This window comes from Nycticebus coucang, chromosome 7 (genome assembly GCF_027406575.1).
Source record: "Nycticebus coucang isolate mNycCou1 chromosome 7, mNycCou1.pri, whole genome shotgun sequence".
NCBI lineage: Eukaryota > Metazoa > Chordata > Mammalia > Primates > Lorisidae > Nycticebus > Nycticebus coucang.
The window spans coordinates 136633302-136774766 of NC_069786.1; the positions used below are offsets into that span (position 1 = coordinate 136633302).

At 53.5% G+C, this 141465-nt stretch overlaps 2 protein-coding genes, 1 long non-coding RNA gene and 1 other non-coding gene across 27 annotated transcripts in view; 3 read left to right on the top strand and 1 right to left on the bottom strand.

Moving 5' to 3' along the window:
• Nucleotides 1-743, top strand: part of LOC128590755 (E3 ubiquitin-protein ligase ARIH2-like) — a 5371-nt gene extending 4628 nt beyond the window's left edge. Inside the window, exon 5 of the transcript XR_008381332.1 lies at nt 265-743. The gene's annotated coding sequence lies outside the window, so the exon portion shown is untranslated. The remainder of the gene's footprint in view (nt 1-264) is intronic.
• A 23530-nt stretch (nt 744-24273) lies between these two features.
• On the bottom strand, nt 24274-115507 carry KIF1A (kinesin family member 1A). Of its 24 annotated transcripts, XM_053597056.1 has the most exons (49): nt 114220-115370; nt 92855-93007; nt 88286-88362; nt 87169-87348; nt 86489-86554; nt 85877-86055; nt 84675-84786; nt 83093-83170; nt 82332-82397; nt 81647-81664; nt 75490-75565; nt 73989-74067; nt 72980-73122; nt 72466-72492; nt 70861-71072; nt 69441-69520; nt 68979-69054; nt 67668-67747; nt 67404-67510; nt 66245-66328; nt 64147-64327; nt 64000-64072; nt 63755-63848; nt 62415-62563; nt 61906-62084; nt 60472-60609; nt 59533-59790; nt 53222-53340; nt 51458-51543; nt 50466-50604; nt 50212-50383; nt 49939-50029; nt 49309-49427; nt 48419-48474; nt 46520-46628; nt 45511-45577; nt 45338-45422; nt 42753-42858; nt 32811-32925; nt 31662-31795; nt 30717-30778; nt 30213-30358; nt 29065-29265; nt 28520-28597; nt 27658-27782; nt 26892-27044; nt 26131-26323; nt 25313-25431; nt 24274-24955 (listed from the first exon to the last, which is right to left on the bottom strand). In XM_053597056.1, the coding sequence occupies exons 2-49, from the start codon at nt 92958-92960 to the stop codon at nt 24913-24915; spliced, it is 5436 nt and encodes a 1811-aa protein (XP_053453031.1). In that variant the 5' UTR covers nt 92961-93007; nt 114220-115370; the 3' UTR covers nt 24274-24912. The 24 variants fall into 24 exon arrangements, 1 of the variants encoding a protein (XP_053453031.1); XR_008381176.1 differs by lacking the exons at nt 24274-24955; nt 25313-25431; nt 26131-26323; nt 26892-27044; nt 114220-115370 and adding exons at nt 34118-34141; nt 40541-40567; nt 115408-115507 and having other exon boundaries at nt 27733-27782; nt 29052-29265; XR_008381174.1 differs by lacking the exons at nt 24274-24955; nt 25313-25431; nt 26131-26323; nt 26892-27044 and adding exons at nt 34118-34141; nt 40541-40567 and having other exon boundaries at nt 27733-27782; nt 29052-29265; nt 114220-115375.
• On the top strand, nt 99375-99502 carry LOC128591053 (small nucleolar RNA SNORA25). Its single transcript, XR_008381491.1, has one exon. It is a non-coding gene; the product is annotated as a small nucleolar RNA SNORA25 (small nucleolar RNA).
• Nucleotides 115508-115518: 11 nt separating the features above from the next.
• Nucleotides 115519-120383, top strand: LOC128590013 (uncharacterized). The gene is made up of 6 exons (XR_008381197.1): nt 115519-115648; nt 116043-116099; nt 116187-116223; nt 116439-116581; nt 117334-117490; nt 120132-120383. It is a non-coding gene; the product is annotated as an uncharacterized LOC128590013 (long non-coding RNA).
• The last annotated feature ends 21082 nt before the right edge of the window (nt 120384-141465 follow it).

Genomic DNA, 141465 nt, shown 5'->3' on the forward strand with positions numbered 1-141465 from the left:
AAGAAACCACAACAGCAGGGTCTTGCGGGCAGGGACTTCCCAACCAGGAGCATGCGTGGAAACCAGGCACTCCTGAGCCAGTTACCTTTCCCTGCTTGATGCACAGGAGACCAGTGTGTTTCAACATGTTTTATCTCACGGTACACTTGAACCTACAGTTAAACTTCTGCAGCACACCTAAATTATGTTGATCAAAAAAAGAAGAAAAATACAAATGTACTTACTGTGCTTTGAACTTTTTTTTTTTTTTTTTTTTTTTTGCAGTTTTTGGCCAGGGCCAGGTTTGAACCCTCCACCTCCGATATATGGGGCCGGCGCCCTACTCCTTTGAGCCACAGGTGCCTCCCTGTGCTTTGAACTTCTTTTCAAAATAATTTAATTGGCCGAGTGCGATGGCTCACAGCTATAATCCCAGCATTGTGGGAGGCCTAAGCGGGTGGATTGCCTGAGCTCATGAAGTCGAGACCAGCCTGAGCAAGAGCAAGACCATAGTCTCTACTAAAATAAACAAATAAATAAATAATAGAAAAACTGAGGCAAGAGGATCACTTGAGCCCAAGAGTTTGAGGCTGTGAGCTATGATGACACCATGGCACTCTACCCAGGGCAATAGCTTGAGACTGTCTCAAAAATAATAATAATAATAATAATAATAATGTAATTGATGATCTTTAAAAATTTTCAAAGTACACCTAAGATCCTCTGATTTACACAGGTTGAAAATCACTGCATTAGAGTGATAAAAACCACACCCTGGCACCACCCTGACAGCCAGGAACAGCCGTAGGTGGGTCCATTCTAAGAATTCTCCACCCCTTTCTGAGGAGAACTATGAATATTCCCCCCACTTAACATAAAATTAAGGGACTAACAAAAAGGAGCAGACTCGGGTGTCCCCCCAATAAGCACTGTGTGTGCGGATTGCCCATGGACGTCTATTTGAGCCATTCTTTATCTCTTGGAATTAAGGGTCAGGGAGCACAAACCTGAACCTGACAATGAACCCAGGGTCTCCCTCCCTTCCAGGGCCTCCTACCTAGGACAGACCTGGGCTTGGAAAAATATAAACAAAACTCAGTCTCAGGGAGAGGGGACCAGTGACCAGGGGTTGAAAGGCCCCTCTGGGCATGTGGTTAAAGCCCTGAGGGGGAGTGAAAGGCCAGCGCCAGTGTGGACCCTGCTGTTAAATGTGCTGCCATGGGCTTGGCGGAGGCTGGGATCTGGCTGGGTGTGGACCCCCACAGGAAGGGCACAGGCTGCAGGGTGACAGGCCACCTGCTTGGTGAGTGGCCAGGGCCAGCATCGTGTCTCCTCATGAGGCAGAAGCTGGCTAGGGTCCCTGCCCTGCTTATAGCCTACTGTAAGCATCTGGACTCAGTGCCTTCTCCCTGGGCTGTGGTCAGCTGAGCTCCTGTGCATGAAATGCAGACTGATGGGGACACATTTTGTTGTCGTCTATGAGGAGAGCATGGGGGGGGGCAGGAGAGAGGGAATGTGGCAGGCCCAGGGGCCTCTGCAGGCAAGGAGCAGAGGCAGCACCTGTACACTGCCAGCATGGTTCCCAGGATAGGACCTTGGCCCTCAGAGGATTGGTTCCTCTGCTCCTGCCCACCACCTGCTGGCAGGTGGGCTGGGCCAGGTGGGTGCCCTGTCCCTCTGGCCCTCTGCCTTGCTGGGCCTGGGACAGTGTAGGGCGGGCACTGTCTGAGAGACCTCACCCTGGACCCTTGGCCACAGCCAAGACCCCCATGCTGGGCCAGAGGGTTCCCTCCTAGAGAAGTTCAGGGTAGCCCCAACTGCTCTGGACCTGGGTTCCTCTCCCTTCCAGGATGGGTGGGAGGGAGGAGACTCTAGTCACAGGGCTCCCTCCCTCAGCAGCCTCCTCCCCTAGTGGCCTCTGCACTCACTCAGCCTGTTCCCTCTGCTGAGAAGGACCCTAGTCTAATTGGCTATGAACTCCAGCTGGCCCTCAGGGCTCAGTGCAGTCCTCAAGGGACTCCAGAGCATCGAAGCCTCCTCTGTTACCTCATGGGTAACACCCATACCTCCACCAGCCCTGGAGCCCTGGCCGATGTCCAGCACTGAGTCCCCACAGTGTCCCCACCTCTACCCACCCATGCAGGCTGGAGAGCCTTGCCCAGCAGGGCCCGGTCCAGCCTAGGCATGGGGCCTGGGGCAGAAAGGGCTTCTTAGGGTCCCCTCTCGGCCTGGTGGGAGCAGGGCTCTCCTCCAGGCCTCTCATAGTCTGGAGTCTCCAGGAATCAAGTGGCCAGCCATGAGCTCAGCACTGACCACTGTCTGTCTCAGAAATGTGCTTCATGGGCCAAAGCTGCCAGCCAGGGTAGTGGAAGCCAGTGGGTGGCCCTTTGCTGGGACTGAGCTTCCCAAGGGCCCAGGGCTCCTGCCAGAGCATTCATGGTGTCTCCTCAGGAGACTCAGGTGCAGATAGCTGGTGTCAGGAGAGCAGCTGGCTTCTGGGGGGGGAGGGGGGAGGGGTGCCTAGGGGCAGGTGACCCAGAGGGCAGGAGGAGCCCTGGCCCTCACCCAGGCAGAAACACAACCCAACTGCAGGGAGCTGGGGGCACTCACTTAGGTAGGGACCCTGGCCCAGGGAGTCCACAGCCCAGATATGGGAGCGGGTAAGTGGTTCTGGGTCCAGAAGCCCAGGTGTGAGTCATGGAGCTCAGTGGAAGGCTTTGAAGGGCTGGGATGGTCTCCAGGACCCAGGGCTGGCCAAGTGGGCCAGGGGCATCTCAGACCCCGGGAAGACGCCAGGCCCTGGGCAGTCCATGTGGGCACTGCTGACTCTGCTCCTGGCCCTGCAGCAGGGAAGGCTGAAGGTAAGGGGCACAGGTGTACAGTTCCCAGAGGCTCAGGTGGATTCTCCCCTCCACCACCAGCCAAGAGGTCAGCCAGCCAGTGCCAAGGCCCCGCAGGTGCCCAAGTCAGGTGGCTCCTGCAAGGGGCTGGGCACATGGCTGATCTGAACGTGTCCCTCTCCTTCTTCTTTGCCACCGTTGCCCTCTGCGAAGTGGCCAGGAGGGTGTCCAAGGCCCTACTCTCCACAAACGCCTATGAGAACTTCGCCCGGGAGGCAGTAGGCGCGGCCCAGCTCGGGGCCTGTTGCCTGGAGATGAGGGTGCTGGCAGAGCTTGGGCCCTGGGCTGGGGGTTTCGGGCCCGACCTGCTGATGACACTGCTCTTCCTGCTCTTCCTGGTGCACGGAGCCACGCTGGACGGGGCCTCAGCCAACCCTGCCGTGTCCCTGCAGGAGTTCCTAATGGCCGAGGCGTCCCTGCCCAGCACACTGCTGAAGCTGGTGGCCCAGGGGCTGGGTATGCAGGTTGCCTGTGCCCTGACGCGGGTCTGCTGGGCCTGCGAGCTGAGCGACCTACACCTGCTGCAGAACCTCATGGCCCAGCACTGCAGCTCTGCCCTGCACACGTCCGTGACCCATGGGGCACTCGTGGAAGGAGCCTGTGCCTTCTGCTTCCATTTGACCCTCCACCGCCTGCAGCACAGCCTTCCTATCTTCAGGGTGTCAGCCCTAGCCCTGCTAGTCACCGTCACAGCCTATACAGGTGAGCCTTGCTTCCCTCTGCCCTGGGTGCCCCTCTGGACTGCTGCACCATGTGGCTGCCATGCACACCGCACCTATAGTTACCAAGATGGTGCTCTGGCCAGAGGAGCCCACGAGCCCACAGAGACAACGGCCACCTCCCAGGAAGCTGGCCAGTGGATGAGGACCAGCCAGCTGGACCTGGGGCCATGGGAAGGGGCCTGGTCCTTATGAGGGTCACCCTCCAGGCTGTGCTCCTATCTCGTGCCAGCTGATACTCTTCATCCCAGAGATCTGCACCGGGGCAGGGGGCGTCTAATTCTGATCTGAGAACCCCAGTGTCACCATCACCCCTCCTAAGAGCATCAAGTCCTGTGGACTCTTCCTCTCTCTTGCCCCTGAGCTGCCCACCTGTCTCCCAGGAGCAGGCTGACCTATGACCAGGCTCTCAGGTGTCCATCAGCCCCAGCCTCCTCTGTTCTTCACCCCCTGCTCTGCTCCATCTGCAGACTGTGTCACTGGCCCTAACCCCCTCCCAGAAGGGCAGCCTGTGACTGGCAAGTTTCTGGGGACAGGTGTCTTATAGGGCCACAGGGGCCTCCAAGGAGCAGCTCCTTTGTGTTCCCAGCACCAGGGATACCAGGGCAGGGGTAAGGCTGGGTGTTTTCAGGGCTCCATTCCTTGGGCTGAGGGCCCAATAAGGACAGAAACACATTCCTTGACACTGACCTTGATCTGGCAGAGGCCAGACAGCACATAATATGGACTACACAGGCCACAGGAAGGTGCTGCAGAGCATATACAGATGGGGAAACAAAGGCAGGGTGAACAGGGGCTCCCAGTGACAAGGACTGACGACCAGACTACTGGACTCCTGGCCCAGGGGACACCCAGAGATTGCCTGCCAAGTTGCCTCCCTGGGGGCCGGGGTGCCCGGCATGATTGACCAGAGATGCCTGGGCCTTGGTCTGCCCTGGCTGGCTCCGGGCTCTATGTCCAAAAGGCTGCCTGCCCTAGCCTAGGCCAGACCCTGATCTTGCCCTGCCTACCACCCGCCCATTATTGGTGGAGGTATCCTGGCCCTGGGCCTCTCTCTTTCCCTCTTTCTGTGTGTCTGTCCACCCCTCTCTTCCCAACTTAGACCACCTCCCATACAGCAGGATTGCTAGAGGCCAGATGTGGTGAGCTGTGGGGAGGGCTACTCCCTGACTCTGCAACCCTGGCATTGGCTGAACTGGCCTTGGTGCCCATCGGTGTAGCAGGAGCTCAGGGGCTACAACCCCAGCCCTAGCGCTGAGAGTCTGCGCAGGCCTGTGCAGCGGAGAGGTGGCCACTGGCAGGGCAGGGACGAAAGCTGTGTGTGCTCTGCCCACAGCTGGTCCCTTCACATCTGCCTTCTTCAACCCCTCCCTGGCTGCCGCTGTCACCTTCCACTGCTCAGGGCACACTGCACTGGAGTACGTTCAGGTGTACTGGCTGGGCCCTTTAGCAGGTAAGCGCAGGTGGGGTCCCTCAGCTGCTGGGGCCCCAGCGCTCCCTAGGGAGGGGGCTTTGGTGGGGAGGGGATGGGGGAAAGGTCAGACCTCTTGGGCCAGCTCCTCCCCCAGGTGGGCAGTGGAGGGTGACGGCGACTGCCCCATCTTGGTCACAGGAGTTACCAGAGGCAGAAGTCAGGTATGGAGGGACAAGTAGAGGAAGCCTTCCCTGTGAGGGGTGCCAGGTGGGGTTGGCACCTGCAGGGGGAGTTCCCTTGTCCTCCCAGGTACCAGTCCCGGTGGCTATGGAGCCTCAGAGCTGCACTTAGATGACACAGGACCATTCTGCCCTCACAGGGCTGGAGACATGGGGGTTGCTGGGCCTGGAGGGGGTCCCGGTGGGGCTGCCCTGTGACTTACCCTCCTGAGCCTGCCCCTCCTGCCCTACACCATGGAGCTGCACAGAAGACCCATAGGGAAGGCCCTGGGCCTGGCTGACTGCAGGGGAGATCACGGAGCCATCGTTGATCCACAGAATTGAGGCCCTGTGAAGCACAGGCCCTTCCCACACCTGGTCTCAGGCCCCTGGTCCTTCTTCAATCTCCATGCCTCACCAGCTGGGTGCTCAGGGCCCAGTGGGAGTCTGAAAGCTTCCTGTCCTTTCTGTTGGGTCTACACTGGGGCAGGTCTCAGGGGAGAATGCAGCCTGCCCTGGGAGGAGAGACCTGGCCCTGGATGGTGGCCGGGATGTCATCCTCAGGGTGCACATTGAGAAAACGGGTGTCCCCCTTCTGTGCCCAAAGCCCTCCCAGAGGCAGCCCTGCATGTGGGCAGCTGACTGTTTCCCTGGGACGTCCCATCTCCACTCTGGGGCCTGCGGGGCTGCTCTGTGACACTTCAGCCAGGCGTTCACCCTGGCCGATTCCTCAGGGAAGGAGGGAGCTGACACCCTGGGCACAGTGCAGCTGCCACCCCTGGAGGGTTGTCCTGTCCTGCACAACCTCTGCCATCCCCACGGGTGACGGTGGGCTTGGTTTCTCTCTTTCTCTCAGTGACCCAACACTAAGGTCTTCCATCGCCTCCCGAGGCGTCTGTCTTTCACCCTGGGGTGATCCTTCACCTCTGTCCTGGTAGTGCTTCTGTCTCTGTTCTCCATGTCTTCTGCCGTCTGGCTTTATTCCTTTATTCCTTCTTTCTGGTGCAGAATGCCTGACAACAGCTCATGAGGAAGGGTGCCTGGCACTCAAAGTTCAGACCTCCTATGTCTGAAATCAAATGTCTTGATTCTGACCTTGGCTGTAGCTTTAAAATTGAACTCTGGGTTGGAGTCAGTTTCCTACTGCATTTTGAAGGCCCTTCTCCATGACTGCTGGAGTAGTTTTCAGGGCTACCACGGCAAAGTACCACAAAACAAGAGGCTCCGGGGAGGCCCCTTCCTGCCTCAGCCCGGCCTCTGTGGCCCCTGGAAATCCTTGGCTTCCGCTCGGTATGGACACTTCACTGCAACCCCTGCCTCATCGTCCCAGGGCACCTCTGTGTGTGCCTGTCTCTTCTCCTCTTCTTCTGGGGACACTAGACATGGGATTCAGGGTCCTCTCGGCACCTGCATGACCTCCTGTTAATTTAACTGATGACATCTACAGAGACTCTATTCCTGTAAGGTCACATCTGAGGTTCTGGGAAGAATGTGATTTTCAGAGACACCCAGGGACCTGTGGTGCGGAGGCTTCTGAGAGCCGACTGGGAAGAGGCCAGGTGCTCAGCAGCCTCTGTGCACGCGCCCATCCACCTCTGCTTTAGTACCAGCCCCTGCCCTCGGGGCACTCCTCCTGCCCTGAGTTCAGAAGCCCTCCTAGGGAACAGCCTCATCTCCCGCCAGGGCAGGGTGGGGAAGTCACCATGTTCTCCTGCAGGTGGGCCTTGGGGACTCTGAGTGTATCTCACACAGACCTGCAGTGTGTACTCCTAGGGTACCCGCCCCCAGAGGGACCCGGGCTGCTGACTGCTGACCCTTTAGGTCATGGAAGACGCAGGCTGGTATCTAGCCCTCACCATTGCTGAGAGAGGAGCGGGCTCCCGGGAGGCCTGCATGGTGTTGCGTACCCACCTGCTTGTCAGCTTCCTAAGTTCTGTCATGTGTCTGCCTCGCCCGTTTATCTGCGTGGCTGACATCTCCACAGAACTCTTTCCCTATCATTCTGGTCAGTTTCAGGAAACACCATATTTATCCACAAATTCAAATCCAGCCTCTGGCCTTGAGGGAAAGGGAGACTAGAGGCAAGTAAGCAAGGGGGGCTGGCTTCTAGGTGTGAACACCCAGCTGCCAACTGGCTGGGTGCTCTGAACAGGTCTTGTCACCTCTCTGGGCCTTCCCTATTCAGAAAGTTCAATAGGGGGCAGTGGCAGCTGTCACCTGGGGGCCGTGGTCAGGAGTTCAGGCTGCTGCATGTTGTAACATGACAGGTCCCCTCTAGAACATTGGGGCCAACATGGCACAGGTAGAATCCTCACACTCTGGGGAAGCGCCTATGGCTCAAAGGGGTAGGGCACCAGCCCCATATGCTGGAGGTGGCAGGTTCAAACCCAGCCCCCGGCCGAAAATTGCAAAAAAAAATCCTCACATTCTTGATTTCTCCTCTTGCCTCTGCAATCTGATCTTGCCAGTGACCTGGAAGTTCAGGTGGGAATTTAGGATTCCTAACTCTTGTGTCTTGGGTAGAGGCAGAAAGTAGAGTCACCCAGGCCAGGTCAGGACCCAGGGCCACCCACAGCCTCTCTTCCCTCCTCTGTGCCACCCCACCCCAACCCCCACCCGCAGACAGCCACCCTGGGATGGGACACCCCTTCGGGAGGCAGTCCTGGGAAGAAAGGGGCCACACAGGCTCTGGAGATGACTCAGGACCCTCGGACCTACAGCATGGTCTAGAAGCACCCAGGCACCCACAGGCGAGTCCACATCTCTAGGAGGAGGACACACTGGGGGGATACAACTGTCCAGGAAGGCCCAGGACAGGCCCAGCCAGGAGCCATGTGTTGGGAGGGCCGGGTGTGGCACCTCCTCCTGTCTAAGTACAGAGCATCTGACCTGCCGTCTCCTGCAGGGATGGTCCTGGCCGTGCTGTTGTACCAAGGCCATCTGCCTCGCCTTTTCCAGAGGAACTTGCTTTACACTCAGAAGAACAAGTACCGAACCCCCAGAGAGAAGCCGACCCCAGGCTCTGGAGAACCCCAGGAGCCCGCAAAGGGCTGCAGTGGCCGGGAGCGTGGGCACAGAAGGGTGGGACAGCCTCGGAGCTCCCGCTGGGAGCTCACTTCTGGCTGCTCCCTGGAACCTCCCGGAGCCAAGCCGGAGCCCCAGCCTCCCTCCCCAGAAACCAATTGTCAATAAATGGTTCCTTAACCTGCTGTTCCTGGCCTGACAGAGGCTTCTGGAAGGGCCGGCAGGGGTGAGGGGAAACACCTCTGTCTCAAACAGGCTGTTTTCTGCCTCTTATTTACAGAATTGGAGTAAAAAGTACGATCTGAAATGGCAGACAAAAAGCCCAGAGTGAGGGGTCGTGGTCCCGAGATGTTGGCACTGGTGGCCCTATGTGACCCCTGCGTGCCCACAATACAAGGAAGTCTGAGTGGCTGGGGCAGTGAGACCTGCTGGGGACACTGTAGGTGGCAGCAGAGCCTGAGGCCGCAGGCGCATAATCTGGGCACAGGGCACCCAACTCTAACACCTACCAGAACCCTGACCCTTGGTTCAGTGACCCGCTGGTCGGCATTGAGGGAAACCCTGGTCAAAGGTACAGACAGCAGCTTATCAGGAACCTTCCTCCCCAAGAAGACAGAGGCCCCTCAGCTGCAGTTTCCTGGGCCCAGCCAGAGACGGTGAGGGTGATGGGGCTCCTGCCCGTGGCCACCCTGTCCTCAGTGGGCAGAATCTCAGGCACAGCTGCTCTGCCATTTGAGGGGGGTACAGACCAGAGGAGGAAGCAAGCCAAGGTCCTGGCCAGGCTTTTCCTGGAGATGGGAGTGAGGTCATGTCTTCCCTCACCAGCTTCTGATAAAAGGAGAGAAAGAAGGATCCACCCTGTCCTGCTGGGGCAGCCCCTCCCCTCAGCCCCTCCAACACCAGCCAGCCTCCTCGCACAGTGGGGAGCAGAGACAAGGGGCCCAGGTCCCTAAAGGACCCTGGGAATAAGAGTTGACAGCTGCTGCTGTGGCTTATAGGCCAGGGGCTGTGCGGGGGCAGGGCCAGGGCACGGGGTTCCTGGTGGAGCAGCAGCAAGGGGGACAGAGGATGTGGCCACAGGAAGAAGAGGAACTCCCCAGGGAGGGGAAACCCAGCAACTCTGTCCCTGCAGCCATCCTTCCAGTGCCTGCACAGATATTTCCAGGGCAGGAAACTCTGGCTCTCAGGCCATAGGTTTTATCAGCACATTAGTGCAAGAACAGTGTACGCTTGGTCATGGCAATCACGTTCGCCAGGAAGATGTTAGAATTACTCAAATTTAAAATCAGTTTTTGAAAACTTCACCACTGCAAAGCAAAATACACAAGCTTTGCAACACTAATTAAATTTAAAGATCACCCTATGTGATGGTGTGAAATTTTGGAAGAACTAAGTATAGATGTGCAAGACAATTTCAGAATGAGTTTTTCCTTACCACTGATGATACAGGGACAAGATTCACAAGGATGTTTTAAGTTTTAAGCAAGTCATGAATTTACTTCTGGCTTCTCATATACTGTCCGCCCATGTTGCAGGAAATGTCAGGAGAAATGTTAAAATCTCCATGTGGATATTTGCATTTAAAATATGGACAAACCAACACAAAATTTATTGAAGTGAAGAGTGAAATGACTTTAGGAAAATGGTTTCCAAGAATTATGAGTTCTAGATGTGCTAAAATTCGTTTTCCAGTGATTCATCAGAAACATCTCCCGTGTTCTCACGGCCTAGAAAGTGCTCTCAGCAGCCCTAGTAATGCACGGTCCAGGAACAGGAAGATCTTTCTCAAACTGAAAAATTATCCAGAACGATGCATGATCTTGCATTTGCCAAGACTGACCCATGTTTCTTCCAATTAGATTGAGGGAAAAGGAAGTTGCTAAAATTATAAATTTCCCCAATGTAATTACTGCCTTTGCAGAAAAGGCTTCAAGGATAATCATCCGAGGCCCAAAGATCTCTCCTTTTTAAAGAGTTCTCTGTTGTTCATGTGATAATCACACCCAGCTCTCATTATGCTGCTCATTATGCTACTGTGTCTGGTCGACAAGGACTTCTGTGGGAGGACTCCCCTCGTTTCTGCCATTGTCCTCTGTTCCAGCACATAGAATGCCATGATAGCACTTTGGTTAAGCTGTCCCAGCTGTTACCACTAAAGGAAAACTATCAGATTGCTGAATTTGTCAGTAACTTTCCAGATCCACTCATGATAAATATGTTCCATCAGTAATAGCTGTCACTAACTTCTCAGATGTCCCTAATTTCACCACTTATCTAGACTGACCTCTTTTCTTACTGGCTTTCTGGGTCTAATTGCTTCATTATTACCACCCTTGTTTTAATGTGCACTGTGTTGTGAATGCAGGAAACTCTTTCTATACCGTAGGACCTCCTTGATCTATGAACTGCTGGCTAGACAAATAATTTAAATCAGATGAAGTTAAAAATACGTCCCTACTATGTCAACAATATTTATATCCAAAGTATCGTGTAAATGGATTCTAAAAAGCTTGCAAAGGAAATGACATATGATTCAATTTGTATCGTCAGCACTTCCCAAGAACAAATCTATTCATAACACACCCATAGGAGTAGCACTCCTGTTCTCCCCTACCCGGCCTCCTTGGATATGTGTTTGTATGTGGCACAGGACCTGATCCACCTGCACAGGGATGGGCACACCGTAGCCTTGGCAGCTTACACAAGAAGGCTCATGTTTGCCGTGACATTCTGTGACACCCTTATCCTTACACAAGCATGCTAAAGGACTCCCTTTCCCTCTTCATTATAAAACTAAAAGGTCTATACTATCAGGATATAAAGATATTATAGGTCGGGGCAGCGCCTGTGGCTCAGTGAGTAGGGCGCCAGCCCCATATGCCAAGGGTGGCGGGTTCAAACCCAGTCCCGGCCAAACTGCAACCAAAAAATAGCCGGGCGTTGTGGCGGGCGCCTGTAGTCCCAGCTGCTCGGGAGGCTGAGGCAAGAGAATCACGTAAGCCCAAGAGTTAGAGGTTGCTGTGAGCTGTGTGACGCCACGGCACTCTACCCGAGGGCGGTACAGTGAGACTCTGTTTCTACAAAAAAAAAAAAAAGATATTATAGGTCAAGGCATCCTAGGCATATTATCTCCAAGTGCTGAGTTTTATATCAATAGTCTATGATTCAAAACCCATCCACCACTGTTATATAACTGAAAACACTACAAAAAGACTTTCAGCCCAACAAAAGTATCTAAACTCCCTTGCTGAGTAGTACCAAGTGATAGGATTGCTCTAGCTTTCCTCCTAGCCACACAAGGAGGTTCTTTGCGATTGTGAATGATGCTGCAATAAACATTCAAGTGCAGTGTCTTTCTTACAAAATGACTTTTTTTCCTTAGAGTAAATACACAGTTGTGGGATTGCTGATCAAACGGTGGGCCTACTCTTAGTTCTTTGAGGGATCTCCATCCAACTTTCCACAGAGGCTGTACTAGTTTGCCGTCCCACCAACAGCACATGAGTGTTCCTTTCTCTCCACATCCATCTGTTTTCTTGGGATTTTTTTTAATAAAAGCCACTCTCACTGGAGTTAGGTGATACCTCATTGTGGTTTTGATTTGCATTTCCCTGAGGACTAGAGACACTGAGCATTTTTTCATATGTTTTTTGGCCATTAATCTATCGTCTTTTATTTTCTCCTAATTTTTTTATTAAATCATAACTGTGTAGATTAATGCATTTATGGGGTAGAATGTGCTGATTTTATATACAGTTTGGAATGCTTACATTAAACTGGTTAACATAGCCTTCACCTCACTTACTTAATTATTGTGTTAAGGCATTTATACTCTATTCTTAATAGATTTGACATGTACCCTTGCAATATGCACCATAGTGGAGGTCCCAACAATTACCCTCCCTCCATCCAACTTCTCCCATCCCCTCCCCCTCCACTTCCCCCCTTCATCCTGAGCTATAGTTGTGTTTTATCTTTCATGTAAAAGTGTGGGTGATTATATATTGGTTTCACAATAGTATTGAGTACATTGGATACTTTTTCTTCTATTCCTGAGATACTTTACTAAGAAGAATATGTTCCAGCTCCATCCATGTAAACATGAAAGAGGTAAAGTCTCCATCTTTTTTTAAAAATTTTTTTAAGTCTCCATCCTTTGTAAGGCTGCATAATATTCCATGGTATGCATATACCACAATTTGTTAATCCATTCATGGGTCAATGGGCACTTGGGCTTCTTCCATGACTTGGCAATTATGAATTAGGCTGCAATAAACATTCTGGTACAAATTTCTTTGTTGTAAAGTGATTTTTAGTCATCTGGGTATATACCTAGTAGAGGAATTGAAGGATTGAATGGGAGGTCTACTTTTAGTTCCCTAAGTTTTCTTCAAATTTCTTTCCAAAAGGAATGTATTAGCTTGCATTCCCACCAGCAGTGCATAAGTGTTCCCTTTTCTCCACATCCATGCCAACATTTGTAGTTTTGAGATTTTGTTATGTGGGCTAATCTTACTGGAGTTAGATGATATCTCACAGTGGTTTTGATTTGCATTTCTCTGATGATTAAGGATGATGAACATTTTTCATGTGTCTGTAGGCCGTGCACCTGTCTTCTTCAGAGAAGCTTCTGTTCCAGTCTCTTACCCACAATGAAATGGGATCACTTGTTCTTGTTCTTTTCTTTTCTTTCTTTCTTTTTTTTTTTTTTTGAGACAGGGCCTCAAGCTGTCACCCTGGGTAGAGTGCCATGGCATCACAGCTCACAGCAACCTTCAACTCCTGGGCTCAAGCGATTCTCTTGCCTCCACCTCCCAAGTAGCTGGGACTACTGGCGCCCACCCACAATACCCAGCTATTTTTTGGTTGCAGCCATCATTGTTGTTTGCCAGGCCCGGGCTGGATTCGAACCCACCAGTTCAAGTGTATGTGGCTGGTGCCTTAGCCTCTTGAGCCACAGGTGCCGAGCCCACTTGTTCTTTTCTTATTAATAAGTTTGAGTTCTCTGTGGATTCTAGTTATCAAACCTTTGTCAAAAACATAACCTGCAAATATCTTCTCCCATTCTGTAGGATGTCAGCTTGCTTTACTTACTGTGTTCTTGGCTGTGCAGAAGCTTTTTAGTTTGATCAGATCCCAGTAATATATTTTTGGTGTTGCTTCAATTGCCCAGGGGGTCCTCCTAATAAAGTATTCTCCTAGGCCAATTTCTTCAAGTGTTTCTCTTGCACTTTCTCTAAGTATCTTTATAGTTTCATGTCTCAAGTTTAAATCTTTTAGCCAGTGAGAATCGATTTTTGTTAATGGTGAAAGGTGTGGGTCCAGTTCAGTCTTCTACAAGTCGCCATCCAGTTCACCACCACCATTTGTTAAATAGGGAATCTTTCCCCCAATTTATATTTTTGATAGGGTTATCAAAGATCAAATGATGATAACTGTCTGGGTCCTCTCTTGGTTCTCTATTCTGTTCCATACATCTACCTCTCTGTTTTTGTGCCAGTAGCATGCTGTTTTGATCACTATTGATTTATCGTATAATCTGCAGTCTGGTAGCATGATTCCTCCTGATTTGTTTTTATTTCTGAGTAATGTCTTGGCTATTCAAGGTTTTTTATGATTTCATATAAAACGAAGTATTATTTTTTCAAGATCTTTAAAGTATGACAGTGGTGCTTTAATAGGGATTGCATTAAAATTGTATATTGCTTTGGATAGTATGGACATCTTAACAATGTTGTTCTTCCCAGCCATGAGCATGGTATGTCTTTCTATTTGTTAACATCTTCAGCTATTTCTTTTCTCAGAGTTTCATAGTTCTCTTTATAGAGAACTTTCACGTTCCTTTTTAGGTAAATTCCCAATATTGCATCTTCTTTGGCACTACTGTAAAAGGAATAGAGTCCTTGACTATTTTTTCAGCTTGACTATTGTTGGTATATATAAAAGCTACTGATTTGTGAGTATCGATTTTGTGTCCTGAGACGCTGCTGTATTCCTTGATCACTTCTTTTGAAAAGCTTCTGTTCATGTTTCTTGCAGCTTTGCTTGAGTTCTTTGTAGATTCTGGTTATTAGTCCTTTGCTGGATTTATAGCATGAAAATATCTTCTCCCACTCTGTAGGTTGTCTGTCCTCTCTATTGATTGTTTCCTTGGCTGTGCAGAAGCTTTTTAATTTAAGCAGGTCCCATTTGTTAATTTTTATTGTTGCTACAATTGCCTTTGGGGTCTTCTTCATAAATTCTTTGCCTAGGCCAATGTCTGTAAGAGTTTTTCTAACATTCTCTCCTAGAATTCTTATACGTTCATGCCTTAGGTTCCAGTCTGTTATCCACTGTAAATTAATTTTTGTGAGTGGTGGGAGGTGCGGATCTTATTTCAGTCTTCTCCTGTGGCTATCCAGTTTCCCCAATACCACGTCTTGAGTAGCTCTGAGATTCTTTCTTCTACCTGATCTTGCCTATTCTTAAGGCTTTCCACTGTGTTTGTATTTCCTTGACGAACATTTTTTAAATTTCCAATAGCTCAGCCTAATTTTTCTAATAATCTGATCTCTCTAGTAAACTTTTCTTTCATTTCCTGCATTGTTTTGTGTTGGGTTTCTATTTTTTCTTGTTTTTTTTTTTTTTTTTTTGAGCCATAGCTCACAGCAACCTTAGACTCTTGGGCTTAAGCCATCCGCTTGCCTCAGCCCCAAGTACCTGGGACTACAGGCACCTGCCACAACGCTCGGGGTCTCGCTCTAGCTTGGAGCTGGTCTTGAGCTCGTGAGCTCAGGCGATCCGCCCTCCTCAGACTCCCAGGGATTACAGGCGTGGGCCATCGCACCTGGCCTATTTTCTTTTGTATTTTGTCATGCTTCCTTTCCATCGTTAGTCAAAATTCTTTCATTTATTTATTTATTTTCAGATAGAGTCTTACCGTGTTGCCCAGCTAGAGTGGCCTTGCCTCAGGCTACCTCACAGCAGCCTCAAACTCCTTGCGCTCAGGTGATCCTCTGTCCTCAGCATCCAAATAGCTGAGACTACTGGCACCTGCCACAACGCTGGGCTGATTTTTCTATTTTTAGTAGAGACGTGGTCTCACTGTTGCTCAAGCTGGTCTCCGACTCCTGAGCTCAAGTATCCTCCTGCCTCACTCAGAGTGCTGGGATTGCAGGCGTAAGTCACCGCGCTCCACAGGAATTTGAAATTTGCGGTCATTTCGATATTGTTTTGGTTCGTTTCCATTGGTAAGGAGTTACTGTTTTCTTTTGGGAGTGTCCTTTCACTCTGACTTTTCGCGTATTCGGAGATCTTTTGTTGATTCCTTCTCATCCTGAGCAGCTTTTGCTTGTTATTTTTGGATTTTCTTTTGTTTAGAAAACAGCACCCCAGTTTAACCTCAGTGATGCTTGTGAGCCAAGGTGTGCTCGGCCACAGCCTGCAGGAGTGGAGGATGCTAATGGACGACCAAAATTGGCCTCCCTGTCAGGAGGTGGCGCTCGCCGGAAGGAACGCGCTAGCATTGCTTTGGGTCCCGCGACCGCTCTAGCCCGTCGGGAGAAGCCGGCGACGCAGCGGGTGGGTGGCGGGTGCGGCAGGCGGCTCCTCACGGCCGCGGGGGCCGGCGGGGAGCTGTGCTGGCTGTACCGAGGTGGACCCGCGTCTGTCTCAGCAGGGGTCACAGGCCTGCCCCCAGCTGGCAGCACAGTAGCCAACCCTCTAATCACAAATCCCCCCACCCCCCTGGCCTCCCAGCAATGCAGCTGAGACGGGGGTCCGAGATCTGGAGTGTGGGTGCGTCCCCAGATCCCCAAACATCAGTCCCCGACCAGGCCCGTGCCGCAGCGCGATGGTCCGAGTCGCTGTCCCTCGGCTCAGGCTTGTCCGGCCCTCACGGGACCACTGGGCAAGCGGCCCTCCGGGCAGCGGGGCAGGCCCCGGGGGAGCAGGAGCCCGCGATGGGGACGCCCCGGGGGAGCGGCTCACCGGGCTCAGCAGCGCGGCCCAGGGGAAGGGCCGGCCAGGTCTGGGTGGTCGCCTCTGTCCGCTCTCCCGGAGCAGCCCATCCGGAATGTACAGCTGTGGAGTCACGCGGGTGCCCCAGGATCCACCAGCTCCCGGCTCCGTGTGACCCCAGGGCCGGCCGCCGTGTCCTCTGGAGGCTCGGGTCGCTGGGCGGCAGCGTTGGGGCCTGCGGAGCGCCCGGCCCTCCCCAGGGACTCCAGGCCTCAGGTGGCTCCTGCCGACATCTGCTTCTTCGCGTCTCGGCAGCTGCTCCCTGTCCGAGCTCGGGGACCCGTTGCAGCCCGGCCAGGGGTCCGAGTCCAGCCGTCGCGCCCGAGGGCCCCGGCCAGAGCCGCTCCGCGCCTTGGCTGCGAGGACGGCGGGCGGCCAGGGCTAGAGACTGGTTTGTAGCTGGTTCCAGACAGTTCTGTTCTTTATCTTGCCTTGTCGGGTGGAGACCCCCAGTCCGACGCTGAATGTGATGACAGGACTTCCTGTCTTGTCTCCATGTTCAGGGTTAAGCATTTTTTCTCCTGCCATTAGGTATGTCAAGCTTCCTTCCAGCCACCCTTATCCGGTTAAGGAATTTATCTTTATTCCAAGAGTTGATTAGCAATGAATGGTAGGGTTTTTTAATTATTTTTTATTTTTTGCAGTTTTTTGGCTGGGGCTGGATTTGAACCCACCACCTCTGGCACATGGGGCCGGCGCCCTACTCCGTGAGCCACAGGCACCACCTGAATGTTGGGTTTTATCAAATACTTTTTCTGCATCTACAGAGATGATAATACAGCTTTTATTAGTTTGTCAATGTGGTGGATTACATTTGTTTTGGAACCGTGACATTCCCAGGATAAGCTCAGCTTGGTCGTGGTGAATCTTTTTTCATATTATTAGATAAATGTGGTAAAATGTTACTGAGGGTATTTGTCTCTATGCCGGTGTAAGACACTGGTCTGTAGTTTCATTTTTCTGTAATGTCTTGTCTGGTTTTGGTATCAGGGTAATGCTTACCTCCAAAAATGAGTTGAGTTTATACACCTTCTTTATTTTCTGGAAGAGTTTGTGTAGAATTAACATTATTTCTTCCTCGAGTGCTTGGTAGAACTGACTACTGCAGCCATATGTGCTTGGAGGGTTATTATATTATTATTGAAGTCTTTAAACTACAAAGTCATTTTCTTTAATAGACATAAAACAATTCAGTTTATCTCTTCTTGAATGAGCTTTTATACTTTGCATCTTCTAAGGAATTTGTTCATTTTACTTAAAGTGTCAAGTTTATGGATATAATTTTTTGGTATTATTCCCTTATTATTCTTTTATTATCTGTGGAATCTGTAATTGTTTTGTTCCCTCTTTTATTCTCACATTGCTAATTTATATGATTTTTTTCTCGATTATTTCAGTTGAGGGGTTATCAATTTATTAGTCATTTCAAAGAATAAGAAAAATCATTAATTTTTCTCTTTTGTTTTATCCTGTTTTTAATTTTATTAACTTCTGCTCTTGTTTAATTTCTTTTGCTTGCTTGAGGTCAAATTTTTCTCTTTTTTTACTTTTGTAAGGCAGATGATTGCCTCACTAACTTGATACTTTTTTTCTTTTCTAATATAAGCACTTGGTGCACTAAAGTCCCTTTAAGCATTGATGTAGCTGCTTCCCACAAATATTAGTATTTATGTTTTCATTTTCATTCAAGATATCTTCTGATTTCTCTTGTGGTTTTTTTTCTTTAACTCATTGGTTATTTAAGAGTTTGTTGTTTAATTCACAAAATACTTATAACATTTTTAGTGTAAATTGCTGATACTCTGAAAGCATGTATGTAAAGTTCATTTGGAAAATGTCAGTGAGCAAAATTAGCCAATATGACTTTGGAGAAGGAGAAGGCAGGAGATACCAATGACAGGTCAGCACACCCTGTAGTTTGTAGGGACTGAAAAAGTGGCCCAGACAGGTGGAAGGAGAGAGGTAAGTGAAGCTGAGAAGAGAGTTTAGAAATAGATCCACTACATGTAGCTTATTTTGTGTGCAATAAAAGTGACACCTCCACTCATGGGAAAGGATGGCTTTTTCAATAAATGTTGCTGACAGCATTTGAAAGAAAGTAAAATATATAGGCCAGTCACACTGCTTTGCTTTGCCCTGTGTGTACCAAAACATATGCCAGATAAATTAATAATTTAAATCTATAAATGAAATTATTGTTATAAATAAACAAATGGACGGAGTAATGGAAAAGGAATTTCTAAGGATGTCCCGGTGTCATAGGTCCTCATGCCGACCTCCAGCTGCAGAGCAGAAGAACACACAGGCCCCAGCACGAGCTGTGCTCATGGCTGAGATCTGCTGTAGTGGAAGGACATAACACAAAATCTACTCTCGGAAAAGGTGGGACAGGTACATGTGTGGGGTCTGAAAGGAAACCAGCCACAGGCTTTCAAGTCTTCTCTCCCTGCAGTCACAAAGGAAGTGCTTCATTTTGAGCAACCATGTGTGAGAACCTGTGTGAAGAGCTGTCTCCCAGGAAATCTTACTAGACAGTGCCCGAGGGTTTGTGTGGAGGCCAGTCTCGGGGCGTGCCCTACCCGGACTCTCAGGAGAGCTCGATATGAACTCCATTATTTGCAGGGTCTGGGTACAGTGAGCCCTCATCATGCTTTAGGGGCAGGTCAGTACCAAGTTCCCAGGTGCCATCTGAGGACCAGCCTTGCCTCGGACCTTTTGAGACGAGCACTCACCATCTGCTGTGCCAGCTCTTTTCTTCACTCTGCTCAAGGTTTGAAATCCTGAAAAAAGACTGGCATCCTCGACTGTTAAAACACATTAAGGCCAAATAAAAGTAACCAAAACTGAAAGATAAATTTTAAAATTAAAGAAATTAAAAAATACAACAAAGGAATGAGATCGTTAGTACACATGGAAATGACTTTGAGAAGAAAACACAACAAGAGGCAACTCACAAAAGAAATAAAAATATTCAGACATGAAAAAAATTCAGAAACACTAATAAATGAAAATAGAAATATAAATATATTACCCGTCAACTAGAGAAGGCTAGAAACTCTGCTGCAGATGTCTGGGTACAGGCTGGCACTGGGTCTCAGAAGCCATGTGGTGGACACATGTATTGCTGTGTGTACAGACAGAAACTTCTACACAGCAATTCCAGCTAGGAATAAAGGCACAGTTCTGTGTGTAAGGGTGTGTGGCACTATTGGGTACTGCACTGAAAAGTTGAAAATTAACGTTATGATATGTTCATGTGATATATTACAAAGGCTTTAAAGTGCTTTATATTCATATTGGTTGACAAAATGCATTATTTATTTTTGAGGAAAAAGTAAAGGTTATATATACATAAGCTGCTTTTATTGAAAATGTATGCTTATTTATAAGAAAAGCAAAATAAAGAGTAAAACCCCACTTTTATTCACTGAATTTTCTAATTTCCCTATGATGAATTCATATTACTTATAATTCTTTTTAAAATAAAGAGTGAGAAATAAATCAAGCCAGAGGTCAGTGACCAGGAAGAAGGCTACTAACTTCCTCAGGGGTTGTGAGCAGGAATAAATGAGTTAGCATTTTCAAAAAGCTTAAGTGCAGTATAAGGGTTTTTTTGTTTTTTTTTTTAGCATAATACATGAAAATGATAAAATGTAAAAGTGAGCTTACATTCCAGTTTTAAGGAGAAAACTGTCACCTGTGTGCTCCACCTGGCTTTTGGGTCCCTGCAGAAGACAAGGCTCTTTCCTTCCAGAAGGCACTGGGGACCAGGGAGCAGAACCAGGAGTGTGAGCTAAGGTGTGGTATGTGGTGCTGGGCTCCAGTGGTCAGACCCCAGAGCCTGGGACCACTTCTGTCCCCTGGGCAGGGCCTGGCCCCTCCCTGGCTGCAGCCCCCTGGCTGGTCTGGTCTTCCCATCGAAGTGGGTGCCTCCTTGAAGCATCTGGCCAGTGGTTGTCGGGCTGGGATCCATCAGCCCCTTCTGCTGTGTGGGGTCTCTGCTCCCAGCCAACAGGGGCTGGCTGTATAGCTAACTCAGGGACAGACTCACTTAGCTGGTGGCCACTGCTACCCCTGCATTAGAGGGGATCCTTTTGTGGCTGTTGGAGTCTACTCCAAAGCTTTCACGGTCCCTAGGACACACAGAAGGCAAAAGATCCTGGGGATCCCCAGCCTTGGGGACAGAGTCCATCCCTGTCCAGGCAGGTCCTGAGGAAGCAGCCAGGGACATCCCCAACCCCGCCCTTAGGGAGAGGTAGCCTGGGATGCACCTGGCTTCTTTCTGTCCCCAGCTTCCTGCCCCTCTTGACGCCCTCATGCAGCTGACCTAGGGCAGGCCACTGGGTGTTAGCTGTGAGCAGGAGTCTGGACCTGTGGCCGGTGACTGGGGCAGCTCCCTGAGCAGTAGGTGCTGGAACTGAGACCCTGACCCTGAGGTGGTTCCAGAGCCCTCTCTCTGGCCCTGGTCCATCCCACCCAACCTGTCCTTGATCTTCAAGTGGGCTTCCCAGCCTGGGTCTGGCGCAAGCCACAGTGTGGCTGTCCTGAGGCACCACATGTCTGCTGAACCCTGGCCATGGGAGCACCTGGACAGCATCCAGCTAGACTCATCCCTCTGGGTGACCCCACTGGCTGGCTAAACCCAAGTAAATCCAGGCCAGAAGACCCCCAGGCAGTAGTGCCCACAGCTCGGGATGCAGAGGCAGATCAGCCCTGCTGCCTTCCCTCTTCCTTTTACACACTACCTGGACCTGGCAGGTGTGCGTCCCGGGACCCCCACCTAGGCCTGCGCTCTGGTCTGAGGAACCCACCCCACCCCCACAGCAGGTGCAGGGGCTGCTGCAGCTCCACCTGTAGCCAGAGGGTGGCACCACATGTGGCCCTGAAGCCATGTCCTAGCTAGCAGGGTCTACCTTGCAGGCCCTCCGAGGGCCTTTGCCACCAGAGCAGGTCACACCCTGTTCCTGGATGTCCTAGAGGTGGCCTGGGGGCTCCTGAGGACTAGAGGCCCTGCCTAGAGCTCCCCAAGTGTATGGGCTATCAACCTATTTTTCCATCAGCTGTCAGTGGCCTGCTACAGTGGCCCCCAAACTCCCATCACGGCCTTGGGCAAGGCCGGGGCCCCCAAGCAATGGCCTGTTATTCGGGGCCAGGTACAGTCCCCATAGGCTGGGGCTCTGCAGGGAACAGTCCCTTCAAGAGCAGAGGGGTGCTCCAGGGCCAGCACCCTGCACCACTCATCCCCAGGGCACTCCAGCCACCTCCCACTCCGAGAGCCGCCCTCGGCACTGGGGAGCAGAGCACTGTCCCTCCATGTGCCAAGTGATGCACGTGTGGCCACACCTCAGTCCCACCCATCAGACCAGAGGCACAAATGAAGCCACCACTGAGCCCGCAGGCATGAACTGCGTAAGAGCACGTTTATTTCTTAATTGGACAGAGCTGTAAATGCACACAAACACACAGGCACCTATAGCTAACACTCCGGTGTGAGACATCAGGGGCTGGGTCGCCATGTGGGGATGGTGGTCACAACACAGGGTCTGGGGTTGCCACAGCAGTCACATATGTACAAGCCACGGATGCCGCCTCCAAGCCACAGGGGGACCCGGGGGACAGGCTAGCTACAGGGACACAGGTCCTGGAAGAAACTCAGGCTGGCCACAGCTGCTATCCTTTGGGGGACAGTGCAGTCCCAGGGGTAAGGGAGCATGCCTTCTGGGGTCTCCCCACCAGCTGAAGCTGGCAAGGGACCAGCGCTGCAACACGGCACATACCTGAAACATTAGCTGCTTCCAGAGACTCTGAGGTCCCTGAAAACCAGGGCCAGGACTCATGGGGAAGGCCATGTCACTGCAGCCGTCCTGGAGGGTGCACTTGCGCGAGCGCCTGCACGGTGTAAGCCCAACTCGGGCATCTCCTGAGCGACTATTCTGAGTGGGGGCCTGCAACTGACCACCCCCAAGCACCCACTGGGTCTCACCAGAGCTGGAGAATGGGCCTGCCTGGAGCCACCATCCCCTTCTTGGGGGCCACAGTGGAAGCAGCTCGTCCTCTGCAGGACGACCACCGCCTGGGCAGCATCAAGCATTAAAACAAAACTGTTGGAGAGAGATGGCTTTCCAAATGTTCTTCCCTTCTGCACTTAGTGGGAATGGCAGCCACAGCTGGGCATGACACTGCTGCCTGCACCCCAGGAGTGAGCAGCCTCCAGACCAGCCCTCAGCATCGCAGATCTGACACCGTGTCCCAGTGAGTTCGATGAATTATCCTCAGTTAATATGATACGCAGGGGGCATTTAAAGAATGATAATTTGGAGCAGGGGGCATTTAAAGAAACCAGGTCTCCTGACTCACTGACAGGTTTCTGTCACTACCAACTTTGGATTCTGGACACTGACTTGGGACCTCCCTGCAAGAGCAGGCCCATGGGGAGAGGGGATTGTGGTCACCCACCCTGGCACCAGAAGCCTCCATGGCAGTGGAGGCTTCTGAATTTAGAGTGACTCCTAGGCCCCTTCCCTCAGCCCCCCACAAGCCACAGGTGCCCTGCAGGCTGGCTGGCCTCAGACTCCTATGGCTTGGTAGGAGGCCTCAGACCCTTCTAAGGCCACAGCTCAGGCTGGCTGACCTGATGGGCTGTGGCTGGGCCTGCACCTACTCTGCCTCCTCTCAGGTCCCACACATCTTAGAACGACTCCATCCCACCTGTCTTCCCTGCCCAGAGGCAGTCTTGACCACCACAGCAGGTGCTTGTCCAAGACACTGCTGTGTCACTGAAACTCTGTGTCTCAGCCACACCCCAAGGTCATCTGTTGGGGAAGCAGGCCCCCTGGTTATGGGCAAGATTTAATTTCCATTTAAGGTGTGAATCCCTACCTGGGAAACCTACACAGAAAGCTGTGCATCCTGCACTTCACAGGTGTGGTTTCCCAGAACTGCCTCTCACCTACTGGTCCTCCACGAGGACCATCCTTCCAACTCCAAGGGACAAGGGCGGCCATGGGCAAAGGTGGCCTCTGACACACCACACCTGAGCCCAGGTATAAAATGGCAAGCTCAGCCTCAACTTCCAGCCAGGCTTATCCTGGCCGGCAGGTAAGACACTGAGGCCAGCAGGGGCTCCAGCCTGCTTGTCCTTCATGCCACTGTCTGAGGTGAAAGTAAAGGGCCTGAGCAACTTTCACAAAGAAAGCCCCCTTACATTGGAACCTTCCCACTTGGCGTGAACTGAGGACACTCACCCCAGCTCCTGGAGCCCAGCTGTCACATCAGTGCTACACAGGTCTTCCCAGCACAGGTGGGGGTCTCAGAACCAGACCCAGAACATCACCTGCTCTTCTGGGCTATGGTGGGAGATGGTTTTGTTACTTGGTTACTGTTTTTCTTTGAGCTACAGAGACCAAATGGGGCTCCAGACCAGACCTACGACCAGATTCTCAGCTTGATGCCACCTCCCCCAGCAGTCATGGAGGTCTGCGGAGGGGACACAACTGAACAGGAGAGGAGATGCCTCCAGATGTGGAAGGAAAGAGCTTCTTGAGGAAAATCACCCACTCACTGGCTGCCCTAACTTGCCTGACCAGGACACACCCCCACTCACCCAGAATTTTCTCACTGGGACTCACAGAAACTCTGTCCCCTTGGAACCAAGAGAAGAGTGTCTTTGTGAGAAACATATTAGCCACAGGATTTCTCCCAGGAGCTACCCTGAGCTTACTCCATTTCTCACCAAAGCTGAGAGGTCATACCCTGACCCCCTCAGCACCCAGTCTGTCACCCTGAATTCCGACCATCCCTGCCATCCCTGTTCCTAAACAGAGTCATCTGCCCTGATAGTATATGAGCCTGCACTGTCCAGGTGGGGTCCTGACCCTTCTCCCTCCAGTCCCTGCCCAGGACAGGCCTCAGAGTGCAGGGAGAAGCTGTGGGAATTGCTCTGAGAGCCACATCTCAGGTGGCTTCCCTGGAGAGACCTAGATTCCACCTCCTCCCAGACATAACTCACACCATCTCCCATCTGCTCGGACCCCCATGCCCCAGGACCAGGGCCTTACCCTGCAACTGGGGAGGCCGAGGGCCTGGGCAGGTGTACCCTGTGTGCCAGCCAGTCACTCACTCCCTCACCATGGTCTTCAAAGGCAGCTGCTCTGCTCTGTCTATGCCAACAGGCTTGGGGGACGTATAAGGGTATAAACGGGGCAGGGAGAGGGTTCCCTCCAAATCTTACAAGTCTATGTGGAGCCATTAGAAATAAATACTTATAAATAGAACATGGTCTTACAGTTAATTTCTTAGTGGACCGTTTCAATGTCACTAACTAATGTATATTAATTAATTAATTATATTCTGTCTATGCTTAAAAAAATATTAGAACGGCAGCGATAACCCCCATGACCTGTGCCCTCTGGCCTTCCCAGCGTTTCTCAGCTCTCCCCACCCAGCGTACATCTTGAAAGAAATGACGCCTCACACAGCCTCTGTGAGGAATACAACTGATCATGTGGTGCAGGTCCCTGGGCCCAGCACAGATGTCCCCGGTGGGGAGACGTGGCCGTGAGCTGTCTGGTGGGGAAGGGCTGAGAGGCAGATGACAGGACGAGGAGGGGACGAGGGAGGGGGCTGGGCTTGCTGGCTGTCCAGGGGACAGAGGATCCAGCTCAGACCCTCATCTGGGCAGACCTCCTTCGGGACAGCTTAGACCTGTGGAGAATCAGGAAAAAAGGCATGCTCAGGGCCGAAGCCCCCACCCTACCCCCCACGGACAATCAGCCATGAGAGGGGCCCACCACAGATGGCCTGTGTCCCCTCTGGTCCCCTCACCACCTAGAGGGAGGTAATTAATCTCTGTTTCTTATCCCAGGACTAGGACTGGGGCCCCCCAAGCCTGCCTGTGCAGAGTCTCCCTGTGTCAAGGCCCCCCCAGGTCGAATACAAACTTGGAATGTCCATTTGAGATTTATCACTTCATGAGCAGCTATAACACAGGACCAAGCATTAACACCCGGGAGGACGTCAGGACTCTGCCAGCACAGCGGCCCTGCAGCCAAGGCCACGTACCGTATGGTCCCAGCCAGGAGGGGGTTGAAGGCATACAGCCAGTCATGCATGTCCTTGTCACTGTTGGCCTGTAGCAGGATGCCACGGTGCTCCGTGCACACTGCGAATGTGTTGGGTGTCTACAAAGGAGGCTGCAGGTGAGACGGCGCGAGGCCACCAGGACAGCAGCACAGGCCCCTGCCCACTGCACTGGGCCTGAGCAGGCAGGGAAGGCCACCACCAGGAAAGCCTCCGAGATGAGAAAGAAGACCCAACACCAGACGTGGAGTGGGAAAGGCTTCTCAGCCGGCCCTACCCCCCTAGGGCTGTGACTCCCTTTCTGGAAGCCTCTGCAGCTGGAACCCCTCCCCTGGGACCCTGGCTGAGTTGCTAGCCTCAGGGTCCTGGCTTCTCCTCTCAGGCCCCTGCCCCAGGTGTGGTGGATGTGGGTGGTACCGTGCCTCTCCCCACCAGAGGAAATCAAAATCTTCTAGTGGGCACTATGGCTGCCTCCAGACTGCAAGAACCTTCTCCCCTCAGCCGGCTGGAGGGAGTCTGGGCTCCAGTCCAGGGCCACAGCCAGCCTCAAGAGGAGCCAGGCAAAGAGGCAGGAGGGCTCCTTGCAGCTCCCTCCACCCACCTTGGGGAGCCAGGGAGGAGGCGACTATGCCATTGGCCATGGCACAGAAGAACAGTCTGCGGACACTAGTGTCCCTAGGATGGTGGGGGCTTAGGGGGAGGGCAGGCCAGAGAGGCCCTGGAGCAAAGGCAGGAGATCTGTGAGGCTCTGAGTCCCCCAGGCCCGCCTCCCGGGACAGAGGAGGCAGAGCTTGCCGCACCTTGAGCATGGCCTGCTGGTCCTCGCTGTACTCCACCTGTGCGGTGGCCAGGTTGAGCACAAAGCGCTCCACGGCGTCCTTGTCGCTATTGTACATGTAGGCGTAGGGGCGCCGCACCACCACAAAGCGCCTGGCCCAGCCTGCCGTGTGAGGCTCCAGGAAGTGCAGGTACCCCTTCTTAGAGACAATGGGGCTGGGGGCAGACACCGCACAGTCAGCAGGCAGCCAACAGGGGTGTCACTGTCCACCACCCTGGACAGCCCACAGCACTCGCCGCCTTGTGGCCAGAAAGGGCAGCTGGCAAAGCCCCAACCTGGGAGACCTGAGACCAGTGCCACCAACCCCACAGACCATCTCTGGGCCTCAGTTTCCCCAGCAGTAACATATGGAAACCTAAGAAAAGCTGACGTTGCCCTAGAGCTGTCACACCAAGCCCCATGACCACTAGGTCCCTGCCTGGACCTGTTCTGGACCTGGCCCTGACCCACTGAACTGCCCTTTCCTTGTGTTCATTCTCAGCCCTGGCACAGGGGTCTGCCATAGGGCCTGCCTGACCCCAGTATATGGCTGTCCCCTGAAGGTGAGTCGTGGGAGTTGCCTGACCCCAGCACAGAGCCACCTCCTGTACACAAGTCAGGGGCAGCGTGCCAGTCCTCTCTCATACTGGGGAGGTCAGAGAGGGCCTGCCTGTCCCTCGCTGGCACAGAGCTGGCCCGGTGGTGCTTTAGCAGTGCTCCTGTTCAGGGCAGGGCCCGACACACCTAACCCGGATCTCCTGGATGTCGGGGACCAGCAGGCGCTGTGGCTCCTTGTCAGCCTCCATCAACCGGACCGGGGAGGGAGTCTTCTTGGAGTCGGCCTCCGGCAGTGGCTCAGGCTCCGGGCTGGCTGGTCGGGAGCAGGGCTGGGGGTTCCTGGGAAGCAGTGAGAAGCTGCTGCATCTTTCCAGGAGGCCCCGGCTGGGCTTCATGCCTCACAGCCACTCTGTGGGGCAGCCTTTTGGAGTCCGCCCGCCTGTTTCCATAGCTGCAGGTCTAGTGTCTACCCACCAGGACAGCCAAGCGTCTGCCCTATTCTAAGACGTGTTGGGCACAGCAGGGAGGGCTCCCCAGCAACCTGGGGCCGATGGGAGGGGTGTGTCCAGCTGTGCAGGGTCCACATGCTCCTCCCAGGGGCTCTTCTGCCTCCCCCACTCCCCCTCGAAGCGGATGCAGCACTGTCTCCACAATTAAACTGAAGAACACAGTGTCTACAGGCGCTGTTGGAGTACAGGGAGACGCGGGCCTGTGGGCACCCACCAGGCACCTGTGACTTGTGGGCCAGAGGGTAGGAGGCCTTCTTCCTCCTGAGGGTGGGGCCCGGAGAGGGCCGGGGACAGGTGTGCTCTGGAGAGGGACACCAGACCCACCTCTGAAGGCTCTTCCCTACATGTGTTGTCACCTGCTTTCTCCACTCTGTGCCCTAAGTCACAGCCACTGTCATAGCCAGTTTGTGCCGGAACCTTCTCCAGGAGCCCAGCATACTCACCTCAGGTCAACAGCACCGTACCGCCCTTCGACCAGAGAGGGGCAGGTGGAGGAGGGGGTGAGCGTGGCTGCCCCTAGAGGGGACATAGACGGGTCCCGCAGCAGGGTGACAGACATCTCAGAGAGCTGTGGAGGAGAGAAGGCCTTTTGCAGGGGACACAGGGAAGGAGAATATTCTCCTTTCCCTGGTGGGGCCCCCTTGCAATGGCTGGGTCCTGGACCCCTACTTACACTCTGCCTTCTGTTTGGGGCACCCTTACCCCCCAGCCCCACAGCCACAACTAAGAGGCTGCCTTAAGACCTCCTGCCCACTGCAGCCCCACACTTCCCTAGCCAGCCTCTCTCAGGACTTCAGGATCTGCCCTGGCCAGGAAGGTGGGCCTGCTGTCTCATCAGGGGCTGGGCTGGAGCTCTGAGCTGCCCAGAACTGCTCCACCTGTCACCAATGCCCTGTGAGGCCAGTACTAGGGGTGTCCATGGGGACTGGCATGGAAGGCCATGGCTAGAGTGGGACCTCTGGGCCCAAATGCGACGCAGAGGCAGCTTCTGGGGGCTAAAGGATGAGGATCAACTTCCAGGGCTGAGAGCAGCCAGAGGAGGCCACGACCAGTCTTAGACAGAGGCAGCTGGTGGAAGGCCGGCCAGACTAGGTAAGGCAGGAATAGAGTGGGAGCCCATGAGGGCCTGGGCAGACCTCCCACCCATGCCCCTACCTACCACAGCCCCAGAGAAGCCCATCACTAGCTGTGTGGTCTCCTCTGGACAGAGAGATGTGTCCCTAGTGAAATTGCCTTTCCCTCTGGGAGTAACTCCCCATGGGGGCTGAGCCCCACAGGGCGGTCTGGACAGTGCCTCCCACCCACCTTGCTCTCGCTGGCACTGACGCAGACGTGACTGTGGGTGTACTCTCTGTTGAACGTGTGTGTGAGGAGGCGCAGGCACTGTAGATAAATGTGGGGGTCAGGAGCCAGGCTTCTGGGACATCTCCCTGTCCTAGCACAGCGAGGCTCCTCTGCCCACCCCTCTCCCAGGCATGCTAGGTCGAGGCCAAGCCCACTGGTCAGGGAGGCAGCACCCAAACCCACCCAGATAACGTGCTGGGGAGCCCTCTGGGCAGTGCTGCCCACAGCTGTGCAGCCAAGAAACCACCTCCGGGCAGATGTAGTGAGTGCCCTAGGGGGCAGGTGTGTGAGAGGGGACAGGAAGGTGCTTGGAGGAAGCCTAGAAAAGGCACCAAACTCCCAGTGTGGGTGAAGTGGGAGGAGGAGTGGGACCCTCCTGCTCCCAGTTCTTGGCAGCTCTGACAGGAGCTACCTCAGGCAATGCTGGGTCACTGGCACTGCCCAGAAATGATGCAGGCCCTTTGGGGGGTCAGGGGCAAGCTGGGCTGCCCACCAGCTCAACCTGCCTTGACGGCCAGCTCCCGCTGCCTCTCGTTGGGTATCTCCAGGGGTGATGGCCGGCCCTCAGCTGAGAGTGGGGAGGAGGCGCTGGATGAGCCATGGGACTCAGAGTCCTCACTAGAGGCCGGGGACAGGGCTTCAGGTACCGGCCGTTGGGTGGTCTCCAGTTTCTCCCGCAGGAGTAGGTAGTGCCTGGTCTTCTCCACCTTCAGAGGAGCACAAAGTTCCATCTGCTGCACCCTGAGAGGGCTGGGCCAGCCCCATGGAGCAGCAGGACCCTATGGGCAGACGCAGGAGAGCCGACGCCTCCCCTGGGCTGGGGCTGATGGTCTCAGTATATGTAACAAGAGAACAGACCCCAAGGCCATGGGGCTAACAGCACTCAGAGCCTCTACCCAAGTCCTGCAGCCTTTGCAGATAGAAAACAAGCTACCTCCCTCCGTCCACAGCCTCGTGGCTGTAGCCTGCAGGCCCCAGGGTGAGCAGATGGACATGAACATTCGGGGCATGCTCTGCAGCGCTGGTGGCTTTAGCAAAGGCCAAAGGGTCAGCACAGTCTCCGCCTTCCCACTTCCCATACACAAACCCTGCTCAACAGTCAGCAGCAGCTGTCGAGCATTGGCCTGCCCTAATCAGAGCAAATTACTTCCCAGGGGCCCCTCCTCATCTGCAGGCCTGATACTATTCTAGTGAAGCCCAGAACACACCTTCTGTTCTATGAGGGCTTTTTTTTTTTTTTGAGACAGCGTCTCAATATATTGCCCTCGGTAGAGAGTCGTGGTGTCACAAGTCACACCAACCTCAAACTCTTGGGCTTAAGAGCATCTCTTGCCTCAGCCTCCCAAGTAGCTGGGACTATAGGTACCCACCACGACACCCAGCTATATTTTTGTTACAGTGGTTGTTGTTTAGCAGGCCTGGGCCAGGTTCGAACCCGCCTGTCTGGGTATGCGTGGCTGGCGCTCTAACCACTGAGCTACAGGAGCCGAGCCAGGGGCTTTGTTTTTGTTATGTGCGTGAAGCCCTGTTGTGGGCAGTGTGAGTGTCACATGCTCTGTCCTGCAGGTGGCCTGTGACTCCCTGACTGTGGCCCCTCAGCGGCTTTCATTCTGTGGTGGCTGTGGCCATGTGGGCCTTGCCTGGGCCCCCTCACCTCTTGCAGCAGGCTCAGCTTCTCCAGTTCCCACTGGTGGTCCAGGATGAGGCTGTCGCTCCGGGGCCTCCAGCCTGCCAGGTTCTCCTCACCCCGGACGTAGGCCACAGATGTGTCCAGCACCCGCCGGCGCCGACGCTGCATCCCTGGACAGGTGATAGGCACTCCATCCCCATCCAACCCTGATTGCTGTGATGCCACCCACAAAGAGGCCCAGTTGCTCCCTCTCCTCCAGGGCAAAGGCCAGCTTCCCCGTCTTCGGGGCCCACAGAGCCACACCTAGGCCAGGGAAAGTTGGTGACCTGGGTGGCCAAGTGATCTGGCAGGCCTGATTCTCTCCCAGAATGCCCCAGCCTGGACACACACTCTCACCTTCCATCCTCCATTTGAGGGCTACTTGAGAAACCCCAAACACTCACTTGGTTTGGCAGATGAGGCAGCCCCAAATGCAGCTTGGATGATGTGACTCTGCCCCCGCCCCACCAAAGGGCAGGTGCCACCTACCTGGGCTGCCTGCGTCAGCCACGTGGCACAAGCTGAGCTCGTACACGCCTGTCACACGGTTGCTGTGGGGAGCAGAGGGAGGACACGTCAGCACCAGGCACCACAACAGGGACACATGAGCACCCTGGGTGCTGCCTCAAGCCACCATCAAATCTGCACAAGCGGGCAGTGCGTATGGCTCAAAGGACTAGGGCACTGGCCCCATATGCTGGAGGTGGTGGGTTCAAACCCAGCCCCGGTCAAAAACTGAAAATCTGCACAAGGCACATGTCCCACCCCATGCCGATCTAGGCAGCAACCTAGGGTGTGGGGCATTAGCCCCTCTTCAGAGAGTCCCATCCAGACGCTCTGCAGCCTCCAAGCAGAGGGAGGTTGGGCAGCCTCACTCAGGTGCCCAGGGGACTGCGGCCTGAGCCCAGGACCCCATGGGGCCCAGCTGAGTCCCGGCCTGGGGGTGGTACAGGCAGCATGAGCACATGTGTCTCTAAAACCCAGCATCTGGCACCTCCAGCCCCTCCAGGCACCAAAAGCCTCACAGAGAAGCCCTCCTGTTCCCAGCGTACTGATGGCACCAAGGGCCCCTCAGCAACTCTCTTACGGTGACAGGGCCTGCCACCCAGCAGTGTCGCACAATCACTAAAGCCTCTGAATGATGTGATGGGCCCTCTGGGATGCTGAGTCCTCACCTCAAGCACCTTCCTCCTCCCAGTCACAGACCATCTTGTGCACGGTCTGAGGGATGGCCCCCAGACCATCCACAAGAGGCCCTTGCTCCGCCTGCCCACCCCCCCACCCCCCGCTGCAGGCTGGCCCAGGCTTCCTCCGGCCCCCAGTATGGTGTTGATGTCTTCAGCAGGTGCTCACAGCCTCTGCTGCCCCCAAGGCAACTTTTCCGTCATTACTACTCCCAGCAAGACCAGGCAGCCCCAGCCAAGATGGGCTCACCTCTCCGAGGCCCGCAGGCTCCCACTGCCAAACAGGTTGCGGATGGAACGTGAGGCCGGCAGCTTGGCATCCCGGGAATAGAAGACCATGCAGAAGTCCTTAGTGATGACGGCTGGCTGGGTGCAGTTCTCCATCTATGATGGGCAGGCCAGGGGCTTAGCATAAGGACACCCTGTAATACCCTGGGCCCCTCCTAACATTCTCCTGGGGGCACCAGGCCCAGCACTGACCAGAAGCCACAGCCTCCCCAGGGCCCTAGGTCGGGCCCCAGGCTCTGACAGGAGAGCATCTGCTCATGCCTTGAGCCACACTCTGCTGGAGACAGAGAGCTGAAGCTCTGCCTTCCCTGGGCCACCAAAGGGACAGATCCCCAACATGGGCTTCACCTGCTCAGGCCTTGGCAGCCTCACCTGGGGGCGATATCTTCCCCCACCTAATACCTGTGAAGTTTGAGCCAGGCCTTGTCCATGCACACACATTTTAACTCTAATATGCCACAGAGAGTTCATGGTGGACAACATGCCAACTGTTGAACAGCTCACTCCTCTGCCTTCCTGCAGCTTAGTGGTCACTCTGCCCTGCATGGCTGGTGTGTCTCAGGCATGTGTTGGGCAGAGTCTGGCTGGTAGCATCCCCTCAGCCCAACCTCACCACCACCCCATTAGATGGTCACAGCATCCCCATGTCACAGCCAGGATGATTAGGCTCTAAGGAGCGGCGATGTGCCTGGCAGTAATCCTACCCCACACCCCCCAAACCACCTTTTCCATCACTACCATGCCCAGCAAGAAGCACCCATGCTCCCAGCCGCCTCCTACACATCTTCCATGACCTGCAGACTCTGGGAACAAGGGAGTGTGGTGGGACACCACCACTTTTGTTCTGAACATTGATACATGGTAGTGCTACAGCCATCTTTTAATCCCCAGGATAAAATCTACAACTGAGTATAGCCAAATGGGTTGACTGTGAGCATAGCCACTAAAACCAATGGATTTAACTGAAGGACTAGAGAGATCCTTGGGAGAAGAACCTGGGGTTGTCTGGGGCTGTCCAGGACTCACAAGCACCCTCACTGCCCTTCACAAGGACCCCAAGCTTTGGAGGAAGGCTGGTGTGGGTGGGGTGCCCTAGGCATAGGTATCTTGCCTCAATATAAGCAGAGAGGGTCATGTAGATTTTCTCTCGATAAGGGGTGACCCGGTTCAGCAGGAGAGAGTTGTGCATGGAGCTGTCCCACGCAGCCTCGAACTGGTAAAAGGTCCTGAAAGGAAGCAGAGCCAAGGTAGAAGAAAATGGCAAAGAGGCTCTCTTAGTGGAGACAGGGACATGCAGACAGACAGACAGACGTGGACAGCCCGCAGGGAGAGCCACTGGAGCCACAGGCCAGAACCCTGGGCGGTGGCACCAGGAAGGACAGGCTCCTCCTTACTCGGGACCACATTGAGCAGGGGCCACCAGGATGCTGCCACCAGGCTGAGCTCCAGGGCAGACAGAGCCCCACTGAAGCTGAGAGGAAAGGGGAGCAGAGGGCAGGAAGGGAGAGGGTACAGGAAGGGAGGAGAGGGTGGGACAGAATGGGGAAGAGGAGGGGGGAGCCATGGCAGGGAGCCCCAGCTCTGTCTGAGTAAGGAGGCACCTGTCTCTCCTCAGACCTGAAGGGGCCTCGCCTGGGTTTGTGAAGCCCTCACAGCCCAAGGCCTCCATCAGCGGACTCGCCCTCTGCCAGGGGAAGGCCCATTGGGGAGGATGCTTGGAGTGGAAACAGGGCTGCCGCAAGGTCCCCTTCAGGCGCACAGGAGATAGGCTGCCTTCTTTGGCCCAACCTCTAGCCCAGCAGTGAACAGGGTGTGAGCCAGAGGCCCACAAGCTCCTCCCCAGGGGCCAGATTCTGAGGTCCCACTGCCCTCCACAGACACCCCTGGGGTCAGAACAGGGTCCTGTTAGGTGATGGCTCTTGCTTCCAGCCTTCCGAACAGCAGATTGCTCAACATTCCCCTCAAGCTCATTTTGAGTATTAGTCACATTTGACATGGAGAATTTGCCTCAATCCACGATGTGGGGCCCTCACCCCCCTGCCCGGTTCCCATCCAAGCATCCTAACAAAGACACACCTCGGAGACACAGAACAGCTGGATGGCAGCACCAGCTCCAACATGGCCAGGCCCAGTGAGGTGCCACAGCCCTGTGGGGGCCTGCACTGCCCTGTCTACTGCACGGCGCAGTCTGGGGGTGCAGGGCACAGGTCTCAGGAGTCAGGGCCATGGAATGAAGCAGGGGGACAGGACGGGGCCACTGTCAGATATGTCCCCAAGGAGAGACCCGGAGGAGGGTAGGAACAGAGGGCTGTCAGAGAATGGGGCAGAGAGCAGGCAGACGTCAAGGAAGAAGAAACTCGATCAAGAAAGCAGAAGAGGACAGACCAAGCGGGTGCGGGGGCGAAAGGGGAGCTGTACCTAGTGTCACTTCCGAATGAAATGCTAAAGGCAAGGCAGCCGGGACACACACGTACACACACAGAAGAGATGGAGACATCAGAACAAGCACGCCACCAGGCCCAGGGCCAGCTGACTGGGCAGCAGGCAGGGCTCAGGGCCCCCAGGTGTGCTGCCCTCAAGGCCGGAATACAGGCCTACTTGGAGCCCCCAGTCCTGGCCCAGCAGTCCCCCATCCCCCCAAGTCTGCAGTGAGAGCCTTGGGTCTGTCCCCAGGGGGACCTTGCAGGTGCCGATGGAGCCACAGTAAAGGCCTGGAGGGATGACCTCCTCCCTGGAGCATCTCAGGGGCCCTGTGGGGCCCAGACCTGCAGGTCAGAGCTGGAGCCTGCTGCAGCCTGGCCCAGAACAAGTTCTCCAGACCGCCTGTGATACCACCACAAAGCCGCTTCACAGAGACACGGCCCCAGATGTCACCAACATCTCTCTGTTTCCTCGTGGGTGTGATGGGACGTTAATTGTCCCTACCTCCAGATGTCTCATGGATTGAATGAACTAACGTGGGCACAATGAGGGCAGGGCCTGGTGCTGATACAGTCAACGTCACTGTCCTTATGCAGCACATGTCAGTGTCACCATCACACACCGAGTAAGACCAGCCCAGTGCTGAACCCTCTGTTCACCTTTTTGAAAGTCCCCAAAGTACCCTGGCCAGCTTCCCTTCCTTCTGTGTGTGTAGATGCCCTGCCTGCACCTGGCCCTGCCCCCAGATAGGGACCAGCATGGCTTCCAGCATTAGCACCAACTCCCTCCTGTGCCCTTCTGCACCCTCCAGGCCCCAGTGTCTCTGCAGGCATCAGGAGCCATGTGCCTACCCCATCTTAGGGCCCATCGCCCTGGGTGGGACACAAGAAAGGAGTGAGCCCAGGGAGGCCAGCATGACCAGCAGGCTCAGAATGGACTCTGCCCTGCCCAGGATGGTGTTGTACCCAGGCCTGGGCCTGTGAGCAGAGAACAAGCCCACTTCCACCACAGGCCTACAGTGGCCCCCAAGAATGTGGCTTTACCCTGCTCAGGCCCCAGAGAACTAGAATCTCTCCAAGAGCTTGACTGGGCCCATGTCCATAGCTGGGATTGGGCCTTCCCAGACCACTTCCTGCCCCAGGTACCAGGACGGACAACAGAACAAGAGCACAGTCCTGACCTACAGGTCATTTCTAAACCACTGGTCCATCCCTGGCCCAGAGGCTACCCCCTATACCCAGAGGCACTGAATCTACACCTCCTGACCAGCCCCTTCCCACAGCCTGCCTGGCCCTGTGTGGTCACAGACAGCAGGCCCTGAAGCCCTGGGCAGGGAACTTCCTCACCCTGAGACCCCATGTCCTTTAAGCCTACGCAGAAAGGTTTTACTCAGATCCTGAGCGAAATAGGAGGGGACAATGGTCTCTGTGCTCAGGTGGGATGGGATGGCAGAGTGGCAGCCCACCCACGGGGGACTGAGGTGGTCATGCAAGACCCCCTGAGCATGAGGACTGCCAATCAGTGCCCCTCGATCACACAGTAGGAAACTCAAACCTAGAGAGGCTGAGAAGTGGCCGGAGTCACCCCGCCATTGAAAACTCCAGCACAGGAGCTGAGAGGGCCTTGGAGAACACACCAGGCCCCTACTTTAGGAGAGGGTACAGGACCAACTCAGGTCCCCAAGAAGGGAGCCTGGTGCCCTGTCCCCTGAAGTCCTCCTCACTCTACCCCATGTGACATGTGACCGACCCTCAGATACAAAGAGGAGGAGGACAGCCCAGATGTGAGGCTCCAGGCCTACAGCATCATCACCACTAGGGAACTTCTTTGAAATGCATATTCTTGGGCCGCACCACAGGCCCACTGAAGCAGAAGTGCTGGGACAGGCGACCACATGAGTAGACTATTGAGTGGGCCTGTGGGAAGCTTCACCATCAGCTCAGCCCCCTGTCACCTGCAGACCCTGCACCCCTAGCCCACTCTTGCCTGCAGAGGCAGGATCTTGAGTCCCTGCTGCTGGCCTGGTGCCTCGGCTCCTCCTGCTCCCTGCTGTGCTCTTGGAGGGGGTCACAGGCAGGGCTAGGCTGTACCACGGCAGAGAGCCTGGGGCAGGCCATGGGTGGGGGTCCAGGCAGCTCCTCCTGCAGTGGAGGGAGGGCCCAGTTGACACCCTGGCTCCTGCTGGGGCCTGGAGACAGGGCTACCACTTGTCTAGTCTGAGGGAAGGGCTCAATGCTTCGCAAGTGGGGACACGGGAAGCTCCTAAGAAAAGTTTTGTTGATAAAGACAATGGCAGACGCTATGAAAAAATGTTCCCATCTCAATTCTTGCTCAGAAGGACAGGACACTGGCTCTGCTACAGATAGGCTACAGGGACCTGAGCATATGCTGCCCACTCTCAGCAGAGGTTCAGGCAGGGCTGGTCCCCATCTCTGCTTGGCCCCTACAGTGGGAAGTATCTAGTCTCTAGGAGTTCAACACAGAGCACCTGGTTGTACCATATGGGACTATGAAACACGCCTTCTGCTGACAGCCAGCCTAGTGCACTCACATAGCCACTGTGTGGTCGTGACGCCTGGCATGCTCTTCTTACAAACGTCACAGCCACCGTGGGCAAACTGGCAAAGGCACCTGATGCAAACAGGTTTGTTGAGAACCTGAAAGTTACACCCCATGCTCAAAGCTTCAACCAGAAACTCACGGTGCTCTGGGAAGCACACTTCTAGAATACGTGATCATCTGAGAGTGGCTCAGGCTCCCTGGAAAGTGACCTAAGGGGCTAACTTCTAGGACTGAGTTCCCAGGTCCCAGCCAGGGTCCCTCCTCGCCTGTGGGGACACGATCCAGCAGGAGACACGATCAGAGCGCAACCATACAGCTAAGAGCAGGGGTACAAGCTTGAACCCAAATGAGGGGATTCTGCTTACAGGGCCCCAATGCAAGACAACAGTACACAGCCACACGTTACCCCCCACCATGCAGCCCAAGAGCCCTCAGACCAGAATGGACCAGAGAGCACACAGCCAGCACTGCCCCCTGGGACCACAGCCAGACGCCAGCATTTGCACAGGGCTGGGCTAAGTCGCATTAGATAACAAACACCCCCGGGGAGATGGGGCCAAGCACCCCAAAGGCTGACCCTTCTTAAGCTCTAAGTCTGGGTTAGCCCTGGCCTCACCTCCCCAGCTAAAAGATGACCATGGGCTCCCTCCTGGCCTGACTGAGCCCGGCACCTGGGCTCCATCTGTGGGGAAATATAAAGCTGGAAGCCCGAGCTGGGAATAAACACTCAATAGATCAATGAAGAGAAGGGAGAAATCTTAGAGCTGGGCAGGTGAGGAGGAGGTAGGCGGAGTCAGGAAGCTGCCTGGAGGAGGCGGCCTTATTGCTGGGTCTTGAAGCCCACCGAGGACTTGGGCATAGGAGCAGGGATGACAGGCATGCCAGATGGAAGGTATAGGCTCAACAGAGGCAGGAAGCTAGTGGGGGAGTGTGGCTGGAGAGAGCTATCTCCTGTCCCCACCAGGCCTGTGGAAACACACAGGCACGGAGCAAATGGGGCATGGCACAGCCCAACCTCCACCTGGCAGGCACTGGGCTGGGCCAGCAGAAATCCCAGAGCTGGCCAGACAGGCCGCCAGCTCAAGGGGGCACATGTACCCTCAGTGCTTTTTACCCTGGAGCTGTGCCAGCTACTCCCCACCACCATCACCTGATGGCACAGCCCTAGGGACACTGTCCTTGGAGAAGGGCACCCTGCACCCGATGTAGCCTCAGAGGAAATTCCAGGGCAGGCCCTTGGTCTGGCCCAGGGAGCGGAGTCCCTGCTCCCCGCAACCTCTGCCAGGGAGCTCCTTTCACACTCTCAGCTTAGGCAAGCCAGAAACTGCCTGGTGCTGTCTCCCCACCAGCTCTGCCCCCACACCCCCTCACCGTGCATTCTGGGGAAAAGCAGCCTGTCCCCACCACAACCAGGGACCAGGATCAGGACCAGCCTGCTCAGTCAACATCTGCCGTGGAGGTGAGGGGGTGGGGAGGGGTGGGGAAGTGAAGGGAGAGATGGGGTGTTGAGCAGGTAAGGGATTGACAGGAGGGATTAGGGGATGAGAAAAGGGGTGAGGGAAGGGGATGAGGGGAAGGTATGAGGCAGTGGAGGGTGAGGAGAGGGGTGTAGGATGGGGGATAGTGCACACAGTGCGGTATAGGGAGGGATGAGGGGAGGGCATGAAGCAAGGGGTGGTAAGAAAAGGGGTGTAGGGTGGGAAAGGGGTACACAGGGGAGGAGTCAGGCATGAGGGAAGAGGGGAGGGGTGGAGGGAGGGTGAAGGGCAAATGAAGAGGTGTGGGGAGGGGAAGGGGGTGGGAAGGGGAACATTGTTACAACCACTACTGACCAGGCAGTACAGAGAATAACAGTAGGGCTGGACACACACGTGGCACCTGTGCTAACAGCTTTCTACTATCATTTCACTCAATCTCCTAACAACCCAACAACCCAGCTCTTAGAGGGGAAGGAAAACAAGGTTCCAGGATGTTCCCTCTCTAGTCCACATTCACATAATCACGAGTGACCCCTCCATGCTGCCCGAGCTCAGCTGTGCAGCCCAGGGTCACTGCCCACTGCAGACATCTGGGCCGAGGGTCCCTCCACACGGTGCCACCTGCCATGGTGGCTCCCACCCCGGGCTCTCTTCCCCTCTCAAGGCTCTGAGTTCAAGATTTCCCTTTGTGGGCAAACCTTGGGCCTGCCGCTCACTCTGAATAGGGTCCCTGCTCAGGTACAGGGGAAGTCGGGGCTCACAAAAGGGGCAAGGTCAGCCCCTCTCCTCCCAGGTGCCGTTGCATGCTTTAGCCAGAACCTTCCTGGAGCCGCCGTATGTTTGTACCTGGGGAGGCCTGAAACCACACCAACACCCCTCAAACATACAGAGGTTGTGGAACTCAAACATCAGACAGACTCAAACTTAAACAAAAGGTGGACATGCCCCAGCATGAGATCATACTGATGGGCTGAGAAGCATCCATGTACTCAGGAAACAGCCCCCAGGGGAGGGCTCTGAGAAGATGGCGCCCCAAGTCCAGATCTCTCTGAGCCAGGCTGGTCACCTCCAGGACCAGCCAGCACAATGCCTCCTCCAGCAAGCCCACCCTGACTGACAGCAGGGAGAGGGAGGTCCTACTCAGGCCCTTTAGGCCTGTGCCTCTCCTCAGGTGCAGCCACCACCACAGGTGTCCCCTGACAGGCCTCTGCCACCCCCAACTCTGTGCCCCAGGGAGGGAGGCTGCTGCATCAGCCATTGGAAAAGAAGCCTGCGTGTGTGCCCGAGGGAACACTGTCTTTGGGGGGGTCTCCTCAGGCCACAGTGGCCCCTGGTTGCCAGGCCATCGTCACAGCAACCATCTGCCCTGACCTGATGATAGAGACCTGACAAGGACACAGCCTCAGCCAGTCCTGGCCAAGGCCTTCATCTGGGCTGCATCGGCAGGGCTGCAGCCATACTTTCCAGTGAGGCAGCCGTGAGGCTCCAATGCTAGTGCTGACAGCCCTCTGCTGACTCGCAAGATGACCACCACAAAGCTCTGGCCACAATCCTATAGGGACCAGGGGATGATGGCCTTGGCCTTCCATTCGGAACTGACGAGTTCTCACCAAAGCCTGGACTAGGAACCCAGAGGACTTCATGCCCGGGGTTTTGCTGACCCCTGTCCCAGGCCAGCATGGGCAGGGGCCCACTCCAGCCAGGGCAGAAGGGGCCTCCTACTGGGTTGGAACTTAGAAAACCTGAATCCAGGTCCTCTGTCTCATCATGAGTTTACCATCTGCCACTTCCAAAAAAGATGTGCAGTGGCCATGGCCAGGAGCATGGCTGGAGCCGCTGTCCCTCCTCCTGGCCTGGCCAGGAGAGGGGCTGCCACGCAGCTGTGGAATGTGCTAGAGCATAAGTGTCCTGGCTCCTGTCTGCCCTGCCTGTCTCTTGTGCTCACAGGTCTGCCCACTACAGCCCCTCGCAGGGAGCAGAGCTGGCCCTTGCATGATGGGACAGCCAAAGCCAGCCTGGCCGGCGGCCTGCATGCAGGGGACGCCCGTGCACTCGGCAGGGCAGGCAAGGCTGGGAATGAGCAGGGGCCAGCCAGTATCTACAGGAGGTCAGGAAACTACAGAGCAGCCAAAATCAAGAGTTGGGGCGGAAGGGACTCAGCCAAGTGGACAGAATGGGGGAAGCAACAAAGGCATCAAAACAATATTCCAAGGAAGTAAAAACAAAGAGAGAGATGGGAGAAACAGGAGGGAATGGTAAGCAAGTTCAGGAGGTATACAAAAAGCTGAAAATTAAATTTTCAGGGTTGTGAGGGGCAATCAGGCAAAGAAGAGGGAAGGAGAGAAGAGGCTGAAATAAAACCAAGGGACACGAATGATACCTAGGTATGTCCGAATCAAGAAACTGCCTGCAAAACACAAACAATCACACGGTTAGTGAGGGCCGCAGGGCTAGGCAGCAGGGAGCAGGGGCAGCGCAGAGGGAAGCCACCGGCAGCTGACAGGTGGCTCAGAGCCGGGCAGATGGTAAAGCACGGGGCCCTGGAGCAGAGGGGGGTAGGGCGCCAAGCGCAGGAGCCTGAGGCCCCTCTGCTGGAGCCAGACCAGCGTCTCCTGAGCCTCAGCACTGTCCCATCAGCCTTGATCCAGGAAGAGGAAGACTGTGGTGATAGACGCTGGCCCGGTCAGCTAAGCCACAGGAAGGTGCTTGCCTGGGGCTGCCAGCAGGGAGGGTCCTCACGACTTCTGGGGAAGGGCAGGGGCTACCAGCAGGGCCAGGAGCCAAGCAAGGGCCAGAGCAATGGTGGGCAGGGTCTGCAGGCCACCTGTGGACAGGCCTTCCTCTGTCCCCAGGCCCAGGGCCTTGACCCCAGGCACAAAGCTGCCCCAGGACTGTGGAACGTGCTAGTGGGCTCATGTCTCACAGTGCCCCAGGGTGCAGGACTGCAGCCCCTTCAGCACTGGGTTCTTGAGCCCCAAGGAGCAGGTGAACCTTCCTGAGGTCTAGCCATGAGCTGCTGTCTCCCAGGTCACCTTTGGCCTGAGTCCCACAGCAGCCAGACTGGCTGGTGTGGGCAGGAAGCCACTAGAACACCAGTCTCAATGCAGGGAGGCAGCAGATGTGGGGAGAACTGGTCACCCACCCTATTTCTTCCCTCTCTATTCCTTTTCTGGGGCTAACTGGGCAAAGGAGGGGTCAGAAGTCAAGGGCAAAAGGTCATCTCCCAGGCTCTGAAACATGGTTCATAGGGTGGACCAGCTGGCCTGGCCCCCACCCACCCCTCAGAGTCTGAGTCCCCACTGCCAAGGCCCAGCAGCCCAACCCCTATGGGCAGCAGCTGCAAGGAGGCACCAGGCCTTCTCTGCCCAATGGAGAGTGTGCCCATGGGGACTGGGGAGCAGGGCCAGATGCAGCCTGTGAGCCCCAGCCCACCTCACCTTCCCTTCTCCCAGAGGCGACCCTTAGCTGCTTTCCACAGCACCACCTCCCAGGGCAAAGAAGGGACCAGAGCCACATCCACCCCATGCAGGCCTCTGTCCTCACCCTCACCGCTTACCGCAGAGCTCACCACACCTGCTGCCCCATGCCACTCTGCCCCTGCCCCAGCTGCCCCCAGAAGTGCCCACATTACTGTAGTGCTGGAGGGCAACCCCACAGCCCACACTCACACTGCCCACAAAGAAACTGAGCTCTGTCCAGTCCCGAGAGTTGGAAGAATAGAGATGACTCCCCCCGGGACCCTCCCTCCCTATGGACCCCGACCCTCCCTGCCCTCTCCAAGCACACCCAGCCCTCAAAGACAAACAGCCACCAGTGAGCCGGGGCCACACCTACAGCTAAGCCCCAAGGGTCAGTTCTTGGCTCATATGTAATGGACTGGGTCAAGTTCTCAGGGCTGGGCCTAGAGCACCTGCCTTGTCACCCCAAATCCCTGGAAAGCAGCGTCTCAGAGGCAGTCAAGAACACAGACAACCCACCCAGCAGGGTGCCCTCAGCAGCCCTGAGTTACTTGCCCAACCATCCTCAGGGGCCATCGCTCTCTCACATCCTATCCACCCCAGCAGACCCGAGCAGGGCTGTCAAGGACGTCCCCAGGTTATAGAACACCACTGCCCAGGCCAAGAGGATTTGACAGCCACCACAGAGCTTGGAAAGCAGCAGCCCAGCAATAAGGGCCACGTGCCTCCAGGCTGCTGGACTGCTACCCCAGGACCCCACGGGGGCCCCAGACTTGCCCATAGCAGCCTGGTCCTTGAAAGTACAGGCCTGCTCATCTACCCACCACCTGCTCACGGAACTCCCGAGGATAGGACCCAGCCTATCCTCCAGCTGCCCTGCTGGACCCTCTGCTGGGACAGGGACACGCGGGCAGGTTGATGCCTGACCAGCAAAGGAGAAGCACAGAAAAGTGAGCCAAGGGGATGTGGAGCCCACCAGACCCCCTTGCTGGACCAGTTTCGTCAAGTGTCAGAGAGGAGAGTCAAGAGAGCTTTGGGGCTGGACCCCATGCAGCTGCAGCAGCTGAGGGCCTGGCAGGCTTGGAACAGCCCAGAGTGCTATCCCGTTCCCCACCACCTCCCCCAGGGACTCACCGGTCATCCTGAGCTGGGTGGATGTATCCAGAAGAGAGGATGTTGAGAGACAAGATGTTAGGGTCGATCAGGGACTCATCTGTCTCTGGAGTGTTTCGGATGCGACCTGTAGGAGAGGCAATGAGTAGGCTGCGTGTCACTTCCCAGGAGGGCGAGTAGGAAACCAGTCCCACTGGCAGCCTCAGCCTGGGTGGGAGTCACATCAGCAAACCTGCTCCTCATGAAGCAGGAGAGTGGTAGAAAGTGGTGCCAGGGTGCACAGGGAGGCCCCTGCAGGTGTGCAGCCCCAGCTCTGCCCTTGCTGCAGTCTAAGTCTGCCTCTGGGCCACAGTTATGATCCCACACTACCCGCAACAGCCAAGTTCAATTGCAGCTGAGAGAGAACTGGTCTTCCTAACTGCTGGAAAAGGAAGTGTGAGATAGAAAGAGAAAATATTCCAACTTCTTTTTATAATAATGATAATAATAGAGAGAAAGAAGGAAAGAAAGAAACAAAATAAGGAAGGGAGGGGAGGGAGGGATAAGCCATAAAATCTCTCCTTGCAAAGGGCATTTCCAGCACATCCCTCTAAGATGCAGGGTTTGGGGATGGTGACCTGTCAGTCTGCAAAAGAGGCAAGAATCGCTATGAGGCAGGAATCTTGGCATGGTAGTGCCATTCTGGTCATTCAAAGGAGTCAACAAACATGCGTACATTTTCTTTTTTAAGCCAGGAAGGAATGACCAGGCCTTTGCTCGCCACCACACTGAGACAAAACCAAATTCAGGACACGAGGGCTTTGTAGGGGCAAGTGCATGATGGGCCCACTCATCTCTGGAAAACTGACATGTGAGCTTGTTGCTTTGTAGTGTTTAAGCTTGGGAGGAAACAGGTGGGGTCCCAGCAAAGCACCCTTTCTCCACCCAGGGTTCTCCAGGTCCTCACAGGAGGTGGTGCCCACATGGGCCAGTGCCTCACAGAGCTATCTGCCTGACCAGAGCCTGACCAGGCACCCAGCCTACAGAACCTCACCCATGAGCCCCCAGTCCTGCCCTTCTGTCACCCATGGCTCCATTCTCTCCCGGCCTTGGAGCCCACCCACCCACCACTCATGGGTGGCTGGGTCTCTTCTTGACTTTCACACCTTTGGCTGATACCCTCCCCACAGCACCATCCACCTCACAGGGCCTGAAAGCCCCCACGGCCCTCCAGGGAGGAGCACTGGGTACAGCCCTCCAGGGAGGAGCACAGGGTTCTAGCGGGAGCAGAAGAGAGGCCCACTGCTCCCCAAAAAGTGATGAGGTTGCTCCCCAAACTGAGTCCAAGCACAGGTCTGCTTGGCTACAAGCCCAGAGAGGTGGAACTCAAGCCTCTCAACCCACTGAGGGGCCTGGGTGTGTTCACCCCAATATCACCCCTAATTCATTTAAGTAGCCCACCTTGCCCCTGACATAAACAGACACTCTTGTCAGCATTTCCAGACAGTCAGGCAGGGTTAAAAGAAGGTGGGATCATGGGAACAGGTACAGGTCAGAACGGATGAGCTGAACAAGGGTGGATGGAGCCTGGCCAGTGAGCAGGTGGCCTCTGCCGTGCAGAGCCCCTTCTGTCCCACATGCGGCACTGCCTGCAAGCATCCTTGGCCCCATGGCATGGCCAGGTCCATAGCCAGCTGTGCACCTTTGCCCTTAAACTGATGCACTGTTTTCAACCTTGCCCTAAATGACATCCGAAGATGGGTTTGTGTGCTTAATCTGCAACTTTTCTGACTAGCGTTAAATTAGACATAGAACTTGTAAAATAGTAACATTTGTCCTCATGTGCCCAGAATCTCCCTGCCTCCTGTCCTGCACTGCGGGGTGCAGGGTGATGGGCCAGGGAAGCCGCCCTGCTGCAGCAGCGCCAGGGCCAGCTGGCACTTTTAGAGCAATACCACCTGCTCCAGGGCGGGGTCAAGGCTCTCATGCCCATTGCACTCACAAATGGACAGTTACCTGGGTCCTGGATGAACCTAGGAAGACAAATTCTTTGCAACTCAGCAGAGCAACATCTAGTAGACCAAGGAGCTCCCCATATGAAGTCACAGGAGGAAGGCCTGAGGTCCTTGCTCATGGCTGTGGGCTGACCTGTTCTCCCCACAGGATCTGGTGAGGCCCTAACCCCAGTGTCTCAGCATGTGCGTCTCATGACGCCATACTGGAGTAGGGTGGGCCCTGACCCAATATGCCTGATGTCCTGGCAGCCACATGACAGCGGAGCGAAGTGTCCACAAGCCAGGAACACCAGCGACACCACCCCAATCCAGAAGAGGCAAAGAAGTGCTCCCCACAGGTCTGGGAGAGCAGAGCGCCCCTCAGTTCAGACCTCTGGCCTCCTCTGATGTTTCAAGCTACTAGATTATATTTTGCTATGGCAGACCTAGAACTCCTGTGCAGGGTTTAAATAGGAATTTGTGAGTCATCACCAGGGCCCAAGCTGCTCCTTTTGGGTGAGGGACTGAAGCGCACAGAGAAGTTTCCTGACTTTAGCCAGGGCCACGCAGGAACCTGACTCCTGGCCCTGAGTCCCTGCTCTCCCAGCAGCCCAGCCACCCTGCCTCGCTCACCCACGACCAGTTCGCGCACTTCCTTCCAGCGGATATGGCTGCCAGTCTCGTGCAGCAGCGTCACGGTTATCCGTCTCTGGATACCCTGTAGGCACCAGGAAAGGGAGTATGATCAGATGGCTCAGGGCCACACACAGGGGAGGGGAGCACGGGGGGTGGGGGAGGGTTCACACCTGGTGGAGGAGGAAGGTCCCCATGCATGGCATGCCCCCACGGTGGTCCACCACGGCAGGAATGTAACTGGAAGAGAGACCCATGTGAAGTGTGAGGTGCTGGCCACCCCTCCCACCTGCACACAGGTCCTGGGTAGGAGAGGACAGGAGCAAAACAGGAACAAAACCAGCCACTCCCTCTGGTGAAGATCAAGTGGCTCAGTCCTTGGACTGGGGTCAGTGGGCACAGAAGCCCACCACAGGCCACTTCGTTATCTCCCTCCAGCCCCATCCACCATACTGGGAAGTGTCCAATGGGGACACTCACTCCAGGCTGGATCATTGTAACTAACCCCAAGGGCGTCCCTGCTTTCCTCATCCCTACAGATCCACAGCCACAGCCAGGCACCTGGGTGCAGCTGGCACAGGACCCTCTGCTCTAGCCGGGGCCAGAAGCAAAGTCTATTCAGGCCCCACCCCTGGCCCTCGGCCAGCTACTTCTGGCCTGTGCTAGCTCCACCCCAGCCACAGGCCAGCTCCCACCTGCTCCCGAGGACACCAGGCAAGCCACATCCCCCCCATCTTTGCTAAAATGTCCTTTGATCTCTGTCTAACGGTCACATTGCCAACTCCAGCCTTGACCACTAAACCACACTCAGCACCCTCAGGGGTCACCAGTCCATGTGCCTGTCTGTCTAGGGCCCTGTGTCAGCTCCTTCAGAACAGAGGCTTTGCAATTTCATTCCCCAGCAGCCAGATGAGGCCTGTCCAGGGGGTGTTCAATGAACACCTGCTGAGAGGATGACTCCACAGGGCAGGTCAGCACCTTGCCCACCCCCACTCCCCTGGGGACCCCAGCCCAGCCCCATGGACCTCCCACCCCCAGGAACCCTGGCCCAGCTCCAGAGCCTCCCCAGGAACTCTGGTCCAGCTCCAGAGCCCTTCTCCCATGAAGGATCCTGGCCTAGCCCCAGGGTACCTCTCCTCCCTGCCCCACCTCTGGGGACCCCAGCTGGGCACCAGCACTTACTCGCCATTGGCCTCCAGCTCACAGATTTCGAAGTAGACTAGGAGGTCGTACTTGCAGTGGCAGGGTCCTGGGGAGGGCCGTGTCAGTGTGCTCAGCTTGGTGGCAGGCACTGTGGGGACAGAAGGAGGGCATGCAGTGACACCAGGCCCATCGTGTGCTGAGGATACGCTCAGGAAGGAGGCCATGGGGAACAGGGGCTCAAGGCAGTCAGGCCACCTCCCCCTCCCCACAAGAAACAACCTCACACCTCACCCCTGCCCAGGATGTGACCAGTCCTGGCACTGTCAGGTCTCAGCACTTTCCCCAGGTGGGAGGAGCACATGGCCACACACTCCTGGGAACAGCCTCAGAAAAGAGCCATGGCTGAGACCCAGAGGAGCAGCAGGGCAGCAGACACCCTTGCTCAAAAGCCCCATGACTGCAGAGGGCCCCTCCACCATGCTGCAGGCCTGTCACCAGCACCACTTTCACCACAGCACACTTCACCAGGCCAAGCACATCACAGCAGCAGCCATACCCCACCCGACAGGCTCTGCATCTCAGCTCCCAGCAGCCCTCTACTGTGGCAGCTCCAAACAGTCTCTGTCCCCCAGTGTACCCCTCACCCACCTCTGTCCACTGCCCCCATGACCTCTGTGACAGAGGCCTCTCCTCTATGAGTGCCTCCATGGCTGCTCTATACCTGTAGGCTGTGGGGAGACTGAATAACACAGGACACACACACGGCAAACCAGGACGCCTACACAGGCTCAAGGGACTTGGTCAGCAGGAGCTGGGGTATCTACACCCTACCTCCAGTGTCCTCAGCCTGCAAAACTTCACTATAAGGGGGTTCTGAGTACAGAATCCAATTCATGGCTCAGTGTCCATAGAATGCAGGGCAGGTGCCAGAGGCCTGCCCCAGACGGCCACCAGGTCACACGTGCAGACCCAGCACCCATCCTCTCCCTGCCAGCTGTAGACACAGCTCCTCACACAGGCTCCTGCCCCCTGGGGCACCAGGGCCTTCACTTCTAGGTGGCTTCCCAGGCTGTGGAGGGCTTCAGCCACACTGCCTGGCCTCCACCATGGCTCTCTGACCTTTCCCTGACCATGTCCCTGGGCTTTGGCTATTGTCTTATGGAGAATAAATTCTATGACTTCTCTTAACTAAAATCCAATTCATGGCTCAGTGCCCATAGCACAGTGGTTACAGCACCAGTCACATACACCAAGGCTGGCAGGTTCGAACCCATCCCGGGCCAGCTAAACAATAATGATAACTGCAACAAAAAATAGCCAGGCGTTGTGGCGGGCGCCTGTAGTCCTAGCTACCTGGGAGGCTGAGGCAAGAGAAACACTTAAGCCCAAGAGTTTGAGGTTGCTGTGAGCTGTGATGCCACGGCACTCTACCAAAGGCAACATAGTGAGACTCTGTATCAAAACAATAAAAAATAAAATAAAGTAAAATAAAATAAAATAAAATAAAATTCATCAGAGAGCGAGTCCACTGCCCGCCTGTTCACAGGGGCAGGGCCTCCGTGTTCCAGGTAAGGGCTCACCTGCCAATTCCCTCCTCCCGTAGACCCATACACTCACTCCCACCGACCCATACACTCACTCCCACCTCTACCCTTGACCCCCCCATAGGAGATTCCTGGATTGCTTTTTGTCCCCAATTCTTTCAACATTCAGCTCAAATGGCCATAGCCCCCTAGAAGCCCACAGCTCCCTCATAGCCTGCCTTCCTTGGCTCCAACACTTCTATTGCTGGCCCCAGGTAGCTTCACGTGGGCTTGGGGCAGGCCCTTGCCCCAAAAGGAACCCACAGACCCAGCAGGAGTTCCTGAAGAGCATGGGGTGCAGCACCCACAGCATGGCCACCTCACCACCCAGGGGACTCCCGAGAGCCCTGCCTACCTGGCTTGGACAGCGGCATGACCCGGGGGAAGTGGCGGCGTGAGGGCCTCAGGGGGCTGTGGAGAAAGTACCAACGTGAGGTACCCCGAGAACAGTGCCTGCCAGGCCCGGGCTAGAGTGGTGGGCCTGGGCTGGGGCCAGCAGACAAAGACCCCCTCCTGCCCTCTTTCCCACCAGGTCCTCACCAGCCTGGATGGGAGGGGAGAGATCCCAAGACCCCGGACCCCAGCCCAAGAGAACCAAGCAGTCAGGGCATGGGATGTGCCCCCCAAACAAAGCCCCTCACTGTCGACACCTGGGAGGCCCCCAGCACTGGGTTCTGCTCCACAGCTGAGGGGAGGTGAGGATGAAAGGAGAAGGGCCCACAGAGGCCTGTCCACAATTCTCCCTATACTCCAGAAGGTGGCTGGGGGTCAGCTTAGCCCAGAGTGGACACCCCTTCATCCCACACTCAAGGGTCCAGGGTCCAATGCCCTTGTGTCACAGCCCCTTGAGGCCCTCGGACCCCCCCCTTTCTCTGGGCCTCAGGAGCCAAGTGGAATGAGGCAGCTGGGCAGATGTTTCCCAGGACTGTAGCCCCTTCCTCAGAGTCCTCAGTGGGCAGCAGAAGCTGTCCTGAGGCCACTTGGCCACCCTGCAGCCAGCAACCCCTGGACACTGACCATGTCCAGCTAGAGTTTCAGGTTCCCACAGCAATGCTCCTTGAAGACCCCCCTCAGGTCTGAGGGTGGAGCTGGGTACAACCCTGGGTCTGAATCTCTCTCAGTCCTTCTGACCCCAGGCCAACAGGGGAGGGAGGTGTGGGGAGGCACCTGGGCCTGCAGCCTCCGGACTGTGGGAGGAGCAGATCTGCACAGAGGCTTTGGGGACCATAGCCCTGGGGCGCTGACCTGAGCACATCCTTGCAGAGGGGCGGGAACGGGTGCTGCTGGTAGTGGCCAAAGACCTCAAACACAATTGGCTGGCTCCTGATGTACTCGATGAAGGACTTGGTCACCTCCACCGCGATCTGTGGTGGGCAGGCAGGTGGGCGGACCAGAGGGCACAGCCATGCCACGATCAAGGGAAGGAGAGCCATACCAGTGAGTGAGCCGTGCTCCAGGCAGACCTGGGCCCCCAACCGGGCCCACCCTCTGCCCACAGCAGGGACAACGACCTTGTCTACAGCACCCCTGGCCCAACCCCTCCTCCCATCACGCAGCCCCGGACAGCCCAGTGGACGCAGGTGTAATTTGGCCTCTCTCTCCAGTATGGGTAGGGCCGCAGGGCCCAACTATACTTCCAGAACAGAGCTCGTGAGGAGGTGACAAAAGGGAGGGGTGGCCTCCGCAGGACAAGCCTGCTTGGGCTCCTGCCCTCTCACCAACAGTCATGGGTTAAATTGGGCACACCCCTCCCAAATTCACAAGTGGAAGTCCTGACCCGAGGGCCTCGGAATATCCCTGTGCCTGGGCAGCACTGCCCCTGGCTGGTATTCACAGGGGCCCCAGGAGGGCTGGGGGACATGCCCAGGGACGTACATTCTGGACATGGTAGAAGCCCAGTGGGGGTCCCCTGCCTGTGTTCTTCAGGGGCTCCGTGGAGAAGGCCTCGTCATGGCGGTGGATAAAACTGCAAAGCAGCAAGAGACAACATGGCTGGCCATGGAACCCACCTGGCGTTGGCACTAGTGTGCAGGGCCCACAGGTTGGGCTGATATGGCCTCCACATGGTCTGCGCCTGCTGGATGCCCGGGCAGAGAGCCCCACCCGCCCCGCCCTCTGCAGCCGGGACACAGAGGCCAAGGGGCTCACTTAAACTGGCAGAAGATGTCGGCATATTCAGCAGAGATGCTGGATGCCTGCAGCACCGTCACACGGAAGGTGAAGGTGCTCCCCAGGCGCAAGTGGTCCAGGGCGGCGTCCAGGGGCCCGTCCAGCACAGCTTTCTCGGGGCTGTCTAGGAGGAGGCCTTCCGGAGGCAGTGCTGCCAAGGAGAGAGTGAGGACACTCCTAGGCCACACTCTTCAAGCGGCAGGGGCTCGGGCTGGAGCTGGGCGGGGACCTACCTGAGCAGGTGTTGTTGTTGACTTCGTCAGCTGAGGGCCCCATCTCCGTGCCCTGGCCCTGGCCTTCCACGATGCGCAGCTCTTCCTGGGAGGTCCCCGAGCGGGACATCCCCACCACGGGGCAGGACTCAGACTGGAACTGTCCAGGCAACCAGAGTCAGAGCCGGGGGATAGAGGCCTAGGTTGGGGCCATGCAGCCCCCAACGTAGCCCCCCAAAGGGCTGCAGGGACCAGGAGCTCAGGACCCATGCAGCAGACCTGCCATGGTCAAGCCTCTCTGGATTCCACGACCTGGGGCCTCTGAGGTATGAGCCATCCTGAGAACATGTCGCCACCCACCTCTCCCTCAGCAGGAAGCACAGCAGCAGGACAGGAGATGGTCTCTGGCCTTGGTTCCACCCACCCCACCCCTACCAGGATGCCCTCCCCCAGGCATCCTCAACACTGGTGAGCACCTCCCAGAGGGGAAGGGCAGACACACCACCCTCGCCAGCACATCAGGCACTGAGCTTGCAGGTGACAGGGCAGGTTGGGGTCACAGTGAGACTAAGGAGGGAGAGGGAAGAGCCACCGGGGCCCAGCCTGGGTGCTGGGTACAGTGCTGGCCCTTTGCAGGAAAACTGAGGTGACCTTGGAGGTCCCTGCTCTCAGGGATGTCAGATGAGGGAGGTCAGGCTGAGAGGGGTAGAAATGTGGTATCCTTTGGGGACACAGAAGAGACCCAGCCTGAGAGAGGGGAGCCCGGGGGCTGGGGAGTAGTCACATCTTAGTGTCTGTTCTGTGAGCTAACAAGTTCCCCACTCTATGCCCTGCTCATCTGAGGCTGTGGTGGGAGGTGGAGGGGGCACAGTGGGCTTCAAACACTGAGAGACAGTGAGGGGTAGGCTCAGCACCTGGGACCCCAGGAGGAGGGCATCCCAGAGGAGCAAAGCATGTGGGGCCCCGGTGAGCAGCAGGCACCCTGAGGCCTAGGGTTTGGGTGGGAGAACCACCTTTTCAAAATGCTGGTCGTCAAAGGAGATTTTAGCAGTTCCTGACTGGCGGACGCCGGAGCCGTAATCAGGGGCCTCTTCATCAGCTGCAGGAGGAAAACAGCAAGTGGCTGGGGCCTGGCTTGTCCCCCAAGGCAGGTAGAGGCAATGCCAGGCTGAGCTTCCCCAAGGTAGGGCAAGGGAACAGCACACTCCCAGCCCACACGACCAGCCATGGCTCAGTGACCAGGACAGTGCCAGCCAGCCTGTGCTGCCCAGTGGCCCAGAGGCAGCCACTGAGGGGCCCCCGCAAGCCTTCCCTCAATCCCCCTGTGCACAGCCCACCCAACTGGGCCCTAATGGCTTCATCTTCAGGATCTCAGTGGCTTCTCTGCCACCACCGTCTCCTGCCCATGCCCCCATTTGGGCTCTAGGCCTGCCTACTGTACCCTCATACCCCTAGCTGCCCAAGGCCCCTAGCCAGGGCTGCCCACCTCCAGCCCAGCAGTAAGTGAGCAGACCCATGACCTAAGCCCACAGTCACGGGCAGGGCAGGCATGACTCCTCCAACACTGATGTAGGGCTAGTGCCTTTTCTAAGTGCTCTCCAGAAAACATTAATGTTGCCCCAAATGAAAAGATCTAGTTGTAGGATCTCAACAGGAGGCCTGGGCGCCCAGCCCAAATTAGGGCACATCCCAGGGGCAGTCCAGTGCAATTTCCCCATATCGGACCTGGCGGCGGCAGGGCTGTGGTCTGGGCCTTACAGGCCTGGACTCAGCTGTAAGGTACCTTCTTAACTGGGGCCCTCATCTGAGAAGTGAGGGTGCCTCTGGCCCTAAGGGGTGTGGGCAGTGGCCCTGAAAGTAAACCTTCATGCAGAGCTTGAACTCAGGGCTTGGGAAATGGCCAACTTCCACAAAGCCCCTCCCCTCCCATAAGGGGCTGACCAGGACAGCAGCAGTCCCCATAAGGTCTCCAGAGCAGTAGCAGTCAGCATGGGGGCCAGTGGGAAGTTGCGAGGAAGGCTTGGCCCAGCCCAGGGAGGCCCCCAGTGGGAACAGGGGTTCTGCACCTTCCCGAGAAATGTCTGGGCTGTGCTCACCCTCGCTCCTAGCTGGTGCCTGGGGGTCTTGGCCCCATGATGCCATAGTGACTGCAGTACACTTTTACAGGCAGTACCAGGATCCTGTTTACAGGTGGGCAATTGGAGGCTGAGGCTCAGAGGCATTCTGCAGCTGTCCCACTATGTCCCAGCCCTCGGGGAAGGCCTGAGCAGTGAGAGCACCTTCACCTCCCACAAGGAAGGGGACCTGTATTCTCAGGCACATGTTGGAGGGAGGTCTGCTGCCTCCTTCCAGTGGGACCCGAGGCCAGGGGCTAGAAGTCTGCACACCTTCCCTGGCCTGGAAACCGTGGGAGGGAGCACTGCTCTGCACCAGGCAAAGACCAGGTGGGGTGTCTCTGGTTCCATCTGGGGCTGCTGTTGGGATGGTGCGGACCCCATGCCATGGTGGGCTGAGATGGCTCCCCACTTAGCCCCCCCAGGGGGGTCCTGGAGGCCAGAACCAAGAGCTGGGCACAGATGTCTTCTCCTTCGGGCCCTGCCTAGGGGCCAGGAGCCTGGCCACCAGCCAGGAAGGGTGCAAAACAGCTTCACACTGCCCTAAGGACAGGCGAGGTCGGCTTCACACAGGCCACTGAGTGATGCCTACAGAGGCCCCACTTCAGCCCTCCCTCAAAGTGGCCCTGGGTCCTCCAGGCCATTCCCACAGCCCACACACACCTGAGATGGCCTGGACCGCCACACGGAGGAAGCCCTTCACCTCGCCCTTCTCACTGACGATAGCCACACGGTGCACCAGGGGCACAGGGTACAGCAGGTTACTCAGGTACACGAAGGCCCTGGGGAGCAGAGGTTGCGCTCAGGGCCACCCTCAGCATGTGCTTTGAGCAGCAGCCGCGGCAGCACGGCCTGGGTTTGCAACACAACACAGAGCTGCCAAGCAGAGGGAAGCTGCCGACAGCTGGACTGGGGCAGGCAACGGCACTCAGAGACAGGAGGAGGAGGAAGGACAGAGGAGGAGGTGCTGCGTGAGCACAGGCACAGCCTAGCCTGCCCAGACCTGGCTGTCTGAGAGGAAGCCCAGGAGGGAGGTTCCAGCCTGCTTCAAGAAGGACCCGGACCAGGCTGAGTGCCACAATGGCACTGCAGTCAGCCAGCAGCCTCTGCCTCCTGACCACTTCCCAGTGGCCTCTGATATTCTCGGGCCCCATAGTGGGGTACGAGTCTTCCCAAACGCCTTTAACCTCAGCAGGAAGGAGTAGCTCAGACCAGGCATAGCCTTCCCAAGGCCTGGGGTACACCCCAGGTCCCCAATGCTGCCCTGCCTGCCTCACTGGCCGCCCAGAACACCAAGAAGCCTCTTTTCCCAGGCAGCTTGGCCTTGCCAGCTGGGCAGAGGCCATGGTCACCAAGGTGGCTGCTACATTCCCTGTGCTGGCCAACGTGCAGCCAAAGGATAGAGAAGACCCTGCGTGACACCAGCCACTCAGCCACTGCTCTGGAGCTCTTCCTGGGGTGGGGGCTGCCCAGGTGAGCCGCACTATGGTGGACCCTCCGCCTAGCTCAGGCTTCAGCCCAGGGACCTGTCTCTGCAGCCCAACCACCCCTCCAGGCAGCCCCCACCCCACCCACAGGTGCAGACAACCACAGCCCTGAGCTCCCAGAAGGGGAGGACATCCTGGAGGAAGGCACAGCTGGTGGGAGGGCAGGATTTGGACACAGGAGAGTGGGAGGCTCAGGAGGTGGCACGGGAGATGGCAAGAGGGAACAGCAGGGAGGCCGGCCTCAGGGGGGAGGAGGGATGCTGGTGGGAAGGCCACAGTCTGCTGGCCAGGTGGGTACTGGTGCAGGCACAGGGCCTCGGGTGCAGGGAGGAGAGGTGAGTCACCTGACCTGTTCAGCTCACTTGGGGAAAGATGCCATCTAGGCTGTGCCCCTGGTGGGGGACATCCTGTTCCAGACACTGGTCTGAGCACTGTGACCTCAGGCATAGGGAAGAGTCATGCCTGGGCCTCTGCCCCAGAGCAACAGCACCAATAGGGCTGCAAGTATCTCCTGGCTCTCTCTCAGGTGGGCTCCCAGTCTTGCCCCCACCATGCTGAATTGCACCACCCAGGCCCTCCTTTCCAGTTAAATCCATCGGTTCTACCTCAAAAGTCTCACTGACGCCCCTTTGGTGGGTCCATCAGCAGCACTAGTCACTCCTCAAGGCCCCCACAGCAGCCAGAATGTCTCAGGGCTCCTTCTCAAGGCTCCTTGCAGGGGCATCCACACCCCCTGGGGGCCCTGAGTGACGCAGGCCTGCCTCCTTCTCCTGGCCAAGCTTGGCCCTGAGTTACTCTCAGGCCATCAGTGCCTGATGACCCCCCCCCCCCCCAGCTCTTCCCAGTGTTCCAGGCCTAATGTGCCCACCCTCAGCTCCAGTCCCCTGAGTCCCCATGTCCTAGAACCCCACCAAATGTTTCCCTCACCCACCACCTCCTCTGTCCAGACACCACAACTCCCTCTTTCTTTCTTTTTTTTGTTTGAGACAGTTTCATCATAGCTCACTGTAGACTCAAACTCTTGGGCTCAAGCAATCCTCCTGCCTCAGGTTCCTGAGTACTGGGGTTACAGATGCCTGCCACGACACCCAGGTAATTTTTCTATTTTTAGTAGAGACAGGGTCTCACTTTTGCTCAGGTTGGTCTCGAATTCCTGAGCTCAAGGGATCCTCCTGCCTTGGCATCCCAGAGTGTTGGGCCTGTACGCGTGAGCCACCACGCCCAGCCCCTGAGTCCCTCTTTGTGACAGATGTCTCCTGCTTTCTGCACACACACTGCTCGGCAGGACCTTTGCTGGGCCACAGCGAAGTTCCCAGACAGTTCTCAGGAAGTAAAGGGGGACTTCCTCTGCTCCAGAGGATAGCCTAGCGGGGCACTCTGGCCCCTGTGAGGGCAACTGCCATGCCCCTGCAGCCTTGACTGACCCAAGGGCGTAGGCTGTGGCTCCAAGCCCTATCCATCCACCCAGGTTACACACAGAAGCACCAGTGGAAGGCAACCTGGCCCTAGTTCAAAGAGGAAATGGAGGTCCCTTGTTCCCATCCCACAGGGCACCCAGCAGACAGGAACCAGCCAACATTCCCCTGGAATGAGCTTGGTGGTGGCCTTCCATTTCCAGGGCCCCTGGGCTCCTGGACAAAGGCCTTTGCTTGAAAGCACAGGTGAGGAACAAGGCTGCCATGAACTGGACATAGCTCCCTGTCCAGAAGGAACATGGAGGGAGCCCAGGACTCAGGCCTTCGGGCAGGCACAGGCCTTCTCCTTTGGGGGAGAGCTGGGGCATCAAGTAGGGCCCTCTGGTTTGCAAGAAGCCCAGGGTTGGTGGGCAGGGAAAAATACCAGGAAGGCCCTGGGCACAGCCTGCCCCACTCCACCCCAGGGCCAATTCCACAGGGGCTGGCTTGCAGTGAACAGAAGCTGGGCTCAGGAGTCACCCAGACATGCCATGGAGGCCCACAAATTTCTGAGCCCCACAGTACCACACCCAAAAGGAAAAGGCTTCCCCACCTGGGTCAGGGGAGGGGTCATATCCCTTCAGAGCTCCAGGTCCCACACCAACCCACTTCCTGACTATCCCCCACTGCCCCATGAAAGGCCATGTCCAAGGGCATCTGAAGTAGCACACGGAGCAGTGAACTGAGGGAGGGGTGAGCAGGTAGGCTGTAGCAGGTAGGCCTCATCCAGGCTCCCTCCACAGGGCTTGCTGCAGAACAAGCCCTGCCAGAAGCCACCTACGAGCCCTCAGAGGGGGCATTTCTGCTGTGTTGCCAACCGGCAGCTTGGCATGGGTACAAGTTCCCCACAAGTCAGAGGCTGGGCTCAAGGATAAAGCCTGGGCCCCTTGCATCCTGCAGACTTAAATCACCCCACTGGGAAGCATCACTGACAACTCCTAGTGAGCAAACAGTGAGGACGGCCACTGGTCCCATACACATGTGGGTGAGATGCAGTCCAGACTGCCACAGAGGCAGGAACCACTCAGACTGGGGCCCTCGAGGTACCCCTTGGCTGAAAGTTGGGTGCTACACAATGGAAATGACCCCTGGGGCCTAGGGTAAATGCCTCGCCCCCATCTTCTCTGAACCTCATGACCCCATGTGGGCAGGTGCACCAGGCATGCAGGACACCCAGGGTAGAACATGGATCTGGCTGGACGCTCAAGAAGGTAAAGGAAGCTCACTGGCCCCATTCCAGTCTGCAACAGTGATGAACCTAGGACCCAGCACCCACCATCCACAGGAGTGCATCACCAGCCTGGAGGGGGCTGTGTTCTGAGCCTGGAAGACACCCTCACCTTGTCCACCTAGGGTGTGAGTAGATGGGGCAGAGCCTAGGGGCCCTGCATCTCAGAGCCTCATGCCTCTGCCCAGTGGAGACAGCCCCCTACGCCTCAGACCTCACGGGCCAAGGAATGCTGTGCCCCTCACCTGCCCTCAGGGTGCCAAAGACAACCTGACATCAGTGTCCACCACCATGGGGGCCAGGGCACAGTCCAGCCTGGCCTCTGGGAGCCACAGCCACACCATACCCATACCACACAGTGCAGCTCCCACAACCTCAGGGCTAAGAAACATTGTCCACAGCCACTCTACAAAGACTAGGGCTGAGCAGCCCCAGCCAACAGAGGGCACCCAATGGGAGCCTGGAGAGCCCTCACCAGCCCTGGAGGCTCTGAGTTGACCCTGAGCACAGCTCTCACGAAGGGGCAACCTTTATCCACCTGGCTGTGGACATGCCCTTGAGCTGTCACCTCCCCTTCCTTCCCACATCCAGGACCCTCCCCGGGACCCCCCTACCAGGTAGTCAGGCTCTCACCCTGCTCTCTCTGCAGCTCACAGGCCCACCCACCCTCTTTCGCACCACCCACCCTCTGGAAGTGTGTACTCCAGGTGGGAAGGATTAGCCAGGGAAAACCAGAGCCCCCCCAGGCCCACTTCCTCAGCCTGGGCAGTCATCCCAACCCTCCTGCCCCCCTGGTTCACCTGGACCCCAGACCACCAGAGGCCAAGGTGCCCTGAGAGCTGGCAGTGGCCTTGGGTGAGAGGCCTTGGCTCAGGACGTGGGAGGCTGGCGCTGGATGGCCTTGCACAGAGGCGAGGGTACCTTGAAGCAGGCTGAAACCCACCCCAAGAGAGGAGGCAGTTGAAGCAGACAGAGCGAGGGCTGAGTGTGGCGTGGCAGGAGGGAGGAGGCAGGCGCTAACCACAGATTGGTGAGGTGCAAAGATGCATGCTGGGACCCAGGGAAGCCTTTCCAGAGGGGCGAGAGTGGGTGCCCCAATTTTGCTGAAGCTTTGGAGAGAGAGCTAGCAGCTACCAGAAGGATAAACGGAGCATTAACAAGGGCCCTTTCCAGGGCCTGGGCCTGCACAGCTGCGGCACGGGAGAAGCCAATTCTTGCCAAACGGAAAAGATCAGGATGACTCCAAATGCAGCCCTTCACAGACCGCCCAAGACATGGGGGCTGGGCCTCTCTCTGATGACTTTGGCTTGGTTTGGTAGTTTTGTAAAATCTCAAATCCACAAAAGGGTAGAAAATGTTGGAAGGACCCAGCTCTTTCTAGCTGAGACTGCAAGAGCCCACGCCCCCTTTCACCCAATTTCCTCCTCCCCTGAATGTCCTGGTCCCTCACCCACTTGACACCCAGAGCCACTCCTTGAGCCCAGCAGGGGCCTGGCCCTGTAGCCCGGGGCTTTCTGAGGGAGGTCCTGGTGGAGCTGGCCTTGGGGTATGCGCCTCCCTCTCAGGCCTGGCAGGCCCAGGGTGTCTTGGAGGGAGATAGCCGTAAGTTTTTATCTGTTAGGCCAGCTTAGCTCACCTAATGTCAGCCTCGTCACAGTCATGGGAAATCAATCCCATGGGAACCAGCTGCCTTCCAGGAGGGAGGCTGAGGCTTCCACTCTATCATTTCCACCCCGGGATGGGGTAGGCTGGCATACACCCTCTGGCTTATCTGGGGCTGCCTATAGCCTTTGGCTATCAGATCTCCAAGCTCAAGACTCCTGAAATTCCCATTGGCCCAGCCCAAGGCTACCATTTCAAACTCCAAACTAGGTTGCTATTAAAATATCTTCTGCTTTTTACAAATGTAAAATAAGTCAATCCAGCTGTTTCAGGAGCTGAATTTCCTCCTATTATGGCTGGTCTACTACTACTTCTGATTTTCCCTTCAACTGACTGGCTTACTGTGATAATAAACTCGGAGGCAGCTATATTTGCCAAATCCACCTGAAGGGCAGGGCCTCTGCGCCCTGGGCCTGGGCTTCTCCGCACCTCTGTTCCAGCTCCCGATTATGGCCTCTCCCATGTATCCAGGAAACCTGAAGCCATCCTCGTCTTTAGACAGGCAAGATCTGCCCAGACCCCACATTTTGGGGGAGGTGTGGGCAGGCAAGCAGCTGCCTCCACTCCCCACAGAAGGCCCTGCCCTCCAGACGCTGCCTGAGTTCTCCTTTCTGCACAGTGAGTAGAGTGGCCCTAAGAGCTCTCGAGAGCCTCTGTCTCCTCTGGACAACAGTGGAGGAGGGTGAAGCCTCTTCTTCAGCCAGGACAACACCAATCCTGGGGAAGGATTGGCACCTTCCATGGTAATAAACACAGAGGCAGCTATATTTGCCAGCCCTCACCTTTCAAATACCCCTCAGACTCTTAGGGAGGAATTTGGGTATCTGTGCCTGAGCCAGTGGCCACCTCCTGGGGTTCCTATGGCCTCTCTGAAGATTTAGTCCCACCTGCCCAGGCCACAGCTGTGTGCTCTGGGCCAACTGCCTCTTCTATGACTGGGACCTAAAATCTCCCTGCTGGCCCAGAGAAGCCATTTCCAGGGACATGGGCGCCCAAGTGCCCTCAGGCCCCTTCATGGGGCCAGCCCCCCCACTTTGCCGGGGGAAGCCCGGGGTCAGCCCTGGCGGCCCACCTGTGCCCGAGCAGTGCTCCTGTGCAAAAGAGCTGGTTCCTTCCCAGCATGCTGTCCTTGACCTCACCAACCTTCCTACTAAACTGAACAGGGGGGGCCGGTCGTAAAACGGGTCCCGGCCGTCGCACAGCACGTGCTCCGGAAAGACGTCGTCCTCCAGGTCCTCCTCCTCCTCCTCCTCCTCCTCCTCCCCCACACTCTGCTCCTCGGCAGGCTCGGTGGCGTCGGAGTCGGGGCTCGAGAAGGTGGGGGAGGGGGTGAGAGCAGCCATGCGTTCGCTCATGCATGTGTTGAGAAGAGGGTGGCTGCTGCAGCCAGAGACGGCTGGACTGAGGTTAGTGCGACAAGACAGAGAGAAGTTAACACCAGCTACTCGCGGGACAGACGGGGTGGGGCAGGTGGGAGTCTTCTGTGTAAAACCAAAACCAAACACATAGACCATCAAGAATGCTGTTTTAAAAGATGAGAGAACCAAAAATGCACCCCATTCCCAGGCTTGGAAAGAAATCAAGTATGGTCAGCAGGAAGGTTCCAGAATACACCAGCAGGTGTAATTGAGAACAGGGGTCCCGGCCAGGTGTGACTGAAGCCATGTGAGGACCCATGACCTTGGCCATGTTGAGGCCTCAGAATATCAGTCATGGGGGTTTGGGGGCCAAGAAAGGAGGCAGGGCTCTCTGGGGCCCTGGTGAGCCGCCCTCAAGGTCAGCAGGTGACCCGGAAAGCTTGCTTGGGAGCCTCCTGCACTCACACACATGGACCCTGGGCCTGCAGTGGGTGGCAGTGCTGAGACCCTCGCCCAGGTTCAGGTCCCCTGAAATAATCAGGCCTGCAGGGTGCAGAGGACCCTTGGACTGGGAAGCACAGGGCAGGGGTCTGGGGGCAGGAAAGGGCACCTTGGGGCTCCTTCCTCATACTGGGCCAGGGCCTTGGGAGGAGACCCACTCCCACCCCCACTGGTGTCTCTTTCCCTCTCACTCTCTCAGCCAGGGATGAGAGGAGGCGCCCACCTGCCCACCAGCCGGAACCAGGGGAAGCGGTCGTAGAAGGGGTCTCCGCCGGTCACCACATTATCACAGTCCTCAATGACACTGGAGGGCACCTCTGCCGCCCGGTCGTACATCTCCCGCATTAGGTCCAGGCGCTGCCTGCAGGACGGCAGGGGCAGTGCAGGTTCAGGTGGCTGGCACCATACACCTCCTTCTCCTGGGGACAGCTCAGCCCAGCTCCAGCCTCACCACCCTGCTCAGGGTTATCAAGGCTCAAGGGGTTAATGGAACAGAAACCCCTCTGTGGCCCTAGGCATCCTCGACCACAAGGGACACTGTGCCAGATAAATGTGTGCATTCACCCCTTATACCTCCCCAGGTCCTGAGTGTCAGGACTGGCCAGGGGCTGGGGGGCAGGCCAGGTTGGGGACAGAACTGCGCAAACTCAGAAATGGCCATGGTGTCACAGAGCCTGAGAGCTCAAGGAACGAAGGGAAAACTGCAGATGGGGCATGGAAGACCCAGAAGTATCTGAGAAATTATTATTCCTGAAAAACCAAAATCTCTCAGAAGAAAGGAGACACAATCATGTGGCCTCCAGGGCTCGGGTACAACACATACAGCACAAACAGTGGACATGCACCTCCCTGAGGCCAAATGACAGCTGCCGGGAGAACAGGAGGGGAAGAGGGGCACGAGTTTGCATGTGTCTGGACGTGTGCATTTCCACAGATGCCTCTGTGTGTGTGTGTGTGTGTGTGTGTGTGTGTGTGTTGCCCTGGGTGCATGGGTGTGACCACTGATGTTGTGCCTGTCAGCTAAAGGAAAGTATGTGAATGCCAACTGAGTATGTGTTAGGGCATTTTTTATTTTCTGTATTTTATCGTGCTTTGGGAGCCCCAGGGGCCTTCTAGGCTGGGGAGAGCCCCTCCCAGGTCTAGCTGATTCCTGGTCAGTCAACAGCTTGTTGGTATGCCTGCCTTTCACACGCAAACCCGTCCTACCCCAAGCACCTCATTCCTCTAATTTTTCACCCAGAGAGCCAACATTCCCCATTCTGTATTGCTAAGGCCCATGCACCAGATGAGGGTTGGTCCCTGTGCCCCAAAGCCCTGTGGAACTGTCCACCCTGGCCAAGCTGAAGCAGTCTCCTGTCCAGCCTTGCCTTTACCATGGAAACCCCATGAAGGCTGCTCCTCCAGACCAACCTTGGGGTCTTCCCTCAGGCCCTGAAGACAGGCTCAGCCTCTATGTTCTGGGCCACAAGTGACATCCCAGTCCTCCCTTGATGGTCAGTCCTCCCATTGACCTCTCTGAGTGGTTACTCAGTCACCTGCACAATCTAAGGACTGGGACACGTCAGTCAGCATGTGGGGATAGCAGAGCTGAGCTATGGGGAGGGCACACAGCCTCAGCCAGGCCAGGAGGAAGGCCCTGCACGCCCTGCAGCCACACCTAAGCTTCTCCAAGGTCCAATAGTGAGTGGCCCCATTCTTCTGGTCCTGGACCTCCACAGCCACGATGGTGCGGGGGAAGGGCCGTGTCTCTCTGTCTTTGGCAGCTTCTGGGGGCAGCAGGTCAGGGGGCAGAGGAGAGTAGAGCGTGTCTGTGAGGAGGACAAACTGGAACTGGACCTGCGATGGGCATAAGATGACCTCTTGTCAGCCTTGAAAGGGCTTCCCTCCACCTCCCAGAGATCTCAGTTGCATGACCCACAACAATTAGCTAGAACCTTGCAACCAACCACTGAGAAGACCACCTGCTTCCCACCTGCCCACCACTCCCCATCACCCCTGAGCAGGGAGGGCACAGCATCACCTTGGCTAGTCCTGAGCCTCCCTAAACCACCCATCCTTCTGGGGCCCAGTGCCAAGGCCTGACTGTAAGTGAACATCCCCATCACACACAGGTGGACGCCCTCTCTCCAACAGAGAGGAGGCAGTGCAGCCAGCAGGGCAGCCCACCTTCTTCTTCAGCTCCACACTGATGGCATTGGCCTCCTTGAGGAAGATGGCATTGCCCCACAGCAGGTCCCGCAGGGATGTAAACTGGTACCACTTCCACTTCCGGAAGGCCCACAGAGCCAGCTCACACTCTCTCTCCGTCCATTGGACTATGGGGAGGGGCCATGTGGTCAGCACAGGAGGGCCAGGACACTGCCCTGCACCCCACCCACTAAAACCTCAAGCCAATCGATCACTCTACGGAGTTCCCCATGCTGACCCTGTGCCTGGTGCGTGCCAGGGTCAGCAGGTAGACAGATCAAAGGCTGAGGGGTTACTCCTCCACAGAGTGACCTACAGGTGGACAGGCAGGGCTATCCAGGCCCTTCTCCCCAGGCTCCCTGACAGCTTGGGCTGGGGTCTCCGCTTGACTCCCAATTTCACACTAACTCCCCTTGGTGCACAGGAAGAAAATCTGGGAGAAAGATCTGCCATGGTCAGCAATGTGAAAAGTTGCCCCCAAAGAAAGAGGTTGTCAGCTCCCTGGGTAGAAGAAGCCTCATTGAGCATCAGCTTAAAGGTCAGAAGGGTTGGGGGCAACACCACCACCGATAGCCATACATGCCATCTAGGGCCAGTAGGGGGCTGGGGTTCCCTGGCAGAGCAGGCAGGAGGGCAGGCCAGGGGCTCCCACCACAAGCTCCTCTGCCTACTCACCCACCATCCCTGTCTACTGGGCCTTCGAGAGGACCAGCAGGGACACCAGGAGAGGCCTGTCTTTGTACCAAGCACCCCTGGCCTTTGGCCCCACCCCCCACCACCTGATCCAGAGCCCTCAAGCTTTGCAACAGGAAAGGAGTTTCACTGAGTAGAGAAGGCCAGGAAAGGGGCAAGACCAAGGTTGCACCAGCACAACCATGCTGACTGGGTGGCCAGAGGCCAAGATGGCTGTGAACTCCTGTCCCGGTTATACCCTACCTGCCCTTTCTGTGGGCCTCCCTCATGTGACAAAGGTGAGGTATAGAGTGGACATGTCCTCAGGGCCCCCATGAGCTACGTCGCCAGCAGGACAGGGTAAGTGGACACACGTGAGTGTGGTAAGCCCTGGCCAGCACCATCCCCTCATCATCCTGGTGCTCCCATCAGAGCCAGTGTGTGTTTGCACACAGTGTGTGCACGTGTGTGTGTGTGTGCATGGGGGACCCTGCCTGCTGCAACACAGCCTTCCCTAAATCCCAGGGTGAGGAAGTCTCTCCCTGAGAGATCAGTCTAGATCCCAGGGCAAAGGTGCCCACCTCCAGGGTGGGCCCAGGGGCTCCCTCTCCTTCCAGGCCCTGCTGTCCCCATGCTCAGGCTCTCACCTTCATCCTCCGGTTCCTCCTCCTCCTCGTTCACCTCTGAGTAGTACCTGGAGTCCATCTGCTTCTGCAAAGCCTCCAGCTTGCTTTCGTAGTCCTGCAGAAAGCAAGCCCTGTGGCTCACTATGGACAGCATGGCCCTCTGCGGCCCTCCCTGCCTGGGCTTCTCACACCCCACTGCTCAGGCCCAGGAGATGAGGGCAGGCGTGGGGGGGGCCAGGGCCCAGGAGAGCAGGCAAGGTCCTCACCAGCCTCTGCTGCTCCAGCAGGTAGGTGGCCTCCTCCCGCTCACGGCGGTACTGGTCCTCCAGCTCCTGGAGCCTGCAAGGGGGTGGCAGGGTGAGTGTAGGCGGCGGCAGTGAGGGGTGGGCACCCGGCCTTGGCCTCGGCCTCACCTCTGCTCCATCTCCTGCTTCATGTCAATGCCCTGCTTCTCCAGCAGCTCACGCTGGGCGAAGGCCCAGTCCACGGGCTCAGCAGGTGTCTCCGCACAGGGTGTGCGCTCACGTTCCTGCCGGGCCTGCTCGGGGTGGTTGAAGCGGAACACGTGGCTCTTCCCCATGATGATGCGGTTTCCTGGGAGACAGAGGCAGAGCCGGCCTTGTGGACCCTGTAGGTCTCTGGCAGTGCCAGCAGAAGAGGGAAGAAGAAGGAAGGGGTGCAGGCTGTCTCCAGTCCTATCTCTTACCCTTCCTTCCTCGCCCCTCCTTACCTCCTCCTAAATCCACCTGGTCATTTACAAACTAAAGATATGGGGCCTCAGCTGGACTCCAGTGTCTCTGCAGGTTCTCCCATTTCAAGACAACCCCACCTCAGCCCTACAAGCCCCCTCGTTCAGACATCCAGCGTCTAGGGCCATGTGTACCCCATCCAGCGTCTAGGGCTGAGCCTGGACACCAGCATGGAGAGCCATGCAGGGCACCACGGTACAGATTCACCGGGCTTCACATCTGTCTCCCCCACTAGAGGGAACACAGGGCCAGGGTCCATGGCTGAGAGGCTACAAGGTCTACAGGAGGAGAGAAGGTGGCCAAGAACCACAGGTGGCCACAGCATCTCAGTTCAGGGCCTCTGAGGATGTGGGTGTCTACCCAGCTCCCCCAACCCCAGCACTGGGGACCTTTCCTGGACCCACCCCATCTGCAGCCCCCATAGCAACACTCTGTCTGTTGGACAGTCCCACCTACATGGAGGCTCTTTGGACAGCCTGGTTTCCATCTACTTTCTCCTCTCTGAGGGAACAGCCCAGGTCCCACCCTGTGTCTGCAAGGTCCTCTCCTTTCTGCTCAGAGAAGCTGGTCACTTCTCTGTTCTCTGTCCTTGAGTCCACATGCAACCCAGCTCAGATACTGGGAGGGAAACCCCAAGATGAGCCCCGTCTCTCAGCCCAGCACTGCCCCAAGGGCCCTGTGCAGAAGGGCCAGCCCCATAACCACCACCAGGACAGCACCTGCGCTTGGCCGCACCGGCCCCCAGACAGGCTGACAAAGAGGGCCCCCAAATTCAGGGTGTTCAGAGTGTCCCTCCCTCTACAGTGTCCTTAGGGTCTCCAAAGGCAGGGCCCTCGATCCTAGAAAATTCTACTGGACACCGGGCCTCCTCACCCCCTCTGCATGTCTCAAGCCAGCCTGGGCAAAGGGTCTCCATCATGCCAAGACAAGATCTTGACCCTGGCCAGAGTTGATATGATAGAAAGTTTCATGGGTCAGCTTGGTCAGGCTGCAGTGCCCACCACGGTATGTCCTGCACATGTGGCTAACACTGACAAGCAGCTGACTAGCTACAAAGAGGACCCACCATATGGGTGGGCCTTGTCCAAGCTTTCTTGAGGAAGAGGAGAGTCTGCTGTAGACGATCAGTCCCCTTCTTCCTGAGATCCCAGCCTCCTGCCTGCTGGAGGACTCAAACCCCCCTAGCCCTGGTCACATGAGCCAATTCCATGAGATAAATTCTTTATACATGAGCACGTGCACATGTCAACATATCTATCAGGCTACATCTGTCTCCACAGCTGCACTGACAAGCCTGCTGCTTCTGTTTCTCTGCCGGAACCCCCACAGCCAAGTGATAACCACACATCTCTCACGACAGCCACCTCATGAATTCTGCCTGGCTTCTCTGAAGTAAAGACTTTGTACCCCACGTGTGTGTGTATGTGTATTCTACAATATCAAGAGCACAGCAGCACCTGAGAATGGAGCCAGAGCCTGCAACCCCCCAGCTCAGCCCCACCAGGGAGGCGTCCTGACCCAGGGCAGGGGCTCTTCCCACACAGTCTACCCTGGGCTCCTCACTCAGCCTATAGTGTCGGCTCAGGTCCTGGGAGTCCCAGGCTGTGTGGACGGCGTCTTCTCTGCTCAGGCCTACAGCACAGGCCCCAGGGTCTTGGTGCTGTGTGTCCAGAGCCACAGGAGTTGATTAGGCACCTGCAGGGAATGGGGCCCTCACCTCATGCCCCTGCCTGCCCACTGCCCCCTGAGCCCCCAGCTGTACCTGACCGTAGGATGCTGGGCTCGGTGACCTTCTTGCCGTTGACATAGGTATCTGCCCCCTCACAAGGCTCCAGGGTCACCACGGCTACAGGACAGGTGAAACAGAGAGGAAGACAGGAGGGGCTATCATCTTCAGTGGCTCAGCCCACCAGACCCCGGTGTGGCCCACCCAGGCCCCTCTCCTCCTACTAGCCACAGAGTCTGAGTGCTGGCAACATCTCATTTGGGCCTCAGAGGAGCTGGGGGAGGGCCTCACGCACTTAATAGAGAAAAGAAGTGACCTTTAGAAGGAAGACACATGTGCCCAGAACAGAGCCAGAAGGCCATGCTGAGCCTGGCTGCCCAAGGCCCGACAAGGTCTCCAGGTGGACAAAGATAAGAAATGTGTCCCAGGGTTCCCAGAGCCCTCTGGGCTTTGGGCCCACCCCCACAGGAGAGAGCAGACACCTTGTAAACAGAGAATTCTGGGAGAATCAACCGTCCCCTACATTGCTTAGGGCCACTATCCTGAGGCAGCCAAGTTAAATGGCAGGCATGGGTCATGGGTCTACAGGCCAGAGGCTGTCCAGACTCCTGCCAGAAGATGCCCTGAGACCAGGTCAGGAGCACCATGAGGGCACACAGACACAGCAGGCCCACCAACCAGACAGATAGCACCAGGCAATGGGGATGACCCTATGTCCCCTTCCAAAGGGAGGCTGGTGGGCAGTGAAGTGGACAGATGGCCGATAACAGCCAGCAGAGAAAGGCAGTGGGCTAGAGTAGTTTTCCAGCCTGGATCTGGGCTTGCTCCTCCTGGCTCAGTCCTCTGCCCCATGAACCCCACCCTATTCCACCAAGCTTCCTGGCCAGCAGTCCTAGCACAAGGGTGGAGGGGACAGCCCACCTATGTCCCACCCTCAGCCTTCAAAGAGGCTCAGGTCCCTAAAGCAGCACCTGCCCTGGCCGCAGTGCCACCGGGCACTTTCCTCAGCACATTTCTAATGGAGTTGTGCCAAGACTGACCCAAACTCCACAATGTGCACACATCCTGCCTAGAAGTATAATGCCCCCTTAGAGCTGGGGAGCTGAGGGAAGTGACAAGTGTCCTGGGCCAGTGCAGCCAGCCGCACTCGGCTGACCAGCAGCAGCACCAGACAGGGGCTGCAGGGCAGTGATACCTTCGCTGCCGCCCCGGGAGTCGCTCCGGAATACACAGTGCTCTTCCTTGATGAAGTGCCCGCTCAGAACGATGTCCTGCCTCCTCTCTCCATCCTCCCTGCCCACTCTGCAGGGTGGGGGCACCATCAGCATAGCAGCCAGGACCCAGCACAGCCCTGATGAGAGCCGCCTGGGGATGCCCAGCAGCACAGGACATGGGGTACCACCCCAGCAAGCAACCACACCCAATGGACCCCTGTGGGGGACAGGGAGCCCTCCCCCACCTGGTGACCCCATCCTTGATGTAGTACAGGAGGCACTCGGACATCAGTGGGTCCTCATTCAGGTTGACAAGATGTGGCGTCTGGTGGGAGATGGAGGTGTTACCTCACTGGGGGGGAAGTGGAGCCCAGGGCTTGTCCCCACCTGACCTCCCCAGTCACCAGGCCACCATCAGTCCTAGGCCTGGCATCCTGGGGAACTTGGTGTCCTCCCAGCCTGCCAGAGACCACAGAAAATGGGGAGGAAAATCTCCCTAAGAACCCCAGGCCCCAGCTCAGCTGGTCACTCCTAGCCAAGGAAACCAAAAACAAAGAAGTCCTCAGCCAGGGCCAAGCCTACCTGCCAGCAGGCCTCCTGTGCACACCTGGTCCTCCTGTGCATACCCAGGCCTCCTGCACACACCTTGGCCTCCTGTGCACACCCAAGCCTCTTGCGCACACCCAGGCCTCCTGCACACACCCGGGCAGCCTCCTGTGCATACCCAGGCCTCTTGTGCACACACAGGCCTCCTCCACATACCTGGGTCTCCTGTGCACACCCAGGCCTCCAGTGCACATTCAGGCCTCCTCCACATACCTGGGTCTCCTGTGCACACTCAGGCCTCCTGTGCACATCCAGGCCTCCTACATACACCCAGCCTCCTCTGCACACCTGGGCCTCCTATACACACTCAGGCCTCCTGTGCACACCCGGGCCTCCTCTGCACACCTGGGCCTCCTCTGCACACTCAGGCATCCTGCACACACTCAAGGGTGCACACACCCAGGGTTGCACATACTCAGGGCTCCTGCCTACACTGCACCCCACATGAGCTGCTAAATGGAGGTAAGGGGGAATACTTGGAAGAAGCTGTCTTGGAGCTATGCCTCATCTGAGGGTCCCAGAGCTGGGCACCAGTAAGCCAGCTGGGCCTGATGGGAGAAGAGGGGTCCCTGCTGGAACCAGCTGGACCTGACTCTGGCTGAACTCTAAAAGGGCAGCTGGCTCCCAGCTGCACGTCCCCTGCCCACACAGGACACAGGCTCTGAGGCAGGTCCAGAACCCTACTTCTTGGTCTCCAGCCTCTGTGTGGCCCACCCTAACCCTGGGTCCAGTCCCCAGCTCAGACAGTGAAGACACCCACGAGAGTCCCAGTGAGACATCCCCTGTGGAGAGGTGGAGCCAAGATCCTCACACAAGAAAGTGTCTGGCCGTGGTTGTGGCCACCCCAGTTTCTGAGCCAGACTCTGCCACACTCCCCCTCCACCAAGGACCATGTATCACCTGGTCTGACCAGGTTAGGGCCAAACCACAAAACTGGAACCAGCTCCTACCTTTTTGGGGGAGAACACACCCAAAGTGCCACCATCCTCTCTCATGGCCACGCCCATCTCAGCCAGCAGGGCTTCCCTGTGGGGACAGAGCTGTGGTCAGCATATACTCCATGAGGTTTCCAAGACTGGCCTCACCCCTGCCCAACCGACTGACTATCCAGCTGGGAGCCAACAGGCCTCTGGCCACTGTGGCCCTGGGAGTGCCCACACAGCAACCCATCTGGTCAGCAGATTAGGGTTAGGGTTAGGGCATCCACTGATGGCACCAGACTCTCAGCACCACTGTTACAGATCAAGTCTATCAGGCCTTGGCCACTGGCCACAAGTGGGGGTTCCCTGGAGAGAGGGATGTGGCCACCCGGGTGCAGGAGCCCAGGGCTGAAGCCAGGGCTCAGTGCTCGCCCTGCTGGGCCATAGATCTGCTGGCTGCACTCCTCCCCAGCCTCGGTGCCCCCAGCTCACCTCTCCATCCGGATGGCTTCTGTCCGCCGCAGTTTCTCCTCCCAGGTCTCATTGAGCTCGGCTATGATTTTCTCTGTCTCCTGGGGGGTGGGATAGAGCAGAGTGAGCTCCAGGGCTGGAGGCAGGGGTGGGGCTACGGGGGCATAGCGCACGAGAGCCCACACTCCAGACGAGAAGGCCTGGAGGAAGTTCAGAGAACACACACCTTTCCCGTAAACACACATGAGACCTGGAAAAGGCAAAACGGATCTGGAGGGAAACTCAGAGCAAATACACCTGGAATGAGTCTGCTGCTATGGCTCCGTCGCCCTCGCAACTGCTGAGAGGGGCTCTCATCCCTCCTCCAAACAGTGATGCTCCCCAACATCAGTATGGGCTCTCCTCTTCCTTCCTTCCACACCCCAATGGGCCCTCAAGTCCCACGGGGGCTCCCAATGGCCCGTGGCCCACACACCCCAGGAAGGCTCCCCACACTCCAGGAAGGTCCCCTCTATACCTCATGTGAATCCCTACACCCTAGGAAGGATCCACATACCTCAAGTGAACCCCCATACCTCAAGTGGACCCCCACACCCAAGGAGGGCCATCAAACCCCAAATGGCCCACCATATCCCAGAAGAGCCCCCTCCACCCCAGGTGGACCCTAAGCCCCAGGCTCACAGGCCATCCCTACCTCATCCTCACACCAGCCTCAAGCCAGGCCTCCATGCCTTGGCCCTTCAGGCTCACACCTCTGCACCCCTATATCCCCACACAGCCCCTTTGCTGGAGAAATGTGTTCATGGAAAACCTAAAACAAGTCAAGCCCATTGCTGGGAACCAGGGAGCACAGCCTGGGTATGAGGGTGACCATCCACACGCAGGGGTGACCTGCAGGACACCTCTGCAACCTGCAGGACACCTCCCCACCGTTCTCAGAGAGTAGAGGCTCTGTGGGACGATGGGCAGCTGCTGGGAACTAGTAATGATGCCGGCAAAGGAGGCACTGTGGGGCTGGGAGGAATGAGACTCCTCACCACCTGGGGGCACCCCAAGATCTGCTGCACCTTGAACCAGCACCAGGCCATGCAACTGAGTGTTGGTCCTAGACACCCAGCACTTAGCGCTTCCCCCTTCAGCTTGGCATAGGGTAGGGGGCACAAGCTGTCCAGACACTGAAGCCCAGGGTCCCTTTCTGCCCAATCTTGTGCAGTCCACAGCCTGTGGACCCCCAAGTGACTGCACTGGGCTGCCTTGGCCACTGCAGAGAGTGTGGCACCAGGTGTGCTGGGGACAGACACAGTGCACCTGAGACTCCCACCACTGCTTCAGGCTGGCCCTAGGGGGACAGCTGTGCCCCGGAGAGGGCTAGGCTTCTCTGATTTTCCCGAGCCTGCCCTGTTTTGGGGGGCTTGGTTTCCTCAAGTACCCTGGCCCTCACCTTCAGCCTTTCGATAGCCTCCTCACTGCCTGGGGCAAACAAGATGCGCTCATGGAGGCTGGACACGGAGGCAGCACGGCTGGACAGAGCTGAGAGCGAGGATGAGGGGCTCATGCCCACCAGGGCGTTGGTCACTGTGGAGAGATTGTCAGGGGCTTGATGCAACGCTGCCCTGCCACGGTTACAGTTATTGTTCTCAAGGTCGGACATGTCTACGGGGAGGAAGGGAAGGGCAGGTAGACAGACAGGAGGGAGAGAAAAGAAAGACAGAGTTGGGAGAAAGCAAGATGATGGTGCCAAGAAAGGGGAGAAGCAGAAGGCCCTGCCCATGGCCCAACACAAGTGCATGCAAGGCCTTTCTGCCGCTCCTCATCTATGGCGGGCCAGGCCAGGCCAGCAGCAGCCCTCGCCCACCTGGCCCCCAGGCCCACCCTCCCTGGCAGCAGCTTAGCACAGGTAGGCCCCTGGCACCCTGGCATTCCTCATGCCCTACTGGACCTTCTGCTGCCCCTCAGCTGTATCCCAGGCCCACTGTCAGGCCTCCAGCTCACGTGTGGCCACCCAGTGCCTTTCCCCTGCCTTTTTCTGCACTGCTTGCCAATGGCGCCCAGTAGCCACCCTGCACTAGGACCCCCAGGTCATCCTCATCTTTCCTAGGGCCCATCTGCCCCTCACATTAACCCTTGGCTGGGGCCACTGTGTATCCCCAGCTGGGCTGTGCTGACCATTCAGCCCACTAATGTGGAAATTGGCCCAGAGACCATCCTGAAGGAGAAGTGAGCCAAGGCCCTCTGGAGTAGACCCCCTACACCTCCGCCACCTGGGACTCACCCCAGCCCAGGGCTCATTCACCCCCAAGGCCTGAGGGCCAGGGCTGTAACCCCCTTGCGGGGGCCGGGCAAGGCCCCTCCTAGCAGATGCAGACACACCACAGGGCAGCGGCAAGCAGAGGACCACACAGGCACGGGGGAAACTGAGGGCCCTGCAGCCCAGGGCCAGGCAGGCAGAGAACCCACGGAGCCAGACCCAAGGCAGAGGGGACACAAAGGCTGGCAGGACATGGCAGATCTGCTGCATGTGCTCAGACTCAGGGCACTTCCAGAGGGAGGGGTCCTGGGTGTGTGGGTCGGCTGGAGAAACCACCCAGCAGGCAGGGCCTGAGCCAAGAGCCAGAGCCAGACCCAGAACAGGCCGTCCAGCCCTCCCAGCCCTTTGACATTGACATCTGGCCTTCTTAGGCCTCTGGGTACCCAGCGGGGTCAGCAGGCCTGACTGTGGTGGCTCACACTTGTATTCCTAGCACTCTGGGGAGGCCAAGATGGGTGGATTGCTGAAGTTTAGGAGTTCTGTTCTGAGAAGGCCTGTGCAGCAGCCTGACCTCCCTGCTGCCTCAGTTTCCCATATAGACCACAAAGATGGGAAGGAGCTGCTCGGGACAAGGCCTTACAGGCAGATGCAGCCCCACATCTACCAGGAAGGCCCTGGAGGGGCAGAGGCTGATATCTCTGGCCCTGAGATCCGGCCCTCCCCACTCGTGCTGCCCAAGGCCCCCGTGCTGGCCAGGCCAGAAGCAGAGATGCAGAGAGCAGAAAGGGGAATACACACATTTGGGTCCTCCAGGTACAGTGTTGGCTAAGGCGGAGGGAAGGCGTGGGGGAGGAGGAGAGACAGAGAAACAGAAGAACAGGTTTGTCTCCAGAGGGTGGAGGCTGGGAAGCCAGGAGCAGGAGGGTGGCTGCAGGCAGGGCAGTGGAGGCTCTGGCGTGGGGACCCAGGGGCCGCTGCAGCGCCAGCACCCATGACCTGCCCACAGGCTTCCAGGGAAACCGTCTCTGACCCACCTGGACCTGCACCAAACCCAGACCATGCAGCTCTATCCAGGCCAAGGCCAGGAAACTCAGCCCCATACAGGGCCCCTGCCCGGGCCTCCCACCCAGCAGGAGTTCTGCCCAGGAGCATGAAGCAGGGATAGGGATCAGGCCAGAGGGGCTGTGGGGGCAGCTTGGAGCCACCCCAGTTCAGGCTCAATGCCACCCCAGATGGCACAATGGCCCCTGAGGCACCCCAGATGGCACAATGGCCCCTGAGCCTGAGGCCCAGGACAGGCACAGACACTCACTGTCGGTGATGTCGCCGAGACCCTGGGCATACAGCAAGTCCCGCAGCCGGGTCACCTCATCCTTCAGCTCGCGGATCAGTTTGTTGTTGGGGTCCTCGTTGATGACAGCGTTACAGCGGATCTGCTTGGCCCGGTCGGCATACCTGGGCAGCAAAAGGAGCTGTGGGCAATGCCTGAGCAGGCCCGTGCCCGGTGGGCTCAGGGATGCCAGAGCCCTGCTGGAGCCTGGGGCCGCAGCAGCTGGGCCGGGGGTGGACCTGAGGTGAACCTAGGCCAGCACAGGCTGGTGCAGACTGAGGAGTCACCATCACTACAGGTCACTGGGAATGATCTCTGGGCCACAGGCCAGAGGAGACCTACCAGTGGGGTCACCCAGCCCCAGCTCACCCACTTGGAAAAACTGAGGCACGGGAAAAGAGACAGGGTAGCATCCTCTTTCCACAGTGAGGCCTTTGCCCTATACCTGTGGTCCCAGCGTGGAGGGAGCAAGTGTGAAACCCATGGGGAAACCGCTAGACCAACTATGTGTAGGTGTGTTCTAGCCCATTCCATGTATCAGCGGACACCCATAGCAACACGTCTGTCACAAGCAACTACCTGCATCTATGTCAGGCACACACCCTTTTTTTCTTTTTACTACTAGTGGTACAAAGTCAAAAGAAGCCTAAGACCCCTGAACCAAACAACTATATAGGCCCCTGCAGCCAGAAAGCCCTTTAAAGACACATCTGTGCCCCTTCCACAGCCTGCAGATGTGAGTACCATCCAAGCCTGCAAGCACAGCGCTCCCAGGCCCTGGGCCTCGTGCAGCCCCAAAGTGCACCCGAAAGGCTAGTGGGCATGGAACGGGGCCCAAGCAGGCCTGGAAGCCCTCACCTCCAGCCTCACAGAGTCCCGGGTGAAACCCCCCAAAAGAGGCACCCCTGTCACTGATGTTCCCAAGTCAGGCCTGGGAGGATCCATCCCCAAGGCAAGTGAGGGAGCAGAGCTTGTCCCCTGAAGAACACACCTCAACGTGCTAAGGGTCTCATCATAGTTGATGTCTGCAGGGCTCAGGGCTGCCACCATAGCTGTCCTGGAGTTACCACCTGCAGGAGAAAGACCAAGTTGTGCCCAGGAGGGACTCTAGGCCCCGGCACTGTGTCTGCCTCTCCAGCCCCTCCACATTTACAGATGGGGAGGCCACAGCGAGGACCTGGCCCCACCTGGTTGCCCCTTCATCTCTGCACTGGTCAGCCCATTGCTCATCTTCTACGGGTAGTTTTCCTCACATTTGGGGCCATTTGCAGCAATCAGGCCTCCTTTTCCTCATAACAGAGGGGAAGGCTATGAAGGGTTTTATGGTATTTACTCCAAGACAAAGAGGGTTTATGTTCAATGATTTTTCATACTTTACATTCAAAGAGCCTGGATCCCAGCATCACATAATGTGCTGCCAAGGAAACAGACTGTTTTATTTCTCTTCAGACTCTGATCACACCCACAGCCTCCCATGGAGTGAGCACTGGGCAAGGAGTCCTGTGAGGGCAGCAGCTCGGCAGCCAGGACAAGGTCACCACTGGCTCTGCCCCACCCTCAGAACCGCCGCTTGTCCATGCTCCCAGTTTGGAGAGAAACTGAAAACCAGGGGGATGATGGGACCCTACAGGAACTGAGAGGTGCTGGTGTGAAGGACTAGGGGCTAAGCCATGCCCCTGTCCTGGGGCTAAGCCTGGGCATGGCCCTGTAGGGGGGCCTCCTTCCCAGCCCACATCTCAGGTGAAGAGACAGATCCTCTGCTCTTAGCAGTACCCACCTGCCCCCCAGAGCTCCCACCTGTTCCCTTTCTACCCACAGGCCTGCCGTGGCTCTTGCTGGGGAATAGGTAGTCAGCAGGGGCTCTACAGGCTTCAGCCATGCTACTGGCTGAAGGTCAGCCAGGACTCAGTTTACCTCCCTGGGCATCAGGCTGTCAGGCTGTAAATGAGCCTGGAGAGGACACTGAAGCTATTTTTGGGAGGGGTGGGATCAGCGAGGGGTGTTTCAATCTCTACCTTCCCTTCTATCCCTCACTGCTCAGAACTCAGGCAAGGAGGAGGAAGGGGATTTATGGCAACCCCTCAAAACCCAGGAGGTGGGCAGGGCTCCCAGATTAGAGTCCAGACCCCTCTTACAGATGAGGAAACCGAAGATTAGAGAAGGGTGGGTACTGGGTATCAGTGTCACGGCTGACCTGACCCAGGAGCACTGACACCTGCACTATGAGTTCTTCAGTCCTAGAGGCCTCCTGGGCACCAGATTTGCTCCTGGTAACCCACAGCCAGACACTGCCCAGGACCTTGAGAAGGGCAGTGCCTTGAACTACTTAGACCCTCCAGCGGGGAGTGGGGGTGGCAGACACCTCTTAGCCTTGGCCCAGAAAAGGTAACAGGCCTCCTGGAGGTTAGGCATCCCCTTCCAAGAAGGGAAGATGGGCACTGCCCAGGGTGGAAGTTACAGCCCTGGGGACAAGTAAACTCAGGAGTTCTCACCCAGATTTTCCCGGAGAAGCCAGGTCAGCACAGAATCTCGGTATGGAATGAAATCTGTCTTCTTCTTTTTCTTGTTCTGTGGGGCAGGAATGGTCAACTTTGAACCCACTAGAGGGGCAGGGAAGAGGAGGGGTAGGCACTGGCCCTGGCAATGGAGCCCCTAAAGCCACAGGCTGGGGTTGGGGCCAAATTCTCAAGCCGCCCAGGCTACTCCCTGCCTGAACCCCACCTCGGGCGCCTCAACTCCAAGCCAAATCAAGTCCTCGCTGGCACAGTCCCCAGGTTCTGCCTTCAACCATCCCTACTATATCTGGGCCACTTAGCTAAATATGAACCCACACTCTACTCTCTCAAGACTGATCTGAGCTCACAGCCCATCCTTGAACACCATCAGTGACTCATCCTGACTAAAAAGAAAAAGTTTGAAGCCAGCTGTGGCATCCTAGGCCTCCTTGACCTTTGCCAGCTCCCACCCAGCGTCCTTCTCCCCTTCCACCTAGAATTCACCTTCCACTCTGCCATCAAGCTCCCTGCTCACAGTCCCTCTGTCAGTAGCCTGCTCTCCATCCCCCTCTAAGAAGGAAGCAGCCTTCATGCTCCTGCTTCCCTGTGGCTCCTAAGTCCTCTTTTAAGACAAATAGCGGTCAAAATATGGACTCTATCCATGTCTGCTGGGAAACCTGTGACTGACGGTGACCCCACTAGTTGTGGACATTCAGTCACTTTCCAATGTCTGCTTCATCATGCATTTGCTGGAGAAATATTTGCTGGGCATCTACAATGGCCCCCCAGGGTTTGTACCCCAGGAGAAGTGCCCAGGTGCCATCTCGAGGGTCGGCCATGTCTCAGGCTCAACGTCATTGTTTAGGACAGTTTGCAGGAGGAGCTCACAGGAGACATAAAATTTGTGAGCTCTTGACTGTGTCTCTCAAAGTGGGCTTCTGGTGACTGTCCAGGGTGGGAGGCTTTCCTTTCTTCCTGAGGATAGAAACTAAGTAGAAGAAAAACTCTATTTCTGTTTTGACTTGTGGTTATTAGATTCCAGAGGGAGAAGTTTCTGCTGTCTCGTCCCCCTGGATCCCATAATAAATGCCCCATAACCATTTGGCCACTTCATACCCTGCAGTCCCCTCACACTGCTCCACCAGTCACCAGCAATCCCTGTCCAGTGACCTCCACCATGTCCCAGGACCACCCTGTGCCCTCCCTCCAGCCTCTGTGCTCTCACCTGGTCTCCTGCCCACCACCACTAGCTGAGACCTGAAGGCCACATCCTAGACTAAAGGGGACTCCGCTTCTGCCAAGGCTGAGGACCTCAGATCAGGCCCCTGCCCCTAGCTGGCCACCTCTTCTTCATGCCTATGCCCTGCTGCCAGCCCAGTTCCTAAAAAGGTTTCAGTGAAGCCCCGACCTGGGAGTTCACAGGACTAGTCACACTGTCCCTGAGAGTCCCTGGTTCAGGCTCACAGGTTAGCAACACAGCACAGCTGTTTACATGGCCTCTCATACACCCCAAACATCCCTCACACATCCCCACACAGTCTTCACACAGTTCCTGACACGACTGCCACACAGCTCCCCACACGGTTCCCCACATGTTCATCACGCATTCCACACAGTTCCCTGACAGGTCCCCACACAGATGCCCACGAATTTCCCACCTGGGTCCCCACATAATTCTTCACACATTCCACACAGTTCCCCACAGATTCTACAAAGTTCCTCACACAGCTCCCCACGCAGTTCCCCACGTAGTTCCTCACACAGTTCCCCACACAGTTCCTCACATGTTCCCCACACAGTTCCCCACACAGTTCCTCACATGTTCCCCACACAGTTCATCACACAGTTCCTCACATGTTCCCCACACAGTTTCTCACATGTTCACACAGTTCCCCACACAGTTCATCACACAGTTCCTCACATGTTCCCCACACAGTTCTTCACACAGTTCCTCACATGTTCCCCACACAGTTCTTCACACAGTTCCTCACATGTTCCCCACACAGTTCCTCACACAGCTTCTCACAGGTTTTACATAGTCCCCACACAGTTCATCACACAGTTCCTCACATGTTCCACACACAGTTCTTCACACAGTTCCTCACATGTTCCACACACAGTTCCTCACATGTTCCACACAGTTCCCCACTGAGTTTCTCACACAGTGCCCCACACAGTGCCTCACAGAGTTCTTCAAACAGTTCCCCATACAGTTTCCAATACAGTTCCTCACACAGCTTCTCACAGGTTTTACATAGTTCCCACACAGTTCCTCACACAGCTTCTCACAGGTTTTACATAGTTCCCCACACAGTTCCTCACATGTTCCACACAGTTCTCCACATAGGTCCTCACACAGTTCCTCACACAGTTTTCCCCACAGAGCTCCTCACGCAGCTCCTGACAGTTCAAAACAGTGCCTCACAAAACTTTCCACACAGTTCCCCACACAATTCCCAACATAATCCTCACACAGCTCCTCACAGGCTTAACATAGTTCCCCACACGGTTCCTCACATGTTCCACACAGTTCTCCTCTGAGTTGCTCACACAAGTTCCCACACAGTTCCCAACACAGTTCCTCACACAGTTCCTCATACACTTCCCCACTCAGTTCCTCACAGTTGTCACACAGTTTCTCACACAGTTCCTGACAGTTCAAATAGCTCCTCACATGGTTCCCCAGCACAGTTCCTCTCAGAGTTCCCCACATAATTCTTCATACACTTCCCCACAGAGTTCCTCAGATAGTTTCTCATAAAGTTCCTCATAGTTTTCCACACACAGTTCCCCAAACAGTTCCTCACACAGTTACCAAACAGTTCCTTACACAGTTCCTCATACACTTCCCCCACACAGTTCGTCACACAATTCCTCACAGTTTACAACAGTTCCTCACAAATTTTTCCACATAGTTTCTCACACATTTTTCCACACAGTTCCCGACACAGTTTTCCCACACACAGTTCCTCACATAGTTCTTCACACAGTTCCTGACACTGTTCCTCACATAATTCCCCACACAGTTCCCTACACAGTTGTCCACTGTTCTTCAGTTTCTCCCATAGTTCAAAACAGTTCCTCACACAGTTCCCACTCAGTTCCTCACACAGCTCCTCTCAGTTCCTCACATTTCCCACACAGTTCCTCATACAGTTCCCACTCAGTTCCTTACACAGTTCCCCACATAGTTTCTCACACAGTTTCTCTCGGTTCCTCACATTTCCCACAGTTCCTCGCACAGTTCCCACACAGTTCCCCACACATTTCCTCACAGTTACCACACAGTTCCCCCATTTAGTTCCTGACACAGTTACCAACACAGTTCCCACACAGTTCCTCACACATTTCCTCACACAGTTCCCCATACAGGTCTCTACAGAGCTCCCACACAGTTCCTTCACACAGTTCCCACACAGTTCCCCCACTTAGTTCCTGACACAGTTCCCACACAGTTCCTCACACAGTTCCCCATACAGTTCTCTACACAGTTCCCACACAGTTCCCCCACTTAGTTCCTGACACAGTTACCAACACAGCTCCCACACAGTTCCTCATACATTTCCTCTCACAGTTCCCCATACATTTCCTCTCACAGTTCCCACACAGTTCCTCACACAGTTCCCACACAGTTCCCCCACTTAGTTCCTGACACAGTTACCAACACAGCTCCCACACAGTTCCCCACACATTTCCTCTCACAGTTCCCCATACAGTTCTCTACACAGTTCCCACACAGTTCCTCACACAGTTCCCACACAGTTCCCCCACTTAGTTCCTGACACAGTTACCAACACAGCTCCCACACAGTTCCTCATACATTTCCTCACACAGTTCCCCATACAGTTCTCTACACAGTTCCCACACAGTTCCTCACACAGTTCCCCCACTTAGTTCCTGACACAGTTACCAACACAGCTCCCACACAGTTCCTCGTACATTTCCTCACACAGTTCCCCATATAGTTCCCCAAATAGTTCCTCATACGGTTCCTCACAGTTTAAAACAGTTCCTCATAAAATTTTCCAAATAGTTCCTCACACACTTTTCCCCACACAGTTCCTTACACAGTTCCTCAGACTTGCCACACAGTTCCTCACAGTTGCCAAACATATCCTCACACAATGCCCAACATAGTTCCCACACACTCTACCACACAGTTGCCCACTCATTTCCTCACACAGTTTCTCAGAGTTCCTCACAAGGGTCCCAACACAGTTCCTCACACCATTCTTCACACAGTTCCTACACATTTTCCCACACAGTTCCAGACAGTTTCTCACACAGTTTCCACAAAGTTTCCCACAGTTTCCCACACAGTTCCTCATACAGTTTCCACACAGTTCCCCAAACAGTTGCCAACACAGTTCCTTACACCATTCCTCACACAATTTCTCACACACTTCCCCACACAGTTCCTCACAGAATTCCTGACACATTCCTCACACAGTTCCCACACACTTCCTCACACCATTCCCCACACAGTTCCCCACATCATTCCCCGCAGAGTTCCCAACACAGTTCCCCACACAGTTCCTACCCAGTTCTTCACACGGTTCTCCCACACAGTTTTTCCCACACACAGTTCCCCAAACAGTTCCTAACACTGTTCATCACACAGAGCCTACAGTTATCTGACAGATGTGACTGCCACAGTTCCCCCCAGGTTCTTTACATTCCCTCACACTGTTACTCACTCTTATCTCCTTATCATTCCACAGAATTCCTTGCACAGCCCCAGGTCCCACACACTTCCCACACTTCCTCTCCCATTTCCATAGTTCCTCACAGTTTTTTACACAATTTCAGAATTTCCACATAGTTCTCTGAACAGTACCTCACATCGACCTAAACAATGCCCCACAGGGTTTCTCACATAGTTCCACACACTCGACTCCCATGCGTCTCCGCACACCATCTCACACGACTTCGTCTCACACTGCCCCTCATACTTGCTGCTTCCCTGTGGCTCCTCACACACCTCCTCGCAGCTTCCTCACTGCCATACATATAGTTCCCTCCACTGCTCCTCATGGGTCCCCACACAGCCACACACGGCTCCTCATAATTCTTCCCATCCTGCCGCATGGCACTTCCCACACAGTACCATGCAGCCCCCCTAAACTCACTTCCCACACAACCTCACATCAATCCTTGTGCTGTTCTGCTCACAGCTCTCCACATAGGTCTCTATGGTTCTACATACCATTTCCACATGTCCCCTCGCCACCCCATACTTCCATAGCTCCTCACAGAGCATACACAGGACCCAACACTGCTCCACGCTGTGCCATACAATTCCTTGCACAGGGGCTCCTAACAGCACTTCATGTGGGTCCCACAGCATCATTCCCACCCATCCACACAGCCGCTCACATGGTTCTCCTGAACTGTCCACACAGCTCCTCAGATGGTTCCCCTGCACCATCCAACCAGCTGCCAACACAGTTCCCCTCACCATCCATGCATCTCCTCACATCTCCTCCTCATGATTCTCCTCACACTTTCACGTACACTTTCTCAGTTCCTCACAGTTGGTCGCAATTCACTTGATCCCTCAGAGTCCTTGACAGAGTCCATCACAGAGTTCCCCACTCATTTCCCCGAGAAGTTTTTCACAGTTCCCCAAATAATTCCCCACACAGTTCCTTGCATAGTTCCCACCAATTCTGTACACTTTCCTTACACTTCCTCACATGCTCACTCTCACTGCTCTTCTCATGGTTCCACACACTTTAGGCTCACAACCCCCAGCTTGTACCTGCACCTCCCACCAGCCCTTCCAACCACCTGGCCAGACTCTCAGTCCCCTGCCAGCTCCTCCTCACTCCTTAGGGGTCTACCCTGCAGCCGCCTCCCAAAAAGCTTTCCTGTCCAAAGGCGTCTCACTTGGGTGTCACTCTAGCAGCCCATTTTTTTTTCCTCTCCAGAATTCATCCCAATTTGCAATTACATTTTTATTTTTCTGTTTCTGCCCACGCTGCACTGTGGACCCAGAAGACCTGCACTGGTCTCTGCAAGGCCCCACTGCTGGCACAGGGCTCAGAGTGGGGCTCGGTATGTGCGTGTTCAGTGAGTGAATGAAGGGGGAGTTCTGCTGCCGAGGCCACACGGGGACAGTCCCCTCCGCTCAAGACCAAAGAAAGAGGCTTACCTTGTTGGGTCCTGAGTCCTGGAAATGAAAAGACAGAAAGAGTCAGGGGACCTGGAGTGAGGCTGAGGCCCTGGTGTGTGAGGGGACATGGGGATGGTCTGACTCCAGATGACAAAAGAGCTGTGCCAGAGTCCATCATCCTGAGCCGATTCTGACAGCTAGGCCAAATGCCATGTGGCCTCTCAGGCTGCTGTGCCCCCTGCAGTCTCTCCCTCACCCTCGACAATTTCAGGGTAGGGTGGGGTCTGCTAAGCGTCAGCCTTCCCTGGCCTCAGGACTGAGTATCTCGGTGAATAGGCAGTGCTGCTTGTCCTGCATGGACCCCCAAGCCCAGCCCTTCACCTCTAAGGACCATGGACTCCCCCAAAGGATGGCCTAGATTGAGCAAAGTGAGGTCATTGCTGACCACGGGCCTGCCATTCTAGAGCACCAGCCAACATGTTCACCAGGGCCCATAGTACCTTCAGACAGGCCCTGTGAAGGAGGCGGCACATCCCCCTTATACAGGAGGGGAAACTGAGGCTCCAGGGAATAACAAGGATCACTACTCCATTTCTAGCCTGTGACCCTCCCCTGACCTCTGGGCTTTCCCTTGAATCCCAGCCCACCACCACTGATGGGGTCTGGGGACAGGTATGACAGGCTCCCAGTAAACTCGGGTTCCAGGCACCCAGAGCCAGCTTACCATTTCAGCCAGAGCAGAGATGACCTTCCCCAGCGTGGTCAAGGACTTGTTGATGTTGGCTCCTTCCTGTGTGCAGAGAAGATGATCAGGACATCAGGAAGTCTCAGAAGCCTCTTGCTCCAGAGCGTTCCCCTGGGGCTGACCCGTGTGACATGGGGCCAAAGCCACCAACCCTGACTCCTGACATCTGGGCAGGGCGTGGATGCTCTGGGGGAAAGCCAGCAGAGAGCCACCCAGCCAAGGACAGCAGTTTGCTGGCACCTCTCCTCGGCTCCATCAGAATCCCCATAACATCTTCTACCTCCCCACCAGAACCATTTCCAACCATCAGACAACAGAAGGGGTCAAGAAAGTAAAAACTCTCCCTCTTGACACCCAGGACCATTGTAACAGGGTGTGGGGTGACCCAGGATGCTGGCAGCCAGCTGACAGCCCCCACCACCTCGCAACCTCCGCTCTTTTGCAGGGCAAACACAGGCACTGCTGGCCCAGGTGAGGGTACAGAAGGGGCCTGCCTTCCTGCTGATCTCCATCCTCTTCACCCAGAGCCGGCTGCCAGAGGCCTGAGGCCCTGGCCTGTGCCCCCCTCACTCCTTTCCAGGCTTACTCGGGCTGGCCCCATGTTCCTGCAGCCCCCACAGAGCCCTCACACCCACTCACCCACCCCACAGGCCAGGCAGGAACACTGGACTGTGACAGGGGGCAAATGGAGGGCAGAGTAGCCACTGCACTCCTCAAGGGCCTGGAAGCCTGGCTCCTACCTTAAGACGTGTGCCCTTGGCCCCTGTGGAGTCGGCCCGCTCGCTCCCAGCCAGATCCACCAGGCTGATTTTGCTCACCTGAAAGGATAAATGCATCAAATGCAGTAGATGCCATGAAACTACTGGTGGGGGCTCCACGGCCAAGATCCTCCCAGGGCCTGGTGGCCTCTGACCCCACAGTCTCTGCCTCCACCTCTATTTGCAGCTCTTTGGATGTCCTCCAAGAATGAGGTGCAAGCCACCTCCCCTGAGAGGCTGCGTGCCCTTGGTGCATGTGACGCTGTCTCCACGTGCTAGGCACTCCTCACATAATAGCCCACTGACTCCCTACAGCACCTGCGAGGTACATCTGTCACTGTCACTGATCGCCACAGACAGCCCTCATCGTGCGTCGTGGGACTAGAAACCAGCTCCTGGGAGGGACATAGCCACTGCTCAGCTGCTTCATGGACACAGCTGTGCCCAGAGGCCCTGGGCACTGGCCAGACTCCCTGTCGGGACTCCTTCATCCCGGGGTTGCCACATGTATTCTCGGAGGCCAAGGCCCTTCTGAGCCACAGCTGTAGGGCAGGACTCACCCAGATGTCTACAGACCATGGACATTGGGAGGACTCTCTCAGGGCCCCTAGCTAATGAGAGCTGCAGCCCTGCCAACATGGCTCCCAGTGGCCCCAGCTGCCCTCAGCCTGCCCAAGGCCCTGCCCACTACTTCATGTGGTTGTGGTCAAGAGAATACACAAGGCTGCGTTGACCTCTTGCACCATCAGGGACTGAGTGGCAGTAACCTCACCAGGCCTCCTGTGGGGCCCCAGGGTGTGTCCTGAGAGAACCCCACCATTGGGAGACAGCTAAGGTGCCATCCGGTTTGACCTGGACAGCGGGGGTGGGAGGGACTGAGGTACCATCAGGACAGACAGGGAGAAGCTCAGCGCCTGCCTGCTGTACCTTCCAGAAGCCCAAAGACTGGATGTCTAGGATAAAGCCCAGGGAAGACGACGCCCCACCTGGTCTACTGAGGATGCCATGGTGTGTGGGAAGGGCGTCTGGGGCTGGGGTGGCAGGCAGCGCTGTGCCCACTCAGCACAAGCCCACCTTTGTGCTGTCAGAGGCCGTTGCCCACTAGGAGACCCCTGCTCCCTAGAGGGGGTGGGAGAACCACGGTCCTACTAGCCTGCATCAGGGGCCCCACACACCTCTGTGACAGGCATTCACTGAACTCATGACCCCACCTTCATAGCCCCAGGGTGTGGCTGCATCTCATTCTGTCCCCTGGCTGGAGGGGCTGCTGCACTGCAGGGCAGCCCTGGGGACATCCCTCCACAGTCCCCATGGTCTCCACAAAAACAGCCCAGACCTCAGGTCCACCATGGTCCCTTGACTCTGAGTCCCTTCCACACCCCAGCAGCCCCACACGCCCAGAGAAGGAGGCCCTGTAGGCCTGGGGATGCTCAGGTCAGCCCGGGAGCCCAGTGAGGACACTGCCCACACCTCACAGCCCATGTTTGGCTTGGCACCCTCCTCCCACCCTGACTGCCCTGACCATGGGCCACTGCTATGGTCACTTTCTCTGTGGTGCACTCACTTTCTCTGTAGTGATGTTGGTCTCTGCGTCATGGCGCTTCTGGGTGAAGATAATGTTGAAGACGGCATGGGAGCGGCTGCTGGTCTCGTTCATGTTGGTGGCCGCCACCGTCCTGAGGAATAGGAAACCACCCGGGCTTACCCTTGTCCCACGATCTGGCATGAGGGGCACTGGCAGTGCCCACACACCAGACCAGGTCATCAGCATCGGCTCCCAGGGCTGCCTGACCAGCCAGGTGGCAGCCGCACTTCCTGTCAGGGTTCAAGCAAGGCCCACATCTGCCCACCTACTGTGGCATCCTCAGCCCAGCTCACGCCTGGCACTTGGAGAGGGAAGTGGCCAGGAACACTTCCTGGTCCCAGGGGCCCAGGGATGCCCAGGTATCGCCCAACTGGGCAGGAGCACCCCAGCATCCTAATGTAAGAAAGGCCCACCCAGAAGTTCATTCCAGGGCATGGCCCATACTAGCCACTCTGGGGAGCCAAGGATTCCACCTCATCCCCAGAGCCCCACCCCTCAGCAGTAGGGTCCCCCAGCTCATGTCTGACAGGGCTGGAGCTGGTCCCAATGTCACCCCACCGGCCAGGGACACTTAGCGTGCTGTCTGTGGCAACCCACAGCTAGGTCACAGCGAGGTTGCACTGAAAGGCCTTACAGGAGCAGCTGGTTGGGGGGGCCACCAGGGCAATTCAGGATGGCACATGTCCCCCGTACCTCAGGAGCTGGGACTGACATGGACAATCACCTCACCCTCTGGGGAGTCCCGGGTGGCAGAGAGATGGCACTGTTGCCATGACAACCAGAGCATCCCGGGAAGGAGGCCCAGAGCACTAGATAAGGGGATTGCTTATGGCCAGCAGCGGCTGACCCCTCCCCATGTGCCCGTGCCAATCCCAGCATGCTAACCACCACACAGTCTCTGGACTCCTGGCCCCACAAAGCCAGCTGTCGCAGGCTCTGCTGTCACCCCCACAGGCACCTCGGCTATAGGGTAGATAGCCCCCCCAGGAGGAGCAGCCCTAGGAAGGTGACAGTGGCTCTTGTACAGAAGGAGCCACGGCCTCCCTGCACGTCCTCAAGCACACAAAACCACATCTCTACGGGAACTGCTGGACAGACCCCACAGGAGATCAACAGGTGCCCAAGGGTCAGTCCAGAGATGAAGGTGGAGCTTCCTGAGGAGAGAGTTATCCCCAACACACCTGGCCTTGTTCCCTGAGTCCATGAGGTCCTGGATGTCATTGTAGGAGGTGACAGCAAGTTTGGAGAGGTCCTCTACATAGGGCCCCAGCAGCGGATGCTCCCTCACTCGTAGGTTGCCCTTGTTCTTGGGGTTCAGGAGGTCTCGGACACGCTCACAATAAATCTCCATATAGCTGACCTGCAGGGCCAAGCCACGCCATTAGGGACTCCTGAGGTGGCGGGGGGGGGGGGTGGGGGGGCGGCAGAGGCAGCCCAGCTGGCAGCCCCTGCATGCATATGCAAGGTGGGGCATCAGCCACCCCCACCCAGATGGCCTTCCTTCTCCAGGGCTCTCTGGTCTCTGGGACACATGCACACCAGGGCCACCTCTGCCACAGCAAGGCCCAGGCTGTGCAACTCTGTGGCTGTTCCTGCACCCAGCTCAGAGGAGCCACTCGGCAAACACGCAGGACTGTCCCTTCCCCCTCTGTGCTCTGCACAGGCTCACTGGCGTGGGTGTCGTGTGGACAGGTGACAGGCTGAGGGCACAGACCAGTGGCAGGGACTGACTTTAAGCCAGGACTTAAATCCACTGGGCACACAGGAGTCCCCAGCCTGCCCCAGGGCCCTACCTCCACAGAGTAGGACAAGTTGTCATTGGTAGCGTCATTGATGCGAGAGAAGAGGTCCTCGCAGAGCTGCAGGGACGGAAGGAAACACGGTCAGCATGAGGCAGGGGCCACTCCCCAGGGTGCTGCTCCCCGGGGTGCTTCTTGCCCCGGGACACATGTGCCAGTGTTGAGGCACTTGAAGGCCTGCAGCCAAGGAGCAGCGTCTGCCTCTTAACTCAGGATCCCTGGCTGGTATCAATCAGCTCTGGTGTCAATCAGGCTCCTCGCACTCCCTTCACTGAGCAGATGAAAACTGAGGAGCTCAGGTCTGGAGACCTGCCGGGGTGGGGTGGGGGGGTGGGCTTTCTGCTGCATGAAGAGCCATTGTGTCTGGCTTTGGTCACCCACCCTCCAGCACCTCTCCCTGCTGGCCCTGTCGGCCCCTGAGAACAGCTGCCCCAGCCAGGGCTCTCCTAGGCACCCATCACAGGGAGATGGTCTTCCTGCACTCAGTCCCAAGGCTTGGGTGTGCAACCTGCTGTTAGGCCACAGTGGTTCCCGCTGCCCCAACCCCTGCGGCTCCCTGCTATCCAGGACTGCTCTGTGGGAGGCTGCCTGGGTCTCTGAGCCTCAGCTGGTCCTGCCCTGTCCCACCAGCCCAGTTTGCCCTCACCCCTGGCCTCCCGTCCCAGCCCGCCTGCCTGTGGGATGATGCCCTGCTGGTCCTTCTCCTGCTTGCCCATCATGGTGTAGGACTTGCCGGCCCCTGTCTGCCCGTAGGCAAAGATGCACACGTTGTAGCCCTCAAAGGCATGCTGCAGCATCTCCTCACCAATGTCCCGGTACACCTGCTTCTGCGAGGCATAGTTGATGTCCTCGGGCTGGGGACACAGAGGGGGCACAGCTGCACCAGGCTGGGTGTGCCTGAGGCTCTGTGCACAGAGCCACGTGGTGCCCAGGGCCTCAGGGGACCAGGCAGTGGGGAGGGACACCTGTCCCATCCTAGTCCTGCCTGGGAGCCACGTCCTGGAGGAGAGGCTCTCCACATGACCAGGGAGGGATGAAGAGCAGCTGATTGAGTCAGGCAGGAGGAAGGGCGTGCCAGCATCAGGGTCCGTATGTGCAAGAGCCAGAGGTGGGACCTCAAAACCAAAATCAGTGCCATGTGACTGGTGGGGGGTGAAAGAGCTGGGGCTAGAGAGAGGGCAGCGTCAGAGGCCCAGGGACACCACCCTGAGGGGAGCAGAATACGTTAGAGAGACAGCATGGCCAGCCGGGGGTCATGCTAGGAGGAAGGCAGGACTGGACAGGAAAGTGGGGAGGCCTGGGGCTACTCAGGGGGCTGTTTGGGGCAAGTACTCAGAGACACGCATGTGAGCAGCTTAGGTCAGGTGAGGAGCATGGTGGAGGCAGGATGCCTTCTACAAGGATGCAGGGCGTGGCGGGTGGTGAGCAGACCCAGCATGGACTGCATGTTGGGGGAAGGAGGGAGGGAGAAGAGCCCAGAGGTCTCCCAAGCTCCCAGTGTGCAGGGCCCTGGTGCCAGGCAGGTCCGGTCAGCTTTGGGCTTTCTGAGTTTAGGGTGTCTGGGGAAAGGGCTGCACATACCCAACCTGGGGAACTGCCCTGTGAGCTGAGGCCCCTCAGTCCCTGCAGCCCTGGCCACTGCCTCATCTGGGGGCAGTATGTGTCCTTCCAGGGGATCCAGGTGGGCTCCTCACTCCATTTAGAGGGGGACATGCACTCAGAGAGGTCACTCCCAAGGGCCACATAGCCTCCACACCACTGCGGTCCCTCCTCGACCCAACCCTGGCTTACCGAGGTGTGTGACCAGTAGGAGTAGTCAAAGCTGAAGCTTTTAGGTGTCTCCTTGGGCTGTTTGGGGTTAATGATGGCTGCAGGGAGGGAACACAGTTGTGGTGGTTAGCGCAGCATGGAGAGGGACTCTGGCCAGCTGGAGTCCACACCCCAGGGGCGGGAAAGTGGTCCTCAAGGGCCTCTGGCTCCAACTAGTCAGGCCCCACTTCCAGGCAGACAAGGCCCTGCTGCCCCTCTCTGTGCTGGACCCTGCTGCCCACAGATCCCCAAGGGTTCTGCAGCCCCCAGCCTGCAGGGCTCTGTGCTATCCTCTGACCAGGTGCCCCAGCTCCCCTGAAGGTGGCCCATGGTGGATCTTGCCCGCAGACATTGGGTCCCACCCCTACCTCGGGGTCCCCACCCCCTGCCCAGGCATCTATGCTCCTGCTCTGCTTGCACAAGCCCTAGAAGCCCCCAGAAGGCCAGGCTTCCTGCCACACTCCCGTCCTGCTGGTGGCCCAGCGTGGGTGTTCTGTCGCAGGGCCACCACAACTTGTTCATTCTCCTGTCACCAGACAGTCAGGGTCCTCCTAGGTTTGCTCCTATGAATAGAGCTCTTGGGACAGTCCTCTGCACCAGCCCCTCCCCTCTTCCCAAGTTTTAGCCCAATCCTGGTCACCCTGAGCAGGCCGCAGGCTCCTGGAATGTCATTCCTCAACGAAATCCAGGAACAAGTGATGACGCCATCGCCCCAGTGTGTCCTAGGAGCCTCCACCCCACGGAGCCTGTGGCAGCACACCCACCTGCCACCTTCCATCCTAGTCCACAGCACTTCCCAGCCTCTTGACAGGTGTGTGCTCTGCCACGGAGCACTGCCTGAACCTGAAAGGTCTATGCTCCCTGCAGCCCCACCAGGCCAGAGGCAAATCCATTCCTGGGTTTCCTCAACTAGGAAGCACAGGGGTCAGTCCTGGTCAGGAAGGGCTCTGGAGCCACCCAGAGACCACAACCCTCACACATCTGCGCCATGCTTGGAGAGGAAGGCAGTGTGTGTCCATCCGTATGACTGGTCTTCCCCAGCAGCTGTGGGCTAGTGCTGCCTTCCTGGGCAGGGCACAGGTTCCAGGACATCCACGCCCCCACCAACAGGTGCCCAGGTGACCTGTTGCCCTGGAAATTCATAGCTGAAGTCCTAACCCCCCACATCTCCAAGACAGGGTCATTGCAGGGGGAACTAGTAAAGATGAGGTCCTACTCCATCAGAGTGGGAAATTTATAGGTGGACACCCACCCAGGGGGAGGGCCATGAGAACACGAAGGCAGGGATCTGGCTTCTATAAGCCAAGTAGCACCAAAGGTCACCAGCAGCTGGAGAGAAACCTTGCATCCTCAGAAGACACCAGCCCTGCTGGCTCCTTGATTGCGGACTCCTGGCCTCCAGAATTGCAAGAACATGTTTCTGCTGTTTGTGGCACTGGGGAGCCCTGAGGAGCCACACACTCCACGCACCTCCCCACCCTCGGCCGCTGCCCCAGTGTTTGACGGCAGACACTGGGCAACTTGCTTTGACTGAGCCTCCTGCTGGCAGCACAGATATCACAAAAGCCCTGTCCCCAGGGCTGACACAGCTCCAGGACACCCCAGGCCCAGACCCTGGCCTGAGGGGTCTAGGAAGTTCCCGGGAACCCCTGCAATGCCAGCAGGAAGGAGCAGGCAACTGACCATCACAGCCCTGTCCTCGCAGCCAAGAGGGGGTCACATCCATGCTGCCCCCAGCAGAGTGAGCTGCCTTGGTTTCAACTCCTGCTGGGTCCCGGGTGACAGCACCCATGGCACAGCCACCGGAACCCCAAGCAGAGAGAATGCTGGCGCCGTGGGAACAACAATCGGGCACCTTCCTGAGCGCAGCCTGAGCTGATCCCCAGGACACCACAAAGAGGGCCCCATGCCCTTGCTCATGCCACCAACTTGGCCTCTCTCCACTTGTCTCCTCGCGTCCCTGGAGAATCACAGCCCCACCCCTACACCCCAGCCCAGGGCATCCTTGTCCACCTTGACCAGCCCTGGGGTCGCCAAACATGCCCTGACGGCACCCCAGGGCTAGGATGGTCCTCATATCACCCATGGGCCATGAGCTCCCTGAGTTGGGGACATCCTAGGCACAGGGGTCAAGTGGAACCCAAGGATGGGTGGATGAGGGTCTGTGGACAGCAAGAGTGAGTGGGAGAATCATGGCCCTAGCTGTACATGGTCCACAGGGAGAGTCCAGCCCTGGAGGGTCTAGCTGTACATGGTCCACAGGGAGAGTCCAGCCTTGGAGGGTTCCTTGGACCTGCTTGTCCCCTACCCCTCAGACCCTCACCCAGAGCCTGCCCTATGGTTGGGAAGACACTCTGACATTGCAGATGGGCCCTGAGCTTCAGAGGGGACATGCTTTCCCCAGGACAAGTGCAGACCAGAAGCCAGGACCCCCAGGCCTGGCTATACACCCCACTGTTGAGTCCTAGAAAGGGAGTCTGATAGGCAGCTGCCCCCGCAGCAGCTGCCCCTTTGTCAGGCTCTTCCTCCAACCTCCACACCCCCTACAGTGTGTCTTGGGACCCCCCTCCAAGACAGTGAGTCCTGGACGCACCACCTAAATAAACTCTTGGCACCCAAATCCTTGTCTCACAGTCTGCTTCCAGGGAAATAGAGGCAAGACCATTCACCACTCACAAAAGTCAGGATGACACCCTGAGGGCACACCGAGCCTGCCCCACAGCCCTGTGGCAACTCCCTACTCCATACTTAGGCAGGGCCTCCCCGACCTGCCCACAGCACAGTAAAGAGCCACAGACTCCACAGGCTTCTGGAAAGGTCATGCCCAGCCCAGACCCTACTTCCACAGGCCCTAACAGTGCTCAGAGCACTCTCAAAGACACCCGAATCCTCACCCACTCAGCAGGCCCAGGAAGGCAGCTTCCATCAGACCCAAGTGCCCTTCCCCTCAGCACCTCCCCCAAACCTGATAGATAACAGGTGATGTGGGGTGCATGGAGAGGCTCTGTCATCATCCCCCTCCCTGAGGACCAGGTGGCTGTTGGTGCCAACAGATCGGCACAGGTGAGGCCGCATGCGCCCGTGGACAACGGCAGCAGCTGCAGCTGCACGGGACACACACATACCACCCGGCAGAGCCCAGCCAGCCACAGCACTGAGAGGGAGAGTGCCTGCCTCTTGCTCTAGCTTTTGGGCAGACTGTTGCTCAGCAGAGATGATTCAAACACTGGTTTAATTTGCACAGGCCCCTGCTTGAGCCCACCTAACTGGCAGCAGTAGAGGCATAGATGATAGCTCTCCTTTGAGGGAGGGGGTGTGGCTAAGTTCCACCTCTTGGTCTGGGTGATGCTGACCGTAGATGTTCACACTGTGAAAATTCACAGAGCTGACCACTAGGATCTGTCCATCTTTCTGAATATCTGTTACATGACAATAGAAAGTTTATAATTAAAGGAAATCACTTTGGGAGGCCAAAGTGGGTGAATTGCCTGAGCTCAGGAGTTCAAGACCAGCCTGAGCTACAGCAAGACCTCATCTCTAAAAAAAATAGCCAGGCATTACGGTGGGAACATGTAGTCCCAGCTATCAGTGAGGCTGAGGCAAGAGGATCACATGAGCTATGAGCTATAAGGTTGCTGTGAGCTATGACACCATGGCACTCTACCCAGGGTGACAAAGTGAGACTGTCTCAAAAAATAATTAAAGGAAGAACAAATGGGCCAGTGCCCTCTCTAACCACCTCCAGCAGCTGAAGCCAGGTGCCAAAGACACCTGCAGGGTGGTCCTATCCTTCTGGCCTTCTCGAAATCAACATACCCAGTCTCACTTCTCCCTGTTCATCACCTTTACTCCAGGCCTCTGACTTGTCAGAGGTCGGAGATGACTTACGAGGAGAAACAAAGCAAAAGAACAGACAAAAGGAAAAAACATAAAAACCTAAGAGCTGAAACAAAATGAAAAATCAGTGTCTGTGCACTCCGGTTAAATGGTATCCCTCCAAATTCATGTCCACTGGGAATGGGGACCTCAGATCTTTAATAGAGGGATTTGTTCTGTGAAGTCTGGATTCTGTCAAGGGGCCACAGTTGGGGATCTGGAGGGCCATGCGTGGCCTCGAGGCCACAGGTTGCCCACCGCTGGGTGAGCCCTAAGGTCAGTCACTGACGTCCTTATAGAAAGACCACACAGAGACACAGGGACACAGAGGAGGGGGCTACATGAGGACAGAGGCTGAGACTAGAGATACAGCTACAAGCCAGGATGGCCAGTGACCACCAGACACTGGGAGAGGCAGGAAGGTCCTTCCCTAAAATCTCAGGGCTGGGAGGCCCTGCTGACACCTGGATTTTAGATGTCTGAGCTCCAGAATTGTGAGAATAAATTTCTGTTCTTGTAAACCCCCAGTTTGCAGCCATTTGTGACAGCAGCGAGAGGGCACCAGCATACCCAGCAGGAGGGGGACTGCCAGGCTGGCTGCTGAATCCAGCTGGGAGGCACAGACCCAAGCCCCAAGCACCCAGCAGCCGATGGCAACCCCAGGCCAGTACTCACTGGTGGTGCTTCCGGACATCTGAATGATGCACTTGGAGTCTCGACTCATTTCCCGGGAATTGAAGGGGCGGACACGCACCGCCACCTTTACCGAAGCCCCGGCCATCTCCGCGGCCTTCCCCAGTCACTCCCTAGCAGCGAGGGTGGAGACACCTTGGAGAAAAGGGAAACATGAGTGAGAAGCAATCTCCAGAGAGACAGGACCAATGCTCTGCTTGCTGGCTGGGCTCACAGGTCCCCTGTCCCCCAAATGGCACATGCACCAGATACTGACCCACAGGAGGAGGAGAGAGAAGGGGCAGCTGCAGGTGAGAGGGTACAGCCTAGAAAGCAGAAAGCCAATGGACGAGCAGAACCCGCTCCAGCAGCCTGGGAAAGCTAGACCCCACACAACACACCAGAAACAGCCTCAGTGTGAAGACGAAGGTGACCTTCAAGCCCACCACAAGCTCCTCAAAAAGGGGCTTCCCCTGCAGACACAGAGCTGGGGGGCTCCATGCCCGGCCCCATCAGTGACTGCTGGCTCAGACCAAAATGTCAAGGACGTTTAAAAAGAGCCCTGTTGTGGATTGTCCAAGCCCAGCTGCCCTCCTGGGCACTGGTGTACTTGGCAGCAGCCTGGTATCTGAATTAGCAGGAAAGAGAACTTTACTCAGAAATCAAGTGGCCCCACACACTGGGATGGAAGTCTACATTTTTAGCATAATTCATGAAAAATGAGGAGCAGTATAGTCCTGGCCCACACAAAGGAGACACGGCCTTCGAATCACCACAAATTCTACAAGCCAGGAGCCAGGGGCCCTGGTCCCGCCTGCATCCTGCTGCACGCCTTCACTTCCTGGGCCGCGTTTTACAGATCTGTGGAACAACAGGCCTAAGATCCGTGGCCCTAAAGTGATTTTGCCTCTCAGGTCCAGAGTTCCTCACACAACAATGATGAAGCCACCTCTTCGAAAGTCCTTTCCAAGGCCAATTGGCCAGGTGCTGGAGTTATTTCACCAAAGAGGACATGAGGTCTGCAGGACGGGGGTCCTGACAAACAGTGAGAGGGAGAGAGGCTTAGGGCATGGAGTTGACAGTTACAGGAATGGCCACAGCTCCAAGAAACCAAATGCATTCAGCCTGGCTTGAACAGGAATACTTAGAACTACACGCTTTGCTGCCTAAAATGATCACAGTTGCTCTCTAAGTGGTGAGCCCATCACCAGTGCAGAGCAAAGGCTCTGTGAAGCCCTTCCACACTGAACGTCCAGGAAACCCTTCTGAAAAGACAACCTGCTGCCTCATCTTCCCCTCCCATAACTGCTACCCCAGGGGAATCTGACCCAAGGATCCCTTCCTGCAGTGCCAAACCTCATATCCATGAGGCTGGGACAAGACCTGGGCACCTCTGGCCACCTTGGGACTTCGGGATCAAGAGCAGGAGGGGGCCTGTCCACAGATGGAGGGGACCACAGTGGGCCCTGGGCTGGTGCATACTCCAGCTCTGACTCCCATACTCCAGCTCTGACTCCCATACCCTGCCCAGCCAGTTCCCTGCCTCTGCAGGCCTCCTCCACAGGACAGGCTGGACATGGGGCAGGGCTGTCCCTCAGGCAGGGGAAAGCTCCAGACTACCCTTCACCTTGAGAGCAGACAAGTTCCGGTCATGCTGGGCTGCTGCACCACAGCCCCTCACAGCCACCAGGTGCAGCTGCGCCTACACTCCAAAGCATCACCTCTCCATCTGCTCACATCCACGTGGGACCACCAGGAGCGCACAGAGGGACAACCTCTCTAAGACCCTGTGTTTCCTTAAGCTGAAAAAATCTCTGCAATCTCAAAAATCTAAAAAATCTAAAAAAAGTAGAAAAACATCTTAGGATATTCCAGCCAGGATAGAAAGAGGAAGAGGCAAACTTGCAGATCTCAGGTGAGAGGCCACAGGACATACAGCAGCATGCTTGGGCCTTAAAAAGTCTTATATCCCCTGACTAAGGAATCCCCAGTATGGACATAGGAAGTAATTAGAAATGAGGAAAATATTTGTGAAAGCAGATGTTCACCTGGACAGTACAAACTTTCAGTTCTCCCCAAATTTAACTATATAAATTCAGTGCAATCACAATAATCAAAATATTCTATCAGGGATGTCAATGGGATTTGGCAGAACAAGAGAATTCTGAAAAATCAGAAAAAAGGGGAGAAACATTCCCACCAGCTATCACACGTCCCATTGAACTGTTGCAATTTTCAAAGTCTAGAAATGACATGCAAATAGACTAGGCATGTCCATAGATAGACACACACACACACCCCCCACACACACACAATACCACGCACACCACACACACACACACCACACACCCCACACACACACCACACACACCCCATACACACAGTAGCACGCACACCACACACACACCCCACACACATACCACACACACCACACACACACCCCACACATACAATACCACACACACCACACACACACACACACCCCACACACACAATACCACGCACACCACACACACACACCCCACACACATACCACACACACCACACACACACCCCACACACATACCACACACACCACACACACACCCCACACACATACCACACACACCACACACACACCCCACACATACAATACCACACACACCACACACACACACACACCCCTCACACACACAATACCACGCACACCACACACACACCGCACACACATACCACACACACCACACCACACACACACATACTACACACACACCACACACACTACACACTACACACACACCACACACACCACACACACAATACCACACACATACCACACACACCACACACACACACACCACACACAAACCAATCCAAAGGAAAGGCAGCCCTCAGGTAAGGGGGTCAGCTTAGTATTGGATAACTGGCTACATAGCTACAACATGTTGAAAACTACAGCTAGAACTTGACCTTTGAAAGCATTACAAGAGCACGAGGAGCCCCCGTCTGGGCTCTGGGTCCCCCACACACACACCTGAAGGAGCTGGGTAGGACTCGGGACCCGTGAGGCTGCGTGCAGCCCTGGGCCAGTAGACACTGGCAGCACCAGCTCCCAGGGCGCTTTACATGCAGGGCACGGGGCAAGAGGCTGGGAATCTGGAGTCTTCCCAGAAAGAGCGGCGTTGCTGAGGGACGGAGACGCTGCAGGGCGTTTGGTCAGGAGGAACAAACTTGAGGGGCCAAGATCCCCGAGAAGAGCAAGAGAAGAACTAAGAACAAATGCCCAGTTCTTACCCTAAGATATCTGCTAAATTCTGAAGGTATGAAGATAGCTTGCAGCTCTGTCTCAAAAATAAATAAATAAATAAATAAAATTTTTAAAAAAGAAAAGACAATTACCATGAATTGTCTAAAACTGCTTAAGTATATCAACCACAGATTCAAGAAGCTCTGCAAACACAAAGCAGGATAAACACAGAGAAAACCAAAGTATTTCAGAATAAGACTGCTAAGTATCAAAGATGAAGAGAAAAATCTTAATATCAACCAGAATAAGAAAAGAAATACAACCTTTAAAGGAGCAAAAATAAGACTGACAATTGACTTCTCAACAGAAATAATAGAAGCCAAAAGACAAGGTTACTAGGTTTCAACATTATCATGTAAGCGGTAAAAGGAATCATTTGACAAGGACACTTGTAATCACTGGGGGAATCATTTTAAAAGTACAAAAATAAGGCCAGGTGTGGCGGCTCACACCTGTAATCCTAGCACTCTGGAAGGCCAAGACAGGAGGATTGCTTGAGCTCACGGGTTCAAGACCAGCCTGAGCAAGAGCAAGACCTGTCTCTAAAAAAATAGTGGGGTGTTGTGGGGAGTACCTGTACTCCCAGTTACTTGGGCAGCTGAGGCAAGAGAATCACTTCAGTCCAGGAGTTTGAGGTTGCTGTGAGCTGTGACACCACGACACTCTACCAACGGTGACAAAGTGAGACTCTGTCTCAAAAATTAAAAAAAAAAATTAAAGTACAAAAATAACATATAACCAACAAGTTGATAGAGAGAAAAATTAAAATATCTTTTCTTAATCCAAAAGAGGGCAAAAAAGAGGAAAAACAGATAGGAAAAGATAGGTCAAGTTCAAGTGGAAAATAAAAAGTTAATATTGTAAATAAAAGCCCACCTGAACTACCATGAACTAAATACTCCAAGTAAAACATTACAATTTTCAGATGAGATTGTTTTTAAAAATGTATATTCTAGGGCCATGCCTGTGGCTGAATGCTGGAGGTGGCGGGTTCAAACCTAGCCCCGGCCAAAAACTGAAAAAAAAAATTATATTCTGTTTAGAAGAGATTTTTTACTTAAAATGACACAGAGAGGTTGAAAATATAAAGGATAAACTTGTTGAGTTCACATATTTTCAGTTCACTACTGAGAAGAAAAAATATATATCATACATGTTCTTTTAAGGTGCACACAGAAATTTACTGAAGTTTGCCATATGCTGGTCATACGGTTTCCATAAATATTCAATTTAAATTAAAGTCATGGCTGGTTTCATCTCTAGGCTCTCTGTTCTGTTCCCCAGGTCTGTGTCTCCATTTTTATGCCAATACCATGCTGTTTTGATCACTGTAGACTTGTAATATAACCTGAAGTCTGGTAAAGTGGTGCCTCCAGATTTGTTTTTATTTCTTAGAATTGCATTGGCTATTTGGTTTTTTCTCTGGTTCCATATGAAATGAAGGACTATTTTTTCAAGTTCTTCAAAGTATGACATTGGTATTTTAATAGGGATTGCATTAAATCTGTCGATCACTTTGGGTGATGTGGACATTTTAACAATGTTGATTCTTCCCAACCACAAACATGATATGTACTTCCATTTGTTAATGTCTTCTGTTTCTTTCAGGGTTTCGTAGTTCTCTCTGTAGAGATCCTTCACATCCTTTGCTAGGTACATTCCCAGGCATTTCATTTTCTTTGGAGCTCCTGTGAAGGGAATTGTGTCTTTTTTTTTTGGAGACAGCCTCAAGCTGTCACCCTGGGTAGAATGTCATGGTGTCACAGCTCACAGCAACCTCCAACTCCTAGGCTTAAGCGATTCTCTTGCCTAAGCCTCCCAGGTAGCTGGGACTACAGGCCCCCGCCACAATGCCCAGCTATTTTTTGGTTGCAGCCGTCATTGTTGTTTGGCGGGGCCAGGCTGGATCCGAAACCGCCAGCTCTGGTGTATGTGGCTGGCGCCTTAGCTGCTTGAGCCAGGAATTGTGTCTTATTTGATTCTCAGCTTGACTGTTGTTAGGGTCTATGAAAGCTACTGATTTGTGGACATTGATTTTGTATGCTGAGACATTACTGTATCTTGTGGTCACTTCCAGGAGTCTCATAGTTGAATTCTTGGAATTTTCTAAAATAAGATCATATCATCAGCAAAGAGCAAAAGTTTGACCTTCTCTGACAAACGTCACTTCATCTGCATCATGGCATGTCTAGGACTTCCAGCGCTATGTTGAATAGTAGTGGTGATAGTGGACTTCCGTTTCTGGTTCCAGTTCTAAGTGGAAATGCTCTTTGATAAACCGAACAAAAACATACACTGGGCGAAAGAATCCCTATTTAATAAATGGTGCTGGGGGAACTGGTTAGCCACATGTACAAGACTGAAACTGGGGCTTGGCGCCTGTAGCACAATGGTTACAGCACTGGCCACATGCACCAAGGGTGGCAGGTTTGAACCCGGCCCAGGCCAGGTAAACAACAATGACAACTGCAACAGAAAAATGGCCAGGCCTTGTCGCAGGCACCTGCACTCCCAGCTACTTGGGAGGCTGAGGCAAGAGAATCACTTAAGCCGAAGAGTTAGAGGTTGCTATGAGCTGTGATGCTACAGCACTCTACTGAGGACAACATAGTGAGACTCTGTCTCAAAAAAAACAAAGACTGAAACTGGACCTCCACGTCTTAGTACTTACAAAAACTGACGGATAAAAGATTTAAATCTAAGACATGAAATGATAAAAACTCTAGAAAGTGTGGAAAAAAATAAATAAATAAAAATTAAAAAAAAAAAAGAAAGTGTGGAAAAAACTCTTGATGATATCGGCCTAGAGAAAGATTTCATAAAGGTAAGCACAATAACAAAAATAAATAAATGGGACTTAATCAAGCTAAAAAGCTCTGCACAGCTAAAGACACAACAATTAAAGCAAATAGCCTACTGGGGACATTGTATTAACCCTTTATTAGACTATTGTTTTCCCTCCGTTGCCTGCGTGTGACACTGTCCAAGTGGAGATACAAAGCCAGCAACTGTGATTGTCTAATAGGTCTTACAGCAGGAACAGTGCATGCCTGGATCTGGATCTCTTGCTAACTGTTCAGGACAGCTAATAAATAGGTGGTTTGTGGAGCTAAGGGAGGCTTGTTTTATATGATCATCTTTGGAGATATAAACTTTTGTTATTACGTAGGGCTAACAGGACAACTGTGGGTTGAGGATCTGTTCATTAAAAAGGTAGGTACACGTTATAAAAAACATTGGTCATTTCAAAGAGGGCTCATGGAGCTGTGAAACCAAGAGCTCTTAACGCTGTGACAATATATCGAAGTTCTCTGCAGGATCCTGTAACACTAAATGGTGCTGTGTTTTCCTGAGGAGAGGTATAAGACTTAACCAAAATTAAAAAAAAAAAAAAAATTAAAGCAAATAGACAACCTTCAGAAAGAGAGAAGATATTCGCATATTACAAATCTGACAAAGGGCTAATAATCAGAATCTACAGAGAATTCAGACTAATCAAGAAAAGATCAAACAATCCCATTTATCCGTGGACAAGAGATATGAACAGAACTTTTTCGTAAGAAGACAGACAAATAGCCAACAAACACATGAAAAAATGTTCATAATCCCTAAACATCAGAGAAATGCAAATCAAAACCACCTTGAGATATCACCTAACCCCAGTGAAAATAGCCCACATCACAAAGTCCCAAAGCTATAGATGCTGGTGCAGATATGGAGAAAAAGGAACATTTTCACAGTGCTGGTGGGATTGCAAACTAATACAGCCTTTTTGGAAAGAAATATGGAGAAACCTCAAAGAGCTAAAAGTAGACCTTCTGTTTGATTCCACACTCCCATTACTAGATGTCTACCTAAAAGAAAAAACATCATTTTACCTTAAGGACATTTGCACTGGAATGTTTGTCGCAGCTCAATTCACAATCACCATGATGTAGAAATAATCCAAGTGCCCATCAACTCATGAATGGATTAATAAACTGTGGTATATGTATACTATGGAATCCTATTCAGCCATAAGGAAAAATGGAGATTTTACATCTTTTGTAAAGAGGGCTGGAATTTGGGGGCACCCTACCTAAGTAAAGCATCACAAGAATGGAAAAGGAAGCACCCTGTGATCTCAATACTAATATGAAACCAGTACACACCCACACAAGAGAAAAGCACAATTAAATTCAAGACGTGGGGGGAGGAGGATGGGAGGAGGGGGCGTTGGTAAGCTGTCACCTAACAGGCACAACGTGGGGTACATGGCACACCTCCTGGGTGAAGGGCTCAACTACAACTTGAACTTTACCTTACAAACACAAACAATGTAACCTAATCGTATGTACCCTCATATTTATCTGAAATAAAAAAATATATATTATTCCCATTCTTTACATTCATTTTACAGCATTTTATATTTTATATAACTATATCACATTTGTACTTTATACCTTTGGAAAATAAAGGCTAATTCGTTTACTTTAAAACATAATAATAAAATAAAATTAAAGTCATAAGGCATATGTTCCCTAAAATATGGGAATTCTAAATAATGAGTCAAAGAAAAACTATCACAGTCTATGTTAGTGACTATGTGAACTGAAAGGTAATGATGAAACATCGAAACTGGGGGGGAAAGCCTCTGTACTGAATCTAAGGCGGGTCTCACGAGGAAACGCACAGATTTAGAGGCACCGGGGCTGGGGAGCTGAGTGGGTAACCACACCACAAAGCAGCCCCCAGTGACGGTCAAAGACTCTCTAACGGGCCGGGCCATGGACTTTGAACACAACCCGCTGCTCCTGGGTTGATTCGGATGGAGCTGTGGCTGGCGAGGCAGACCTTTGAGAAGTGCCCAAGTTTTGCCTTGAGAAGGATCCAAAATTTTGCTGTCCTGAATCTGCTACCTCGGACTTCACGTGATTCTGCTTCTCCGTTCCCGATGTGGCCACTAGTATGCTCTGCTGTTCTTTCATCCTCACGGGAGGACTTGGGTCTCTTTACTTTACACCTTTACATCTTTACTAAGATGATTAACAAATGTATCACACAAACATTATCCTTCCCCCCCCCAAAAAAAAAAACACAAAAGGGCAAACTATAATTCTATCCAAGTAATTTCTAAAACAGGCAATAATGAGCAGAATAAGTACCCTATTTAGCAATGTAGAGATAGATTGAAAAAACAGCTAAGAGAGTTGAAGGAAATCAGGGGGTGAGGATAAAAATTGTTGGTTTTCTAAATATATTTTGTAGATGGTTTGGTTCTTCTACACTGTGTTCATCCTCAACCTAAAAAGAATTATTTTTAAAGTCCTTTCTAAATGGTTGAGAATAAATAAATCAAAGTCAAGATTGGAATCAAGTTACCACAAAAAGTTAGATCCTTAGAAGCTACAACCTTGGTGAAGTAGAAGGCTTGGAAAGAGGCGCAGTGGACTTGGCCTGTGTGACGTGGAGCTCTGGGTGGCGGGAAAGCCAGAGTTTCTGAGAATCTGAGGCCACAGGCCTGTCTTCACGCGGTCTGGACTCTCACCTTACCATACCTATGTGATCAGAAAAACCTGCATCTGAGAAATTGGCTCAGAGTAGTTGTCAGGTGTTAGCACCCAAAGCTTGAGCAAGAGCAAATGGAAATCTTTTCGAGAAAGTGCTTCTTCCAGGCAGCGCCTGTCGCTCAGTGGGTAGGGCGCTGGCCCCATATACCTGAGGGTGGCAGGTTCAAACCCGGCCCCGGCCAAACTGCAACAACAATAAAAAAAAAAACGGGTGTTGTGGTGGGCGCTTGTAGTCCCAGGTACTCAGGAGGCTGAGGCAAGAGAATTGCCTAAGCCCAGGAGTTGGAGGTTGCTGTGATGCCACGGCATTCTACCGAGGGCGATAGAGTGAGACTCTGTCTCTACCAAAAAAAAAAAAAAGAAAGAAAGTGCTTCTTCTGCCCAGGTCTCCAAGAGTCCCACAGGGGAAGATCAGTCAAATGTGACTATGTAATGAAATACCACCAAACATGGAGAAGCAGTTCACTGCAAGCAAGTGTCACACACACAGAAAGAAACAAAGAAAAGAAAGCATAATTGGATCTTGAAGGACTTCAGATATTGGAATTGTCGGGTACAGATTTTAAGATAAGTATGCACAAAAATAAGCAGGAAAGAAAAATAATGGGGTAAGAGATAGAAAAGAACCATGCAGAACTTTTAGAAATAAAAACATAGGGTGGCGCCTGTGGCTCAGTGAGTAGGGCGCCAGCCCCATATGCCAAGGGTGGCGGGTTCAAACCCAGCGCCGGCCAAACTGCAACAAAAAAAAAATAGCCGGGCGTTGTGGCGGGCGCCTGTAGTCCCAGCTGCTCGGGAGGCTGAGGCAAGAGAATCGCGTAAGCCCAAGAGTTAGAGGTTGCTGTGAGCCGTGTGATGCCACGGCACTCTACCCGAGGGCGGTACAGTGAGACTCTGTCTCTACAAAAAAAAAAAAGAAATAAAAACATCAATACAGCAGAACCTCTGTAAGAGGACCACCCAAGGGACTGTAACAAACTGGTCAGCATACGGAGTTGGTCCACATAAGAGGAACCAGCCCTGCTGTACTGATAGGTACATGCGGTGCATGTCCAGTCTGTAAAATTAGGTCAGCTTAAGGAGGTGGTCAGTGAAGAGAAGTGGTCGACTATGGAGGTTCTACCGTATTTAAATTTTAAACCTTGGACGTGTTGGCAGACACATTAGATAGAGCTGAGAGGAACACAGAATAAACAAATTGGAAAATATGTCAGAAAAAATTACCCGAAATTACCCAGAGAGACAAAATGATAAAACCAAGGTTAAGAGTCATGTAACGCAGAGGAATTTATTAATTTATCATGGCAAGGATTTTAATACACCTCTCACTAATCGATAGCCAAGCAGACATGTAATTAACAGGAATACAGAAGCACGAACAACACAGTCACTGTAAACCGATGAACATAAGTGGACTCTTGTTTTAGAGAATTAGAGAAACAACATTTATAACATCTTAACAGGTACTAGGTCATAAAGCAACTTCCAATAACTTTAAGAGACTCTGTATCAAATGGATCATGTAATTGGAACATAATTAAGTTAAAAATTAATCAAAGATACTTAAAAACCCATATGTTTAGAAATGTAAATAATAAACTTCTAAATAACTGATACACCAAATAAAAAATCATAATGGAAATATAAAAATGCTTAGTAAATGATAATGAAAAAGCTACTAGCAAAACATCTGAGGTTTACACTCCAGCCATGATGGGAGTTACAGGAGACACACTTAATCTCTCATTGTGAACAACTAGCAAACTAGACAAAAGATATGGAAAATTACTGTTTTTAGACACTGGGTATAGAACTGTTATCCCTGAGAAAAGAGAAAATACCAGGTGAGCCCTAAAATTACTCTAAATCTGCCTGGAGGCAACTGACAGATCTCAGGCTCAGGGAAGTTAAGATCTAAACACCTTGGCGGCTTTGGTGAGTTGAGAAAATGAAAATCAGAGTTTAGGTAGGTTGGAGCAGCTAGAAGTTGTGAATCAGAGTTCTAGAAAAGAAGGAACTGCTCAACAGAGCCCCCAAAATTTGCACAGGGCTGCCTATCTTTTCAGAGCACTAACCATGTTCACGTAATCCAGACACAAAAATACCGGGCTATCAAAAGCTGAACAATTCCCAAAGCTCACACAAAATAATCAGATATCTGTGATCCAGCCAGCCAGAATGGAGTCACCCTGACCCCACCACCCAGATATTCTGTGGAGACCCCAGGGAAGTCATGTCTTAGCTGTGGGACTAAACCATCCCTTCAGGACATGTATTCTGGATAAACTCTAGAAAGGCTTAAAAACAGGCCTTGACTGGCCAAACGTCCTCAAGTGTTAACAATCTGCCAGAAGAAAGGCTGACGTGCTCTAAAGGGGGGAAATGTGATTCAGACCCTCTACAATATAAAAATCATGCCTAGTGTCCAATCAAAAATGACCAGATATGCCATTAGGAGGAAAATGTGACCCACAATTAGGAGAAAAATTAGTCATCAGGAACATGAACTTCCTACAACCATTAAAGAAATTGATTCAACAGTTTAAAAACTCTACCAACAAAAAAAGCACCTTTTTATAGGCAAGTTATACCATGCATTAAAGAAAAAAAGATGATTCCAATTCTATACAAACTTTTTAAGAGAATGAGGGGGAAAGAGAAAGAATATACAGTTGTCCCTCAGTATCTGTGGGGTTGGTTCCAGCCCCCTCTCAAGGATACCAAAATCTACAGATGCTAAAGCCCCTTGTATAAAATGGCATAGTATTTTCATATAACCTATACAGATCCTCCCATGTGCTTTAAATCATCCCTAAATTACTTATAACACTTAATACAATGTAAAGGTTATGTCAATAGTTCTAGGGAAAAATGACAAGAAAAAAGTCTGTACATGTTCGGTACTAATGCAACCATCCTTTTTATTTCAATATTCAGATCTGGTAAGACCCACAGATGCAGGACCCATGGACATGGAGGGGTGAGTGAATGTACTCCTGACTCATTCATGAAGAGTAAGAGAACTCTGGCAACAAATTAAGCAAGCACAATTTCAGAAATGAAGATTATAGACCAATTTCGCTGGTAAACATTGATACCAAAGTACAAAATACAAGAAAATGCAAAAATAGTAGGAAAATACAGCAATAGATAAAAAGGATTCTGCGGATAGGCTCACTCCAGAAGGATCAGTATGTCCTAACATTAGGGTACATTATTATTGTAACTCACAAACCTGACAGATTAAAAGGAAAAAAATGAAATCCTCAATAGATTCTGAAAACCCATTCAGTAATTTCCAAGATACATTTATGATAAAACTGAAAATATCAGAATAAAAGAAAACTGATTTTAACCTCATAATGGCTAGAAATTAAAAACATACCCAAATATCACACATAATGGTGAAATCAGGGCTCCATTTTCTTTAAATTCAGAAACAGGGGTGTGGAGCCTGTAGCTCAGTGGTTATGGCGCCAGCCACATACACAGAGGTTGGCAGGTTCAAACCCAGCCCAGGCCAGCTAACCAACAATGACAACTGCAACAAAAAATAGCCAGGCGTTGTGGCGGGCACATGTAGTCCCAGCTACACGGGAGGCTGAGACAAAAGAATCGCTTAAGCCCAAGAGTTTGAGGTTGCGGTGAGCTGTGACACCACCGCAGTCTACCTAGGGCGATATAGTGAGACTCTGTCTCAAAAATAAACAAATAAATAAATTCAGGAATAGGTTTGGGGTGTTTGCTATGACCATGTCTATTTCACCTTGTAGTAGAGGTTTAGCCAGGTGAGTAAGACATGAATGGAAAAAAACAAACCTGATCATCACGACCTGCAGACTATTTACTCATCTATTCAGAAATCAAGATGACCCACAGAAAAATTATTTGAATTAGTAGGAAAGTTCAGCAAGGTTCCTGGAAAAACACCTTGCTATACACAAAGGATTAAGACTTATTTCAAGGTGCCATTTAAAATAATAACCCAAACTATACAGCATCTAGAAGTAAATATCACAAAATATGCACAAAACTTTTATAAAGAAAGTTTTAATACTTTACCAAAAAATTTACAGAAAACTTTTTAAATGAAGAACTATAATATGTTCATGGAAAATAAACCTCTATATCTTAAAAAAGTTGATTTTTACCCAAAATAGTCCAAAAATCCCATGTCATTTCAAATGAAATCAAGTTATTTTGTGAAACTTGAATTGCCTCCAAAAATGTGTATGGAAGAGTAAGGTGCTAAGAATACAACAAAAAGTCTGAAGAAAAACAAGAGGGCAGAGGGGAGCAAGCACCACTGATTTCAAGCCTTAATATAAAGTTATAGTGCTAGGTCAGGGGGTGTTGGGGCAAGGATAAGAAACCACCAGTGCAACAGAAAGGACCCCAGAAACAGACCTCCCCAAACACAGCCCTTTGCACATCTGAGAGGTGGCTTTACAGACCCACATGGAGAGGAAGGGCAGCTGAACCCATGGGGACAGGAAAACAGGTAACCGCAAGGAAAAATGTGCAATTAGATCCCCTTCTATATCAAAATAAACTCTGTGTGGATTAAAGACATAAATGTGAATCAAAAAAAGCTTTGCAAGAAAATAAAGAAGAGTGATATATCTACGAGCTCTCCCTTAGGAAGGGTTTCTTTTCCAAGGAAAGCACCAAAAGGGGAGGTCTGGCATCAAAAGGCACCATCAAAACAGTGCAGAGGCCCCCACCCACCCGGCAAGGTGTCTGTAACACAGTACTCCAATAAGGATTCACACACAGAGTGGAGAAAGAATGGATAAAGGCAAAAAACAGAAAAGAAAACAGGCAGAAAGACATGAACAGGCAATTTACTTGAAAAGATGCTGGGCCACAGCTGTAACCAGGAAAGCTGTTTTACCCTGTGTCCAGCAGGGTCTGGCTGTGAGGATGGAGTGACTAGAGCTTCCGCCTCCCGCCTTGAGGAAGAGAACTGGGACAGCCACTTTGAAAATAAAGGCACCATCTGGTAAAGGTGCAGACCACGTGACCCAGCAGCTAGGCAGGTCAGGGTGCTGCACATATTCACAAGGACAAATCTACCAAAATGCACCACTATTTATAATGGCAAAAAAATGGAGACTGCCCAAAAATTCACCAGCGGGCCACTGGATGATGAATTGTGGTGTGTTCCCACAGTGGCGAGTGCAGATGTGCAAGGGGAGGGACTGGAGCCGTGTGTGTCTTTGTGGGGGACCTCACAGGCATCCCGGGGACGAGAGAGGGCATGAATCTGCACGGTGGGACACAACCCAGAGTTTCACACGAGCAATGCTGCCTACTGCTCAGGCAGTAAATTTGAGGATGCGGTGGACCTCAAGGTCAGGGTCTAAGGACCCGGGCGGGGTGGGGGTGGGGGCCAGCCAGGTCCTCTGGGGGGGCAGCTGTGACAACTTGGAGGGACCTCCCCTGCCTCTGTGACCACATCTGTAGGTGGTGTGTGGACTGGGTTTGGTGTCACAAGGCCACCTCACTGATAAAGCTGATGGGGCACCTGGCAGTCTGCTGTCATCTCTGTATTCCTTTTTGTATGTCCTAAGTATCACATGACACCATTTTTATAAGATTTAAGGAAGGTAAAAGCTCTCAAGAAGTTTTGCTATGAAGGGGAGCAAGAAATGAAGCAGGCCTGGGAGGAGCAGAGTAGCTGTGAGGGCGCCCATAGCACAGGGGCAGCTGCCGACGGGGTCTGGAGCAGCTGGACCCCTGAGGAGGGGTGGGCTGGGGTCGCTGTGTCAGAACAGCACACACAGATAGTGGGAGAAGGGCGAGCTCCACCAAAGGCAGAGAGGAGTCCTCTGGGACAGGAGGAGCAAGATGTCCCAGAAGGGACCAGAAAGCAGGAGCAGCCCCTTTGGGGTGGGAGAGCTGAGCCGGGAGGGAGGGTCTGCACTGGGGACCGCAGGGCAGAGTGGTGCCCTTGGAGCCCAGTGCCAGGTGCATCTGTGAGAAGTGGAGCAGAGAAGACGGTCAGTGGGGAGGGGAAGGAGCCAGGGGCCAGGAGATGGTGGTCACGGTGTGGATGTGGTGGGCACCACCGTAAGGACACCCACCAGTGGTCCTTCTGGTCACTCCAGTGCTGTCAGAGCAGAGAAGGGGCTGGCATAGCAGAGGCAGGCTCTGGAGGCTCCAGGAAGCCTCGAAGGGCCCAGGGAAGTGAAGCTAAAATGGAAATCCTCATCCCTGTCCCCACCCCCACTGCCAGGCAAACCGCTGCAGGTTTTTCTCCACAGAAATGGAAGAAAACATCTGGCAACAGCAAAGCCTCAGAGTGCTGAAGAATACAGGTACCCCTCATTCTGATATTGGGGGCAGCTCAGCAGCCCTTTGGTCTGAGTCTTCACCTAGACCAAAGCCTGCCACGGCCCCCCATCACCCCACACTGAGCTCCAGTCAGACAGCACCCCCCACGGAGAGAGGAACAAAACAGCAGCAGCACGGACACTCTTCCTCCAGTGGTCTCCCAGGTACTTAGAGTGGAGAGACAAGGGGAAGAGCAAAAAGCTTCGAATCAAAGGCCAGAATAAACCAGCATAAAACAAGTCCCACAGGAAAGTGAGATAAACCGCAGAACGGAAGCAAACAAACAAAACCTCCACTGACACAGAGTTCCAAGAAGGTACTACGTTTTCAAAACAAGAAAAGGATGCTATGAAGTAAGAATAGAGACAAAAGGATTTTAAAGATAAAGATATAAAAGCTGAAATAGAAATTTTTTTTAAATGCCCTAGCAAATGAAGTCAAAAAAAGGTCCGGAAAATAGAACATAAGCAAAAAAACAGAATATTCGAGAACCAAGTGTAGTGACTCATGCCTGTAGTCCCAGCTACCCAGGAGACTGAGTCAGGAGGATCAGTTGAGGCCAGGAGTCTGGGACCAGCCTGGGCAACATGGTGATTGCCGATCTCAAATGCACCAGAGCCTCTGTAAGGTGACCGCCCACAGGACTGTAACAAACTGGTCAACATATGGAGGTGGTCAACACGAGGGACTAGGCCTGCTATACTGACATACGCATGGGATGCATGTCCAGTCTGTGGAAGTGAGGTCAATTTAAGGAGGTGGTCAGTGTAGGGAGGTGTCAACTACAGAGGTTCTGCTGTCTGTGTAGGAGAGTGTGTGTGAGAGTGTGTGAGTGTGTGTGTGTGTGAGTGTGTGTAAGAGTGTGTGTGTGTGAGTGTGTGTGAGAGTGTGTGTGTGACAGTGTGTGTGTGTGTGAGAGTGTGTGTGTGAGTGTGTGTGAGAGTGTGTGTGTGTGTGTGTGTAGAAAGACAGAGAGAAAAGGCAAATAATAACACAGAAGACCAACCCATGAATTCAAAGGGAGAAAAAAATAAAAAATGAAAAGGTAGGAAGTTATGACCAGATGGAAGAAGAGAACCTGTCTTCAGTTTAAAGGACACGAAAACCCCACACTTAAACCCATCCATGTTGATGGTTAGAACACCATGGGAAAGAAAGTATGCCGAAAGCTTCCAGAAAGAAAAGATGAGTTACTGACTTCTCATAAGCAACTGTTTGCCGAAGATAATGATATACAGCCTTCAGAGTTCCAAGGGAAGCAACTTCCCAGACAGAAGCGCTGCCAGACAAACCACCTACCCAGCGTTGAGGACAGAGCAGAGACGCTCTCATACATCCCAGGACTCATGCACCCTTCGTAGGAAGTCACACAAGGATGTGTTCCAGCAAAAACAAGACAAGAAAGCAATAAACAGGTAGCTCTGGGGTCCAAGAACACAGACTTGAAACTCTGATCCACGGGATATGGCCAGGGAGTGGCAGGTTTGGATCAAGCAGCCCACACAGGACAGCCTTCAGGGATTGGGGATGCTGGAAAGAGGGGGAAAGTGAGGACAAACCCCATTCAATATAAAAAAGATAGCAGAAAGCAAGGGAACACAAAACACCAGCCAAGAATTTTGTCCTGCCAGAGTACAGAGGGCTTGAGGCCTTAGGCTTTCTCCTTTGGTCTGGGCCTGGCTGGTACAGTCTCATTCCTCCGAGCACCAGGGACCTGTAGCCACAGTGCCACCATGCTCCAGAAGCAGGCAGAAATTGGGGGCCAGATGACACCAAGCAGCTGAGAAACCCCCTTCCCTGGCCTCAGAGAGGGTCCTCAGAAGCCTGGTCCCCACAGACTCAAGGCCTGAGCTTCCGTGGTCCAGTCCAGCCCTGTCTCTCATCACCCTCACTTGGGCTGTGGACTGATGGTGGAAGGAAACAGGCCCATATGAGGTTTGGGGAAAGGTCCTGACAGCCCTCCAGGGCACTCCTGAATACCACTGACCTAGGCTGGGCTCAAGGGAAAGGGGGCTGCAGGAGAGGCCTAAAGCTGCACCTCAGGAGCCCCATGGGAGGCCCAGAGAGGAGGGGGCACCATCTGCCTCTTGGGGTCTTGGGCACATCTGATGAGGGGTACACTTGAAGTTATGTGCAATCTCTACCCAACAAAAGTTCACTGTCTTCCTCCCCATCCTCAAAGCCTACAGCTGGGGAGGGGGTGACCACCTGAGAGGTGGGGACTCACACCAGGCTTCATGGTGAAGGCAGCATTTGGGGGCCCAGAAACCTAATGTGGAGCTTGAGTAGGGAGTGCTCCAGGGAAGAGCGCCAGGCAGGGATAAAGACAGAGAACAGCAGAGACATTCCGCGTGTGTGAGTGTCCACGTGTGTGCCCATGCGCAAGTGTGTATACATGTGATTATGTGTGACTGTGACTGTGTACATTCATGTGTGCCCATGAGTCTATGTGTGAGTGTGCACGTGTGTGCCCGTGGGTAAGTGTGTACACATGATGGCGTGTGTGAGTGTATGTGCACGTGACTGTATATGTGAGCATGTGCATGCATTGTTGTCAGTGTGTGCATTTGTGTACATGTGAGTCTATGTGTGCACATATGTACCACACACAAGCAGGTGCACATGTGATGTGAATGTGTGTGCACGCATGCATGTGCACATGTGCCTGTGAGTGCGCATGTGACTATGTGTGTGGTGGAGTAGCTGCTCCAGGGCGCCCAAGGGCAATGTGGATGAAGAGTAAGAACAGAGGCCTGCGCAGGCAGGAAGGAAAGCTCTGTCTTACCGAGGGGGGTTGGGGCTATCCAGGAAGTGCTGAAATCTGAGCAAGGGGTGGTACACAGTGGGGAGACCCCCCCCAGGCCAGTTGAATCCTCAGGCTCTGTGGAGGCCGGGGTTTGGCCTCCCAGATCCCAGGGCCTGGGATTAGGAGATTAAACCCATGTAAGAAGGCTTAAATAGGCGATGGCCCCTCCTACTCAGATTCTGCAGGCCCAGCCTCTGAGTCCCACATCCACACGTCCGGATCAATCTCCAAGCCTGCAGGAGGCAGAGGCTGGCGGGAGGCAGAGGCCAGCAGGAGGGGATGGGAGAGGGCCCTGCAGAGTTCAGAAGGCTCAGCCTCAGTTGGCCGGCTGCCATTAACTGTGCCCTCTGACCTTGCAGTGGCCCCATCTGCAGCACATGGGGCCATCTCAGCCAGCCCTTCCCTGAGCCTCAAGGCACTGGAAACTGTGGGCTCCGTCAGGCTGAAGGCCAGGACCCCATGAGCTAAGTTGCAAGCCAGCTATACCAGGTGGGGCCACAGCCCTGTCCCAAGGGTGGTGCCAAGGGATCTAGGTGAAAGGCCCTGGGATCCCAAACCCTCCTCCTGTAGGATAGGTGACAGAGGCTATCACCTACTGGGGCAGGACTTGACCCAGGAGGCACATGCTAAGCACCAGGCACATGGGCAGAGGTGTGGCCCAGCCCCAGCAGAGCTCTTCAGAGATGCTCCTGGGCACGGATGGGGTGGGGGAGGGGACATAGCCTTTGGCCACCAGCATGGGCTGGCCTGTTCTTTGGGCCTAAGAACCCTAAATGCAGCAATGACCTAGGGAGTACCTGGGACTCTGCAGGGAACAATCCTAGGCCCATTCTACCGGCCACCAGCTGCTGGGTGACCCAGCCTACCACTAGCCACCTCTGGCAGCAATTCAGGCCTCTCCCAGCTCTCAAATGTACAGTCTCAAGTCTGAAAGACTTGGCCTGCCTGGACATGTGCAGGGGTCAGTCAATTCTAAAGCTCCCAGTGTAGTTTTCAATGCTAGTAGCCCTTCCATGGGCCCCAACCCAAGCCAATGCTAGTTCGGTTCATGGGAACGTTCCCCACTCCCAGCCACACTCAAACCAACCCTTTTCCTCGCCTGGCCTAAGGAAATTCCTCCCACCACCTCCAGAGCCTTCTCTACCTCCCACCTTTATCTGTCCTCCCAGTCCCCCCCTTCGCCCTCCACAGAGCCCACAGGAGGCCTGACCAACTCTACTCCTCAGAACAAGGTCAGAGCTGGGTCAGGAGTGAGGACTGAAGGGGCTCAGGCTGGGCAGCTGAGGGATGGAGTATCAGTTAGGCCAAACTCCAGCCCTGGGCTTTGGGCAGAATTTCCTTTTCCCCAACTGTCCTCCACCCCAGTCTGGGGCTGGTCCAGCTTGGAGACCTGGGGAGGGGCGTGAACAGTTAGTGGTACACTCCAGCAGGGGGCGGGGACAAGGGAGACACCCAGTAGGGCAGTACCTAGTGCAGGAGGAGGGGCAGACACAGGGCAGGCATCCCTGGGAGCCCTGACTGGACACCTGGTCTCAATTTGTCTCTGCCCTAGGGGCCACACCTGCAGGACATCCAGCTCATCTTCCTTTCAGACCCATCAGAAGCACAGGATGATCCTGATATCGGGTCCCTGCCTTAGATCCAGCATCCTGCCCTGACCTCACACCCCAGTAGAGGCTGGCCTCCCCTCACTCTGGGGCCAGAGGGGCCGTGAGTGTTGACCCCACGCCCCAAACAAGGATCCCACCGAAATGGATGGTGTGTGTACAGTGGAAGTGCGGAGCTGAGACCTGGCCCTGGCCCTGGCAGCATCTCTCACTCTGCCTGGTAGGCTCTACCCCAGCCCCACACCTGGCCCCCCACCATCCCACACCCCAGCTGCCCGGGTGGTCAGCCACACCTGCAAAATGGCTGCCGCAGGTACAGCCCCAACCCCCCCAACCCCCACCTCTAAGACAGAGCTCTCCTTCAAACCTTCTGCTGCCTTCTCAGACCAAGAGGGGGCTGGGCACGGGCGCCTGGCAGAGGCCGGTAAGCAGCCTGAGTGGACGTGTCTTCCGCAGGAGCCTGCGCTCTCTGGCTGCTGTGCGTCCCCAGGGTTAGGCCTGCACCAGCCCCGCACACCTCCTCCTCTCCCGCAGCCGCAAGATCTGATCATCCGCTTTCCCCAGCAGGCCTTTAATCCCAGCAATGCGAGCAACCTCAGAAGGGGCGCCGCTTGGGGAGGGGTCCTCTGTTCTCAGGGGGAAAGTCCTCATTCCTGGGCATGTGGGCGCGCGTCGGGTCCGCGCTGGGGAGACGTCGCGCTCGCTCCCAGCAGGCTCCATGACTTGGCATTCCCTCCCTCCCCTCCCCCTCAAGCCCCTGCCGCCAGCAGGCCCCTCACCCACTGGGAGCCCAGCGCCCCACCGCGGCTGACCCTCCCGCCCCGCGGCGATGCTGTCCTGGCCCCTTCCCAAGCGGGAGGGCTGTGCCTCTGGCTGGGGGAGGGGGTTGGGTGAAGGGCGCCCTAAAGTGGGCGTGCAGGGGTCCCAGCTGCGCGGTCCCTTCCTAACATCCGAGCGCCGCCAGCAGATACTACGCGCCCCGCAGCCCCCTCCCCGCCACAGACCACACCTGTTACAGGGTCGCGGGCTGCTTACACCAGGCGGTGCTCGCTGGCGGCCCCTCCCAGGTCGTGGGTCTTTCTGGAAGGGAGCTGGGGTCTCTTGCGAATGAGGCAGGGCACGGGAACCGCGGGCAACCACCTCCGTGCACACGAACAGGGTGGCGAGGGGGGGACTCACGCAGTAGCCTCCGCCCTCCCCGCCCGCCTGTTTTGCTCTCAGCTCCAGCATCCGCCCTCCCCCACCCCGGGGACCGGAGCAGCATCCCCGGCCCGGGGGTCCTGCATGCCCTCCCCTCGGACCTGGGAGCTGTAGCCGCGCCCCTCCCGGGTGCCCCCTCCCGTCCTCACCCCTTCTTTCCATCCCTCCTCTCCCCCGCCGGTCCCGGGGCAGCCCCGATCGCATCCTCGCTGGGTGGCTCCTCTCCAGGGGAAGGATGGGGCGTGGGGAAGGGAGGATGCGCCCAGATCCCTCCTGCGCGTCCTGCCCGTGGCGACCTCCGCCCACCCAAGCCGAGAGTCCCGTAGCGACAGAGGCCTCAGCAAAGGGAGCTTTCCAAGCTGCGCATGAAGGGCGGACACCCCTGAATTTGCCCCTTTGTTCTCTGCTGGTATGGAGGAGAGTCGGGGGAAGGAACGGGCCTCGAATTCCGGCCACGACAAGGAGGCCGGCGCCGGGCGGGAGCTTCGTATCCCGGGACGCGGTCGGAGCAGGTGCCGGGTGCCAAGAACAGGTTAGAGGTGCGGGGCGCCGGCGGCAGGCGGTCGGGCGGGGAGCGGCCTTACCTCTCCCGCGTCACTGGCGGCGGCCCCGCATGGGCGATGGCTGGCCGCGGGTCCAAGAGCCTGGAGCTGCTGCCCTCGCCGGCTGCGCTCGGCGCTGTGACAGAGGCGCCGCGTGACGGACCAAGCGCCCCAAACCCGGCCCGCCCCGCGCCCCTCCCGCCGCGCTGGTTGGCTGCGAGCGGCGTCCGAGCTCCAGCTGCCAGCTGGTTTGTCGCGCGGGCAGAGGGACAGGCGTCGCGGCCGCCGCGGGGACGGGGCCGGGCCCGGTCTGGAGGGGGCTGGGGACGGGCTGTGACGTCACCGCTGACACCAGGGCGGCTGCGCTGGGAAGTGGGGGACACTCGCCAGGCTTTGTCCCCTCCCCCGGCGCAGCCCCCGCGCGCTACAGCCCTTCCGGACCTATCCGGGGGAGGTGCCCGGCGGCGCCCCGCTGCAGACCCCTCGCCCACCTCAGTCTGGCCGCGGACCCCGCGCTGTGCCCTCCCTCATCCTCCGCCTTTCAAGTGAAATCATAAAATATCCACCTGACCCCCTCCCTCCTCCCCGGGCAAACAGCGCAGACGCGTCGCGGGGGCAGATGGAGCCGGAGTGGGCTCCTTGCGCCAGGGAGGGAACGTAGGGGCGGGTCTAGGATACTGACTCCCGGTAGTAACAGGTGGATGTCAAAATCGCATCTTGGGTCTGGCTAAGACCGCGGGAGCGAGACCGGAGCCGGCAGACCGCCCAGCTGCGGAGATGATGCAACCGCAGACGGTCGCCTCCTCTCCCGCTCTGCCTCGCGGAGACCCACACCCGCGCCCGCCCCATTTCCCCAGGCCCCTCTGTCCCTGTGCTTTGTCTGTCCAGTTTAACTTCCCTAGACCACCCAGTTACGCGCTGCCTCGGGTGCACAGTGGCCAACCCCGGCCCTCGTCAGCTCCTCCCACCCCCACCCAGCCGCTTTCACGGTCACGGCTGCTGACCCGCGTCTCTGTGCAGACAACCAGCCTCCATCAACCTTCCCCGCCCCCAGGGCTGGGCAGCTGTGACAAAGCCTCTGGTCAGCTAGTCCACAGGGATTTCCCCGCACTGCGGTGCGGTGGGCGTGGTGACGTCATGCCACACCGAAGCAGGGGCCCCCAGGTTCCTCCCCAACCCAGCCTGGCCTTTGGCATTCTGAACATCACGCAGCTAAGCTACTGAACCCACCTCCACGGCCAGCAGGTGCAGGAGCTGCCCCGGGGGCTTTTCTGTTAACCATTTAATCCGCAGGCAACCCAGGGAGGAAGGTGATGCTCCACCTCCATTTGCAGCGGGCTTACGGCTAGTAGGAAGGGCGCAGGTGCACACCCACTTCTGCAAATGAGATCTGCCTCCCTCCCTCCCGCTGGAAAACCTGCGAGAAGCCGTCCCTCTCTTTCTATTGCTCAGGACTTGCAGGGAAGAGAAGGTAATTGTTCTTCCCAACCTTGGTGAAATAGAAACAATAAAAGCATCTGGGACCCTGAGGGTAGAGGTCTTCATCACTTTAATTTTTGTGAAATAATCTGGTCAAGTTCTCTATTTCTTGAGGCAATTGACATTTTTCCAGGAATTAATTTGGCGTTTGACTTTTTTCTAGGTATTAATCCATTTCATTTAAATGTTTCAATGACTAGCACGTTTTCTTCTAGGCATTGTTTCTGTTTTTACTTCTTATTCTGTATTTTGTTTATTTGCATTTTTCTCTTTTGAATATATTTTAAAATATTATGGAATTATGGAGTGGGTGCTCACAGGACAAGAAAGATTTCTCTAGACAAAAATTAGAATATAAAAGTATATCATTTATTTTATATTTTTAGAAAGAGGATGAGAGAGTGAAAGAATGAAGGAGAAAAGAAGAAGAAAAGAGCAGCGAGGTGGGAACCTTGCATCCCAGAGGAAGAGCGCTTCTCCCATCCACCACAGCCTCCTCTTAACCTGCCATGGCATTTTTCCATTTGCAGTTTAACCTCGTTCTTACTGGAGAAAACTTAAAAAATTGTAAGTTGCTAGTGTGAATTTTACCCTTCCTCTTTATATTGTAGAATGCCAGTTTTAAACGCAAATATAAAAACGTTCAACTTACGTGCAAAATCACCAAAATTACATGTCTCATATTTGGTAGCTCACATATGTGTGTGTGTTCTGTTCTCACCAGAACAGTGGAAACGCCACACAAAACTATTATAACTCAACTGTTTTTGTCACTTCAATAGTGGAGCATCCTACCAACACTCCCTGCCTTCAGCTTACTGATGAGGAAGGAAGGATGGAAGAGGAACTCTGCACTCCCATCTTTTCATTTCCTTCCTTGCTGGCATTTTCAGCTTAAATGAATGAAACACAGGAAGTAGAATGGGTAAGGAAAAGTGCCAAAGTGCAGGGGCTCGTGGTCACTGGTGTTTCTGAGAATGCCACTGTCTTCTTTCTATATCTGGAGCAAGTTCTAGTGTCCTCTCCAGGCTGGGCTGCAGTTTATCCCTGGCTGTGGACATAACCTCTTCACCTGGCCCGTGCTTTGGGTCTTGTGAACTCGGCACATGGCAGGCGCCAGAATTTTGTGCCATGGCCTCCAAACACAGTCTAGAAGGGCGATAGGGGTGAGAAGGACACACAAAGATTTGTGCATCTCCTCTGGGCATGCCCCCTGACCTCCCAAAACACAAAAAAATAAAATTCTGGAGAATTTCAGGACATTAAAGAGGGCAGGGCCACCTCCTGAGTGTGGCCACTTTCACAGACCCAGCAGTGAGAATATGCCAATTGCATTGCTTTCCTTTCTGTTTCCCTTCCTCTCTTCCTCCCTCCCTCGTCCTTTTCCTCCTGCTTCTCATCTTCCTCTTCCAATCTCATGAACTCTGAATTCAGAAGCAGGAAACGAGCAGGGACAGTGCGGGTAAGCCCTGAGTGCCTGTCCACACACCAGTCCTGCCTTTGATTTTTCTGTTTAGAAGTTGAAAAATGATGAAATGTTCAAAGAAAAACAATGAGATTGGCCAACACTCTGAACTCCACACACATGTCCCCATGGAATGGATGAAGTTCTGAGTTCTCACACTAATGCCCCGAAAACTACACTGAGGACTCATCCCTGACTCCCCACACACTTAGAGGCTGCAGGTCATCCAAGTGGCCCAGGACAGAGGTGTTTGCCAGGCTCTTGTTGAAGACTGGGCTGGCTGTGCTCCCCAGGCCTGCCTTTTATCTGCAACCATACATCCACCATCCCTTTCCTGAGCACCTGCTACATACCTGGAAAATGACACAGGTGAGTAAATAGGCCCTGGAAACCCCGGCCCCAAGGGGGCTCTGCTGGGAGGAGGCCACCCTCAGAGACACTGGGGGAGGGGAGGAAGAAGGCCGGGCAGCATGCCATCTGGGGCTTGCAATTTGCTTTCCTAAAATAATGCTGATTTCACTGAACCACAGGAGAAAAAAGCTGAAACTACACAATGACTAGAAAATAAACATGGAAATATTACCTAGCAAAACTTATGGGATGTGGCTAAAGCTGTGCTCTGAGGAAAATAGCTAGCTTTAAACATTGACTGAACAGAGAAAGGAAGCATAAAAAGAAATAAACGAATCATTGGATTCTTAACTCAGGAAGGTAGAAACAGAAGAAATCAATTTTTTTTTTAATTTTGCTTTCAATTGTTTTAGTTTGAAGGTTTTTTAATTTTCTTTTCTTTTTTCTTTTATTTATTTATTTTTTATTGAGACAGGGTCTCACTTTGTGGCCCTCAGTGGAGTGCCGTGGCATCACAGCTCACAGCAACCTCAATCTCCTGGGCTCAAGTGATTCTCTTGCCTTAGCCTTCCAAGTAGCTGGGACTACAGGCGTCCGCCACAACATCTGGCTTTTCTTGTTTGTTTGTTTTTGTAGAGACAGGGTCTCACTATGGCTCATGCTGGTCTTGAACTCCTAGCTCAGGGCAATCCACCCACCTTGGCCTCCCCAAGTGCTAGGATTACAGGCATAAGCCACCGCACCCAGCCAGAAGTCAAATTAAAAGAAAGGGAATGGAAATAATAATAAAGGAAAAATGAAGAAAAAATAAATAAGTCAGAAAATAGAACCATCCAAGAATTGTTCTTTGCAAAGAAGTAGGAGGCGGAAAATAAAGCACTGCTGATGAGTTTACACAAGGAAAATAAGGAAGAAAGCACCAGCTTATAATTAGAACTAAAAATGGAGAAAGTCACAAATACAGATAATAGAAAAGCTCAATATAACTGACTTGAAAATATATAAGAACAAATTATTTTCTGAATAAATACAATTTCATAGCCAGGCATTGTGGCAGGCACCTATTGTCCCACCTACTTGGGAGGCTGAGGCAGGAGGATTACTTGAGCCCAAGAGTCTGAGGTTGCTGTGAGCTGTGATGCCAGGACACTACCAGGGCAACAGAATGAGACTTTGTCTCAAAATAAATAAATTAATTAATTAATGAAAATAAAATTTTCAGAAATTGAGACCCAAATACATGGGTCATTACGAAAGTTTTGAGATGCACAAAAATTAAGAAATGTAAAATCTCCACAGATGGAAACAGATGAAGCTCTCCCAGTGACACCAATAAGCTGAGCCTCTTGAAACTTGCACAGGTGCATCAGAAAGGAAAATGTCAACTGCGTTTCTTGGAAGTCAAATAATGGAGCATAACATAGTGTGTCTCAAAACTATCATAGCGACCCATGTAGATCACTAGAGTAGAAGAAGCAATTTTCAAAGAGCAGCCACCCCACAGGCCTGGGACCAGGTAATTTCACATTCTTTAAACTTAAAAAACTAGACTTTTCTAATATCACTTAACGTAACCTGCAGGGGGCACCTGTGGCTCAGTGGGTAGGGTGCCAGCCCCATATACCTGAGGGTTGTGGGTTCAAACCTGGCCCTCCGGCCAAACTACAACAAAAAAAATAGCCAGGCGTTGTGGCAGGCGCCTGTAGTCCCAGCTACTAGGGAGACTGCGCAAGAGAATCGCCTAAGCCCAGGAGTCGGAGGTTGCTGTGAGCTGTGTGATGCCACGGCACTCTACCAAGGACAATTAAGTGAGACTCTGTCTCTACAAAAAAAAATAAAAATAAAGTAACCTACAGCTACAAAAAGAATGATATCTAAGATTTTTTTTTGTAAAGCCAGCATAGAACTGATGCCAAAATCTGGTGGAGAGACCCCAAGATAGAAAACTGGGAAACCAATTTCATAGCAATACTACTGCAAAAAACTAAATAACAGAATGATCCTTCTCTGGAATGAAAGTGGTTTCAATATTAGGAACTCATGAATATAACTACCACTTTAGTGAGTCATAAGATAAAAGGAAATGAGATGATTTTAATGGATGCTGAAAAGGAATTCGACCAAGGGGCCATCTATTTCTAGTTGCAAAGCAGGCTCATGCCTGTAATCCTAGCACTTTGGTAGAGCAAGGTGGGCGGATTGCCTGAGCTCACAGGTTCAAGACCAGCCTAAGCCAGAGCAAGACCCTGTCTATAAAAATAGGCAGGCATTGTGGCGGGCGCCCATAGTCCCAGCTACTCGGGATACTGAGGCAAGAGAATTTTTTGAGCCCAAGAATTTGAGGTTGCTGTGAGTTATGACGCCATAACTCAGCAGCATGTCTACTGAGGGTGACAAAATGAGACTCTGTCTCGGAAAGAAGGAAGGGAGGGAGGGGAGAGAGAGAGAAAGAAAGGAAGGTTTGAAGGAGGGAAAATAGGAAGGAAGAGAGGGAGGGAGGGAAAGAAGGAAGGAAGGAAGGAAGGAGAGAGAGAACCAAAGACTCTGGGGGAAAATGGCTTCTGGGCTTCATTTGAGGAAGGGCAGCCCTTCAGGGTCTGGGTGGGTAAGTCTACCCAAGAGGCTGCTCAGAGCACAGGAAGTCTGACCTCCCCATCAGTTGCATGACTCTGGACCAGTGCCTGTGACCTCTTCTGCAGAAGAGTAAGAGCTGCACCAGCCTCAAACATCAGAGGCCATGAAGGACCTTCTGCTAGATGCTGACACCAGGCTGGACACACAGCAAGTTCCACATAAATGTCTTCAGCAATGGTGAAATAACAAAAGAGTTTTCACTACAATGCTGTCACCTCCATGTTGTTTAGAAATATCAGCCTTTGATGCAATGGGAAAAGAGAAGGAAATATGTGACCTAATAAATAATGTGTATGTGGCCTCTCGGTTCCTGATGCCGAAGCAGAGTGGGAGGGTCTGGAGACTGAGTTAATAATCTGTCATGCCTATGTGATGAAGGGCTACGATGTGAATGTTGGCACCTCCTCCCCCAAATTTATATGTTGAAACGTAATTCCCAAGGTGCCAGTATTAAGAGCTGTTAGGTCATGACAGGGGAGCGCTCATGGATGACATTACTGCCCTTATAGGAGGGTTTGCAAGAGCCCCTCTCTCCTCCTGCTATGTAGGGACACATAGAAGGCACCATCTACCAGAACAGGCCTTCACCAGACATCAGATCAGCTGCACCTTGGTCTTGGACTTTCCGGCCTCGGGAACCGTGAGCAACAAAGTTCCCCTGTCTGAAAATTATCTAGTCTAAGGTATTTTGTTACTGCAGCCCAGAGCAGACTACAACATGAAGCCTTCGTAACAATCCCTAAAACACGGGGCCTGGAGAACTCAGCTGGTGAGCCCAAGGGTCATGCGCCCCAACTCCACAGGAGGGGGAAGCTCCTGCATTCAGGACCCTTTCAGGCACCACCACCCCCATGCACATCTTCATGTGGCTGTATTCTTTGGCCTATCTTTTACTATAAACTGGTAAACGTAAATATTTCTCTGAATTCTGTGAGCTGCATAGCAAATTATTCAATCTGAAGAGGAGGTCATGGGAACCCCTAATTTGTAGCCGAGTTGGATAAAAGTGTGGGTCCTGGGGATCTACCACTTGCGATGGGAATCTGAAGTGGGGGTCAGTCTTGAGGGGTTGACTGTGGGATCTGCACTAATTCAGGTTATTAGTGTTGTGATTAAATTGCAGAGCCCCTAGCTCATATCAAGAGAGTTGTAGAGGCTCGGTGTCTATAGCTCAGGCGGCTAAGGCACCAGCCACATACACCAGAGCTGGTGGGTTCAAATCTAGCCTGGGCCTGCCAGGCAACAATGACAACTACAATCAAAAAATGGCCAGGTGTTGTGGCAGGCACCTGTAATCCAAGCTAGTTGGGAAGCTGAGGCAAGAGAACAGGTTAAGCCCAGGAGTTGGAGGTTGCTGTGAGCTGTGACATCACAGCACTCTACCCAGGGTGACAGCTTGAGGCTCTGTCTCAAAAAAAAGCTGTAGAAATGGTTCATGGGAAGAAAAAGCTATACATTTGGCATCAGAAGCATTCAGTATAGGAAAGAAACAGTTGGGTTTTCCTATTTAAATAAAAGGCAAAAAATATTGGAATAGAAGAAACAAAATTATCATTTACTCGCAGATGATGTGATCATCTATCTGGAAAACCTAAGGGATGAGTGAAAAGCTATGAGTAACAGTAAGTCGGGGACCAGTAAAAAAACCTATAACAGTTTCCACACAAACACACTACTAGCAGTTAAAGCCCATCAAGAAGACGTCCAATCACAGCAGCAGTCAGAAATGCAAATACCCAGAAACAGCAAAAAATGCACAGGTTTCTTGTTCATAAAGAAATGTTATAGAAAACTTTGAAAATCCATTGAAATGAGGTTAATTAAGGGGAAAGCATAGTGTAATTTTGGAAATAGAGAGATTTTGTAAAAGAGCTAGTTTTCCCTGAATTAAAGCTACACATTCAAAGTAATCTCAATTAAAATAGCAACAGAATTTCACATGGAAAAACAACCATGCAAGATGAATCAGAAAATTTGTTTAAAAGAAGGATGAGGAGAATCTAGCTGTTAAGTATTAAAACATATCATGGAGGGCGGTGCCTGTGGCTCAAAGGAGTAGGGCACTGGCCCCATATACCGGAGGTGGCAGGTTCAAACCCGGCCCCGGCCAAGAAAAACTGCAAAAAAAAAATACCATGGAATTCTAATAATTAAAAAATGCCAGCATTGAAAAGAACTAGACCAAAAGTTTATAATAAAGATGTCATTTCAAATAATTTGGGAGAAATGGACCATTTAATAATTGGTATTAGACACTTAGAGAAAATATATGGCTGGATCCCACATGAGATCAAGATAAATTCTTTTTTTTATTTTTTTATTTTTAATTTCAGTTTGCTTGTTCATTCTTCTTTGTTTGAAGTACTCCTTTTTTGTTCATTTTCTTCTTCCTCTGGCGATGCTGGCTGTTTTTGATGTTGTTAGTAGAGACTGGATCTTACTCTGGCTCACTGCTGCTCATACTGGTCTTGAACCTCTGAGCTCAGACAATCCACCCACCTTGGCCTCCCACAGCGCTGGGACTACAGGCATGAGCCACCACGCCTGGCCAAGATAAATTCTTGATGGAACAAACATTTACTTGCAAAAAATGAAACTTCAGGAAATGAGAATGAAGCACGGTGGATGTGTGCAATGCCTTAGAGTGGAGAAAGCATGCCCCGTCACCTGAGTGCTCTGAAGATGGAGGGCGTTACATAAAAACTGAACATTTACACGGCGGCGCCTGTGGCTCAGTGGGTAGGGTGCCAGCCCCATATACCGAGGGTGGTGGGTTCAAGCCCAGCCTCGGCCAAACTGCAACAAAAAAATAGCCGGGTGTTGTAGCGGACGCCTGTAGTCCCAGCTACTCGGGAGGCTGAGGCAAGAGAATAGCCTAAGCCCAGGAGTTGGAGGTTGCTGTGAGCTGTGTGACGCCACAGCACTCTACCGAGGGCGATAAAGTGAGACTCTGCCTCTACAAAAAAAAAAAAAAAACTGAACATTTACATGGCCCAAATGCCATTAACAAAATTAAAAGACCAGCCCAGCACTGGGAAAACTGTTCCAACGCATCTGAAGATGAAGAAGTTTCTTCAGTGAGTAGGGCGCCTGTCCTATATACCAAGGGTGGCTGGTTCAAATCTGACTCCAGCCAAACTGCAACAAAAAAATAGCCAGGCATTGTGGCAGGTGCCGGTAGTCCCAGCTATTCGGGAGGCTGAGGCAGGAGACTCGCCTAAGCCCAAAGCTGGAGGTTGCTGTGAGCTGTGATACCACAGCAATCTACCAAGGGCAATAAAGTGAGACTCTGTCTCTAAAAATAAAAAAAGAAAGAAATTTCTTGCATTAGAAAGAGCTTATGGGCTCGGCACCTGTGGCTCAAGCAGCTAAGGTGCCAGCCACTTAAACCTGAGCTGATGGGTTCGAATCCAGCCCGGGTCCGCCAAACAACAATGATGGCTGCAACCAAAAACTAGCCTGGCGGAGGGCACCTGTAATCCCAGCTACTCGGGAGGCGGAGGCAGGAGAATTGTTTGAGCCCAGGAGTTGGAGGTTGCTGTGAGCTGTGATGCCATAGCATTCTACCCAGGGCCATAGCTTGAGGCTCTGTCTCAAAAAAAAAAAAGAAAGAGCTTATGCAAACCACTAGCAAAAAATTTAAAAAGTAACAACCACCAGAGAACCGGACAGAGATATAAAGAGACAGTTTACAGAAAAATGGAAAGAAAATGGGTCAATAGCAAGTAAAAAGATCTTAACAGCTAAAGAACACAGATCAAAACAGCAGGGTCTTTCTTTGACCATCAGATTTTCCAAAATTAAAATATCTGATGATATCCAGCAAGAAAAAACAGCTCAGCCATTTTTTAACTACAGATAATCTAGAAAAATTGGCCGCTCTGTGCCATGGTCAAATAGTGGAATTTTTCGGGAGAGCAGTTTGTCAAAGAGGCACGTGCATTTGAAGTCTTCCTACCCTCCATTCAGTAACTCCCTGGCTAAAATTTGCCTGTTGTATATACACAGGCAGAAAAATTTGCTGAAAGATGTTTTCTTGTAAGAATATTCGAACAACATTGATGCAAAACCTGGAGATAATCAAGGCATTCACCCATGGACACTGATTAAATGAATTGGGATACACAGGAGTGATTTCTCAGAAGCTGCTAAGGAATGAGTCTCAATGAGCGCTGATGTGGAAAAATTACTAGCATATTTTGCTAAATTATTTAAAAAGAGACATGGCTGGGTGCTGTGGCTCAGGTCTGTGATCCCAGCACTCTAGGAGGCCGAAGCGGGAGGATTGCCTAAACTCGGGAGTTTGAGACCAGCCTGAACTAGAGCGAGACCCCGTCTCTAAAGAAAAAATAGCTGGGGTTGTGGCGGGCGCCTGTAGTCCCAAGCTACTCAGGAGGCTGAGAAAGGAGGATCCCTTGAGCCCAAGAGCTGGAGGTTGCTGTGAGCAACGACACCACAGCACTCTACTGAGGGTGACAAAGTGAGACTCTGTCTCATTAAAAAAAAAAAAGAAGAGGAAGAAGAAGGAATGAATTACAAAGTCCCTGGTTCAAATCGTGGGTGGAACCCTGGGGTGGGCAGTCCAACGCAAGGGACTCGCCTCTGGGAAGGATGCTGCGCGCAGCCAGCCGGCTTCGGCCGTGGCGCCGCACCCGGGACCCAGCGGATAGAGGCCCCGCCTCACTTGAGACCCCGCCCCCAGAGACCACACCTCCTATTCGCTGGAGACCCGCCCCTGGAGACCACACCCTGGAAGCCCCGCCCCTAGAGGCCACACCCCTGGAGACCCCGCCCCTATAGAGCCACACCTCCTGGAGATCCCGCTCCTAGAGGCCACACCCCCTGGAGACCACGCCCCTAGATTCCACACCCCTGGAGACCCCGCCCCTAGAGGCCACACCCCTGGGCACCCCCTACTCCCTGGAGACCCTACACTTGGAGACTCCTACCTCACTGGAGACCCCGCCCAGAAGGCCCAGTTTCTGAAAACCCCAACCCGAAAGGCCAGCCCCGAAGCATCCACCCCAGTGAAGGCCCCGTCCTGGGCATCCTGCCTCTCTGGAGCCCCCGGCCCTGGGGACCCCAGCCTCGAAGGCTTGGCCCCGGAGGCTCCGCCCCAGTGACAGCGGCCCCCCGTTTCCATAGCAACCTCTAGGCTTTTTGTCTCACGTAGCAGATTCCCGGAGCCTGTGGGAAGGGCCGTTACCATAGCAACGGGGGCGGAGCCAGACTGGCTCGTAGCCCAGCCTGCAGTCTGGCAGGCTGAAGTGCAGGTGGCCTGGCGTCCGGCCTGTGCGGGGCTTGAGGGACACCTCCTCCGAGAGAGGCCCGTGAGGTCCCAAACCTGGACCCTGAAATGCCAGCAAGCTGCAAAAGGTTTCATGAGCTTGCCCTGCATTGCAGTGAGGTGAGGGGGTAGGTCCAGCCACAAAGCTGCAGCCCTGGAAGGCCTTAGGGATCCAAAGTTGCATTTCACAAATGGGGACACTGAGGCCAAGATAAGAAAACAGGGGAGGAGTTTGCTGCAAAACAAGGCATTTGTGTCCAGGCAGGAACCTGCTGGCTCAGACAGGACCCCTTTCATCCCAACTTGGCTCAGATGTCTCCTTGAGACAATTTTCCTGGCCCAGCCCCTGGATCCTGTTCCCACAGAGCTCCCTGTCTGGCGAAGACTCTGCCCACCGAGTCCCCACTGATCCCCTAGAGGTGCCTGCACTAGGGGCCTTGCCCACTGTGCAGTCACATATTCTCTTTGGCCTTTCCCTAAAACTTGAGATTGGGCAGCCTCTTCCTCCTCCAGGCAGCCTTCCTCCCCTCACTAATCCTTCCACGGGCACCCTAAGAGCTGCTACTCAAGAGTGGGAGGGAGCCAGAAGAAAACTGGCCCAGGGTCCCCAGGGTCCCAACCTCCACCCCTGAGAGAGTTCCTTGCTGAAAGAGTTCCTTAGCCTCCAGATTGTCCATTCTTGCTCTGCAACTGGGTGCTAGCAACATTAACCAAACAAATGCAAATCTAAAAGACAATGCTTTTTTTTTAGAGACAGACTCTCACTTTGTCACCCTCAGTAGAGTGGTGTAATGTCACAGCTTGCAGCAACCTCCAGCTCTTGGGCTTAGGGGATTCTCTTGCCTCAGCCTCCGGAGTAGCTGGGACCACAGGTGCCCACCACAACGCCCAGCTATTTTTTTGTTGCAGTTTGGCCGGGGCCAGGTTCGAACCTGCCACCCTCAGTATATGGGGCTGGTGTCCTACTCACTGAGCCACAGGCGCCACCCTAAAAGACACCTTCTTAAGCACGTGATAAGGACCGTTACCCGTGTAAGTAAGTACCTTTTGGGGTGCCTGTCATTTATGCCATAGCTCTTGCAATTGTTAGAAGTGTGCAAAAATCATCTGGGGTGGAAGGCCCCAGTCCTCTGAATTCTCATTTGCTCCATCTATGCCTGATTTTTGTTTTGGGCATCGTGTCTCTGAGAGTCAGAGGGCCAACGTGAGGGTAATGCCATCCTCGGGGAGGGGATGCCTGAAACAAAAGAGATGGCAGAGTACAAATTGTCTGAGAACCAAGCTGAGTGAGATTCTGGCCCTGCGTCTCACTAACATGTGAACCTGGGTGGTCACTAATCTCTTTAAGCCCAGCCCCTCCGTGTGTGGAATGCAAAGCAATTACCCAAGCAATTGCAGGACATGTGACGTGTGCCCAACAAACAATGACTGTCAGGGCATGTTGGGTATCTACCGCCTTCATGATGATTGGGAGCTGGCCTGGTTCACAGCTTAGGGCAGGGCAGGAGCCCCCCAGATAGAGGACACAGCACAGACTCACCAGGCTGGTAGGGAGCTGTGTGTGCTGAGCATTCAGAATCTCAGCAGTACTGTCAGCAAGTTTCCTGCATAAGTGGGCTGTTGTAATGGGTAAAGACAGGACATCAGCCACTGGCCTGGGTGCAGGGGGAAGAGGGTCAGAGGAGCTCAACACTAGCCCAGCTCTCAAGGTAGAGCTGGTGCCCAGCAGTTGCAGGAGACTCAAGTCCTAGAGCTAGGACTCTCCACCAGGCTGGCCCAGGGGCAGTCTAGGGCCAGCTGAGTGGAATGAAGGGTACAGCCAGACCCTAAAGGGAGCTGGGCAAGGAACAAGCTGGCCACACTAGAGCACAGAAGTGGCCAGGCAGAGCTTCAAGCCCAGCCTGGAGATACCTGCTGCTGGTTTCCACAGCGTCTCTGGACCTCCCCTAGAGTCTGCTTGCACTGTAGAATTTGCAAAGTGCTCAGTTTTGTAGTTTTTGGCAGGGGCTGGGTTTGAACCTGCCACCTCCAGCACATGGGGCTGGCGCCACAGGCGCTGCCCAAGTGCTCAGTTTTGAATAGCTGAGCTATGTTTACTCTTATCCAGAAAGGGAATGGGGCACACAATTGTCAACCCCATTTTGCAGATGAAGAACCCAAGGATAAAACATTTGAAAAGCCTCTGATAGTCAGGGTGTGCCTGCAATTAGCTTGAGCCAGATCCCAGGCTGAACGCTCCTCCCCAACCTCCTCTTTGGGACTGGGGCCAGGACCCCAGGCAGCCCTTACAGGATGGCAGGAAGCAGGTTCCCTGGTAGGAAGCCCAGCTTTAACAGACCTCTCCCCCTGCTAAAGACAGGGCTTGTGGGTGACCTCTTGCCCTCATCCAAGCTCACAGCTCACAGTCCCCATTGAAAGCACATGTAGTGAGAATAAGATGGAGTCATTCAGGCTAGGATCAACTTGACACAGCTGGCCTGGTCAGTTTAGGTCCTAAGTGACCTTCACCTCCTGTCTCCCACTCTTACTGTTTTGTAAATTTAGCTCCCACCCTAAAGATGCCTATCTTGAGTAGTTTAGGTAGATTGATTTGATTAATTTTTGCATTGGAATGTAATAAATAATTGAGTTACGCTGATTATTTTTTGGAATAGGAGTGTGTTGTCTTTGCTTTGAACTTTTATGTATAAAACTGTGATTTTGGAAATGGAAGAATAGAACAGTCCTGAGGCAGCTACTGGTCTCCAGAATCCTGGCGTTTTGACAAAGTTTGGTGGCCCTATCCCCGTCTCTGCATATTGGCTGACAGTGACAGGCAGCTGGACCCTTTTCATCTGGTAACGCCACCACTCACAAGCAATTTCCACCTGGCTCAGCCTCCTTGGCCCTGACTGCAGGTCAGAATCACCCTGCCTTACCCCTCAGCAATCCTGACTCCATCTCTGTGGCTTCTGGGCTCCCCAGTTAAGGGTTCCATGAGGCCCTGCTGTGGGGAAGTCCTGGTTGTGAAATGCCTTTTGCCCACAAAGAGTCTGAAAGCAGGAGGAAGAAGCAAAGCTGTTTCTATACAAACTTTCAAACGCTCACAGTCCCTGTTTTAGTTTTATTGTTTTAGTGGACACATGGTCGTGGACTCCCCCCTCTGTGCCTGGGATTGACGTCCCCTCCCCAGTTTACAGATGGAGAATTGATAGAGTCAGGACCAGGATCCTGGATGGCAGATACCAAATTAACTGACCCTCCCCGTTTATCTGTTAAAAGAAAAATTGTCCGGCCCCTATTCCTAATTTTCTCCTGAAAATCCAAATGTTTATAGAAATAGAAGTCATAAAAAGAAATAAATAACGATGTCTTTGTCCCCATAAACAGGACTTGTGAAGATGTTTATTGGAGAGTCCGTGGGGGCTGGACCCCAAGGTGGGCCATCCCAAGGAGAAGGTGTGAGGAGTAATAAGGAATTTCTGAAGACGCCCGATAGTTTCTGACCTTGGGGCCCTTTGAGGGTGACCACGTGTCCAGGCCCGCCAAGGCAGTCCTGTTTTGTGCTGATTGTCACGCTCCCTGTCACTCTCCAGAATCCCCTGGCTTAGGCAAAGACCCAGCCACCCTCACATGGCAGTGGGAGGACACAGGCTCAGCTCCCTGTGTGTATGTGTGTGTGTATACACATAGGAAAGAAAGAGGTGCCAAGTGGAGGGTCTGGAGACACTCAGAGTTCTAGGTGGTGGGAAGGGGTATGGCTGAGACATTGTGGGAGCCAAGTGAACCCAGCCCAGAAGGCCTCCCGGGCATCCAGGCTCTGTAGGCCACACCCTCCTGAGTCCCTGCCCTGGAGTCAGACTCAGGGAGGCTGGGGGAGGCCCAGCAGTCTATAGGAGCACAAGTCACCCGCTGCCTACCACAGTCCTAACTTTGACTCTTTGCAGAATCCCCCAGGAGACAGGACCAATGTCATACACCCCATTTCATGAAGGAGTGAGAAAACCTGCAGGAGAAAGACTCAGGAGCTGGAGCCCTGGCTGGGCTGGAGCGGAGCTGGTGGCCCCCATTGGCTGAAGGTGGGGATCAGAGGGGCCCCAAATACATGGGGCCCCAGGCTTCTGGCTGGGGAGGCCCAGTGGGGACTTGCACTACTGGCTGCTCTTCCAGGCCTTGCTCATGGAGCCCGGGACAGTGCTGACTCAGTGTGGCAGGCAGCCGGCAGACGGAACGCCTGGGCTAGAGTCAGAGCCCATTGCTGCGCTTGTGTCCACTTGGCAGCGGCTTCCAGCAGAGCCAACAGAACCCAAGATCAAAGGGGACTCTAGACTGTTTCCAGATAAAAGTCCACAGCACCGCTCAGCTCTCTGCTCCAGGTCTCTCCAGCTTCCTCTCCTCTGTCTATCCACAGACTCTGCCTGTCCCTCTATCGGGGCCGCCAGGCATAGGGATGGGAAGGACTGCCCATTTCTGGTCTGGTAGCTGGGGTGAAAGATCAGGATGCCCACGCTGCCCACCCTGAGCTTTGGGGTCAGGGTCTGTGTCAGCCCGGACACAGAGGTAGGGACTAAGGATTCAGGGTGCTCTGGGGGTGCTAGCTGCTGCAAGGTGGGGGACCAAGTAGCCAGGGCAATCTTGCCACCTACCTGAAGACAAACATACACACAGATCCTTATGAGAATCAGGGGAGCCCATCCCGTGGCAGTGCCCACGTATGCAGGGTAGGTGGGTCCCCCTCCAGAGTCTGCCTCTTCCTCAGCCTGCCTCTGTCCCTCTGTCCTTGGAGGCTGGACTGTGCAGATTCTGGTTTGGTTGCAGCCTGTCAGAGGGACTGGCAGAAGCTGAGCGGTAGGAGGAGGGTTCCCATCCCTTCTTTCCAGATTGACCTGCAACTCTTGCTGGGGGCAAAGTTCCTGAGGACCTTCTCTAGGTTCCAGCGCCCTTAAGGACTGATTCCTGGGGGCTCACCCGCCCCAGTGGGTCCTGAGCCCTGCCCCCGTCTGTGTGAACAGCCCATCATCAAACTCTCTGGGGCTCCACCGGCCTTGCTCAGGGGTGCCACCAAGTACTCTCCTGGAACTCTCACTGAAACGGTCAGGGCCTTCTCAAAAGCCCATAAACACTGATATAATTTTAATTAGGCATGGAGCCCCTAAACTATCGATAATTGCTCAAAGAAGAATTGTACAGGTATCATTCTCTGAGCTCAAGATAATAAAACAAAACATGAACAAGAAAAACATGGCCAAGAAAAAAAAAGTCTAACACCTTGGAAGTTAAAAAACTTACTAGGCTAAATGAGGAAATAAAACTGAAGTTACCCTCTGTTTAGAAATGAATGAAGGTGAGAATGCCCTTTATCAAAACAATGAGATACAGCCACTATGGCGAAAGAGGGAAATTCACGCCTTAAATACTGCGTGAAGAATTCAGGAAAGATGGAAAATTATGACCTATACGTTCAACTCAGAATCCAGACAATGAGTAATAAAAACAACAATTTTTTTTTTCTTTTTTCAGAGACAGAGTCTCACTTTGTCACCCTCAGTAGAGTGCCATGGCGTCACAGCTCCCAGCAACCTCAAACTCTTGGGCTTAAGTGATTCTCTTGCCTCAGTCTACCAATAGCTGGGACTACAGGTGCCTGCCACAACGCCTGACTAGTTTTAGAGATGGGGGTCTTGCTCTGGCTCAGACTGGTCTCAAACCTGTGAGCTCAGGCAATCCACCTGCCTTAACCTCCCAAGAGCTAGGATTACTGGTGTGAGCTGCCACACCCAGTGCTAAAACCCAAAGTCATAAAAACTTAAAGTAGCTGGGCACAGTGGCTCAGCACTGTGGGGAGGCTGAGGCAGGAGGACTGCTTGCGCTCAGGAGGTGGAGACTTGTCTAAGCCAGAGTGAGACCCTGACTCATGAAAAAAAAATTGAAAAACCGAGCCAGGCGCCACGGCAAGCACCTGTAATCCCAGAGTCTTCGGAGGCTGAGGCAGCAGGATGCCCAAAGCCTGAGTCTGAGGTTGCACTGAGCTACAACGCCATTGCACTATGCTCAGGACATAGGGTAGAACTCTGTTGTTTTTTTTTTTTTTTTTTGGCCCGGGCTGAACCCGCCACCTTCAACATACGGGGCTGGCGCCCTACTCCTTTGAGCCACAGGTCCTGCCCTAGAACTCTGTCTTGACAAAAAAAAAAAACAAAACACGCAGCACCTGCGGCTCAGTGAGTAGGGCACCAGCCCCATATACCAAGGGTGGCGGATTCAAATCTGGCCCTGGCCAAACTGTAACAAAAAATAGCCAGGCATTGTGGCAGGTGCCTGTAGTCCTAGCTACTTGGGAGCCTGAGGCAAGAGACTTCCCTAAGCTCAAGAGCTGGAGGTTGCTGTGAGCGGTAATGCCACAGAACTCTACCAAAGGCAACAAAGTGAGACTCTGTCTCTAAAAAACAAACAAACGAACAAAAACACTTAAAGTAAACCTACCATATGATCCAGCAATCCCACTGTTGAGTATATACCCAAAGGAAAAAAAGGCATTTTATAAAAAAGACATCTGCACCCAAATGTTTATAGCAGCACAATTGCCCAAGTGCCCACCAATACATGAGTGGATTAATAAAATGTGGTATATGTGTACTATGGAGCACTACTCAGTTATAAAAAAATGGTGATCTAGTATCTTTTGCGACAACTTGGATGAAACTAGAAATGATTTTTCTTTTTTTTTTTTTTGTAGAGACAGAGTCTCACTGTACCGCCCTCGGGTAGAGTGCCGTGGCGTCACACAGCTCACAGCAACCTCTAACTCTTGGGCTTACGCGATTCTCCTGCCTCAGCCTCCCGAGCAGCTGGGACTATAGGCACCCACCACAATGCCCGGCTATTTTTTTGCTGTAGTTTGGCCGGGACTGGGTTTGAACCCGCCACCCTCAGTATATGGGGCCGACGCCATACTTACTGAGCCACAGGCACCGCCCTAGAAATGATTTTTCTAAGTGAAATCTCACAAGAATGGAGAAACGAACACATAAACTCCATACCAAATGGGAGCTAATTGATCAACCCTTACACGCACATACGGAAGTAAATCTCCGTGAAAATCAAGACGGCGATGGGTAAGTCACAGCTGTTGGGTACAGTGCACACTGGGTGAAGGACACACTTATAGCTTTGACTCAATCTGTACAAAAACAAAGTACACAAACAAAACTTGTCTACGCCCTAATACATGTATTCTGAAATTTAAAACCACAAAGCTATGAAATACAAAATAAACAAAAATTAGATGTAGAAAAAAAAGGAATTGTTCTTTCAAAATGAGGATATAGCTACAGAAACAATTTTTTTTTTTTTTTTTTTTTTGAGACAGAGCCTCAAGCTGTCACCCTGGGTAGAATGCTGTGGCGTCACAGCTCACAGCAACCTCCAACTCCTGGGCTCAAGCGACTCTCCTGCCTCCACCTCCCAAGTAGCTGGGACTATAGGCGCCCGCCCCAACACCCAGCTATTTTTTGGTTGCAACCATCATTGTTGTTTGGCGGCCCCAGGCTGGATTCCAACCCTCCAGCTCAGGTGTACGTGGCTGGCACCTTAGCTGCTTGAGCCACAAGCGCTGAGCCAGAAACAGAATATTTAACATTAAATGTGTATATAAAAAGTGAAAATCTGGGCGGCACCTGTGGCTCAAAGGAGTAGGGCGCTGGCCCCATATGCCAGAGGTGGCGGGTTCAAACCCAGCCCCGGCCAAAAACTGCAAAAAAAAAAAAGTGAAAATCTAAATAACATTGGTAATTTTCTGAGAAAATATTAATCACCAAGACTTCTCACATGGAGCGAAAAAATGAATGGTTCAGTAACACAGGAAACAAACGGCAGAGACCGTGAATGGTTTGGCCCAGACTTCTACAAACCTTCGGGGATCAGGCCCAGATCATTCTCCCAACTCCTCAAAGAAGAGGTCACATCTGTTATTTAAAGTATTATAAAGTAGAAAATAAAAAAATGGGACAATTAGTTTTCTGAAGGTAACATAAACCTTGTACAAAAACCAACAATAGCACAAAATGTGGTATAACTTTCTAACATAAAGGCAAAAATAGGACATGGAATTTAATAGTAAAGTACAAAATGACATATCATGACCGTATAAAACTTACCTCAAGAATGAAAGTAGGGCGGCGCCTGTGGCTCAGTGAGCAGGGCGCCCGCCCCATATACCGAGGGTGGCGGGTTCAAACCCGGCCCCGGCCAAACTGCAACAAAAAAATAGCCGGGCGTTGTGACGGGCGCCTGTAGTCCCAGCTACTTGGGAGGCTGAGGCAGGAGAATTGCCTAAGCCCAGGAGTTGGAGGTTGCTGTGAGCTGTGTGATGCCACGGCACTCTACCAAGGGCAATAAAGTGAGACTCTGTCTCTACAAAAAAAAAAAAAAAAAAAAAGAATGAAAGTAAAGTTCAACAATAGGCAATCTCATTATTCAATTTATACACATAACATTAATAGTTTAGAACAGGAAAAACCATGTTACGTTGATTGATGCTAAAAATGCATTTGATAATTATTCAACAATTATTCCTGATAAAAATTTTTAAACTAGGGACAGCATGAATCTTTCTAACTTTATAATGATATCTGCCAAAATCCAACATCAAACACAGCCTCCAACACTCTCAAACATGATACTCTATTCTAATTTTAACATTTATATATTTCTAAAATTATTGTAATTTATTTTCTTCTATTTCTTCTTTTCTTCTAGGGAGCAAGGATCTTGTCTGCCCAGCTATATACCCAGAATCAAGAAGTGCTTGGCACAAAAATCCAGGCCAAGAAATATTTGATGATGAATAAATAAACACTGGAATGAATAACTCAGTATATTTCCAAGGAGGCTAAAAACAAGACTTTCCTTTGGTTGCTACTGCTGTTCACATTCAGTATTTTCATGGTGTCCCCACTCAATGGGAAGACAAGAAAAACAAGTGCCAGATCTAAATATTGGAAAGCAGGAAACGAAATTAATATTTTCAGATGACATTTTTATTACTTGGGAAATGTGACAGGCAAGGAGGGTTAGTAAAATGGCTGAATACCGGATGAGCCAGAAGCACACACTCACAGAGTAGTAAACATGACACGGACATAAAGAGACAAGTGCCAAAGAGGAAACCAAACCACAAATAAACACGTGCAAAACTTAAAATAGCCAAGAGAGACACCTGATGGCCTTCAGATCTGGGAGCACGCGCATCTGGCCAGGGCGTGAAGCCACATTCGCCTCTGAGGCACTGCTGGCCCCAAGACCCAGAAGTTACATGCCAGGTGTCACCTAGTCCAAGACCAGAAGGGCCATGCTGGACACCGCAAACTAGAAGCCACCTAAGTGTCCCTCAGTGGAAGAAGGGGTAAATGAAGTGTAGTGCGTTCATGTTACAAATAAGTACTATGTCAGTTAGGATGAATGGACCAGGTCTGCATGTGGTTACAAGGAAAACCCCCAAGCACAATGCTGGGTGAAAGGCAATGGCCACTGTTTTCCATACACATTTTAGTACACAGGACATCTCTTTTTTTTTTTTTTGAGACAAAGTCTCACTATGTTGCCCTCCATAGAGTGCTGTAGCGTCACAGTGCACAGCAACCTCAAACTCTTGGGCTCCATTGATTCTCTTGCCTCAGCCTCCCAAGTAGCTGGGATTACAGGCGTCCGCAACAACACCTGGCTATTTTGTTGTTGTTGTTGCAGTTGTCATTGTTGTTGAACTGGCCCAGACTGGATTCGGACCCGCAGGCGCCATAACCACTGTGCTATGGGCGCCAAGCCAAAGGACATTTCTATGTATTGTTTATGGGTACATACAAATACAGTGGAATTATGAGAACATGAATTTCATGACCTCCGGAGAGGGAGGGGTGGGACTGGGTGGGGGACAACTTCAGCTGCATCTGTGCTATACCTTTGGCTTCGGCGTATTGAGGTATAGTTTGTGCACAGTGAAACGCTCAGATGTGCACATGCGTTCAGCTCAGACAAACACAGCAAGGTGTAGAGAACTAGAAAGTCCTTACTCGTCCCTTCTCAGTCCGTCTCTACCCCCGGAAGCAACCACTGACCTGATTTCTATAACTGAGGTGATTTTGTCTGCTCTGGAGTCTCATGTAAATGAAACGCACACCATGTCCCCCGTGTCTATGGTCTTACACCTGGTGCGACAGTTCTGAGACTCACCCACCATGTCACACATGCCTGTAGTTTGCTCCTTTTTCTGCTGGGTAGTCTCGTTCTATAGACACGCTGTCATTTGTTTATCCATACATTCTTCTGTTGATGAATATCTGGGTTGTTTTCAGTCTTTGGCTGTGATAACCTGCAGGTCACATTTGGCAGGTTTCCAAACTAACCCACCCGGGAGAGGTCTTTACCTCTTGTCGCTGAGTAAAGAATCTTATCGTGAGTCTTTCCAACTGTTGACGTCCGGATTAATATGTAACCTACCGACATCAAAAAGAACATTGAACTGTTTCCAAATCATGAAGTTTTACTAATTGTCTTACACATGGAACATTATAGCCTGTATGTGGAGATCTGTAGCCAATGATTAGAATCTCTGTGCCACACACTCCTTTCTCTGAAAATTTCTCCTAAAAGCCTTAAACTTGTAACAGACTTTGGAATACGTCAACTTTGTTGGTGTGCTGTTAGCACGTGTTCTTCACGTGCAGCTTCCCATAAACCTTTATCCAATTATTTCTGCCTCAACCATCTTAATTTCGGTCAACAACTATATGAATAATACTTGGCCATTCTGTACAATGGTTTTGGAGGGATATATATGTTTCATTTCTCTTAAATAAATTCCTAGAAAGGAAGCCTCTGGGTCATAGAATAGATATATTATTTAACCTTTTAAGAAACTGCAGCACAGTTTTCCAAAGTGGTTGTTTCCAAAGCTGTTTTCCACTCCCAGCAAGAGGTCCCAGTTGCCCCACATGCTCACCAACATTCGGTATTGTCAATCTGTATACTTCCTTGATGATTAATGATGTTAAGAGTGTTTTAATGTGATTATTAGCTATTTGTGTATTTTCTTTTTTGACGTGTCTATTCAAGTTTTCATCCATTAAAAAAATAATAAAGAGGGTGGCGCCTGTGGCTCAAAGGGGTAGAGCGCTGGTCCCATATGCCGAAGGTGGCGGGTTCAAACCCAGCCCCGCCCAAAAAAAAAAAAAAAGATTTAAAAAAAATAATAAAGATTGGTAGTCCAGGTGGGGTGGCTCACACCTGTAATCCCCCCACTTGGGAGGCCGAGGCAGGTGGATTGCCTGGTGGTTTGAGACCAGTCTGAGCCAGAGCAAGACCTCATCTCTAAAAATAGCCAGGTGGTGTGGCAGGTACCTGTAGTCTCAGCTACTTGGGAGGCTAAGGCAAGAGAATCACTTAAGTTTAAGGTTGCTGTGAGTTTAAGGTTGCTGTGAGTTTAAGGTTGCTGAGGGTGACAAAGTAAGATTCTGTCTCAAAAAAATAAATTAATTAATAAATAAAATAAAATAAAGGTTGGGTATTTGTCTTTTTTCCTTATTGAGTTGCAATATTGTTTATATGTTCTGTGTACAAATCATTTATTAATTATGTGTGCGGTTAATATTTTCTGCCAGTTCAGGGTCTGCCTATTTTATTCTCTTGATATTTGGATGAACATAGTTTTTCTTTTTTTTTTTGCTTTTTTTGGCCAGGGCTGGATTTGAACCCACCACCTCCGGCATATGGGATCAGCGCCCTACCCCTTTGAGCCACAGGCACCGCCCCTGAACATAGTTTTTCATTTTGATGAAGTCTATCTGACCTTTTTTCCTCTCTGTGGTTAGTGCTTTTTTTCATCCTAAGATATCTTGGCCTTCCCTAAGGCTGCCTTCTCCTGTGTTTTCGTCTATTGGCTTCACCGTGTCAGCCTCTGCTGTGACTTCTGGGACACAGCTTGAACTGCTGTCCTGTTGTCTGAGTGCCACTCACAAAGAGCTTCCTCTTCCTGCTGGGTCATGTTGGCACCTCATCAAAGTCATTGACCATTTGTCTTGGATCTATTTTTAGACACTTTGTTCTGTTCCCCTGATCAATTTGCCTTTCTTTTTTCTGATATCCCACTGTCTTGATTACTGGAGTTTTCAAGATCATTTTATTTGTTTTTAAAAATGGGATCTTGAGACTCTGTCTCAAAGGGAAAAAAAATGGGATCTCAAGCAAAAGCAGAAAAATGTTAACATTTGTTAAATCTGGTGATAGGTATATGGATTGTTGAAAACTTTCAAAATATTTTCAAATATAATTGAACACGTATGGAAAACAGCTTTCAATCATAACAGCAACAGAATTCTAATAGTACCTTGGGATAAATTTAACAATAAGAGAATAAGTTCTTTATTTTAAAAAACTAGGAAATATTATTGAAACACAGAATTAAGGCCAGGTGCGGTGGCTCACACCTGCAATCCCAGCACTCTGGGAAGGTGGGTGGACTGCCTGAGCTCACAGGTTGGAGATCAACCTGAGCCAGAGTGTGACCTCGTCTCTAAAAATAGCCGGGCACTGTGGCAGGTGCCTGTACTCCCACCTACTTGGAAGGCTGAGACAAAAGAATCTCTTGAGCCCAAGAGTTTGAGGTTGCTGCAAGCTATGATGCCACGGGTGACAAAGTAAGACTGTCTCAAAACACACACACACAGAATTAAGCTGAATAACTGGAAGATATATTATCTTCCTGGAAGGGAAGACCATTGTAAATTTAATGCAATTTCTATAAAACTATGAGGATAGGGACCAGGTGTGGTGGCTCACACCTAAAATTTCATCACTCTGGGAGGCCAAGGTGTGTGGATTGCTTGATCTCACGAGTTCAAGTCCAGCTCAAGCAAGAGCGAGACCCTGTCTCTACTAAAAATAGAAAAACTGAGGCAAAAGGATCGCTTGAGCCCAATAGTTGGAGGTTGCTGTGACTTATGAAGATGCCAAGGCATTCTACCCAGGGCAACAGCTTGAGACTCTGTCTCAAAAAAAAAAAAAAAACGAATGAGGACATTTTATGAACTTAACATTTATTCTCAAGTCAATCTAGGTGAAACAAATAGAAGTGTATATTGAGAAAAGAGATTAAATCAAGCAATAGAAAATTGCTGAGAGAAATTTACCTATCCCGTGGAAAATCAGCATTAATTCAGACTCACAGGTCAGAAGATGACATTGCAGAAACAAAATTGGCAGCAGAAGTGACTGAAATTAAATCTCTTCTTAGATCTTGGCAGAAGAAAAGTTGACCTTGGAGGATGAAGTTTGGGGATCAATTCTTTTTTCATCTGTTATTCAAGAAAATGTGAGAGGGAGCCGGGAGACCAGCCCATGATATTGCAGTTTGCAAGTTTCCTTGGGAAGCAAAATTGAGGCTCAGAGGTCAGAAGCTGCTTTCCCAGGCTAGTTCAGGCCCCTCCACTCTCACCTCAGATGCAATTGCTGAGATGAGAACAGGAGAAGTAGATGGGAGGTGTGGAGGGGATGCCCTTGAGGAGCAGCGCCACAGAGCCCCAGAGGGCATCCATGCAGGCCCTGAGTGGGAGAGTGAGTTCCCTCTGTCTGGTCACTGAGGGTCCAGGGGTCTGAGCACAGCGGCCAGGAGGGCTCCTTGTAACCTCCCCAGTGCACATTCTGGGAAAGAAGAGATAACACCAAGGGTCTTCTGAAGTGCTAGAGAAGGTTAGAGAGTGGTTCCGACTGACGGCAACATCAGGACCCATCCTCTGCCTCGCAGGCAGGACCCCACAGCAGCCAAGGGCAAACACACTTCTCCGGAGCTGGATGTCCACTTGCTGGCCCGCCCACATGAGGCTGAAGTCCCATCAACATATACACTCAGGTGGCCAGTGTCCAGGTAGCAGCCCCTTCCCTTCCAGGTCAGCCTCCCCTGTAAGGCAGGTGCCCTTGGGTAGGTCACTCACACTCCATGCCTCAGTTTCCTCATCTGTAAATGGGGAATAACAGCAGAATTTCCTCCAGAGGCTTCAAGGACTCGCTGAATTAAGTTCTGCAAAGTGCCCAGGAGAGGACATACCCTAGGGCCCACTCATTACCCCACAGCTTCTAGAACATATATGAATTCCAATTCCCACCTGGGCTTTTGGTTTCAGCCCTTCCTAGACTGAAATAAATATTTACAAGCTGTTGGAGCCCCCAAAACATTTTAAGCCTTGAGAGAGATGTGGCTGGGATCTGAATGACTATGGTCACAATTTATGTTTCTCAAATTACAGATTAACTTAACTTCTTATTTTTCTTCTTCTGTACAATGATTACAGAGAATTAAATGATGTCAGGAACAAAAGCCTCTTGCCTTCCTAACTAGGGACACTTATCTATTTATTTATTTATTTTTTGGCCGGGGCTGGGTTTGAACCCACCACCTCCGGCATATGGGACTGGCGCCCTACTCCTTGAGCCACAGGCGCCGCCCCTTTTTTTTTTGTGGAGACAGAGTCTCACTTTATGGCCCTCGGTAGAGTGCCGTGGCATCACACAGCTCACAGCAACCTCCAACTCCTGGGCTTCTAACTAGGGACACTTATCATAGGCAAACTTCACAATCGTCCTGCCTTGCTAACATCCAATAACAGCAAAGTCATGACTATTACACCTTCTGCAAAAAATGTTAAAAGTTCCCTTTGCAACCAAAACACTGGCTGTTAGCCGTCAAACTGCTGTAACTGCACGTCCATGCTGTAATACTGCTCAGGGCACCTGTCTCCTCCCACAGAAGTACAAACTTCCCACCTGGGAAGGCTAACTCCACTCTCCTTGGAGTTAGCATTTCTGGGTGGGTGATCCTCAGAGTTTGCACTTGAATAAACTCTTTAAACTATATTCTATCCTTTTGATTATTTCAGGTTGACAAGATAGATCAGGCAGGAGTTGGGTGCCCTACTTGCCCCCAAAGTCCCCCTATGACCTGTGCTTCTGGATGGGCCAGAAAAAAGGAACCTGCTTCCAGAGGGACTGGCCTCTACTGGATGAGGTCTGAGCTGGGCCCAGGGAAAGGAAGGCTGAGGAAGGGTCACCAAGGGTCTGGAGTGACCCTTCTCGGAGCATTTTCTCCTTTCCCACCAAGAATCAAGTGAGCTCTCAGGATCCAAGCTTCATGGGGTTGTGAGTACAAAGAGAAGACTTCCCCTCCCTCTCTGAAGGTTCCCTGAAAAATCAACTGACAAAAGTTGTATTAACAGGAGAGAAGCCACACAGAATTTCCATCTGGACCCCCCCGCCACACACACACACACAATCACGGAAATCATACAAATATAAGGACTCAAAGGTAGGATGGCTGACACTTTTATCCATCTTGAGATTACAGAAAGAATGCCCATGAAGGGGACTGGGAGTGTGGCCGGGACAGGTGCCAGTGACCGGACAGGTCAGGAAGGAAGAAGAGGAGGCCTGGCCAGCAGAGGGTGTCATGAGGCCTTCAGAGAGAATAGACGGCGGAATGTTCTTTGAGACTTTTAAAGTTGTTGGCCTCACAGTTCACCTTCCCTAGATCCAGACCAGGGACAATCTGGCTGTGTGACACATGTTCTATACAGACGGACTCCCCCACAAAAGACAGCTCTGCTCAGCAACTGCGGTCTGCAGGCCTCTGAACAGCCATCCAAAAATATATCAAAAATACATAGATTTTAGGGGCAGCACCTGTGGCTCAAAGGAGTAGGTGGCAGGTTCAAACCCAGCCCTGGCCAAAAATTGCATATATGTATATATATGCAAAAAAATAATATACATATATATATATATTTTTTTTTTTTTCTTTTTAGGCTCAGTGCCCGTAGCACAGTGGTTATGGTGCCAGCCACATACACCAAGAGTGGCGAATTTGAACCTGGCCCAGGCCAACTAAACAACTGCAACCAAAAAATAGCCAGGCATTATAGCAGGCACCTGTAGTCCCAGCTACTTGGGAGGCTGAGGCAAGAGAATCGCTTAAGCCCTGGAGTTTGAGGTTGCTGTGAGCTGTGACGCCATGGCACTCTACCCAGTATGACAGTGAGACTCTGTGTCACTA

Bases quoted from the DNA above. Each gene is read 5' to 3' on its own strand.
- KIF1A (XM_053597056.1), bottom strand. From the start codon at position 92,960: ATGGCCGGGGCTTCGGTAAAGGTGGCGGTGCGTGTCCGCCCCTTCAAT. The intron at 67,511-67,667 runs GTGGGGGAGGGC...CCCACCCTGCAG, and splicing joins ATCAAGGATGGGGTCACCAG to AGTGGGCAGGGAGGATGGAG. The intron at 64,328-66,244 runs GTACAGCTGGGG...TCTGTCTCCCAG, and splicing joins GCCCAGCATCCTACGGTCAG to GAAACCGCATCATCATGGGG.